This window comes from Gopherus flavomarginatus, chromosome 1, assembly GCF_025201925.1.
Source record: "Gopherus flavomarginatus isolate rGopFla2 chromosome 1, rGopFla2.mat.asm, whole genome shotgun sequence".
NCBI lineage: Eukaryota > Metazoa > Chordata > Testudines > Testudinidae > Gopherus > Gopherus flavomarginatus.
The window spans coordinates 248,731,363-248,875,541 of record NC_066617.1 but is presented as its reverse complement, the minus strand read 5'-3'; the positions used below and the strand labels follow the sequence as shown (position 1 = coordinate 248,875,541).

The 144,179-nt window shown below is 42.8% G+C and overlaps 2 protein-coding genes across 8 annotated transcripts; both read right to left on the bottom strand.

Moving 5' to 3' along the window:
- Nucleotides 1-21,319: 21,319 nt before the first annotated feature.
- On the bottom strand, nucleotides 21,320-22,825 carry LOC127039037 (uncharacterized). The gene is made up of 2 exons (XM_050932160.1): nucleotides 22,078-22,825; nucleotides 21,320-22,041 (listed from the first exon to the last, which is right to left on the bottom strand). The coding sequence occupies exons 1-2, from the start codon at nucleotides 22,486-22,488 to the stop codon at nucleotides 21,574-21,576; spliced, it is 879 nt and encodes a 292-aa protein (XP_050788117.1). The 5' UTR covers nucleotides 22,489-22,825; the 3' UTR covers nucleotides 21,320-21,573.
- A 4,744-nt stretch (nucleotides 22,826-27,569) lies between these two features.
- On the bottom strand, nucleotides 27,570-121,650 carry UBE3A (ubiquitin protein ligase E3A). 7 transcript variants are annotated; one of them, XM_050932023.1, is made up of 14 exons: nucleotides 121,304-121,648; nucleotides 92,879-92,946; nucleotides 82,864-83,010; nucleotides 82,101-82,215; nucleotides 78,322-78,366; nucleotides 63,170-63,480; nucleotides 53,858-55,113; nucleotides 42,838-42,982; nucleotides 37,119-37,324; nucleotides 34,937-35,101; nucleotides 31,724-31,879; nucleotides 31,556-31,629; nucleotides 29,568-29,711; nucleotides 27,570-29,251 (listed from the first exon to the last, which is right to left on the bottom strand). In XM_050932023.1, the coding sequence occupies exons 4-14, from the start codon at nucleotides 82,118-82,120 to the stop codon at nucleotides 29,131-29,133; spliced, it is 2,643 nt and encodes an 880-aa protein (XP_050787980.1). In that variant the 5' UTR covers nucleotides 82,121-82,215; nucleotides 82,864-83,010; nucleotides 92,879-92,946; nucleotides 121,304-121,648; the 3' UTR covers nucleotides 27,570-29,130. The 7 variants fall into 7 exon arrangements, with proteins under 7 accessions (XP_050787980.1, XP_050787998.1, XP_050788032.1 ...); XM_050932041.1 differs by having other exon boundaries at nucleotides 82,101-82,154; XM_050932075.1 differs by lacking the exon at nucleotides 29,568-29,711 and having other exon boundaries at nucleotides 121,304-121,650.
- Between the last annotated feature and the right edge of the window lie 22,529 nt (nucleotides 121,651-144,179).

Here is a 144,179-nt window from a genome sequence, read left to right as displayed (position 1 = left end):
AGGGAGTGGTGGTCATTTTTTACCATTAACAAAGAGTCACACGCTCTGTTGCTTTTATAGGCCAATCTGATTGCACACACTGGGGCTCCTTGAATCTCCCTAGTGCTAGCAGATATTTTTGTTGTTTTGTTCTATAGACGATTGCAGACAGAGCTGGTTGAATTTGATGGGTCTGCTAACCAGGTACTAGGGGTGGGGGGGGGCTTCTGATTTTTCACCAAAATCAGTAGGGTTCTGTCCCCTGATGGCTAGAACGTTTCTTGGAATATTGGAATTGATTAGGATGATGCTATATGATGGAAATATGACCATTTATAGCATTAATATTTCCACTGTTAGACAATTGTAACAAAACATGTACAAAGCATATCAGGTAAGGTGTCAATGGAAAAGTTATGAGTTGCTAAAGATGATATCCATGTATCAGCACTGTACCTGAAGTTATGAATAGTGGCTGTATATCTGTATCCCAGTGTTTCTCAAACTGGGGTTGCTGCTTGTTCAGGGAAAGCCCCTGGTGGGCCGGGCCGGTTTGTTTACCTGCTCCGTCCGCAGGTCCGGCTGATGGCAGCTCCCACTGGCCGCGGTTTGCTGCTCCAGGCCAATGGGAGCTGCTGGAAGCAGTGTGGGCCAAGAGATTTACTGGCCACCGCTTCCAGCAGCCCCCATTGGCCTGCAGCAGCGAACAACAGCCAGTGGGAGCTGCCATCGGCCGGACCTTCGGATGGGGCAGGTAAACAACCAGCCTGGCCCACCAGGGGCTTTCCCTACACAAGCAGCGATGCCAGTTTGAGCAATATTGCTGTATCCCAAATGCATTTGTTCCTGGGAGTAACATGCACCAGGTAAAATCCACATTGAATTCAGACAGCTTTGTGTTGATGACCCCCCACAAAGACAATTATCTCTCATGGTGGGCCATGGAATAAATGTCCCACCCAGCATGTCTTCCTGTGGGCACTTTAGCCTCCAAGTGGCTAGTAGCTGCTGCTGTTAGCCAGCTAGCGATGTAAGGGCATATGTCCTGCTAATATGACACACTCTTGTGACCCTGGATTCCATCTTGTGCCTGTACTTTTCCATGAATAGTGCTGGGAGTTTGTTTGGGACAGTAAAATTCCATCCACATGGAAGAGGATATAAAAGACCCTTGTATCATTTCCATGGTGCCTCTCTCCTGCTCTGATTCTCTGGACTATGGACTTAACAACTCTAAGGAGCATTCCAATCTCTGGACTGAGGACCTTCCAATCTTTTGGCAGTTCCAGAGACTTTACAAGCCAGCACACTGTAACATCACTGCTACAAAAACTTTGCAATGATTGTATGTATATGCAAAAAGAACAGGAGTACTTGTGGCACCTTAGAGACTAACATATTTATTTGAGCATAAGCTTTCCTGCGCTACAGCTCACTTCATCAGATGCTGTAGCCCACGAAAACTTATGCTCAAATACATTTGTTAGTCTCCAAGGTGCCACAAGTACTCCTGTTCTTTTTGCATGTACAAACACGGCTGCTACTCTGAAACCTGTATGTATACAGTCTATTAACCATTTTTAACTCTCTTCTTCTTTTTTCTTATAAATAAACCTTTAGCTTTAGTTACTAAAGGATTGGCAGCAGGGTGACTATGGTCTGGCTCTGTGGCTGATCTCTTGAGATCAGAAGAACCCTTTGTTTGATGACACTGGTTTTCAGTAACCACTCATCATAAAGTCTAGTGCTTGGAGTGAAATAAGGGCTGGGATGCATAAGGAGACCGCATTTTTGACTTCTTGATAACTGGTGTGGTGAGACAGAAGTTTACGTTTGTCACTGGCTTGGTATAGTCTAATGCTAGAATAACCTCCAGTCTGGGGGTGAGTCTGCCCTGTTTCTCAGCACTTTGTCTTCAATCTGGCATCCTCAGCTGTGACCCACTGAGACATGATGACAATCAGATGCAGCTTTCAAAAGTTATCACTGTTCATCCAAACAGGGAAATGTCATGAAGTTGTGTATAGAGCCTCACTTCACTTGGCCAATTAAAGTGACTAATTTATCATTAAATCCTGGGATGTTGGAAATTAAACAACAGTAACAACAATAATACTAAGCAACAAAGAGTCCTGTGACACCTTTAAGACTAATAGATGTATTGGAGCATAAGCTTTTGTGGGTAAATACCCGCTTTGTCAGACACACAATAATACTTTGTACCCGTGGGGTGAGGGGGTTCTGTTAAAAAGTACTTTACAGACATTATCTGAGCTTCATACCATTGGTCAGTAGTTAGTAACTAGAGTTCATCGTGAATTTTTTGTCGGAATGCCTTTCCAATGAAAAACACCCTTTTTGTGAACATTTTCTGTGGGACAATTTCAGTTTTGAAAAATAAAAAGGATTTTTCCATCCAGAAAAAAGCAAAGTGGCAGCTCCCCCATTACCCATCTGGAAGGCTCTTGTCACTTTCATGTTCTCCCTGCAAGGACAGCGCTCTGGGGTGTCTTACCACACAGAGAAGGGTTGAGAAGGACTAGCTATATTGGCTATGTGGGACTTTTGGGATGCAGGGGGCAGGGCAGGTACTGCCTATGCTGCAAAAAAGTGTCTAGTTAAGGGAAGACAGCATGTGCCACCACACTGAACCCTATAACACATACTAGTGAGATAACAGTTACATTACTACGAGCCACACCTTGTTTATTTCAAGGAACACACCTATGGGAAACGACTGGCTGACTCTAGGAAGTTTCACAGGCCCTTGTTTTTTCCCTGCTTTGCACTTAGTGTAGTCATTGACACTTCGACACAGTGGGTTTAAACCACTGTCAACTCTGAGGTGTAGCATGTTACATCCACTTTGCCCTGAGGCAGGGCCTCAGCAGAGCAGTGGGGCAGTGGGCGGGGTAAGTATGGTTGGTTTTGTGCAAGTAAAAAGTTGGCAACCTAAACAGAGGGCCGGCTCTGGACTGGTCTAGTTCTGTTAATGCTCCAACACACTGGGCAGGAGCAACCATGGCGCGATTGCTTTGTGCCTGATGAGCCAAAGTAATAAATTACCAAGTGCAGGACAATGGTAGTGAGCTATAAAGGGATGTGTGGGTGGCAGGGGTGGGGTGGGGAGTGTAGCTCAAAGAAGCATGGGATGGCTATGCGACACTGCATTAGTCCCAGGTTGAACTCCCTGCCCCCTTTGACAACAATCTCATGCTGTGTGATTCCTGCCCTCCCACCCCCACCCCCACCTGTCAAACACCACTGACAGCAGCACTCATCAGAACTGGTACAGACCCTGTGGGCCATTTTACCTGGTAAGGCCCTTGGTCCCAGGTTTATGCCCAGATTAGGGAGGAAACAGGTTGCTTTAAAACAGCCTTGTTCTGAAGCCCTTGTGGTGTCCGTCTGCGCTGTCACACAACTAAGCATGTCCCGCCTGCAACTAAATCATTTTGTCTCCAATGTTGTGTTACATCTTCATGCCTATGCTGCTGCTGTGTTAACGCCTCAGTTTGTTTCTACATGCCCAAGCTATTAAACTAAGTAAATACTTTTTTATTACAGAGGAGCCAGTGATGCAAGGAGTCAGAGTTCTGCTTCTACCGCAGGCATTTCCTAGCACTAGCTCTTGCTTTTAAGCCAGCCACATGAAAGACAATTGTGATTAAGCAAATAGGCCCTGGGGTGACACTGCTGTTCATCCCAAACCTTTACAGCCTTAACTCCAAACCCTCACTCTTTGTGGCTGTGCTGCATGCGCCATCCCGGGAGGCATGTGGCTATGTTTTTATGTTTCCCTCAGTAACAGCGGACAGCGCTGTGCCAGGCTCGCTTGTGAACCACGCCTCACTGAGTGCAGTGGCGTGAGCATTGTATGGCGGGGCACTGCCACTCCCCTGCCAGCTGTTGGTGCTGCTACATAGCAACAAAACATTCCATCCTTTTGGTGCTCCCCAAATCTCTTCCTGCGCTGGCCTGACGTGTCAGGAGGAAATGTTCGTTCACGTTGCTGTGTGTCGCACTGGCAGTATCACAATATCTGTCCACACCCAACTGAGCTAGAGAGACCTGAGCACACCCTAGAGGGGCTTACAACATGAATTAGGCCTAACAAGGGGGATTAACAAGAGAGTAGGAAGCCGTGTGTGGACAGATGGATGCTTATGGGTAGAGCCCTGCCCAATTCAAGTTTCATTCTGGACAATTTCACAGCTGCAGGATTTGAAACTTAGTCAATTTCAGGTATTCAGATGTTTACATCTGAAATATGTCAGTGCTGTAACCCTGAGGGTTCTGACCCAAAAGATGGTTATGGGGGGGTTGAAAAGCTGTTGTAGGGGGGTTGTGGGATTGCTGCCCTCACTTCAGCACTCTACCTCCAGCAACCGCCTGCGGGTAGGTACCCAGAAGTGGGGCTGATCTTCCCTCGAGCGTGGCCATGCAGGGGAAGAGGAGGCCCTGTCCCTTCCGAGCCCAGCCAGGGCTAACAGCTAGGAGCCCCGGCTGGGGCGCTCCCAGCAGCAGGGGCGGATATCAGACCCACTTTCACCTCTGTGAACCTCCCATACTTGCAGGAAGCGCTGGGGCTACTGCCCAGCCCTGACAATTCCTACAGCCAGGGTAAGTATCTAGAGGTGGGTCTGAGCTCCCCCCAAGAGCAATTGTTCAGGGGAAGCCCTGACCCTCCCCAGCCTGGAGGGGACTAGAAGCTGGTGCCAGGGGAATGATAGGAGCTCACAGCTGGGGAACCCCCTAACCCTGTCCCTCCCCTCCAATAGCTAGCTTTTACAGGAGCGGTCTGATTTCATGGTCCATGACACATTTTTCACCACTGGAGTCCCCGGACGATGCTCTGGAACTACTCCCCACAAAGCTGGTCAGGACTTTGGAGAGCCTCCTCTCTCTTGAAGCAGATTGTCTTAAAGGCAAGAAGTTCACATGGCTTCACCTTCCTGGGTCTCTCCTTGGAGCATTCAGCATATCCCCTCTGTGCGCGTCCCACAGCGAGTCCGCCCAGGCTGGGTCCTGGGGAAGCCAGAGGGTCCTGCACACCCACCTTGCAGTCAGATGTGACTCTTAGCCAGCCAGTAAAACAGAGGTTTATTAGATGACAGGAACACGGTCTAAAACAGAGCTTGTAGGTACAGAGAACAGGACCCCTCAGCTGAGTCCATTCTGGGGCCCAGCGAGGCAGACCACCCCATCTGCCCTCACTTCCCGTCCCTAGCCAGCTCCAAACTGCAATCCCCTCCAGCCCCATCTTTCTGGCCTTTGTCTCTTTCCCAGGCCAGGCGGTCACCAGATCTCTTTGTTCACCTTTAGCGATTCCCTTGCAGGGTGAAGGGCCCCAGCCATTTGTTGTCAGGATACAGAGTGTTGACCATTTATGCACACTGGAGACTTAAGAAATGCATAGGCGAAACATCACACCATGATTTTGGTAGGAACTTACTTATGGGATTGCTCACAAGGGCTAGGGCACACCATCACGTTGTGAAGAGGGTGAGTTTTTGTTAGTTGCCTGATATTTTTGTGTACTTGTTGCAGCAAAAGCAGGGGCGGCGCCAGGCCCCAGCACGCCAGGCACGCTGGGGGTTCTGCCTCATCCCACTGTGTTTAGGCTTAGCAGTGTTTGAGTTTGATTTTTTTTAGAATTTTGACAGATAATGCTCATTTTTATTATCAATTTCAATGTTCACCATAGTAGGTAACTGGGGTGGAGGTGAGGGGGTGTTAGACAATAGTTAATGACAGGAGACATTGAGAGTCAAAACATTTAAGCTTTATAGCAGTTAAAACACAAATTGATGACCTCACATTTATCTTTAAATCAAACTTTAATATGCCCCCAAACTGATATTTCCTAGGAAAAATCTAACCCTTCCACGTCTGACTATGTTCAGTTGAGTAATGGGACAGAAATTTGTATTTTTTTCTTGAGTGGCTCAAAATCATCCCTAATGCAACTGTTCTGGCTATGCTCTTAGTGGTTCCATCTTGGAACAGCCAAAAGGACTCTGGCCCTTTAAAGGTATCAGTGCCTGTACAACTCAGCATTCATAGAAACACTTACATACTCCTTTGGCTGCCTTTACAGTACGGCAGCTACAGAGCTACGTGCTGCAGCTATGCTGCTGTAGCGTCCTAGCTTAGATGTTTCCTACCTTGATGGAAGGGTTTTCCATTGCAGTGGGTAAACCATCTCCCCACGCAGAGGTGGTTAAGGTAACAGAAGCATTTTTCCCTCGACCTAACCACACCTACATTGGGGGTTAGGTTGGCTTAACTGTGGCGCTCAGAGAGGTGAATTTTTCATGTCCCTGAGCGCCTGAGCTAAGTGCAGGCCAGGCCTGTGAGTAATAAGAATCACTCACTAAATGGAGAACTGACTTCTTCTCCTAGCACTGCCATGGTAAGTTAAACTATAGACAGTTCAGCTAGTCCGGCCTTCTTGAGGACAGCGAGCAGTTTTAATTCATTGGGAAGAGGGAGGAATAGCTCAGTGCTTTGAGTATTAGCCTACTAAACCCAGGGTTGTGAGTTCAGCCCTTGAGGAACCATTTAAATCTGTCTAGGGATTGGTCCTGCTTTGAGCATGGGGTTGGACTAGATGACCTCCTGAGGTCCCTTCCAACCCTGATATTCTATGATTCATTGAGGTCACTCTTGCTAGCCTGTCCTGGAATATTGTGCTGCGTTGCTGGAACGGAGGGAAAAATCCCCTGGGCAGACTCCATAATTGAGGGTGCTTGTAACACTTCCCCTTCCATTCTGCTTTACACAAGCAGAACCGCGAGAGACCTAGGTAAGTAAATAAATAAAGGGAGTGGGGGATGGGAGCAGGTGTGAGCCCTAAAGGACAAGTGGGGCTAGTAACTAAAAATGGTCTGGTTTGGTTCTGTAGTTATGACTTTGCACTTGCTTCTATAGCAAATTTACTCAGTTCACAAATCCAGACATTGTAACTGCCAGTGTAGCAATCAATAATCGCAGGGCTCCTGCCTCTCCTGCAGCATGAGATGCTTTGCTCCTACCAGTAGCTCTCAGTTTTAATATTTTAACCAGCTAAAGAGACTGAAATTCCCTGAACACAGCAAGGGTGGGTTTAATAGAAGGGCTGGTCTAGTCTGATCTCCTGCATAACACAGGCCATAGACCCTCACCCAGTAATTTTTGCACCAAGCCCAGAACTTCCAACTGAATGAGAGCATTTCTTCTAGAAGACGTATGGTATTGAGTTAATGACTTGAAGAATCTTGATTTCACAATCCAAGCTTCTAATGAAAAGCGCCTGGGGAAGAAGTCAAAAGAAATGGCCATTGGCTGACTGGAGAAGGGTGAAGACACAGGCATCTGCTAAAAGGCTCCAGGCTGCAAATTGTCCAACCATGTGGGATGGCAAGTTAAAGTGGCTCAAACTGCCAAGCTTTAATGAGACAAAGGGGGTATGTAGCTGCACCCTAATGCACAGCCCTAGGCTAGTGGAAGCAATTTGTGCACAGACATTACTTTTCAGCAGCAGGACAATTGTAGAAAGCCTTGCCGATGGATACAGTGTCCAGCCACACATTCTTTTATCCTCAGGCCTAATCCCAGTTTTATGTCACAGTAGTTAGGATCATGCCAGTCAGTTCGAGCAGCTAAACTGAGTTCATACTGTAGTTTATACTGATAGTTTACTGGCTGTGGATAGGAAACTGAGTAGTGAAACAAAGCTTTTTAATGCTGGACTGCATTAATAGCTGCCACCAAGCAGGGCTCTGAGCTACTGGCAATCACCGACCTTGTTAAAGTTAATGGCTGTGCCAGCCACATAATTCTATGGCCTGTATTATATAGGTCAGGCTACAAAAGATAATCACAGTGGTTCCTTCTGGCCTTGGAATCTATAAAGCCAGTGGAAGAAGCAATTAAGCCCCTTTTAGGTAGTAGTAAATGGAAACAAGGCATTAGGCTACATGAAAAAGCCTGAGAAAAAACTCACTCAGCCAGATGCAGAGGGGTTTCCCTGGCACTGGCTGCAAACAGAGGCAATGGAATGGTTTGACAAGCATTGTGTGTGAGAGAGGCAGCAGGCCAACAGGCAATGAAAGTGCCAGTTGTGAGCATGATCCCAAAGGGAGCATCCACAGAGCTCCTTGGGGCACAGGACTGGCTGGAGAAGCAGGCTTAGAAATTGTGAGCAAGGAAACTGCTTGACACTGTTTGATTCCTACTGTATTCAAGGCAACAGGACTTTGTGTACATTCTTTGCACCAAAGAATATACTTGACGCCATCGTCAATTTCGCCTCCTAATGAAAACAACTTGGCTTGGCCTTGACTATTGGCTAACTGCTTGGGCTGAAGGGACATTTAATCAAAGGAGTGGGAGCACCGGCTTCCTTTTCAAAAGGGTTCAGGCCACATTTCCAGAGCCTGAGATTCTAGGGCTCCGCCCGCTGTCAGAAGGCTGCAATGTGGCCACTCAATTTACAAACTGCATTGTTACACCTCCAGTCAGTCCCATCACCACGCACAATCAAAAAGCCTCTTTTAGAAGCCAGGCTGAATTAGCTGCATTTAGTCTGACATTGCTCCTGCTCTTTCAACACTTTTAGCAGCTGATGCCCATCTAGCTGCACTATTGGCCAATACTTGGTCAGTAAAACAACATGCTAATACTTTAGCCCAGGAGGTCTCAAACTCAAATGACCACGAGGGCCACATGAGGACTAGTACATTGGCCTGAGGGCCACATTACTGACACCTCCCCCCCCCACCCCGCCACCCTCGGCCCAGCCCCCCACTCCACCGCTTCCATGAGGGCCCGCCCCTTCCCACCCTTTCCCTGTCCCCATTCCAACCCCTTCCCTGAAATCCACACCCCCAACTCCGCCCCCTCCCTGACCCCAGGGAGTGCAGGAGAGGTGTGGCGGGGGGGGTCAGGGCAGTGGGTCGAGGTGCTGGAGGGATGCGGTAGGGGCTCAGGGCACGGAGCTGGGGGTGGGGTGCAGGAGGAGGGAGAGGTGTGGCAGGGGGTCAGGGCAGTGGGTTGGGAATGTGTGGTGCAGAAGGGGTGTGGCAAGGGGGCCAGGGCAGTGGGTTGGAGGGGTGCGGCGGGGGGGGTCAGGTGCAGGGAGCGGTAGGCAGCTCAGGGAAGGGGGTTGGGGTGCAGGAGCGGTGCGGGATGCAGCAGGGGGCTCAGGGCAGGGGGTCAGGGTGCAGGGTACGGCAGGGGTTGGGGTTGGCCCCTGCCTGTCTGCCCTCCCCCCGCACCACTCTGGGAAATGGCTGGAACATGGGGGAGCAAGGGCACAGGGGTGTGTGTGTTGCTGTTGCTTCAGGCACCGCCCCCAGCATCTCTCATTGGCTGGGAACGGGAAGCCGCGGCCAATGGGAACTGCTGAGCGTGGTGCCTGAAGCAACATCAACACACACCCTGCACCTCTCCTCCCCCAGGTTCTGTCGGCTTCCTGGAGCGGAGCGGGGGCAGGGCAGGCAGGCAGGGAGCCTGCCCTCCCCTGCCCTGCCCCCGTGTGTCGGGCCAGAGCCGATCTAGGTGAGCGCTGGGGGAGGGCAGGGGGCCGCGAGGAGCTCATGGGCCATGTGTTTGAGACCCCTGCTTTAGCATGAGCGCTCTGTTCATGTGGCGTGTTCGGGGATGACCCTGGCTCCTGCAATTCGCCCAAGAAGGGCTTTATATAGTTTGTATAAAATGGTATGTGTCAAAATCAGCCCAGAACATAACTCTGTATTGTTTGAATAGAGCTCATATCTCAGCTTCCTCAATGCTCGTCTATTTTAATACATTATATTTAACTCATTGTATTAATAATTAGATCATCCTGCAGAGCAAAACCTCCCCCTTTCATAATTAATATTCATTGGAGTGAACAAACATTTTTCCTCTCAGCAAAGCAATCAACCCGCAGAACTAACTCTCCTGTATATTCAGTGGTTTACTTCAGCTGGCTAACAGTAAGCTACTTGGTTATTAACAGCCCCTTCAAAATGGGACGATTACTGATGAAAATGGTGTTACATGAGTTACAACAGCACTTGCTTCTTAAAGACACTGCAGGGCTGATGAATAAGGAGAGAGTGTGCTGCAAAATCATGCATTTGTTATGTGGAAACTCACAGCTAGGCTCTTAACTGTTTCAGTAGTCACTGTTTTTTAATCCAGCCTAAATTATGGTCCAAGTCTGGAAACGTGTATGCATGTGAATAATGACACAGATGAGTCAAAGACGTTAAAGCCAGAAGGGATCACCATTGTCATCTCATTAACTTCAATGGGATTCTCAGAGGTGCAAATTATTTGCAGGCTTGGGCCCTTACAAAGCAAGCTCTTACAGAGCATGGCCCATGTGGTTTGGGGGTATTTGGACAGTGTCTAGCACAATGGGGCCTCAATTACAGTTAGCATCCTTAGGCACTCCCACAAGCTAAAGAAAAGAAAAGAACCTGTAGAATAAGAACAGCCATACTGGGTAAGATGCTGCTTTTAATGACAAAGTCAAACTTTTTGTTCAAAACCTCAAAGCTCTGAGGCAGCAGCAGGGCTCTCTTTTAAAAGATTATTATTTGGAACGACTGCTGGACAAGTTAGAGAGGAAGCACTCTGCCAACCAGGGCTTACTACTGGACATGCAGCAGGAGCAGAGGAAATGGACCTTGGTAGGTGCAGAACCCAACCACCGAAGTATTACCGTCAAGAAGCTGGATAGGAATTTTATCAGAAAGGATATCCCTGCAGAACTTTTGATTCGGGAATACTACAATGAGATACTCACCAAAGAGAACCAATTTGAGAGAAACTGGCCAAACAACAATCCTTATCACATGATCGCACAGAAGTCTTTGGCTTTTGTTTCAAAAGGATCCTGTTGAGCTGGTAGGTCCAAAACATGACCTACTTTTTGGGTGGTGTATCTATTTTTAAAATTTTACGTGATTCTTCGTACATGTTCATTAAGCTTCAATACGCTTACTTTTTAAATATCAAAACTAGTAGCCCACTGACTAAAAGTAACCCTACAGTAATTAACTAGTGCTCACACCTAATTAAGGAAAGCCAAAATTTCAATTTTGAATTTTCAAATTTAATTGTAAAGTACTAAGGTTAATCAATTATTTTAGGAATTATGAAAATACCTCAGTTGTATCGCGTTAGAGCACTTCCTTTGATATATAAAAGATCTGTTCTTGATGGGAGTGTTGACATCACTGAATCAGTCAGCCTTTCCAGGAGGTCTGACTTGAGTAATGCAAAGAACTGTACCTCTCCAAGATTATAGTATGAATATCTGTGTAATAACTTCCTTTTATAGCAGTTATTTTTGTGTGTCTGTTACATTGTAATGGTATCTGGTTTGGAAACAGGAAAGGTGTAAAGGCATATGGGGAAAAATACTGCACGCAAGAAGAATGTAGCACTACTAGATTTTGACTGTAAAGAAATTTTGATTGGCACAATACAGAGGCACACAAGAGGGCTTCAGATAAAAGCATGAAAGATATATCAGACAATAGTTCTCAACCATAAGCCTTCTAAACCACAAAGAGTTCTTCATGTCTTCATTGGCTCTGCTACACTGTGCAACATTAATGAACAACTTTTCTAGAAGTATTACCGTACACAATGTGTGTCCGGTAATACTTCAATACAATTTCATTAGGCTCCATGCTCCACCCAAACCTCCCACTTTCTCCAGCCTACGACAGCTATTGTAAAAGAGGAAATCCTGCATTCTGATCCAGTATCTATGGTGATATATTGGTCCAACATTCAAAGGTGGTTCCATTTGCATTTACTAAACTGGTTCACAAAACCATCCAGGTGCTTCCTCAAATAAGGACTCCTGATCAGTTACAATGCAGCATTTTCTAATGTCATTTTATAGTTTTCCACTTTTTAAAATGTAGCAAAAATTCTTGCCTCTACCTACATGTCTGTTAGCCTGGTTTCAGAGGTGGATTAAGGTTTCGTGGGTCCCTGGGCCAGAGCAAGTGGGGGGACACCCCCATCCCTTCTGCTTGCAGGCCCACCCCCATTCTGCCCTCGCAACCAGTTTCTGCCCCCTCACTTCTCCTTTTCTGCCCCCTCACTATGGCCCCCCCAGACCAGAGAAGATTTGTGCTCTTCAACCTGCCACAGCCCCAGGGCAGTGGTAGAGAGTGAGAGCTCCCCCATCCCTGAGGCCATGGCAGAGAGCGAGACCTCCTCCAGTCCTGAGGCTGCAGCCGGGGTCTGGGTGCTGTGACTTCTCCCAGGGCTGCCCAGAGGATTCCAGGGGCCTGGGGTCTTTGGCGGCGGGGAGTCCTTCCATTCCGGGACCCGCCGCTGAAGTGCCCCGAAGGCCCGCGGTGGGGGCCTCCCGCCGCCGAATTACAGCCAAAGTGGGACCCGCCGTTGAAGTGCAGCTGGGTCTTCAGTGGTAATTCGGCGGCGGGGGGCCCCCACTGCGGGTCTTCGGGGCACTTCAGTGGCGGGTCCCGGAACGGAAGGGCACCCTGCCACTGAATTACCGCTGAAGACCCAGCTGCACTTCAGCGGCAATTCGCTGGTGGGGGGTCCTTCCACCCTGGAGCGGAAGGACCCCCCACCGGCGAAGACTGGGAGCGGAAGAAGCTCCAGGGGCCCGGGCCCCGCAAGAGTCTTCTGGGGCCCTCGGAGAGAGTGAAGTATCCCTCTCCAAGGGCCCTGAAAAACTCTCATGGGGGCCCAGGACAAATTGTCCCTCTTGACCCTCCCTCTGGGCGGCCTTGGCTTCCCCTGCCACCCTGCTGGGGAGCAGATCGGGGCACAGACTCACAATATCTGTGAAACAAAGGGAGAAAAGTTTCCAGTGGGGTGGGGGTTGGAGGCAGATCACCTGGCAGCCAATTTTGAGCAGCCAGACACCAGGTCAATTAGAAGAGCACATTGAGGGGCTCTACGTCTCCGTGAGGCTTTGAAAACTAGTTTAATCAATGATCCACAGTAATGTGACACTTATGTGTGTTGTTCCTTACCTAGCTGTCCCCTTCATTGCATGTATTCCCCTATAAACTACACCCCCACTAACCACAGTGCGCTGAACGAATAAAGAGCCTTTTCTCCTCAATCTGTTATTATTTTGCACATAAACACAGAGACAGCAAAGAAAAGTAAGATAACCTGGGGCAAAAGGGCTGGCAGGGGAGAGAGAAACAAGGACAGCTTTCTTACAATTGCATTGCAATAACAATCAAAGATGTGGGAACAGATACCTTCTGGTCCTTGTACCCTCCCTTGGAGTTGAGTGCAAGGGATACTGGACCCCGTCCCTCCCCGCGCATCCTAGGACATCTGGGAGAGGAGGATGTGGAACTTGGTGATGATGGCAGAAGGTTCAGCATAGGCTGCAGTGGGACTCTAGTGTCCAGCTGCCTTTCTTGAACCTCAACCAGATGCCTCAACATGTCTGTTGGCTCCCCCATAATCCACACCATCTTGTCCTGCATGTCATGCTCATGTTTCCTTATGCTCTCCTGTTCTTGCAGTCATTGTGCAGGCTGTCGGCCAGTGCAATCCTCCATGTGCTGAGCTCCATCCTGTCACTCTCGGCGGGTGCATTAACTCATTGAGCATGTCCTCCTGACTCTTCTTTTTCATCCTTCTAATCTGGGAAAGTCTCTGTCCTGGTGTGGAGGATGTGCCTACGGCCAAGGTTTCAGCTGCAAAGAATACAAAACAAGGGTAGCATTGACAGTGCATACATTGTTTCTGGTGCGAGGTTACTTCTTTTTATAAAAGAAACACCCCTCAATGCACTTCCCTGCAAGCCACAACATAAGCAGAAGCCCTGGCTATTGCAAGGGTTGCTTTGCTGCTCCAGCCATAGTGAGTAAAGCTATGAGGCACGGGCGAGAGGTCTTGTGCTGCAGCTTTTGTGAAGAAATGCTTGGGATCAGTGGTTGTAACTTCAGCACAGCACCCTTTCCCATAGCAACTGGGATGGTGCTTGAGGACAAATACCAGCGCTAAGCCTCGCAAACAGTTACAAAAACGGCACCAGTTTGGAGTGGAAGGGATGCAAACAGGAAGTGTTGCCCCCCTTTTTTAAATGCTGGCTGCAATACGTGGCAATCTCTTCCAACCACAACCAGGGCACGCTCAGGAAACTGTGGTTGTGTGACCCAGATTTCACCAAACAGGGCAGATTACTTGTTGAATTGTCTGCAGTTTAAGCGCTACCACTGAAAACTTCCTTCTTGTCCCCTAGGTGACCATATGTGATATCATCTCCTGAGGGTAACAGAGGTGAAAAGGGAGCAGATGCTGCAAGCGTCTGGGTACAGACCTGGTTCTTATGCTGCAATGCTGTGTGCCGCAATGATGCCAGAAGAGTTAATACTGGAGCGGCATAGGAAAGTGTCCTACCGTGGTGGATGAAATAAGGCAGCCCTTTCCAGAAACCATCTGCAAGGGATTGCAGAGTACCTAAATGAAAGCTTCCTAGTGATCGCAAGGGAAGATTCCCCGGCCACCCTCGTCACATGAACAGCCTTTTTCAGAGAGCATGCTCTGGAGTGACTGCTGCTATCTATCCCATTTTTTAAATTCAGATTCAACATTAAAAATAATAGCATGTAACCCCTGTGTGTACTCACCAGAGGTGCCTTCCCCGGCATCATGTTCCACCGACAATTGATCCTGTGAAGGGATGGGCTCTGGAGTTTAAAAAAAAAAATAAAAAATTCTTGGCTGTCAGGGAGAATGGATCCTCCACATGCCTTCCTCACATTCTCCTCCTCCTCCTCTTCCTTGTCAACAATGTCTTCCTTATTGTTGCCCCAGGTTGCTCGGGGCTCCTGGGAGGTCTCCATGGAGTGTTTTGGGGTAGTGGTGGAGTCGCCCCCTAGAATCACATGCAGTTCCTCATAAAAGCGGCAAGTCTGTGGCTCTGAACCAGAGTGACTGTTCACCTCCCTTGTCTTCTGGTATGCTTGTCAATGCTCCATTATTTTCATGCGGCATTGCTGTGTCCCTGCTGTAGCCCTTCTCCTCCATGCCCTATGCAATTTTGGCATAGATGTTAGTGTTTCTTCTGCTGGTTCTGAGCTCTGCCTGCACAGACTCTTCTCCCCACACAGCAATAAAATCCACTACCTCCTGTGTGCTCCGTGCTGGAACCTGTTTGCCACCTTGAGCATCCATTGTCAGTTGTGCTGATGAGCTCTCCATGTCGATCAAACAGGAAATGAAAATTCAAAAGTTCCTGGGGCTTTAACATGGGGGGTAGGGGCGGTGGAGGGCAGCTGTTTCTTGTGTAGCTGGCTGAAGTGCAGTGGAATTGAAAGTACTCTCCAGAGCGGTCATAGCGGAGCACTATGGGACACCTCCTGGAGGCCAATTCATTCGAATTACATAACAGTGTCTACACTATCCCCATGGTGATATTTGGATGTCAACTGAAGCACTACGCTTCTCGTGGAGGTGGAGTACAGAAGTTGACTTTACAAGCCCTTTATGGTAGCAGAAGGGACTCAATAGTGTAGCCACATACATTATTAACTCAGCCTAACATGGCATATGTCAACTTAACTTTGTACTGTAGACCAGGCCTATAACCCTTCATGTGAAATCAAAGCTACAACCAGCCAAGCAAATGTAATGAATCCCAGTTACTGTAGACCTAGAAACGACACACCTATTGGCCCTTCCATCAAGGTTCCTAACAGCCACAAATTGGTCTGTTCTCTAAAATTTAGAAACAGAGCTTTCCTCTATAATGCAGTCTCAGGAACTATAGAACTTTGCATTTATGAGATGCAAACTTGGGACAGGAGATATACTGCAATGGTGTTGTGAGCCAGAACAGGGTGCTGGAGTGGTATTTTTTAAGCAGTTCATAACATCTTTGTAGTCAAGAAGTACTTTCACTGATTGACTAGGAATCTGTTACAAAAAAATTCTCCTGTAAACTAAACATGTATACTACAGATCTGATTACATTTCTTATGACTTAGAACTCTACCCAAATGTGTGGGCCTTCGTGGTAGGCATAGCATGTAACACAGGGCTGGCTCCAGGTTTTTTGCCACTCCAAGAAAAAAAAAAAAGTCGGAATGCCGCCCCTTAAAAAGTGCCACCCCAAGCACGTTTGAAATGCTGGTGCCTAGAGTTGACCCTGATGTAACACACACAGACTTTGCACAGGAGATAAAACACAGCATAGCTCTTCAAAAGCATGAGAAATACATAGTTCTATACAAAAATAATAAACCCTATGCTCATTTCTCTGCCTCCATTTCCTCAGCACTCCAGAGTATTCCTTGGGCTACGGTCAGAGTCCTTTGGACAATCCAGAGTCCTACTCCAGTGCATGGTTTGTGTTCTGAAACATGGAGCTTTCTCTCCTCAGCTTGCCTTCTGTGACCTTGGGTATCCATCTCCTCCCAAACGTCCTATGTTCCCCATCTCCTCCTCATGTGTTTCCTTTTTACACCCCTGCTTTATCTTGTTTCTGTCTCTTTGGTAATTTTCCAGTCTTCTATCCATCACCAGCCCCCAGCAGAGGGAAAGTGAAGAGATCTGGGTTCCCTTAGGATGCAGTTACTCTTATTTTCTGCAAGTAAGACCTATTCAGGTGCTGATAGTCCTTAATCATTAGCTGTTGTCCCTGATTTAGTAACAGTGTGCTTCCAGGCTTCTAAGCCCTGGCATTGACACAGAACTAGGGGTATTCCATGACAGAGCTACTTCATAACTATCAAACAGAATTCATAAATTGCATAGACAGATCCTCCAAATCATCTCATGTGGTTCTTTAGGTAACAGCAATGCCAGTCAAATGTGTCAACTGGAAAAAAGTTGCGTTTTTAAGAGAACTTCCAAAACCTTTCAACAGCAAATGAAGTCTCCCTGGATCAGTATATCCCCCCTCTACTGGAGAAAGAGCTGGTTTGCTGCTTCCTGATCTAGGTCACTCAGGGGGCTCTGTCAAACTGATTGCCTACCTGCAGCAACATTCTTCTTCCATACTAGCTACATGGTATGTAGGAATATCTTGAGCCAGAAGTCAGCCCCCTCACCTGTAAGGCTTTCTTGCCAACAGAGGTGTGACTTGTGCCTCATTCCTTGTTAATGTAGAACATGGTGGCCTGATTCACCATGCCAATCAAGACACCCTTTTTGAGATACCTGGTCTCTAAAGGTTATTAGAACACACAGATTCATCCTTATTTGCAAAACATCTGCACAACTGCTGCTCTTGGAGAGACCACTCCCATGGAACTTTGAATCCCTGTGTGGGCTCTCCATTCAATGTTAGGTGGGTCTGTGGCCACTAGTATTTGACCAGATAGTGGTTAGACTGGAGTTTGTCCCTGGAATGTCAAGAGGACAGAGAAGTCCAGAGCTCAGTTGCTGCCCAGATACGATGTGGGAGTCTATGATGCTTGTTGCCATTGGTGCCCTGAAATCCAATGAGATTGTTTCATGTAAAGAAGGCTCACTGCTAGGCTACGAGACCCAACATTTGTAACTTAGTCCAAAATCAAAGAAGTCTGAGCTGAGTAAATCTAACAGGGTAACATTTTCAGAAGTGCCTAAGTGAACTGTAGACCAAGCCTTAGGCACTTCTGAAACTTTTAACCTATCTATATTCCAATTGTCTGCTAGGTACAAATCGGATCTCTGGGTAATTTATCATGAACCTTAGTCACTCCTATATTCCAGCTTCAACACCCCACAGCAGGGATTGATCTTTTGACACATTTCAGAATGGTGCAATCAGCCAATTTTACAAGTAGGGGAACACATGTACTGCCAGGCTGTGGGGGTAGGACACAACTACCCCTCCAGCCTTTTAATGAAAACATTTGGCACCAACGATACCCTCAAAGGTAACATATGACTGTAGTACAGCAAATTTTCCAGTATTTGGGGAGCACCCCCAGATGCATGAAGGCATCCACCTAGGGATACATATGGCCTTCCTCTTTAAAAAAAATAATAAAGCAGCATGATGACTCAGGGTGACTATCTTGAGCATTTCTTTGATAAGATATTCATTCATTTCTGGAATAAGACTTCATCTTGTCTGGTAAGACAGGCTTGATGACTTTCTGTGCCAGAAGGGAGTGAATTGCCTGCAGCATCTGTTTCCGTTACTGAGAAACGGGAGCATTTTCGTAAGTGGGGCAATCTTTTGATCTTGTACCTTTCCATCCACCTCGAAGAATAGCCAGGAGCTGTGTTTGAGGAGACCAGCTGCCAGTGCAATTTTAAAAAGGTTCTCCAGGTCTGCCTCCAGCAGGCAGAAAAGACGGTTACTCACCTTTGTAACTGTTGTTCTTCGAGATGTGTTGCTCATATCCATTCCAATTAGGTGTGCGCGCGCCACGTGCATGCTCATCGGAAGATTTTTACCCTAGCAACACTTGGTGGGTTGGCCGGGCGCGCCCTGGAGTGGCGCCGTTATGGCGCTGGATATATACCCCTGCCGACCCAACGGCCCTTCAGTTCCTTCTTGCTGGCTACTCTGACAAGAGGGGAAGGATGGCAGGTTTGGAATGGATATGAGCAACACATCTCGAAGAACAACTGTCTTTTCTTCTTCAAGTGCTTGCTCATATCGATTCCAATTAGATGATTCCCAAGCCTTATCTAGGTGGTGGGGTCGGAGCGAGATGTTGCAGAATGCAAAACTGCTGAGCCAAATGCTGCATCATCTCTGGACTGTTGAACCAATGTGTAATGTGCAGCAAAGGTGTGAATGGATGACCAGGTAGCTGCTCGACATATTTCCTGGATGGGGACATGGGCCAGGAATGCAGCAGATGAAGCTTGCGCCCGAGTAGAATGGGCGCTGAGGTGGCTAGCCGGAACATGAGCCAATTCACAGCATGTGTGGGTGCAGGATATTACTCAAGATGAAATCTGTTGAGAAGAGACCGGTAGGCCTTTCATCTGGTCTGCGACCGCTACAAAGAGCTGAGGTGACCTTCGGAAGGGTTTGGTTCTCTCAATATAAAAGGCGAGAGCCCTGCGGACATCCAGGGTGTGTAGCTGTTGTTCCCAACGCAATGGGTGCGGCTTCGGGAAGAAGACTGGGAGGAAGATGTCTTGGTTGATATGAAAGGTGGACACCATCTTAGGAAGGAAAGAGGGGTGTGGTCGCAGCTGTACCTTGTCCTTATGGAAAACCGTGTATGGGCGGTTCACTTTCAAAGCCCGAAACTCAGATACTCGTCTCACCGAAGTAATAGCGACGAGGAAGGCTGTCTTCCAGGAAAGGTACAGCAGCGAGCAGCTAGCCAGTGGTTCGAAAGGAGCTCCCATAAGCCTGGCTAGCACCAGGTTTAGATCCCAGGTAGGGGTTGGGCGTCTAACTTGAGGATACAAACGTTCCAATCCCTTGAGGAACCTTGAAACTATTGGGTGAGAGAAGATTGATCGGTTATATTCCCCCGGATGGAAGGCGGAAATGGCTGCCAGATGCATCTTTATGGAAGAGACTGCTAAGCCCTGCTCTTTTAGGGACCAAAGGTAGTTCAGGACAGTGGGAATGGACACTTTGTCTGGGGACTAAGTTACGCTGAGCGCACCAACAGGAGAAACGCTTCCACTTGGCGAGATATGTCATCCTAGTGGAAGGCTTCCTACTGCTCAAGAGCACCTGTTGGACCGAGGCAGAGCAATGCAATTCAGACTGGCTCAACCACGCAGCAACCATGCTGTGAGATGAAGGGACTGCAGGTCCGGATGGTGAAGCCTGCCAAAGTCCTGTGTTATGAGGTCTGGCCAGAGTGGCTGGGGAATCGGGTCTGCCACTGAGAGGTCAAACAATGTGGTGTACCAGTGCTGCCTCGGCCACGCTGGAGCAATCAGGATCAGGTGGGCGCTGTCCCTGCAGAGCTTGAGTAGGACTCTGTGGACGAGTGGAAACGGTGGGAAGGCATAAAGTAGGTGCCTCTTCCGTGGGATCAGGAATGCATCTGAGAGGGAGCTCGGGGAGTGTCCCTGGAAGGAGCAGAACACCTGGCATTTCCTGTTCTCTCAGGAGGCAAAGAGGTCTATGTGGGGAAAGCCCCACTGCCAGAAAACAGAATAGATGACGTCCGGCGAATCGACCACTTGTCAGACAGGAAGGATCTGCTGAGGTGATCCGCCAGGGTGTTCTGGACTCCTGGGAGAAAAGACGCTATCAATTCGAGCGAGTGGGCTATTTAAAAGTTCCAAAGGTGGACGGCTTCTTGGCAAAGGGGGGAGGAGCGTGCTCCGCCCTGCTTGTTTATGTAAAACATGGCCATTGTGTTGTCCATGAACACAGATACACAACGGCCTTGGAGATGGTCTTGAAACACCTGGCATGCTAGACGGACTGCTCTCAGCTCCCGCACATTGATGTGTAAGGCCAGTTCTTGAGGCGACCAGAAGCCTTGAGTGCGAAGTCCCCCGAGGTGGGCACCCCAACCCAGAGATGACGCGTCCGTGGTTAGGGCCATCGAGGGTTGAGGTGGGTGGAATGGCATCCCTGCACAGACTAGAGTGAGGTCTAGCCACCAGGTTAGGGAGCCCAGAACCTTCCTGGGGATAGTGAGCACCGAGTCCAGGCTGTCTCTGCATGGTTGGTATATTGAAGCAAGCCAGGTTTGGAAGGGACGGAGGCGTAGCCTGGTGTGCTTGGTCACGAAGGTGCAGGAGGCCATGTGACCTACTAGGCTGAGGCAGGTGCGCACCGACGTTGTCGGGAAGGTTTGAAGACTTCAGATTAATGAAGCCATTGTCTGAAAACGCGACTGCAGGATGAAGGCTCTGGCCAGATTGGAGTCCAGAACCGCTCCAATGAAGTCTATTCTCTGCATTGGCGTGACAGTAGACTTTTCTGTGTTGATCATGAGACCTAGGCTCCCGAAGAGGTCTCTGACGATGTGCAGGTACTGTGATACTTGCCACTGGGATGTCCCTCGAATGAGCCAATCGTCGAGATACGGGTAGACGTGTACTCGACGACGCCGGAGGGAGGCGGCGACTACAGCCATGCACTTTGTGAAGACACGCGGAGCTGCAGAAAGGCCAAACGGAAGTACAGTACACTGAAAGTGTTGGTGGTTGACCACAGAACGGAGGTACCGTCTGTGTGGTGAATAAATTGCGATGTGGAAATACCTGTCCTTCATATCGAGGGTGGCATACCAGTCTCCCAGATCTAGGGATGGGATAATGGTCCCCAGGGATACCATGCGGAACTTCAGTTTTATCATGAATTTGTTGAGTTCTCGCAGGTCTAGGATCGGTCGTAGACCTCCCTGTGCCTTGGGGATTAAGAAGTAGTGGGAATAAAACCCCTTGCCTCTCATGTCCTTTGGCACCTCCTCTATGGCTCCCATGGCTAGGAGCGACTGGACTTCTGGTAAGAGGAATTGCTTGTGAGAGGGGTCCCTGAAGAGGGACAGGTAGGGAGGGCGGGAAGGCGGGGTTGAAGCAAACTGGAGGTGGTATCCCCCTTCCACCGTGTGCAGGACCCAACGATCTGAAGTTAGCTGGGACCAGGCAGGGAGGAATCGGGAGAGGCCGTTGAAAAAGGGAGGAGAAGGATCCAGTAGGGTAACTGGTAGGCCGTCCTCGGGCATCCCATCAAAAGTTCTGCTTAGGCCCCGCTGGTGGTTTACGGGGTGCCTGATTTAGAGCTCCTTGAGGGCCAGACAGTCTCCGCTGATTCCCCCTGCCACGCCTTCTGGTAATGTCCTGACGCGGCCTAGTCTGGGCATAAGGATGGTATAGCTGGGGCCGGAAGGTCCTGCGTTGGGTCACTGGCGTATGCATACCCAGCGAATGCATAATAACGCGATTGTCCTTCAGACTTTGCAACCTGGAGTGAGTCTTGTCTGAGAAAAGGCCCTGGCCTTCAAAGGGTAAATCCTGAATAGTTTGTTGCAATTCAGGGGGAAGGCCTGATACCTGGAGCCAGGAGATATGCCTTATCGTCACTCCTGACGCCAGAGTTCTGGCTGCAGAGTCTGCTGTATCCAGAGAGGCCTGGAGGGAGGTTCTCGCTACCTTTTTACCCTCCTCAAGTAGGGCCGTGAATTCTTGATGGGACTCCTGGGGAAGAAGCTCCGTAAACTTCCCCAAGGACACCCAAGTGTTAAAGTTATACCTACTTAGGAGGGCTTGTTGGTTCGCCACCCTAAGCTGGAGGCCCCCGGCTGAGTATATTTTGCGACCTAGTAGGTTCATACGCCTAGCCTCCTTTGACTTAGGAGCCGGGGCTTGCTGGCCATGACACTCCCGTTTGTTCACCGATTGGACAACTAGAGAGCAAGGAGGTGGGTGAGTGTAGAGATATTCATACCCCTTTGAGGGGACCATATATTTTCTCTCTACTCCCCTTGCTGTAGGTGGAATTAAAGCTGGGGATTGCCAAATGGTGTCCGCATTAGCCTGTATGGTGCGGATGAATGGAAGAACGACTCTAGTAGGTGCATCAGCTGATAGGATGTCCACGACCGGGTCCTCTATTTCAGGGACCTCCTCCACCTGCAAGTTCATATTCTGAGCCACTCGCCGCAAAAGGTCCTAATGGGCCATGAGGTCAATTGGTGGAGGGCCTGAGGAGGATGTCCCTGCCACCGCCTCATCAGGCGAGGAGGAGAAGGAGAGGCCTGGGACCAAAGGGTCCTGTGGTGGCTCCTGTACTTGATGTGCGTCATCTGCATCCGGTGGAACTTTGGTGACTGCAGATGGTATTGGCGCCTCATCCATGCCTGTGTGCGTGTGGGGGGCTTACTGTCACCTCTGGTACCCGGTGTTCTGACGGGGCCAACCGTTGAGCCACTGATGGTGCACCTTGGCTTTGGTGGTATGCCCACGGTGTCCAGAAGGACCAGTAATGAGGCCCTTGCTCGTGGCTCTGTCTCTCTGAGCATGTATGACTGGGGACGTCAGAGTCATGCTCCTGATGATAGGATGCACTACCAGACTGCGATGACACTGATGTGTGTCTGGAAGGCCAAGGCGGTGCCGATAGGTCCTGGGAGGGCGCCATTGGTTCTTGACGCTCGGGCCCGGGGCGGTACTGGGGAGAGGTACCGGGAGCTATAATGGCAACGCGAGTGAGACCAGGACCTTCTACCATATCAGTGCCAGGTCGACCGAGATCTTGAGTCCCTTCATCTGGAGCGACTGCGGAATACATGGTGCCGAGATCGGTGCTGTGAGCCAGATCGATACCAGGAGTATCTGTCCGGCGAACGAGATGTCGAACGGTGCTGCGAGTGTGACCGGTACCGTGAGGGAGAGCGGTGCCGGGACTGCGAGCAGTGCCGGGAGCGGGAACGGCGCAATAGAGAGCGTCTGTGCGACTGGGATCCTGAACGACGTCTCTCTGGTGAACCAACAGAAGGAGGCCTTACCATGGCCGGCTTGCCGATGGATTGTATGACCCGCACTGGCGGTGCCAGGGGTTGAGGCCGTGTTGACTCCGTCATTGCGATGAGCTCCCTTGCCATGGAGGTCTCTGGCGTAGAAGGGAGGGCAAGCTCAACCACAGCATGAGCCCGGGAGCTGTCAGGCACCGAACTCAACAGCCTTTGTGGGATTGCAATCGACAGTGCTGAGCTTGGCGGAGTCGCAATCTGTGGTGTCACAGTTGACGGTGCCGCAGCAGATGACGGTGCCGGACGAACCGTCTTGGAAGAGCACTCCTTCCGTGGAGCTGAAGTTGAGGCACTATGTTGCTTCCCAGGTCTCGGGGACAGGGAGCGGTGCCGAGCAGATGTCGGTGCTGGTAGTCCTCCTTGGTAATGGAGCGGTTCGGTGCCGAAGGGGCGCTCCTTACAGAAAGAGTCTGTTGGGCGCTCGGTGCTGACGCTGCAGGACTAAGTGCCGACTCCATGAGCAGCTGTTTCAATCTAAAGTCTCGCTCCTTCTTCATCCTTGGTTTAAAGGACTTGCAGATGCGGCACTTATCAGCAAGGTGGGATTCCACTAGGCACTTGAGGCAGGAGTCGTGGGGATCCCCTACTGGCATCGGCTTTTGACACGCTGAGCACGGTTTGAATCCCGGTGCCTTGGGCATAGGCCCACACTGGGGTGGAGGAAAGGAGCTAATCCCCGATCCCCCCTTAAACTATATACACTAACTATAAAGACAAGAACTAATACTAACTATAACTACAAGAACTCGAACTATAGACACAGTAACAGTAAAGAACTACGAGTAGCTAGGGATGTGGAGATCAGCAAAGCAGCGCTCCACAGTTCCAACAACCGTCACAGGCGGTAAGAAGGAATTGAAGGGCCATTGGGTCAGCAGGAGTATCTATCCGGTGCCATAACTGCGCCACTCCAGGGGGCGCCCGGCCGACCCACTGAGTGTTGCTAGGGTAAAAATCTTCCGACGAGCGTGCACGTGGCGCGCGCACACCTAATTGGAATTGATATGAGCAAGCACTCGAAGAACAACACTGATAATGGCAAGCTGGCAAAGCTATGGAATCCCCAAATACTCTATATTTGCAAGTACCAAAATTAGCAGTGTCAGAGGCCTGAGTATTGAGGCACTGATAGTGAAGCCAAAGCTTTTCTTGTGTTGGAAGCGCTGACTCAGAATGTGTAAACTTGCTGCACTGATATCATAGCCCTGCTGACCTCATAGAAGACGAATGACTCAAAGTTGATACTAAGGGCTTCATAGCATCCTTGCAGAGGACTAGGAATGACTGCATGTCACTTACTATAGAGTGATATGGGGAATGGATATCATCTCTCTCCTCCTTTGTATTCACTGCTTTGAAGCAGTCAGGAAACTTCAATACAAGCTGCTTTGAGTTAGGAGTACCTCAGGGAGCTGCTAGCCCTCTTGGTGCCTGCCTTCTGTATATGTGATGAGGTAAAGGTCAGTGTGATACTGCCCCCCATATTCTTCATAGATTTTATTGTATGACAATTATTTTACGCAATATACATCATGTGAGGTATCATTGGAAAGGGTATGATTTACTGAATATGATTATCCTATTTGTATGCATGTATCATTTTTGTATCTGAAGTTGTGAATATTGATTATGTATCTGTTACAAATGTGTTTACATATGGGGAACACCCACTAGACAAAAGATTCCCAGCCAGCCATCTACACTGAGAAAGTCTCATTCAAATTAATGAACCATTAGGGAGAACAACAGCCCATAGAAGCAGTTTATTGCCTGGGGGCCTTCCTGAGGATGCTACAAACAGGCTCCACTCCTCTGCTGTAGCCAGGGACATGTGACCAGGTCACCTGGTGCTGGATTCCATCTTGGAATACCAGTGTTTTTCCATTGACTTGTGTGGGAACCAAGCTTTGAGACAAATGGTTCCTGTCATACACAAAAGCTATAAAAGGCAGGGGAATGACCTCCTCATGGTTCTTCACTGACTCCCCCACCCAAGAAGACTCCTGGAAACACCTGAGGAACAAAGATTGAAGTGTGTGTGTGTCTGTGTGTGTCCTGGATCCAGGTTAAAGGGATTTTTAGCCTGTGAATGGAACTGGTGTTTCTAAGCTGCAAGCCAGTGCAGCTTGCCCCTTAAGAGCCTACTTTATAATCATTTAGTGTGAGAATTTGCTATTCATATCCAACCTCTTTAGTATATTAAACTTAGTTTGCAAGTTTTGTTCATTTGCTAGGTAATCTGCTCTGATGTTTGCTATCCCTTATAATCACTTAAAACCAATCTTTTGTAGTTAATAACTTGTTTTTGCTTTGTTTAAACCAGTGTGTGAAAATCATAACTCATGGCAGAAAGCTGTTGTATATTTTCTCTCCACATTGAGGGAAGGGGGTGAACTTTATGAGCTTAAGCTGTGCGGCGCAAGATAGTATAAATTTTGGGTTTATATTATACCCCAGAGGCCTTTCCATCCACAGCTGAGCACAGCATCTGTATGTAACTGCAGCTGGGTGTGTCCCTACCTGTGCATGCTGGTAAAAACCCGTCACAGTTAGGGCTCTATGTTCCCAAATGTTGAGTGCCCACTTGGCAAATGTTTGAAGCACCTGAGCAACCTTCTTTCCTCTCTCAATCCCATGCCTGAAATCAATGGCCCATAGATACCTAGGCACTGAAGGAAGTGCTGGATGTTGAACCAAATAATTGATGAGCACCAAACAAGGCACTGAACCAGGATAGGTGTCTCACTGTAAGGTGTTCAAGTGCCTAGGATATTATGGTGTCAGTGTGCCAAGGACAATGGCAATGGTAGAGCTCTGTGAATCTAGTAACAACACCAAGGTGCTGGCAAAAAAAGAAGAGATTCCAAAATGCCCCCCACACCTTCACCCTGGGGGAAAAAAAAAAGAAAAAGGTGTGCGCTAAAATGCCTAGGAACAGGCATCAAAGTGCTGCACACGTGTACCCAAGTTCCCAAGCTAAATTTTGTAGGTCTTTACTGTACCAGACCAGCCTGGGAGTTAAGTAATGGTGAAGGATATTCAGTCAGTGTTCCTGAAATCCTGAATAGCTGAAGACAGAAAAGTCAGTCCTCTGAGGGAAATGCTTTCTTCTTGATAAGGTCAGTAAATGAAACTGAATGGAACATTTTAGGGAAGTATTTACAGTGGGCAGCTGCCAGTAAGGGTTCTGACTTACTACCGCTACTTCTACTCCTCAAGGGTAAAAAAGCCTTTATATCTAGAGAATTCCATCAGTGCTGTGCTAAGAGAGAAAACTCAGGCCAAATGATCCGGTATAGGTGGTATCTTTAACATGGTATCTTTAAATGAGAAGTCTAGTAATTCTATGAAGTTCATATGTATCTGGTAATGCCCCCTCAAAAGCAATTCATGCTTTTTGAAAGCTAGTACAATTATTACTTTTTCTTCTGTAGTATAAAGTTCTCATCCATTTAGAATGTAATCAATTCAGAGCAAGAACCGTGTATATTTACCTGACTGTGAAATGCCTAGCACTTTTGGAGCTATATAAATATAACCATCACCACAAATCTTACACCGAGAGAAACGGACATAAATATCATTCAGAACATTTCCTGGACAAATCACATTAAAGGGATATGATTTGAACAGCTCTAGAACAAACATGTGGTATCAAGAACTTTTCATACTCTCAAACTGCAGCAAGGCAATCATGAACAGTGTCTATGCTCACCATCTAAAGCACAGGAAGATGGCGAGGTGCCCAAATAATTCAGTAAGGCAGTGTTGTAGTGAGAGATTTGCAATAGTTGATTTTTTTTTTAAAAGCCCTGGCTTCTGCAGATGTGATTAGGTGAGAATCTCAGCTTTTATTTAAACAAAACCAGTTTCCAGCCCACATGGTGGTAGAGAAAACCTTGAAAATGTATTCTAAGTACACCCTAAAGGCTCAAAACCAGATAAAAAGAATCAATTTTTTCAAATCTCATTAAAAAAATCAATTTTTAAAGCAATCTTGATGGTTTGGGGCCTGACTCATGATTTTTGAACACTTAGGGTTGGCAACACTGCGTTATGTCATTTCTGGAGAGCTTAACGTTTGTCTCATCCTCGGCATATAATATATTTTAAAAGTTTCAAAATAAATAGTTTAATGATGCTCCATGTTAACTTATAAAAATAAGGAAATCACTGTCTTCTTTTTCACTGAACCATGGTGAAAAACGTCACTGTTTTATTCAGCATTATAGGTACATAACATTTGTCTGTTTCTATTACTAGAAAGAATTTATTAAAATAATCCTGAAAAGACATCTTTTCTCCCTCCAATGATTTCAAAACTATGCCTTTCAATGCCAATTTCACACAAATCATCAAATGGATTTGATCTGTAGGAGTCAGTTATAGCAATTGTCAAGGCACAAGCTCAGCTCTGCACATCAGCTGCTGCTTGCAGTGAAACGAGATATGCCAATTATGTCTTCTTAGTTAAAAATGCGTAATCCCTTTATTTTACATTGCAACAGGAGAAGTTAACATTACATGTACAGATTACGAAAGGTAAAGGATTTACTTCTGATATGATTTGTAGATTTAAATTCAAACCCTATTGTATATTTTATGTAGCAGACGAAAGTAACCTTAGTATTTCCTTTCTAACAGAATATTAAATAGTTGGGAATAAACAATATAAAGTAAGCCTTAAAAGTTTGTTTTACTCATTTTCAATTTCTGTCTATTGTCAGATGAAAAATATACTGTACAGTAGCCATCGCTTTTGATTATGTTGCAACACTGATCATGTGCCTTGATAAGGGAACAACAGTTCACTAAATAAGGATGATGACATAACATGTAGGGAAGACTTTGGATTGTCTATTTAAAATGTCAATGTAATAGGCAATTAATAGTAAAACTTCAAAAATTTTAAGTGCACTTCCACATGCTTTTTGTTTATAATATAGCAACTTCCTATCCTTTTTTCAAACAAACTTCACTCTCTAGTCTAAAGCTGTTTGGCTGAAAATGCACTTTCCCCAGTAAACTTTTTTTTTTTAAACAACGTAACTAAAAAGCCTACCCTTTCATAGACTAAAAAATATGTTTTGCTAATTAAAAGACAATATATTACAAGACATGTGAAGACAACACATAGTGAAATGAGTTTTAATTGTTGTGCTGTGGCTAAAGTAAAGTTCTCAAGGCTGCATTTTAACATTCCAAGTTCTCCCTTCCATCTTTATTGATTAAGATTTTGAACAGAAACTCTTTGGGGGCTAGAACAGCAGTAATTGCATCACACTGTTTTCCAAGACTTCAAGTTTCAAAAGCAAACTCTTCAAAAAAGTACAGTTCCTGATTTGATTAGATACAGGGACAAAAATATAGCACATACTTGAAGGTTACATGGTCTACAAATGATGGCAATATTTTCCTTGGGAGAGTACACTTTGTTTTCTTGTAAATACTCAAAAAGGCTCAACTTCAAGCAGTAATAAACACAAGCAAAAGTGATTTAACCCTTAAAATAAATATTCAGGAAAACCTCTCTGTACATACAAGTGAAAGAATATGTAATACTTTCACGCTAAAAGAAAAAATAAAGAATTTGTTCATATAAGCAGCTGAAATCTGCTGTTCCAGCCCAGTGTCCCCAGTAAAGAAGGGAGGCACAAACACAGGTGACTACTGTAGCTCACTATCTTATGGCCTTTTTTGGACAGGGACATCACCACCACCAATTTTAATCCCTTTTGTTATATTTATTTATTTATTACAGCATGCCAAATCCTTTGGCATATGTGATGGCCTTCAACAATCTCTCTTTAAGCTTTTCTTTGTTTGAGTATTCCGGAAGCAAAAGGACATTAAAGCATGTGTGAGATGTAGGCAATCTGAGGAGAAACAGAAAAGGAAGAATTCAGTCATCAGAATGCACAGTGCATGCACATAAGCATCATCATCTTTGAGAAACACCCTGCTATTTCATCTGCTTACATACGCAAGAACAATACTCCAGTTTTGCTTTACAATTTATACCAGTTGTTTTCATGTAACCCTGAGGTCACAGCGTTATAAAATATTATGAAAATGTTATTAAAAATCCTTAATGTTAAGGTTTGACTGTGGGTATTATCACTTTGCAGAATTCATCTTAATTTTTAGTAAGTCTAAATAAAATTTTTACCAAACAGAAGGTCAATATTTTACCTCTCTGTGTCTGGGCCATTTTTGGCTATAATCATCTTTAATTTTCCAAGCCCTCCCACAGGTGCTCTGTCCGTGCCTGTTGTAAACTGCAAAAATAGTCTTTTCTGCTCATCTGTAAATGAATGGACTATTTCCCAGAATTCCCTATTGAGGGGAAATTAAAAACAAAAAGTTGAGAAAGCAAGAGAAAAATATTGTTAAGAATATTTGAGACAAACAAGACCTCCCCCTAATTGTATGTAACTTTCCCAACTGCCAGAATTATGCAATTTGCAGCTGTTAATTGACACATTATCAAATATGGAACCATAACTGATCCTCTTAACACATCAGCATACAAACCGAGCATACAGAAGTTGAACAAAATTGCATTCAAACATCTGTTAACCACTGAAGTTTTGAAGCTACATCTGAAGTATTTCAAAATCCTTGAAGGTTAAAGTGTTAACTTTTTAAAACTGTTACAGACTACTCTAAAATTAGCAAATAATTTGCAGATGCTGTCCATTTGTTTTCTATACTGTTCGTATTTTCTATATTTTTCAATTATCCTTATTGCAATGCATTGTCTATTCTCTGATAATCTTGTTTCTCTCTTCCTCGTATTGTATTACCAAACATATCAATATTAGTTTGACTAAATAGTTCAAGTCACGTGTCAATTACCAACTGTGAGTTAAGATCAAAACGGAGGTGAAAATAAAGATCAGAAAAGGTGGCTTCTACAATATTAGAGGAATAAAAACAGTAATTCATCAAAAAAGTGTCAGCCTGATTACATGTAAAATAATCAGAGCAGGAGTTTTTGTAGCCCCTACATTTGTCTATAATCGTAACTATGGTAAATACAATATTTTGCACATCCTTATTCTTGACATATGGCATGGTTTGGAGGCCTTTTGTTTCGATAATATGTGATAATGAATGTACTCACTAATGGCCCATCAGAACAAATTATGACACTTCCACCCATCACAAAATCCTATTAGGATAATTCATCATTGAGCAAAAATCATTGCCATCTCTTATTTCATGGTCCTGAAGATCATTTGAATATATTATAGACTTATAAGAGAGACTACACACAGACTATTTCATTCAGAACTGGGAACCTCAATACAAGAATGATGTAGACAGACTGAAGAGGGATTAGAAGAGAAAGACAACCATGGCCTGGAGGAGAAGCAGCCAGCCAAAGATGACAAGAACTATACCATCTTCTCCCAGAGAAGGATAGGAAAACCCTCCATAGCATTATTCCACTTTTGACCCCACAGGAAACCTTCTGTGCAACATGGGCTTTGTGAGTGAGAAGGATGTAGTTGAGCACACATCCCCTAAGGGCAACCCCAAAGGACTCTGAACATTAATCTACCTGCTTCCCCTACTGTGTACTAAGGAACTTCTCCCTTGAAGGGTTGGGTAGTAAATTACAGGGGAACTTTATCAGCATGGCTCCTACAGATTCTCTCACACTAAGAGAAGAATTAATCGGAAATTCTGCAAGCAACAAGATGTGGAATTTCCTTTACCGTATGTGGGAGTAATCCAGGTCATTTCTTAGAGACGTATTTTACTAAACTAAGCAAGTAATAGGTAGCATAGTATAAGAAATAATCCTGCCCAGTTGGGGGTTACCTAATGAGTCCCTTCCATCTCTCAACAAGAAAGCACACAAGTAAAAAAGAGCAAGTGCAAAGTAATCATCATTTTTACCCTTCAGTTTCTTCAACAGCTTTTGATAACTTTTCATTTGTTTAAAGAGTTTATTCTATAACTGCATATTAAGCATCTTATTTGCTGACTTTATTCAAATACTCATAGTGAAATGATAGATAATGCAGTACCAATAATAAATGATGATATTTAGCTCTTGCTGGACTTCAGTTGTACTTCAAAACCACAAACCTCACAGATGCTGCCTCTTCATCAAAAATTTAGTAAAATACAGTTTTCTTGTATATCCCTTGAAAAGTTAAAGAACTTACCTAATAATAAGAGAGTCTCTGCTATAGCCACCATCATATTCTGTAGTTTCTTCTAGTGCTTGAAAGTCTAGATTCTGTAAATGTAAGACATTTTATCACCACCCATAATTGTATCTTTGGGATAAGAAAACCAGCAATTTGTTTTGTTGCACATTCCAGATTTCTTACCCTACTTCCACAAATAAGTAATTCAATTTCCTCTGGTCTAAATAAATATTTCAGTGGAGACTCATTGGTCACCATATGGAATCCTCTCCGAAAGGCTTTGAACTGCTTTTCTACTGATTTGTTGAGAATGTAGTCCGCATACAGATTGACAAATTCCTGTAAGAAAACAACCCCAAAACTTATTTAATAGTTAAAAGCCAAACCCAACCCTTCAAAAAACCAGATACACCCAAACAAGACATTTTGGTCTAAAGTTTTAATTAGGGAAAGCAAGTACCTCATGGCATTTGTCTAAATTTGCTTTCTCATAACTGGAACCAAGCCAGAGTGTACCACTGGACTTTGCCCACCTACAAACAATCACAGAATATCAGGGTTGGAAGGGACCTCAGGAGGTCATCTAGTCCAACCCACTGCTCAAAGCAGGCCAATCCTCAGACACATTTTTGCCCCAGATCCCTAAATGGCCCCCTCAAGGCTTGAACTCACAACCCTGATTTTAGCAGGCCAATGCTCAAACCACTGAGCTATCCCTCTCCCCAATTTCAGAGGCAGCTGAGCTATGACTGGACACTTCTGTCAACTTCACATGTACTGAAATTTTTAAACAGAAATTATCCACATGCACACACAAAATAGTCGGTGGATTCCTTCCAGTTGGTGGACAACTTCTTTTGAGAAACCAAGTTTATGGGCAAGGAAAAATTCTCTCTTTCTCCTACACAAACATCCACCAATCTGGAGGAATCTGGTAGGACACAGCAAGCAGTAAATAAAGTTTATGCCATCACAAACAATGGTAGGATTCAAAATCTAACACAAAAGCTTACTTCTACACAAAAGTATCAGAGAGGTAGCCGTGTTAGTCTGGATCTGTAAAAGCAGCAAAGAATCCTGTGGCACCTTATAGACTAACAGACGTTTTGGAGCATGAGCTTTTGTGGGTGAATCGACGAAGTGGGTATTCACCCATGAAAGCTCATGCTCCCAAAACGTCTGTTAGTCTATAAGGTGCCACAGGATTCTTTGCTGCTTCTACACAAAAGCTTACTTCTACATGTATCAAAATTTTGTGTAGTCTATATTTGTATTAAACCTAAGCCCATTCAGCAGCAAGTTACAACTAAAGGAGACAGTAGATGATCTTTTGGTCTGTCACATTTTCCTATAAGATTATGCTCCGATGCTGAGTCCAAAATGTGTTTGGGGAGACAGACAATGTGAAGTCTGGTATGCACATTTCAATTTACTAGTTTTATAGCCAGTTTACTCAGCAATTTGCATATACATAACAGAATCCTGAATAGATATTTAAGTTAACAGTTGCTTGTAACACTGGTCTACAATTTTTGAGAAGTCGTCTGCTTCAGAGATAAAATGTGATATTTATTATGTATTTTGATGTGCTGAATTCAAATATGACAATTAAAACAACTGATTGGCTACTGTTTCTAAGATATTTAAGTTTTTACATTTTATGTCTATGTATATTGTGTAGACAGAGTTTTAATCATAAATTGTAAGTGTAGGTCTTTTCATGTGTTTATGGTTGCTTTACATGATAATATTTCACCTGTCCTGTTTATGTAACACTTTAAAAATCATCAAAAGGGTTATATAAATAAAATGTATTATGAAACAAAAGGCAAAAAACTATGATGTACATAGTTTAGTCCTATTCAGTGCCTACTCGGCGCTTCTTGGCTTGTCTCTTGTATTCATTAAATAGAGCATCTCTTGTCACTGTCCAGCAATAGTCTGCAAGCATTGATGGGCTCCATTTTCCCTGATAGCCTGCCAGGAGATTCCACTGCTGTAGTCTGGAGCCCAACAGCTCTGCCTTACTCTTGAGTACTTCCAAATCCCTGACAAGGTCATTCAGTTCACCTTGTGTTAGGAGGTGTGGTTCAGAGGAGGAGGATGGGAGAAAATGTGGGACCTGTGACATTGATGGTTCAGGGCCAGAAGTTTCATCCTCTTTCTCGTCTGACTCAAGGGAGAATGATTCTGGTGCATCAGGAACCGGCAGTCTTTCTCCGTGGGGTACTGGGCGTATAGCTGATGGAGTGTTTGGATAATGCACAGTCCACTTTTCCTTCTTTGACACACCTTTCCCAACTGGAGGCACCATGCAGAAGTAAAAATTGCTGGTATGATCTGTTGGCTGTCTCCAAGTCATTGGCACTGCAAAAGGCATAGATTTCCTTTTCCTGTTCAACCACTGGCGAAGATTTGTTGCACAAGTGTTGCAGCATATGTGTGGGGCCCACCTCTTGTTCTGATCTCCAATTTTGCAGCCAAAAGAAAGGTGATAGGCTTTCTTAACCATAGTGATTAGACTGAGCTTTTGTGATGCAAAAGTCACTTCACCACAAACATAGCAGAAGTTATCTGCACTGTTCACACAAGTACAAGGCATCTCTGCTCACTTTGGCTAAACACAAATGTGTCCCTTTGCAAAATCAAACACTGACAAATAAGAGAGCACGACACGTATGATTTCTAGAGCTGATATAGGGCAATTTGTTCAGCAGAGTGATGTAAGCTTCGTTATGATTGCATCATCCATGACTTCTAGGAATAGTATGATGCAATTCATATAATGTATGATGCAATACCAGCTTCAGATTGCATCATTCATTGTTTTGCCTGAAAAGCAAGTACTGTCCAAACCCAGTCATAGATTTATTCATAGATCCAGTCAAAGATGTATTTTAGTAATTTCTGGTTTAAACTGAGATCCTTTCCCTTTATAATTCACTTATCCTCCGCCATTCCCAAGTCAAGGGTCGTATATACTGACCTAATAGTATATCTTGAAAACTAGAGCCAATCAACAATTTTAAGCATCATTTTTGTTCTCAGTGACCCAGAATTAGTAAAGCTGGACTACATTTATTTCAGAAGCATTTTGGCTGTAGAGTAGTGTAAACAGCAAACATTAAAAAGGAGTCAAATATTTCTGACTTGTTATACATAAACATGTATGTTACAGCAAATGTATCTTTAACTGGTGTTCTCAAAGTCATACATGCAAGAGAATTATAGAAAAGTGTTTTCTTCTGCTTCTTAACCAAATTGGACTATTAGAATTTTAAATTTAACTATTTCTTTATTGCTAGCTGAAATTAATGTTTTAGTTACATGCCTGAAATTCTGAGATACATAGTAATGACAAAGATCATTCCACCGTTAGAATGCCATGTGAATTACCTTTCTGTTTTCATTTGTAATAGGGATTTTATCTCCATTTTCCTTTAAATCATGCATCATTGGATTGCCGAAGAGATCCGTATGAGATATTTGGAAAGTTATCATCATATCATCTTCCACACTTCCCTCATACTGTAACAAGTCTCTTAAACTCTGATAAAGAACCTAATAAAATAAAAACATTTGATGATAGAGTTGTAAAATATAAGTTCCACTATATATCACCAATGTTAATCAGAGTACTGCTTTAGATACTGACTGTCCAAAAACATACTTGGATTGGTCAGCTATATCTTTTGGGTGAGGTCACAACTTTGTACCAAATCCCAATTGTTTATTATTGGGACAAAATCACCAGAAGTGCCAGGAAAATATTTGTGCACATAATGTGAAGAGGAGGAAGTTAAAGTGTCGCTAAATATTTGACCCTCACTTTGAAAAATAAGCACAAGTTAGGGTCAGTAACTGTGCAGTATAGGTGGAATTTTAAAAAATGAATGCAAGTTGTTTGACGGGGTTTAGGGAGCCCTCTGAGTCCCTGTCCTCGAGCAGTAATAAGCCCCACACTTCTGAGGAATCCCCTAGTAATACCGCCCAGAAGCAGCAGATGATGTGCAGGCAGCAGCAGATTAAGGGCTCCCACTAGGGGACAGAGGTATGAGCCGCTCAGGGACACAAACTGAAGGTCAGAGAAAGTCAGAGTGCTCTTTAATTAGAGAAAGTATAGTGAACTTTCCTCATATACTTCTTGTAAGTTTTAGCTGCAATCCTCATCCTCTCACCAGTTGTCTTCCTCCTATGCCCCACAAACACTTTCAAAAGGTACCATGTTAGTAAACACTGATTTAGGAACCACTACCTTTTAAACAAGATCTGGCTCTCCTGCCCTCTGAATTCTGGCCGTGGTACTCAACAATATCTTGTGTGGCCTGACTACTTTGAATTTTATACAGTCTTAAGACTCTCAATCAGCATTTAAATAACTTGGTCTGTTTAATGGAGTCTATGAAGGGTGATTTTAAAGTAGAGGTGGCAGAGTAAGACAACAGTGGAAGAGGAATGGAGGTAAGAGGTAAACTGAACTTTTAAATCCACTCATTCCCTTCCCACAAAAATGAGATTGGTCGCCTCACATTTTGTAGCCTCTTGACAAGTTTGAATTCACTTGTTACTAAAAATAAAACTAAACTGGGAATCTGAAACAGCTCAACTTTGTTATTACAATAAAAAATGACTTTAAAGTAGCTATTAGGTCTCAAACTACAGCTGAAAGAGTGGCCTGAGTTGGCATACTGTTGTCATGAAAAACAATTTAAACAGACCAGGGAGTCTATAAAAAATTAAGTTATTTTTTCTAATATAGTAAAATAAAAGGCATTTATAATAACGTTTATCCTATTCACTTTCTCTTTTCTTTCTTTGAACCATTTGTGATAGTGGAAGGATTTACTGCATAGCTCTTACAAATAAAAATGGAAAAAATACCCCAAATTAATTTAAATAAATCATACTAACAGCAATAAAACACACTAGGTTGCATGTTAGAAAGCTATTGGTGTTCTTTGGATGGTGGAAGGCACAGGACCAAAATACATGAGATGTGCTTTAACTGTTAACTCACACACATTTATTGTGGCTTATTGCTATTTTACAGCCATCAGCAAAAGAACCCTCCCCCTCCACTTTCTCTTTCTAGTTTTTAAGGTGAGACAATAAAAAGCATGTGAGAAAACGCATAATTGCTTCAAGAATTTGTGAATAATCTCCACCTGCCACAACTGCCTTTCACTTAATAGAGTCACTACACCATAGCACTTCCATGAGAATTTTTAAAAAGTGTTTTACTAAAGATTGGTCAATAATATTCTCATTTTACAGACTGGTTTGTTGTGGCACAGAAGGTTAAGTGACTTGCCCACATTCATGCAGTGAGGCAGAAATAGGACCTACATACTATTGCTAGCCAATGCATATTCCTCCAAATTAGATGTAGTGGTAGCATCATGTACCAGTCCACACATTTTAACAAACAAATAACCCTATAATGTTTCGACTAACCTAACAGGGCATTTCACTTTCACCTATTCTGACAGTAAGCTTGTGTTGAAATCAAATCTTAATTAAATGAACACACATTTTCCACAACCTGTAGTAATAAATTCAAGGTACACAATGAACTTACAGGGTGAGAATCTGCCAGATCACGGAAAGTTCCTTTTTTGCCCATTAGCTTCCTGTAGACAACCATGGGAAAATGCACATCCAATATACAGTTATTGTAAATAGCCAGACCCAGTACTATGCCAATCAGTGTAAACTGACCCTCAGTTTCAAAAGAGGATGGGTTAAACCAAAACAGTTTTGTAGACTCATCGTATGTGAACATACCTATAAGAAATTAATTTAAATGATTACTTTTATATTTAGAAAAACAACAAAAATGTAGAGCAAACATAAAGTTTAAAAATTCACCTTCTAAATCCATCTGTACCAGATATACATATAAAATTACATTTTAAATTTAGAATTATATACTTTACCAAAAATATTACATATTCATAGCATGAATTAATGTTTCGGGTTTTATAAATTGTGATGCTCCCGCCTATAGGAACACGTACATCAGTTATAAAGCCACACATTTATAACCAATCTCCCAAAGTTTCCCTGCAATGGGATGGCACCCACCTCTCGTGAGTGCCTCCTGGTTGAGTACGTGTGCCTGCAGACTCTCAATTTGTGCTGACCTTTGTCAGTGGTTTCTCAGGAGAGTTTTCAACAACTCAGCCCCGAAGTCAACTCTCTCACACAGTCTGTATGTCAAACAGAACAGACCTCTTCCAGGGTATACAGTCCAACAGGTGCCTATCCCAGTACCCATCTGTTGGTATCTCTGTAGTCGTCCCCAGACTTAGTCCTTAAATAATCCCAGGCCTGGTATGTGGCCATACCCCCAGGGCTTGCTCCCTGGACACACAGTCTTCCTGCAGCCCTCACTGGGCTCAGTCCTTATTCAGTCCCAGCAGCAAACCAGGAGCTCCTTCTTGCTCCTCTAGTCCCTGCCAGCAACTGATCTGTCTGTGGTCCTGCTGCTCCTTCAGTCAGCCAGCCAGGAACACAGCTGCAGGCAGCAACAAACTGACTCTCGCCCTGCAGTTCCTTTCATGTGAGTCTGCTGGGCTCTGACTGGCTGCTTCCCCACAACCACTCTAGGCTGCTTAGAGGACTTCTCTTCTGCTCCTCTCTGGCATGGGGTACGATAGGACCCTGAGGCATCCAGCAGGAGCCTCTGGGCCTAGTGGACCCCATTACATTCCCCAAATCACAACATAAGATATCACACTCAAGCAACCTCCTGCTGACAAAAGCTGTAGGCCAACAAATTCTAGCTCACTTGGGCCAACAGGGTAAGTGAATTCCAAATCTAGGGTTGAGGCCCATTCACAAAAGTTGACCTGTCTGCAGGAATTAAGGGTTATAAAAGTATTTTAGTAGATCTCAACTAGTGGAATGGTGAAGAGAGAGAAAAGCAGTTTTTAAGGGACTGTCTATATGTGGAATTACTCCAGAACTGCTATTCAGGAATAACTCCATATGTGGACTCTCCTTAATCCAAATTAACTTTCAAGAGTAGAGAGGCGAAAATCTTCAATCTAATGTATAAGTCAGTGGTCCCCAATGTGGCGCCCACCTGGGCATTTATGTGTGCCCGCCTAGTGCCCAGCAGGGGACCTGCCGGGGACAGAGAACTCAGGCTGCGGGCGCGGTGTTCTCTGTTCCCGGCAGGTGCGGGGCCTGCCTAGTTCCCAGCAGGGGAGAGAAGCTGAGGCCCCATGCCTGCCAGGGACAGAGAACTCTTGGACTGCAGGCTGCGGGCACTGGTGTTCTCGGTCTCTGGCAGGTGTGGGGCCGCAGCTTAAGCTGGAGAAAAGCCGTGGCCCCACGACTGCTGGGAACAGAGTACTCCGGCGCTGGTGTTCTTGGTCCCCAGCAGGTGCAGGGCCCACCTAAGTGCCCAGCAGAGAAGAGAATCTGGGGCTTCATGCCAGCTGGGGACAGAGTACTCCAGGGCTGTGGGCACCAGTGTTCTCTGTCCTTGCGGCTTTTCTCCGGCTTCTCTCTTGATTCATATATTACGTAATATTAATTTTTTTTTGTATTATTTAATGTACAAATACAAAATAAGCCTTGTAAAATTGTTGGCGCCTGCCACACTCTTCTGAAAACATGAACGTGCTATTTGCCACAAAAAGGTTGGGGACCACTGGTATACGTGCTGGTGATATGAATGCGATCCTTTTTGGTTGCTGTAGTTTTATTGTATGTACAACATGGAATATGACACATTAATTGAAAACATATTTCACTTAGTGGTGGGTGGGCCAGGCTGACACCTCTAAAAAAAGGGAAAGCTAGATATCTCACTGTCAGCTCTGATGCCTGCCAAAGCCAAATGCTCCCCAACAGCAGTGTGCTCTCTGCCCTTCTGACTTGGCTAGTAACGATTTAGAGATGCATTCTTCCCTCCTTGAGGTTCCTTTAGGGTTGCTGCTGGCACTGGAAGCTTGTTTTCAGGCAGTTTAGCTGCTGACCTCACCAACGCTGACTGTGTAGACAACTGCCTAACTAAATGGCAGGGACTTTTTTTTCCATTTAAGGGGTGGGGGGGAAGGGGGGGAACAATTGGATTTCAAAACAAGCTCTATTTACTTTTCAAAAGTGTGAATTTAAGGAAACAAAACATCCTTTCAGAGGAAGATTTTTAACACTCAAATATGTTTCTTAACTGAATGGGTCATAAAGGGCATGAAAAGTCCACTGAAATGTGTAAGCTAGTGAAAGACTTCCTGAAATGTTTTAATTTTAAAACTTTGTGCACAATAGGTGTAAAAAAGTGGTTACGTACCAACAGTTCAAATTGTAATTGGTATGTTGAGACATTTTAATTCCTTTACTATATTATGCACTGTAATAGTGAAACTGAAAGCACTCAAAAAACTTATATTTTCTATTTATGTTGTCTACATATTTCATTGTTCTGACCTTTGCCAATGAAAATAGACTAGACAATTTCATGTTTGTTTCTATTCAATTTCACTTTCAAGTTCTTATACTGTAGCACAATGATGCAATGATTTATTACCCAAATATTCTCCTGTTACAGCACAAATTATTTTGATTACAATTTTTGGAAGATTTTGGGAAAGTCTCTCGGGATCTTTTAAGTTTTGTATAAGCTTTTTTCTAAAAGACTAAATTTGGGGACAAACTGGACCAAAGTATCCCTTTAACATTTCTTCCTCTTCCTCATCCCTACATAACAATGTTCTTCTGTTGTACTCAATTTTAAAGGGGAATGGCCAACTTGATAAATCATACCTGTCTGAATTTTTAAAAAGTTATAATTATAAGAAACTAGAGACTTTTTTCAAGTTCATTTTATGTTTTCAGCATAGAACTGTGTATCACTGGTTTCACTGTATTCCCTATAGTCAGTTCTCTTATCTGAGGGTATGTCTACATCTACAATTTTGCAGCGCTTGTTGTTACAGCTGTATTAGTACAGCTGTATAGGGCCAGCGCTGCAGAGTGGCCACACTTACAGCAACCAGCGCTGCAAGTGGTGTTAGATGTGGCCACACTGCAGCGCTGTTGGGCGGCTTCAAGGGGGGTTCGGGGAACGCGAGAGCAAACCGGGGAAGGAGACCAGCTTCGCCGCGGTTTGCTCTCGCGTTCCCCGAACCCCCCTGCAAACCGCAGGGAAGGAGACCTGCTTGCTCGGGGGTTCGGGGAACGCGAGAGCAAACCAGGGAAGGAGACCAGCTTCGCCGCGGTTTGCTCTCGCGTTCCCCAAACCCCCCTGCAAACCGCAGGGAAGGAGACCTGCTTGCACGGGGGTTCGGGGAACGCGAGAGCAAACTGGGGAAGGAGACCTGCTTGCACGGGGGTTCGGGGAACGCGAGAGCAAACCGGGGAAGGAGACCAGCTTCGCCGCGGTTTGCTCTCGCGTTCCCCGAACCCCCCTGCAAACCGCAGGGAAGGAGACCTGCTTGCATGGGGGTTCGGGGAACGCGAGAGCAAACCGGGGAAGGAGACCTGCTTGATTACCAGAGGCTTCCTCAGGTATGCTGGGATACCTGCTTATTCCACGGAGGTCAAGAAAAGCGCTGGTAAGTGTCTACACTTGATCACCAGCGCTGGATCCTCTACACCCGAGACAAAACGGGAGTACGGTCAGCGCTGCAAACAGGGAGTTGCAGCGCTGGTGATGCCCTGCAGATGTGTACACCTCCTAAGTTGCAGCACTGTAACCCCCTCACCAGTGCTGCAACTTTGTGATGTAGACAAGCCCTGAGTGGCTCTTTCACACAGCAGTGGAAAGTGAAGGGAGAACAGGACAGAAAAAACATTTTAAAAAACCCACACACAAGGAAAATGTGATTGCTAAACCACAAAAACTGGTAGGGGAACTCAGGAATAGGTGTAATACCAGAAACGACTGCTAACTTTTGTTTGTAATTGATTTGCATTTGACAGTATATCTAAACTTTCAACCAAAATTTAAATCAGCATCACTACTTGAGAACAAAGTTAACTCTTTTTCATATTGCCATTTTTGAAAACTTGAAAAAAAACCCACCACTTTATACAGGTTTGCCTTGGACACTTAGGCCATGTCTACACTTACAGTTTTGCAGCGCTGGTAGTTACAGCTGTGTTCGTACAGCTGTGTAGGGCCAGCGCTGCAGTGTGGCCACATTTGCAGCACTTGCAGCGCTGTTGGGAGTGGTGAATTGTGGGCAGCTATCCCAGCATTCAAGTGGCTGCAACGTGCTTTTCAAAAGAGGGGGGTGGGGTGGAATGTGACAGGGAGCGTGGAGGAGACAGACAGATTGGATTTTTGGAGTTGACACTGTTCTCAGCTCCCTGCCTTGCAAGTTCTAAGGACTGGAAGATACACAGTCATTTTAAAATCTTCAATCATTTTAAAAGTTCTAACTCCCTTCCCCTACTCCTCTCTCATTCACTAAATGCAAATTATGTACTGCTAAATACCCGTCAGACCAGATAAGCAACTGCTCAACACGGACTTCCCCCTCCCACTCTGCCGTGTGAGCGCGCTGTTTCTCTCTTCAAGCAAACAGCTGTGAACATTCCAAAGTAATTCCCCTGCCTGCCTCTGCTCGCTCAGCAAACAGGAGCTGTGTTTGTTTTTTAAATAAGCAGTTTGGCTGAACTCCGAGCTTTCCCTTTCTTCCGGTTTGTTGTGGACAGGAATTCTGGGATACCTCCTTATACCCCGGAGGTCAATAAAAGCGCTGGTGGGCGTCCACACTTGCTGACCAGCGCTGGATCACCAGTGCTGGAATCGCTACACCCGAGGCTCGACCGGGTGTACAGCCAGCGCTGCAACCAGGGAGTTGCAGCGCTGGCCGTGCTTTGCAAGTGTGGCCACATCCTAAGTTGCAGCGCTGTAACCCCCTCACCAGCGCTGCAACTCTCTAGTGTAGCCATGGCCTTAGTAAGAGAGATTTTTATTTCTCAGGTTTGATTACTAGCCCTAGAAGCAAAACTTGAAGCCAAGGGGAAAGCCGAGAGAAGATTTAGATTCAAATTTTCAGAAGCGAGTAAAAATAAAAATATTGCGCTACTTGTCAGTGATCTAAATGTATAAGTGGTAACATTCACTTGTGGCAAAAAATACTGCAGTCATTCCAGTTGTCCTTGGGATGGTGGCTCTGTCAGATGCAGGATCCCAGACTGAATCAGATGCCCTTTTAGCTCAACAAAGGATACAGAGAACCCTCAGAAAAAGAGTACCTATAATTAGGAAGTAGATATGGGGAGAAACTGTGTGTACATGCACTTCATAGAGATGAGAGAGATATTAAATTGCATACCAATATCAGGGTTGAAAATTTCCTCCACAACCAGTTGAAAAAACTCTTTGGAAACACCTCCTTCATCTACCCCTTGCTCTCCTTCAAATTCCACGTATAACTGCTTCTTCAAGTCTGCAGGATTTTCCATGGCAATCATCTCTAGCTATTGGGTCAATACAAACATGTCATTAGTATACCCATTTTACTAGAAAAAATGATGCATACAGAACAAATACAAGAAAAATTGAGAAACAGAAAGGCTGGTAGATGTCACCCACAAGTGTAAATATGGGAAGGTAATGAAAATCCAGAATCTGACTAAATGCATTCTGTAAGCCATGAATTTGGGGGCAAACGGGCAGAGGTATCTAGTGAGGACTATCATATCTTATCAATAGCACAAATGCGTTAGTGCCCTGTCTTTTATTTTCAGTATTTTTATTAAAGTTTTTGAGAAAGATTAAAAGACAGTGTAAATAGAAAACAGAATAAAATACAAATAAACTACAAAATTTATCAACGGAATAACTAAAAATTGGGATTATCATTAGAGTCAACTGAATATCATTTATGTGTTTATATCATTTATGTGTTTGAATAGGAGTAACTCGTTCTTCACAATAAAAGAGTTTGGTGAAAGAATTATTTAAACAAATGTCCTTATTAACACTTTTCCCCCTTTAGATCAGTTTTCAGTTAAAGGAATCATTATATTCAATAGTCTGACATACCTATGTCTAGCTGCATGAAAACTGAAAAAAAAGAAAATAAAGGCAAAACCAGAAAGGGAAGAACTGAGAGTATCAGGCTCACCAGCTTCTCCAATCAACCTACCAGAGCACCCTTAGAAATCCCTTGGACTAATTTCTTTAACAAAACTAATGCATTGCTTTCATACATGTGTGAATTCATTAATCCTATAATTGGCTCTTTGTGAAATGTCCAGTCATTTCTACACAAGAATATTTGATAGGATGGTAAAAAGCGACAAACAGTCCTGTGGCACTTTATAGACTAACAGATGTATTGGAGCATGAGCTTTTGTGGGTGAATACCCACTTCGTCAGACACATGTAGTGGAAATTTCCAGAGGCAGGTATAAATATGCAGGCAAAAATCAGTCTGATTCTTATGTCTGTTAGTTTATAAGGTGCCACAGGACTCTCTCTTGCTTTTTACAGATCCAAACTAACATGGCTACCCCTCTGATATTTGATGGGATTGCATCACTTTTCTGTCTAATCAGGAGTACTCTTTTGGCATAAGAAAATAAACAATATTTAGTCTTCTGGATTACCTACACTGGAGTTTTTTGCAGCAGGGGATGCACACCATTATGCAGACACATGAAAGTAAGCAGTAGCTTGCTGTGGTACATCTTAGTGTACTTCCCACACCTGCATAAATCACTGTTTACACTGGGGGTTTGCATCAGTGCAACTATATTGAGTTTCTCTATGCTATTACAAAAAGCTCAGCATAGACAAGCCCTTACTTTAATTTTTCTGGTTGTATCCATTGCCATACAACAGAAATATGTATGCCAGTAATACTTGCCTATAATCCCAGATATTCCAAATTACACCATTCATTCAGTTTGCTGATCAACCACAGGAAAAAATCCTAAATTTAATTATTATTGAAATTATTTACATTGCAGTAGTGCCTAGAGGTCCTAGCCCAACTGTGCTAGCCTCCCCTCCCTGATGCCAACCACCTCGCCCCAAACATACCCAAGACCACCTTCCCAGTCCCTATAAACTTACATAAAGATGAGGGGGCAGGACTAGGTAACAGTGAGAAAATTACAAGTGTACTGTGATCACAGCTTAAGAACTGCCTGGCCATTGTCAAATGTTTTCCAGGCATCACAGAAGAGATGAATGTTACTCCTGGGGGAATTCTGCACCAAAAAATTAAAAATTCTGCCCACAATATTTTAAAATTCTGCAAATTTATTTGTGAAAACAACAATGTAATCATGTCAGTTTCAATTATTTTGGTCATTTATTTCAAAATACTTGTCAACAAGTATGTCTGTAACAATACTGACAACAAAAAAGATTCAGGAAATGTTTTTGACAAATAGATTCATTAGTAGGCATATTAATACAGAACTTTGAATAATAATTCATTTAAGCTACAATATAGAGCCGTAATCCCTGTACCCCTCAGAAGCAGTGCAAAGGCTTGGGGGAAAAGTCAGGGTTAACAGAGGAGCTGAGGGAGAGGGAAGTAATTGCTGGGAAGAAGCCTGGGTGTGAACCTTGAGGGTTGTTGTGTGTGGGTGGGAGAAGTATGGAATAGTTTTTTGGGATAGGGGAAAGGGATTGTTGGAGAGCCTCCACCATGCAGATCCCTAGCCTCTCCCATTCAGTTAGGCACCTCTGCCTCTGTCCCCATGTGTGCCTGCACCCACCTCCCGCCATCCCCATGTGTCCCTGCACCCCTACTCAGTCACCCCCTGTTCTTGGTGTCTCTGCACTCCCACTCCCATTAAGCCTCCCACCCCAGTCTGCCCCCCTCCACAAACCCTTCTGAACCCCAGTCTATGTGACCAACTCTACTCTCTGTCCATCCCCCGAGTATCCTGTGCCTCCACACCTGGCCTAATGGACAGGGCGCTGTGAGGAACGCAGCCTCTCCTCTTCCCTATCAGCTGCTGGCTACTATGGCCGCTGAGCCGGCTGCCCTCTGTTCTGGTGCCACAGCAGCCCTTGGTGGGCAAAAATCGTAACTGCAGCTCCTCTCCAACAGAATGTATTTTCTGCAGAGAAAAAAAATCTGCGGGGACATGAATTCTGCACGTGCGCAGTGGTGCAGAATTTCCCCAGGAGTACAATGTGGAGGAGCATAATGTAGTGGCTTCGAGGATTTTTATGGAGAATTCCTCTCATGCAAAAGGGGTAGCATGAAAGTATGTAGATGTTTTCTGGATAATTTGACTAAGTGGCAATGAAGGCAAGCATCATTGGTGGAGCAATGATGGGTACTGGTGGCTCCATACCATATATAAGAGGGGGGAGAGGGGAAGAGTTAAGGCATGAAGGGTCCTAAAAGTGAAGCAAAGAGGTTAATGGAACTAAAAGAGGAATGATCAAATTTTATATAAAATTTACAGGACCCCAGGGTACACATAGTTGTGGTTTAGCTGAAAAGGACTGCCCATTTGGCTTCCCATATCTTCAGTAAAAATTAATTCATATTTAGTCTCAAAGGATCGAAATATTCTTGAAAGAAATATACTATCTTTTTTAAGTACTTGTGCAGCAAAATCTCATAGAGTTATATTAGTTTTATATTGGTTCTCCCCACAACTACACTATATCTACCTGTTGTGTCTCAGTTCAAATTTAGGACTCTAAACTTTTCACAAAAGAAAATATTTTTTTTGATGTGTATAAGGGGTCCTGATCTGGGATCATATATGCTACTGCAATACATAGCAAGAATAAATATTTAAACCAAATATGAAGTGTATGCAGCAATGATTTTCATAATATTATATTAAGAACACTAGAGTCAATATCACAGATGCTATTTTGTTACTCTGAAAAGGTCATAGCTGTGTTAATGAAGGTTCTGTCACAGATCTTCACATTGGGTAGATGGGAGTTCTCTTGCCTACTCCCTTTCTGTTTACAGTTGGCTTTAGTACTACCCACCTGATCTCTTTGTTGCCCAATCCTTTTTCTCACTGACAGCTAATCATGATGTATTGTTGGCTTTGGAGTAAACTGTTGCTGGCAATAAATATTTTATTGTAAGTTTTATAAATCACAGAAGTTACGAGGAACAATGCACAGTTTCCAAATAATTTCCTTCAAAAAACACTATCTTTTCACAGGCATGGTGCTGGGATTTTCTTGTCATATTAATGGATTTTATATTACATGAGGGATTAAATCTGCTGATATGAAAGTTAAATGTTATTTCAGATTGGCCTTCTCAACACGCCTGATTTTTAAGGAGACTGCAGACTGAGGTAGTAATTAAAACTACACTGTTAGAGTGAAGTTGGCTGGATAGCAATGGATAAAGTAGATTGGAAGTCCTCAGTGAGTACGTTTACACTTCAGTGTAAGTCTGTGCTTGAGCCAAGGCTCAAGCCTAACTCCCCCTTGTGTCTATACTGCAATTGTCCAAGGTTTGGAATCAGGATCTTGCAGGGCGGGAGGGTCTGAGGTCGAGTTAAGCCAGGACGCAGGATGTGAGCTCTATTCTGTGTTCCCTGTAAGCTGTGTGCTTGGCGGCCGCACAGGAGAGATTTAAATTCTGCCCAGCTGATAGCAGAGTGTGCACAGCCAGCAGCATGTGTTTAGGTGCTCCTCCCCCCATGCTGCTTTGTCCTGAAGCTGCTCCTGGGACCCTCCTGCTGGCTGTGCAGAGCAGGAGGTGGGGGGAGAGTGCTGATGTCAGGGTGTCCCTGTCCCCCGCAGAGGATTTAGGTCATAGAATGTCAGGGTTGGAGGGGACCTCAGGAGGTCATATAGTTTAACCCTCTGCTCAAAGCAGGACCAATCCCCAGACAGATTTTTGCCCCAGACCCCTAAATGGCCAGTTCAAGGATTGAACTCACAACCCTGGGTTTAACCGGCCAATGCTCAAACCACTGAGCTATCCCTCCCACCTACGCAGAGCAGGGCAGAGGGGACAGCCTGACTCAGGAGGACTCAAAGCTGCTGCAGTCTGAATGGTGAATGGCTCTCAGCTGAGTGCCTTTCTTAAAGAGACAGTGCACTGTTTCTGAGATATCCCCAGAAGCCAGCTCACACAGTCAGTCTCTCTCTCTCTCAAACACAAACACAAACACACACAGTCTCTGTCTCTCTCTCTCTCTCTCACACACACACACACACACACACACACACACACACACACACACACAGAGTTTCTGTCACCTCCCAACACATACACTTTTACCTTGATATAACGCTGTCCTTGGGAGCCAAAAAATCTTACTGCGTTATAGGTGAAACCGCATTATATCGAACTTGCTATGATCCACCGGAATGCGCAGCCCCTCTCCCCCGAGCACTGCTTTACCGCATTATAGACGAATTTGTGTTATATCAGGCTGCGTTATCTCAAGGTAGAGGTGTACTTGTATTACTGTTGTTGTTACTAGTTGGTACTTCCTGCAATGCACATATATTCTCTGTAATTTTATTATTCCAAAATGTTATTTTAGTGTTTAGACTGATCTATGCATTTTGTAATTTTTATTTCGCTTACACTTACGTTTAATTCTTTGAGTAGTGTGTTCTAAAATCCCTAACCTGTCCTGCCTTGAGTAATTATCCCTATGGTAACTTTTAAATATTATATATTATATCTAGGTTTTTTGTTTCTACTGGTGGCGCACATACCTCAGTGCACATAAGAAAATTTATTCCATGCATGGATGGAAAAAATTAGAGGGAACATTGGCCCTATTGCTCTGCAGCATAGACACAGCCCCTCTTGACTCGGGTCCCAGGTGTTAGTTGGAAGTAGCCTACAATTCCATGTGACAACTTCCTTAGTCCTCTCTATCCCAATAATATGTAATGCACTCTCCTGAAAATGGAAGTCACCCCTACATTGTGAACAGCAGCAGCTCAGGTCAGCATTAACTCATTCTTTTCAGATCAATGATCTGCAAGCACACTGTCACTGACTCCTAGGTTTGCAACGCAGAGAGAACCAATCAAGCCTTTTACAAATCGAGCTGCTTTCTGGTAACATGAAGGGCAGGCAGTACAGTTTTCCACAATGCCCCATGGTCCTAGGACTAGAGCAGCCACATTTTGGTGAGGAAGGGGATAGGGCTAGGAACTCTGGGATATGGTTACTTTGACTCAGGCCTGTGCACTGCAGGTTCGAGCACATTTTAGAAAAGCCTTAACAGAGTTAAAATATAATGGAGATGCTTAAGACCAGGGTTCCCTAACATGGGCCAGAGAACTTGAGTCCCAGAAACCCTGGGCTTACATTGCAGTTTAGACATATCCAGTGAAGGTCCATGAGGAGGTCAGCTGTAGAAGTGCCAAAAAAGGTGGGCTCATCTGAGTCACTGACCTGATTCCACGATATGCTCTAGGTTAGAGCAAGGTTAGGTTGAGTTAGGTTTAGGCAAGGTTCCTGGGGCATCTCAATTCAAGTCTGCAGGGTTATTTGCTTCTAGGGTCAATCTTGTCCCTCAGACAACTGCTGTTTAGCAGGAAAAACAGCTCTTAGTAGAAAGCATGGATAACAGACCACGGCAGTCACTAACAGCAGTCAGTGAACTATATCTAAACTGCAATGGAGGCAAAGGAAAAACTATTTGACATGCAATAGCAAAAGAACATTTTGTGCTCTCAGACGCACAATTTATACGCTAGTCCTGTATTTTTTATAACATAGAAATTATTCAAACCCTTAATTTTGGAAACAGAAAATTCAGTATGTTTACAATTAGTTTTATTTTAATAACTATAACTTAGATTTTTTTAAAAATCAAAATGGTTTGTCAGAAGAAAATTCAGAATCTTGGAACAGAATATCAATATTCTCTGCCTAATGATTGTGGGAACACATCAGGCATAAGGAGGAAGTTGCACAATCACAGTAGGTCTAGAGAGTTTGAAGGAAAAGTAGAATCAGAGTCTGGTGGCATAGGTATTCTTAAGTATTACTTGCACTCCAAAAATGACCGTGTCACTGCATACTTTCATAGTTATCCCTTAATGACTCCAGACAAATTTGCTCTATTTACAAATAAGGACAGTTTTCTTAATGGCCAGTCCTCCAAATTTAGCCTGGAATTAGTCAAGCTGAGTTCTTTCTTGGTGTGGGACCATCAGCAATAAAGATTCTGCAAGTGGAACTTAATTCCATTCAAGGAGTATAAACTGGAGAGAAATTAAGGTTGCTCATTCATAGCTGTAATGACTCTGAGGCGGTTCATTCTAATCCAACAGATGAAAAAAGTGGAAGAGCTTCTCTACAGGTATAAGGAAGTAGACTGAGCAAAGAGATGGAAACTTAATAAAATTTTGTATAAAAGGTATGTCTAATCAACAACAATCACTACCACCTTTCCATCCTTCCACGAAGAAGCAAATTAAAGCAGCTATCTAGGAAGTATTTCAACTAATAGTTTAATATATTAAAATACAATAGTGGGTCGGAAAAGTTTTATTTTTACACTACTTGACAGTACTCAAGTAGTGTGATCATGGAGTGGCTAGCAGTCTGTTTTTTCAAATGTGTAACAAAGTTATTTATGCTACTTATTAATAAATGATGCAGGAGATTTTTTCAGGTAACTAATTCTATGTACTTAAGCGGACATACCCCTCCTAACTCAATTTTAATCTAATCAATAAAACCACAGGCAATACATTTGAAGATGATTACTGCATGTCTCAACTGATGTTATGAGGCACCTGGTTGATGGAACTAATTATTCAAATGCAGTTATTTCATATAAGTGAATCATCATATGGAACTGAATTAATAAAGAAGAAATTAGCTAAACCTGTATATTTATTGACTGTTGAGTATGTAATGACTTACTGTTGCTCAGACACTTAGTGTTCATAGCAATAAGTTTCATAATATGCAAAAATTCCAAGATAAATTAACATGAAAGTTGCAAATTTGAATGTATAAAAGTCAAAGTATTAAAAACATTCTTACAGCAGCATTAATTCACCCATGAACTAAACACTATATATAAAGTATTTAACAAATTAACTATTAATCTAGTCAGATCTGAAAATTTTCGTTTGAAAATCGGGGAAGCAATCCTACATAAGAACGGCCGTACTGGGTCAGACCAAAGGTCCATCTAGCCCAGTATCTGTCTACCGACAGTGGCCAATGCTAGGTGGCCCAGATGGAGTGAACCTAACAGGCAATGATCAAGTGATCACTCTGCTGCCATCCATCTCCATCCTCTGACAAAACAGAGGCTAGGAACACCATTCCTTACCCATCCTGGCTAACAGCCATTTATGGACTTAACCATCATGAATTTATCCAGTTCTCTTTTAAACGCTGTTATAAGCCTAGCCTTCACAACCTCCTCAGGCAAGGAGTTCCACAAGTTGACTGTGCACTGTGTGAAGAAGAACTTCTTTTTATTTGTTTTAAACAATATCCATTTACTAATACTTTCAATCACACTCAAGCTTGTATGTGCCTAAGTCACTTTTGAAAATGGGGCTCAGAAGCCTACATCATTCAAGTGCTTTTAAAATTTCACCCCTAGTCTTACATTACAAATTTCCCTGATCATTATGGAAGTTAAGGATATTAAACTACAAATTGTTTTGAATACCAGTGAGGACAGAGAAATAAGAAGGGTCCTATAAATATCTGCATACAGACTGGAACACTTAATACTTGGTTGGCATTCATGCAATTGCTTTTTGTCAAAAGGCCTCAAAATGCTTTACAATGAGGTAGCTAAGCATATTATAGAACCCAGGTGACCCAAATCCCAGTTTTCCCCTCTAATTACTAGATAACACAGTTTTCCTGGTCCAGGGTTTTTATGTTGTTATGGACCAAGGTAGAAACCTTGGACCAGGAAAGCAGTGTTATCTAGTATTTAGAGGAAAAAACTGGGATTTGGTGCCATTCATATTTCAAACTGTAATGTATCAGGAGATAAGTGTTGTAACTAGTTTCCCTGACTTTGCTGTTATATAAGAGCCAGGCCAAGGTGTTACATTTTGTATCCTTGCACAGTATTCCTTAGGTCTAATGGATATCTTCATGTACACACCAGCCTACATGGGATCCCTTACTGTATCTGTTGGGGAGGGCACCCCACAGTTCCCTTGCCTGACAAATCTGAACCTTCACTTCCCTAATGGTAGAAAAGGTCTTTATTTCCAGAAAAGGCCAGCAGCTCTTGTCCCAACTAACTCACACCACAATTCAATTCCGCTGGTCTTAACTGAGATCAGGTTTATTAGAAAGCAATCAAAACTGAGCCAGTTGAAAATGCACATGTTCTTCAGATTAACATTGGTAGGCAGGGAAATCAGTTCTTTTGTTCTTGTCAAAAGATTTTAATTTCCTTCCACAATAAGCAATCTCCTTCTAAGTCTTGGTCTACACTACCAATGTATGTTAGTACAACTACATTGCTCAGTGCTGTGATTTATTCACACTGCTGAGTGACAGTTATACCAACCCAATCACCAGTTATGTTAACAGGAGAACTTTTCCCGAGGACATAGCTACTGCCTCTCAGGGAAGTGGAGTACCTTCACCAATGGGCTCTCCCTTCAGCATAGGCAATATCTTCACTACCTTCACCGGTGTAACAGTGCCGCTGCTGCGCTGTAAGTGTAGATAAGCCTTGAGTGCTTTTTCACATATTTGCATATTTTATTCCTCCCCAATCAGCCCTCCCTGCATGAATTCACAACGTTTAATATTCCTTTGAAACTGGCTGTTACCTAGTTTTAGCCCATTCTCTCAGAGTATTATAATCAGAAAAAGTGTACTTTGCTTCCTGCTGTCCCCTAGAATTTAAGCATCTAGAAGCCACCTGGAGTTTAGGCAATAACCCATTAGGTTAAACATAACACCATACATTTGGTTATAGCTATAAACCAGACAAGCAGTGAAATCACTAAGCACATTCTTACTCAAATGATAAAATATTGGTACATGGAGTAAAGTTAAGCTTCACAACAACCTGGCTGTTTCTCAGGTGCAGAATGTCTCAGATGAGTTCAAAGGGAAAAAAAGCCATTTTCCCTCCACAAGTTCCGTGCTAGTACTTGAAGCAGGACTCTTTTCAGTTTGGTCATATTTATCACCACCCAAGAAGCAGCCACGCTGTTTGAAAGTTAAAATGTACTCACAACATTGAACTGGAAGCTTACTTGGGGGCTCTCAATTCTGTTTCTTCAGTAACAGTATAAACTAAATAAATTTAGTATCACCAATGTAGTTTATTAGTAACAGAAATTACAGGTAAACAGTAGCTGAGCACACAGAAAGACTTGGAAGGGGAGAAGTGGTCTGAGACAAGCGAACCTTAAAAAAAGGTCACAACTGTGTTAATGAAGGTTCTGTCACAGATCTTCACCTTGGGTAGATAGGAGTCCTCCTGCCTACTCCCTTTCTGTTTACAGTTGGCTTTAGTACTACCCACCTCATCTCTTTGTTGCCCAGTCCTAAAAAGTTAAGTTGTTATATTCATACGAGAAAATATGCTTATAACTTCTCTCCATTATATGTTATTTATTTACTATATACTATTTTTCATAGTGAATGACTTGCATAACCCACTAATTCCTTTGTGCTCAAAAGCGGTTCTAGCAATTTTTGCTTTTACACTGAGTTTTAATTTAAGAAGCCATATCCCTAGAGTAATAAGGCTTGTCAGAGTACATATTAGCAGGTTATTGGTGCAGTTTTCAGATGCTCGAAGCCACCCTTCCTTCTGCCCTACAAGCTGTGGTTTACTAATATACTTAGATGAAGCCACAGGAATATTTTAAAATGTAAGTTTTGCTCATTGTGTGTGCATTCAAAAAAAATTTTTTTTTTAAAAATAGAAGGAGAAACTTCTCTCTTTTGTGGAACTCAATGTAATGGCTTTTGTTCAAACTCCCTCCTGAAAAATAAAATTCACCTTTTGACTAAGGTCAAGTATAGAACATTTCAGCCCCAAAGGATAATTTAAAGAAAGTTTGTTCAAGGGAAAATAAGGAGCTTCAATAGACATGAAAGGAGTTGGCATGCCAATGTCCAGTAGCAAGGGCTGCACTCAATACCGCATACCACACTACTAATGGACAAGATGTTTATCAATTTAGGTTCAAAGTCTGCAAACATCAGAGGGGTTATGCTTACTATCCAAAGTAGTCTCATGATGCTGTACCATCAATAGCGTGTGCAGGATAGGACCTTAAGTTTGTATGATGCATTTCACCTTGAAGAAACCTAATAACTAATAAGTACATTTTCGCTTTTGAGGTAGTGAAGGGTTCTAGCTACTATTACAGTATAGCATGTTTAAGTTTTACACTGTTGCATGACTTACCCTGACAAGTGCATCATCTATGATGTGATCACGTCTCACTTTGAGTCGCAAATATGGGTTCAACTGCTGTCCTTGAACTAAACTGTACAGCACAGTTATGCGTCGTTCACTGTACATGCGGATTCTATTGTCATAATACAATCCCAGGTTCTTGGTAACAGCATTCAATATAAAGGGACACGTCATAAAAGAGAATTTGTTTTCTGTTTCTACTTTGAAGAAAGTGTAGTCTTTGTCCATTTCTAGAACATCATTCAGTGGTTCATTAATAAATTCTTCAAAAGGGATAAGTGGTTTTCGGCAATCTATAGTTTTTACACCAAGCTCAGTTTCCAGTGGGTCCACTCGAGGCCCTTTCTTATTTCTTCTTTCCTCACCCAGAAGCTCTTGAAGAGTTAATTCACTGGATTCTGGGAGGGGCTCTTCATCTTCTTCTTCATTGTGGTCTGTATCCACATCCCCTCCGACTACATTTGCATAGTAAACCATTTTCAAGCACTTTGAAGCAGCAACAATGGCATCATCATCATTCACTAGATTGCGACTGTTGAATTCATTGCTTATGACTTTGTAGGTGATAAGCTGTTGAAATGTTTCCATCATTCTCCGAATCTGCTCTGCACTGTACTTAGACCACAATCTGACTAGTTTTGCTTGAGCTGCAAGGGGTAGCTTGCTCATTGCTTTGCAAAACAATGGCAGTGCCATTTCCAGATATTCAGGGCTATGAAGATTACCATTCTCCATAACAATTACAAACAAATTCAGATAGTTAGGATCCCGAGAGTACACATTATGGTAAGTCAAGTCACATTCTACATTAGGTGACAAGTATACAAGTGCATTTAAAAAGGCAGTTTCTATTTTTTCATTAGAAAGTAATCTACTGTAGACCCGTCTGACTGCTTCAATATCTACAGATACTTCATCGGGGCCTAATTTTTGTAGGTTGTTATCTCCTTGTGTGTTGTCACCTACTCTTGATGAAGATGATGATGCTGCTCCGGAATCTTCCTCCATCGCAGCAGCTGAACAGGCAGCTTTTTCTTTTTCATCTTCATCCTTATCTTCATCCTTTCCTTGAAGAGACTTCAGCTCTTCCTTGGTATGCTGCTTGGCTTTTCTGAAACTTTGTACCAATGCCTCAGCACTAGAAAACACTCTCCCAATGACTCGAATTAGAGGAGAATAGTCCTCTTTCTCTCTACACAGTTCAAGAATTTCATCTACCTTCTCTTCTGTTAGGTAAGTCACATCTATAAAGTTAAAAAAGAGACCACACTTGAAATTTACTTGATACAGTAAATACATTCACTTTTTTATCAAGTTGCAATGATATACACAATTTTTTACCATTATCGCCTCACATTTAATACCTCCTACCATGACATTGTTGAATGAGTTTAAGACAAATTTACTTCGTAATTTCATTAACATGGAGAAACAAACTCATCTATTTACAGCATACACTGTACTTGAATGTTTTATTCCTTACTTCTACGAAGCTCTGTGACCTAGGAGTCAATTGCAATAATGAGATAGCTTTGCAACAGAATTGCAGGAAAAACGAAATACATTTGGTAATATATAATGGTATTATATCCTGGAAACAAAGTCAGTAAAATGTTTAAATGTGTAAAACTTTAAAAACCTTAAAGCATGAAGACCAACCCATCAACGTACTTGGTAAAACCGTCTCCATTTGATGTTACAGGACAGGATACCATTGTTTTTAATTCATTTTTTCACAGTCCTTAAAAATCTGTTGATCAAATGCCCATTAAAGTAACTAAGCTGAAAATTACTAAAAGTATGGTCACTGCTCAGTACCAACTATTTATTATAAGGTACCATAAGAAATGTTAACTTTTTAAAAAATAGATTCTTCACAAGAGAGCTAGACAGTTGTTTATTTTGTGATACAGTAAATGAAGGATAATATAGTCATTTATAGTAGTAATTTCTGCAACAGTTTAAAAACATCTCATGAATATGAAACATCTGAAAAGCATTCAGAAAAATATATAATCAATATCAATCTCAGAATTCATGCTGCAGTGTATCTGACATACACAATGGGTTTTGAATCAAAGGGGTTCTTCTGTATGTGCTGGGCCACTTTATTAGTTAAACAAACTAACAGATATTCTTAAAGTTGCCTACTAATGTTAATTTAAGTCTATACAAGTTGATTTTTAAAAAGGTAGTTTCAGTGGGTGCCAAACTGTCATTCTCATAGATATGAAAAAAATCTTATTTTGGTGAACCATTTATTTAAGATTTATCCTTTTTCCTCTTTACTGTTGCTGCTTTTTTCCCCACTCCTTCAGAAGCCTTTCTGAGGCCCTGATCTTGCAAACAGTTAAGTTGTTTGTAAGTTACTTATAAATTACTTTACCTATACCAATCTCATTGATTTCAGTGAAATTACCTATAACTACGCACATAAGTTACTACCATGCCTAAATGTTTATAGGATCGGAACCTAAAAAGGTTAATAGATCCAAAAGTTAGAAGGGACCATCGTGATCATCTTGTCTGACCTCTGGTATAACAAAGGCCAGAAAACTTCCCCGAAATAATTACTTTTGAATTAGAACATCTCTTTTTAAAAAACACACCCAATCTTGATTTAAAACTGCTGGTGGTGGAGAATCCATCACAACCCCTGGTAAACGGTTCCAATGGTTAAAAATTTACACTTAATTTCCAGTCTGAATTTACCTAGCTTCAATTTTTAGCCATTGAATATTGTTATACCCTTGTCTGCCAGACTAAAGAGCCAAATATTTATTCCCTATGTAGGTACTTATAGACTATAATTAAGTTGCTCCTTAACCTTTTCGTTGTTAAAATAAACAGATTGAGCTCCTTGAATCAATCACTATAAGGCACGTTTTCCAAACCTTTAATAATCTTCATGGCTCTTTTCTGAACAGTCTCCAATTTATCAACATCATCCTTGAATTGTGGATGCCTGAACTGGACACAGTATTCTGGCAGCAGTTGCACCAGTGCCAAATATAGCAGTAACAGAATCTCTCCACTCCTTCTCAAGATTCTTGTTTACACAGCCGACGACTGAATTAGCCCTTTTGGCCGCAGTGTTGTACTGGGAATTCATGTTCAACTGATTAGCCGCCATGACCCCTAAGTCTTTTTCAGAATTACTGCTTCCCAGGACGGAGTGCCCCTTTTTGTAATTATAACCTACATTTAACAGTATTAAGACACACATTATTTGCTTATGCTCAGCTTACCAAATGACCCAGATCGCAGTGTATCAGTGACCTGTCCTCTTCATTATTCCACTACCTCAATATTAAGTCACCTGCAAGCTTTATCAATGATGATTTTATGGTCTCTTCCAGATCACTGATAGAAAGTTAAATAGCATAGGGCAAAGAATGAAGCCCTGTGGGATCCTACTAGAAACCCATCTGCTTGATGATGATTCCCCGTTTACAATTACATTTTGAGAACATCCTATCACTTTACAAGTTTTTAATCCATTTAATGTGTGACGTTAGTTTTATATTGTTCTGTTTTTTTAAATCAAAATATTGTGTGCTACCAAGTCAAATATTTTACAGTAATCTAAGTATATTACAGCAACACCATTATCTTTATCAATAAAACTTGTAATCTCATCAAAAAGATACACCAAGCTAGTTTTACAAGATCTATTTTCCATAAACCCATGTTGATTGGCATCAATTACATTATCCTTCTTTAGTTCTTTATTAATCGAGTCCTGTATCTGCCACTCCATTATCTTGCCTAGCATAAATGTCAGCGTGACAGGCCTATCATTACCAGGGTCATCCTCTTTACCCTATTAAAATATTGGCACATTAGCTTTGATCCAGTTTTCTGGAACTTCCCCAGGGTTCCCAGATGTAGTGAAAAATCAACATTAGCAGTTCAGCAAGGCCCTCAGCCAGCTCTTTTAAAACTCTTGGGTGCACGTTATCCAGATCCACTGATTTAAAAATGTCTAACTTTAGTAGCTACTGTTTAACATCTGTGATATTATGCCCCATATTCTTCATAGAAATACTGTTATGATATGAATATGGCATAACTAAGATGTTTTATGCAAAATGGGTCATGTGAGGTATCACTGGAAAGGTGATGATTTACTGAATGTGATTATCCAATTTGTATGCATGTATCATTTCTGTATCTGAAGTTAGAAATATTGAATATGCAATAATTACAACCATGTGTATACTTGGGGAATGCCCACCAGAAAGTATGCAATCAGCCTGGATAGGCCATTAGGAAGGACAATAGGACTTTGAAGGTACTAATCTCCCACCTTCCTGAGAAGTTTCCTGGGATGCTGCTTTGACACTGCAGGGTCGTGTGATCATGTCACTTGGTACAGGTTACCATCTTGAAATGCTGGTACTTTTCCAAAGGAAGGGGGTTGGAACCAAACTAGGAAACAAAGCATTCCTGCCACATGCAAATCCTATTTAAGGCTGGAGAGCGAGTTACTCTTGGCTCTTCTCCACTGTCTCCCTGCCCAAGAAGGAAGACTGCTAAGAACACTTGAGGAAAAAAAGGAACTAAGCTGGGGGAGGTAGGGATTAAGCCCAGGTGAGACAGACCAGATCAGCAGTTTGAGCATTGGCCTACTAAACCCAAGGCTGTGAGTTCAATCCTTGAGGGGGTCATCTAGGGCAAAAATCTGTCTGGGGACTGGTCCTGCTTTTAGCAGGGGAGTGGACTAGATGACCTCCTGAGGTCCCTTCCAATCCTGATATTCTATGATCAGAGAAAGAAAAATGGAAAATTAAATTTCTGAGGAATATGTTGCAGATTTAATAAAACTGGCAAAATATAAGGATTACAGAAGTGTGGCTGTGCAGAAAACCTAAACTTTAATTTCTCTAATAATCCGTGGAAGTTCATATAGGAACTATGTTCCTGAAAATAGAGGAAGGACTCTGATCTTTAACTTCTTGTCCATGTGGAAAAAAGCAGACTCCACTCATTTGCATAAAAATGTTATTGCTAAAATACAAAGCTGTAGTACTGAATATACTTGTAGTTAATGGAATTACTTTCTAGTACACTTTAGGTTTGTTGCAGCATACATCTAGAAATCAAATTGTGATATAAAAAGAAAGTGATAGTCAACTCTCTCAAACATTTTCGGTTCTATGCCACACGATAAGTCTCAAACTATGTTTATGAAGTACTAAATTCACTGGCTTTGGACTACAGAGGTTATTAGCTGTACTGTATAACAAATTGATCATTTTATGATAGTGATTATTGTTGAAATATACTGCAATTCAAATCTCATCCACTTCCAACAAGAATATATGTACAATATTCTTTTATGTTAACATCCGAAAAACATAAAACATATCTAATGCATGTTTCTGACCAAACAGCTTGCATTCCAGGCATTTAACACAAGTTTTATAGCTTCACACCTTATAAGCACAGTCCAAATGATCTGTTTATATATGGATAACATTACCAGTGACATAACTAGCACCATACCAGGCCAGTCCAACATCTTGTCTCTAATAGTTATCAGCACCAGATGCAAGAATTCCCATAGTGAACAATTACAGAATAAAATGACCATAGGAAAGTATGTCTAGCACTTCCTATCAGTTACTGCTAGACATATGAGGTTATATATGCCTTCTAATTTTTTTCACTTTCACCTTCTCTCATGCAATTATGCATGATTCACATTACCCATACAAAAAGATGACGCTTTTTAAAAAAAAGTATTAATCGCTTGGTCTCGATGTTTCATAGCAATGAGTTCCATTTGTGTGTCATGCACAGTATTTCCTTCTATCATTCAGTGTTTGCGCCTTTCAATTTCATTGAATGTTCTTGTGTTACGAAAAGGGTAAATAAGATCCCCAGATCCATCACTTTTGCACCATTTGTTATTTTGTCTCTATCATGTCCCCTCTTAGGAGTTTCCCTAAACAAAACAATCTTTTCAATCTCTTTATACGGAAGCTTTTTCAGGCCTCTATTTGTCACTCATCTCTGGACATCTAATTCGGCCATTTTTAAATTTTTTTTTTTTTTGAGAGTGATCAAAACTGAATACAGCATTCCAGATAAGAGTGTGCCTCTGATTTATATTGTGACATTATATTGTTTTCAGAAATATTTTCTAGCGCATACTTTATACATCTTCACGTTTGCTTTTTTGAGTGTCATTAAACATTGCATAGAGATTTGCACTGAGCTCTTGACCCCCCATCTAGATATTTTTCCTGCATGGTCACACTTTTTAGGACTCAGCAATATGAGTAGTTCAAGTTATTTCTACCAAAGTACATTACTTTGCATTTTCAACAGTCACTTATTTGCTACTATTTACCCATTTATCTAGTCTTGTTACATCTTTCTGATTTGTCTCATTTATCTTCCACAATTGTGAGTCATCTCCTAATTTTGTCACCTCATTATTCATCCTGTTTTCCAGACCTTGAAGGTATACATATTAAAGAACAACAGAACATGGAACTTTGGGATATCTCACTGCCAATCTTTTGCCTTGTTAAAAACTGACCATTTGTTTCTACGCTGTCATCTGCGCTAGATGTTCTGTACTGTCCATGAGCAGAAACAGCATGGTGCTATGGCCATGGTCAGCAGCAGCAGCATAAAGCACCCCACAGAGAATTTTCAGCAATGAGTTAGCAGAAGCTCTAGCAGTAGTTGCCACAACTACTCCCCTGGCTGCTCTTGGAGCACTGCTAACTCCTTGGAGGGTTGCTCCTTTCTCCTGGGCTGACTGAAGAGACAGAGGCTGATGTGACTCCCTTCCTGAAGTGATCTGACCAAAAAGAAATGGTCTGTCTCCTTAACAGCAAATGAAACAAAGGTCCCCTACTTTCTTCTATGAATTGGGGCTGCAGCTTTCTGAGACTGCCCTGAGTTAGGGAAAAGCTCACTGTTGGGTTTAGGGTCAGTAGCACAGACGGCTAAGGCAAACCCATATGTTGTTTAACAATGGATTTGGTGGGCTTTGTTTGGGGAAGCTGTTGAGCTTTTCAATTTAGTAGCTTCAAAACTGCCATTCAGAATCAAATGTAATAGCAGGCTGCTTACCCTTTTCCTTGGCACTCTAAAATTTGATTGCTGTTTCCCCAGCAACTGCAGCTGCAGAAGGACCACAGCAGTAATTCAGGATTTCAAATTACTCAGAAGGAAATTTTGGTTCCAAAGCTAGTTGGGAGCCTCAAACAGACTTCAGAAGATTTTTCCTCTAGGCACTAATGCTCTGCAGAGGATGGTCAGTCTGTCCAAGCAGCTATGGAGACAGGTCAATACTGGCAGGTTCTGCAGTGGCTGGGGCCTAGCCTGAAGCAGCGACTCACAGGATTGGTCTGCCTCCAGAGTTCCAAGGAAACCACTGTCTAGAATCTATGCACATAGCTGTGAAGAAGTAGAGAAACTAAAAACACCCTGCTAAATATAGAAAGATTAAAGATGTAGATTAGATAGAATTCCCTCACCATAAAAATGCAGAACACGACACTTGCAACAATTACTCTGTCTCGATGTTGGTTCCCTTTCCCCACCCTGTAAGAAATTAGGGGCCAGATCCATCTCTCACTATGTTTTGTATACAGTGCCTAACACAAATGGTCCCCAATCCTGACGGGGGCCTCTAGGTGTTGTTTTAATATTACAAACAAACAGGATGGCACACTACAGGTGCAATACATCCCTTTATCCTTTGCTAAAAAGGTTATACCTTCCTTTTAGTTAATTGTTAGTGAATCTCAACTTGCATGTCTGCACAACCTGTTGCAACAGTACCTTAGTAATACTAATTTTGGAAATGTAATAGGTAGCTCCACAGTTAAAGGCTTTGGGTTTTTCAGTGAATGTGGGATTTCAGTCTTTGCTAGGGATGAAAGTAAAGTATTGGTCATAGCCAAAGTCACACAAGTCTGTCAGAGTACAGATGTAATTTTCTGGAAAGGCAGAAGTAAATAGGTTCAACCGTTTTAGTGTTCAAAACACACTTATGGGACAGTTATGGGATGCTGTATTTTTTTCAGATCTCTAACTTACAAATGAATTTGTCTTAGCATATGTTTTAGCTTTTATAGATGTAGGTCTAAACAAGATCTTTCCATAGACAGGTATTTTTTCCGTTAACAACCAAGGCATTAATAATATACTTCCTTAGTTGTTTTTTTTCTTTTCTTTTTCTTTATGACATTAAGTCAGCAAATTTCTGTGTTTACTGTAGCAATCTTATCTGTAAGTTAATGATTTGCGCGTGTGGAATATCAACAGGCTCAGCAAAAAAGCCACAGTGTAAGAACTGGCTGGTTTACTGGAGTTTGGCCATAAATCCTCCTCATCCTAGTACCAAAGGAAGGTGCAATTCAAACCCAGACTCTAGAATCGACTCTATTTTGACCGGCTCTGCCTCACCCAAGCTTGAAAACCATGAAACCTAGCTGGCCCTTTTGCTGTTCCTTTCCTCCTTTACCTGTCTGTTCCCAAACACAATTCAGAGGCCAAAAATGAAAAGTGCAATCTTGAGAATCTATTCAACTGAGGAGTCATGCGACTGAGCAGTAAACTGGCAGTACTGAAGCATCTGTTACATTAGCACATGACAACACTAACTTTTGAAATTTTAAGAAAAAACAAAAAATGTTTCCATAATAACCCAACCCACCCATATATTTTAGCAGTGATGTGATGAATATCCAGTTTGAAATCAATTCTGGACATGAATCCTGCCCTTTTGTAGTATTTGTAAAAATCTTATTCTAAAATGCAGCCCAAATACCGAATACTTAAACAGTTATGTAGCAACAGTCATGGCCTGGCTTCCTTCCCCTCCACACCAAACCTGCAGCTCTCTTCCACTGAGAGCCTTAGGTTCCCTTTCCAGCATTTTATCCACAGTGCTTGAATTCAATGCCTTCTCCTTCCATATATAACCCCATCTTTTTCTCCAGAAATCTCCATCCAATTTCCCGCAATATCTAGCCTACTCCAGTACAGTTCTCTTTCCCTTCCTCCATACAGGCTACCAGTATCCAATGTTACAGTAGTGGTTATGAATATCCACCTACTTGCTATCCAACAATTCTGAACATCCTAATAATCAAATCACTAGTTTTTATTGCAGTATCTGCTTCCAATCTAGAATCCTGTATAACTGTTCACAGATGATACCTACAGTTGTAATTTTAGATTTATATACTGGACATGAGAAAGAAATCTACAAGCTTCCAACGCCACCATTTTTAGGGATTTTTATTTTATAAAGATTCTATAATGCCTTACCTTTAAAGTCATCTCTCGGGCCTTGCATTTCCTTCTTGTTCATTTTTCTGTCAGTACAGGAGTTGTTATGGGCACCTTTGGAATTGTTTTCTAGGTAAGCTGAGCTCGTTCCTTTCTTGGAGGGATGAGGATCACAGAGTTTTGCATTAATCTTATAAAGCTCGAGGGCCTTAATGGCTGCTGCATTGTTATCCATACGGTGAAAAGTTGGACAGGAAGCACAAAATTCATTCGTGCAGGCTTCATTTCCACAGCCCTCAGTTAACTGGTGGTAGTAGCGTTCTATTAGATGTTTTGCAGCTGCTCGCTTCCTGTACCAAACATTCAAACAGTAAGCATAAGGATTAGTATGGCTTTCACATACAAAGGTTATTCAAATTATCATCAAAGCAGAGATTAGTCAGACACTGAAATAAAACACTTCTGAATCAAAGGACATGCATTAGGAGATTTTGAAAATGCAGGATTCTTATTTTGACAAAAGAAAGTATATTTAATGCACAATTTAGTTGCAGGTCATATGTAAATTGAAAGAAAAGCAGATTTTTACCATGTTTCTCCAGCACTAAAAGTTCTCAGTTCTACATTCAAATGTAATACTTAAGTTTGCTATGAAAATTCTGCTGGGGGAAACTAACTCACTCAGTTAAAACTGAGGTATAAATTAACTGAAGCTAAGTATCTCGATATTCCAAATTTAAAATTAGTCTTCTGTCATGTTACAGGCAACATTTCACTTGGTTGGCTGATCAACACCTTGCATAAGCACTTTCATGACACTGTCACACAATCTGAAAGTCTTGTAAGTTTATGTTTTCTTTTATAAAAATGCTAGAGTGACATTAAGTCTGTCCAAGCTGAAAAGCACCCTTTGATTAATTTAGGACCCGATCTTGTTAGGTGCTGAGCACCTTCTACTCCCATTGAAACCAGCGAGATATAGATCCTTTAAAAATTACATTTCCAGTTTTACAGCATTCCAGGAGCAAAAACGGAATTCTGTCCTATGTTTATTTAATTAATACTCAGGGCAATTACACTGCTGAGAATAAAATAAAAGTGGATCTGAAGCCTAAAAAACTATTTCCCCTGGCTCAAATAAGGCATTTGAACCCCTGACTATCCTTTCAACAGATCTTCCCTTCTCTTTTTTTTTCTGATTATATTTGGTGGTGCAGTACTTTCTAAAATAGATACTAACCCAGTGACATGTACTGTTTCAAAGATACAGCTGCCTCCTTCCCCCTGCTTTCTTTTTGAAGTGACAAGCTGCAAAGAGGAAACTCATCTGAGCCTAGCACTGTCAGTAACAAAAATCTTGTAACTGGGCAATGAATGATACAGATACATCTAGATACAAAGATGACAGTGGAAATATGTTGTCACCAGCACTGGCTCTGTGCCCAGAACAGCTGTAGAACCTCACTGCTCTACACTGAACTAAAATCTTGAGTATCTGCTTCCATGGCGTGTCTGCATTTCATCAAAGAGTGAATGAGCAAGGTTCTATTTTATATTTTACCATTTAATTCTACTTATGCCTTCAAATAGTTCTGTAAGGCATTATAATCCTTTCCTAGAGTTTTACACTTGTCTAACAACAAGATTTAAATAAAACATTATCCATGTGAAAATGAAAAACTATATTTAGATACGTGTTACAAACTATAAATATTTACTCTATCTATCAAATCCCGAGATCAGAATTCTGTCTCCCCATGTAATAGCTGATGACAAATACTTAAAACTGAATAAGGAACATTTTATTGCAAATTTTTAGATGTTTTCTTCAACTTTTGTAGAGAAAACATAATACTGAACTCAGGGCTTAACAAGCACTGTACAAGTTAAAGATGACTGACTTTTCAAATATTTAATTTTATAGCACAAGTGTATTCACAATTTGTCACCTTGATTTTCTGAAAGCCCAATTTGAGCCCAGAACCAAGAGAATATACAAGACATCCCAGATACATCACACAGAGCCTAAATGAGCAAGTAAAAAGAGAGATGTGCCAGCAAAATAAAGTCAACTATTGCAGATAGATAAGCCAGAAGCAGATTAGAAATGTTTAACTACCAGTCCAAAAAAAACAAACAACAAAAAAACCCCAACATAGGAAAACCTACCACTGATTTGTTTAATGTTTTTTCCACGTTGTATCCATTCACATTACAAAATTAAAGCAACTTTTTACAGCCACCCTGCCCCACTTTTGCAGACCTTAAATATAAAACTGTAAAAACGGGCCCACAATTTAGATACATTTATTTGGGAGACCTTAATGTCAGAAGTAGGGGATTTTGATGTTTGGAAGTGGATAGATACACTATAAGAAACAAAGATCAGTTCTAATTTCATGTACATGTGGTTCTTTTAAAACCAAACATTAAAGCTGTTTTTAGCTTACTAAGGAAAGTGCAGGCCTTGCCTTGATAACTCATTTGTTTGCTTCTCTTGCAGTTACTATAATGCATTACTTTTACCACTTCCCATCATGGAACACGTACCCAAATGAAGTCCAAACCACTACTTCTTTCATATCTCATACCCCTCTTTAAGACTATTTTTCCATGATACATACAAGATAATTTTTTTACATAAAACCGTGATGGTCCAACAATAGCCACATAATATTATTGCTGTAACATTTGGCCTTCCTTAAACCATTCCCTGCAATGTTATGCTCACTTATTTAATCATGTCTAAATTTAGACTGCAAGATCTCTGGCGTAACCTTTGTTTTTTATAAAGTGCCCAGTATTTCTTTGGGTGTTATACACACCAGTATAAATCCTCCTTATTCTGAGAATTTAGATCCAGCCTATTTAGACTAAAGTGTAGGTTAGCATCTTATATATTTAAATGTAGAGGAAAGGATCAATTAAGAACATAAGAATGGCCTACTGGGTCACAACAATGGTCCCCGTAGCCCAGTATCTTGTCTTCCGACAATGGCCAATGTTAAATGCTTCAGAGGGAACGAACAAAACAGGGCAATTATTAGGCACTGGTCCGGTCAGATCCATGCACAACATCTCACTTTGGGAGGAAATGCTGTGCTTAGAAGCAGTCTGCATTGGGAATCTGCTCTTATGCCTGTGAGAGTAGTTTTTTTTACTTTCCTGTTGGGACTTGTCCTTTTTCTTTGGTACCAATGGATCCAGGACATGGGACATGTTCACAGGGATGCTCACTGCTGGAGACGGACGCTGTATAGTGGTTCTGGTCTCATGGCTTCCTCCATCAAGTACTTATGGAGGCAAAGCTCTCAAGTGTCTTTGGTTTGGGGTGAGAAGAACCTGCAGATGGAGCAGTGAGCCGTGATATGTGCCTTCTCAAGGCAGTGACGGCATCTCTGGTGCTCATCGCTCAGAGAGTGAGCAAGGGCAGGAGAAAATTTTTAAATCCTGGAATCCAGAGCATAGTCCTCATGGGTGGGGATGTTCCCCGAAGAGAACCACAACTTACTTATTATCTATCTCTAAAATAACAAAATACAACTATCTAAAATTATGTACACTGAACAAGGAGTGGTCATTCTCAGAGCAAAACTAAGAGCATGAAGGAATAGGGGTTCCAACTCAGCGGTAAGAGGTAACTGGAGTGGTGTTGATCTGCACTACCTATTATACCCTTGGCTAGGAGCAGGAAGGAACACACCACGCACATGCAGGTCAATGGACACTACTACGATGTGTGGAATACCTCTAGGACCATCACTCAAAGTATACACAGGGTTTTAGTCTTAAATACTTGCATATCTCACAGAGTTATTGAAAGTATAATGACAAAATCTGATAACGATGGAGGGGCAATATAAATACCTATCTGGAGATAGATCAGCAATGAAATTATTAATGTTGACACTAGGGACTGATCTACACTATTTTTGTACCAATTTAAACATACTCCTATTTTTCTATTTCTATTTTAACTATTTTTCTGTATCTAAACCCATATAGTTAAAATTGTGCAAAAAAAGTGTGTGGAAGTGACAAACTAAAAACGGAAAAAGACTCTTATTCCAGAATGTGTATCCACACAAGGAATTATACCAGTCCAACTAGAGTGGTATAAGAACGCCAGTAAATTTCCACACATAGACAAGCCCTAAGTCAAGCAGGACAGTAGAAATCCTATGTAGACTCTGCTCAGTTTAAAAGTGTTATATACTAATATCTACATCTGTACACTGTTTGAATGACACAGAATATTTCATAGCATAGTACTCCTGGCACGTCTAGTTTCTTCCAGAAATGTGTATGTGTAAATTTCTCCAAAATCAGAGTCATAATTTTGCTTTTAGATATTACAAAGAAATATCTGAAATCTTGGTTTTTATTTTAAATAAGTTTTAACTTACACTGACTGTTTTTGTAGAATAATGGAGAATGCTTACAGACATCCCTTTATAAATATGCCATAATTCAATTACAAATAACCACCAGTTCAGAGGTGTTTCAATTTTTATTAGGCATTAGCCTCACAAATTTGTCTGTCTGTCTGTTCAGTAGTATAATTTGGGTTCCAAGATCATAGCATATAGCATGTCCAAGGCTCATATGCAAATTGTGGAATAGATTATGGGGGATTATTTGTTTTATTGAACAATTCAAGAACAGTTTCTTCATAATAAAAAGAGAGAGTATATACTTTAAATACATAATAGCACATGAATCTGCATTTTTCAAATAACTCAACACTTGCACAGAAATGGTGAATAACTAAACATGTAAGAGCAACACATACATAACTAGGCAACCAAGCAAATGAGAGCTACATAAACATTTTACCAGCTTTAGAAGAAATTTAAAACCACATCTCTGTCTACTGCTTTATTTTGAATAAGGAATTCACAAGTAAAATTCCAAAGTTGTGTTATCTGGTGTTAGGCTAGGTTATTAACTTGTGCAAAAAACCCAACCTTTAAGTGTTCAAATTACATAACACATTTTTGAAAGAAGAATAAAAGATTTTGTAGTAATTTAGCATAACAACAGTACAGAGTATGGTGGGTATTTAAAAAAAAAGGATTACACATTATGTGCATGCTAACTTTTATACTTTTCTGCACAGAGCAGCATCACTATTTAATGCCTTTAGAAAAACATATACATTAATGTTCACTGAAGTTTACAATCTCCTATACTAATTAATTCAGTAGGAATTCAAGTACCAAGGTAGCATTATCATTATCTAATTCCTTTCTTTAACAAGCACAATGAAAAAAAATCTGCATTAGATTATCCCCAACAAGTGAATGATGTCAACAGGCATCACGTGGAAATTATGGAAGTAAAAGGAAAACAGTGCCCATTTTCTATATAAAAAATGGAAGAAAAATCATTTAAAATGTTGATGTTTTAATTCATGAATTACTGTTTCATTTATTTTTTATATAATAAAGGGCAAATAGGAGATCTTCTAAGACAAAACTTTAAATCACTGATACAGCTGCAGTATTTTTATAATGTACTTCTGGAAACAACTGTAGCTGAAACGAACAACTAGCAGCTAACAGTGAAATGTATGTGGAATTTTGGAGGCAGGCATTTAGGGGGATTTTTGTCCTCTTTTTCCCTCCCTAGAAGGAGGGACTACAAAGTTAAGACAATGATGACTGCTGAGGCAACATACTAGAAGTGTCCCAAGGAGGAGAGGAGACAAAGAAGATGGTCAGATGTGGCAGCTGTGGTATGTACATCTGATGGAAGCTACTTAAGCATAAACTGTTACCTGATAGAGCCTTCATGGCAGAAAAGATTCAAGGACTGGAGATGATGACAGAATTCAGATGGGGAGCTGATAATTTAATCTAAAAAGAGGAGGTGGCACAAACAACTAAATATTTGTTCATCAGGTGTCCACAAAAGGATCTGGAGGGCAGACTACCAGAGAAGGAGGGTGATCAATGGAAGAATGTGACCATGAAGACAAGGAAAAGACCAGCTAGTGGAGGTGAAAGAGAGTTGAAGGAGGAGAAGAAACAGGCAGATGGGATGTCGAGGAAGAAAAGAAGGGCAGCCAGTCCTTGCAGAAGAGAGAATGGAGATAGCCAAGGACTGGAGCCCAAGGAAAAATGAAGATGATGTACAGAGGACTGCAGAAGAATGTGAGATTCATACCAACATCAGGAAGAGACATGTCTATGTGACCAGGGACTCCATACTAAGAAGAACTGACAGTCCTGTCACTCGACCTAATAGAGACAGAAGAGTTCATTATCTATCAGGAACAAGGATACAAGATGTGGACGTGAAGCTCAAAAGGATCCTGATGAGAGTGGGGGGAAAAAAATCCACTGACTGCGCTGCACGTTAGGATGAATGACCTTGCTTGATTCCCAATGGACTAGATCAAGGATAATTACAGTAGGGTTGGAAAGATGCTTAAAGACGTGGAAGCTCAAATGATCTTCAATCCCTACAGAAGGAGGGTGAAGATGTGGCAAAATAATGAAGATGAATAGATGGCTCAAGTACTGGTGCTCTGAGGAAGATTTTGGGATGATCGACCATGGGAAAGCGTTCACAGAAAGAAGACTCTTCTCAGCTGATGGACTCCATTTGATTACCTGGGATACTAGCCTTCTGGAATCAAGACTGGAATGATTATTACTTTTTATTGATACTTTAAGAGATTACAAAATCAAAATAGGCTTCAAACTGCTGAAAGGTCTGTTTAATTATTTAAAAAACATTTCAAGCATTTCCTCTCTGTTTTCTTCCTCCTCACCCTCTTCAGTTAGTAAAATCTTCAGGAATGAGCACAAGACAGATAACTGGGAATGTTCTGAGCTCTAATCCTGACTCTGCCACTAGCTGTGTGGCCTAGATCAAGTCACCATCAACTTTGTCTCCATATGAAAAAGGGGGTAATATTTGCCTATTAACGTCATGGGTTTGTGAGGATTAGTTAGTCTGTATATTGTTTATGGTTTTATAAATATATAAAATATTAAGTATTATATCTTCTCTATCCCTCACCCTCCATGATTTTTTAAAAAGTCTTGTCTCCAGTGTAAATGTAGAAACATTTTTCATGTGGTGTTTCAAAACTGAATTGGGCTGATGGTGGTCAGAATTCTCCCAAAGCAAACAAATAATATAGACAATTACAGAAAAATCATTCTTATATTTGTTATTTTCTAAAAATTTCTATCCTACTGAATTATGTCCAGGTCAGCTTACAGCAGCACTAAGCCATGTGGGAAACTGCACAGATGTTGCGTGCCTCCAAAACACCTATACGTGCTCTTTTTGAACGCCTCAGCCAACTGCCTAAATTGCCCCTTATGTCCTTGTGACAAAGTGGGATATGTTTGTATCAAATTATAGACTCTATTTTGTATTATGCATTGAACTTGTATTCTACACTTGCCCAAGGCAAGCCTACTGAATTCCATTCCAGACAGCAGCCCTGCCCAGGAGATGTTTGCACCACCTCATTGAAGGACTATCACCGAAAAGTCATCAAGCTACTGGATTTGATGGTCTCTAAGCTGCTGGCCAACTCCCAAGAAACAGCAGCAGCGAGTCTTGTGGCACCTTATAGACTAACAGACATTTTGGAGCATGAGCTTTCGTGGGTGAATGAATATCCACTTCGTCGGATGCATGTCCCATGGAACAGTGTTTTTTTTATGGAGGTGGCCCACAGGGGATGCATATACAATTGAGGCAGGGGGCTGGACAATTCCACATGGCAAGAACACAGGCTATTTAAGGCCAGGGGTGGGAGGGAGCAACCATAGCCATCTGTAAGAACTTGCTGAAGAGAGGGTATCATAAACAGATAAGTAAGAGTTAACAGAACAGAAGTACTTCATATCTCTTTTGCCTGGAAAGGGTTAACAAGATCAGTGAGGCTGGCTGTCACCTGACCAGAGAACCAATCAGGGGACAGGATACTTTTAAATCTTGAGTGAGGGAAGTTTTTGAGTGTGCTGTTAGTGTCTGGTTGTTGTTCTCTCTGGGTTCAGAGAGTGACCAGACGTGCAACCAGGTTTCTCTCCAATCTCCCTGATACAGGTTCTTATAGATTCAAAATAGTAAGTACTAGGTGATAAGGCTAGTTAGGCTTATGTTTGTTTTCTTTATTTGCAAATGTGTATTTGGCTGGAAGGAGTTCAAATGTGTATTTTGCTGAAAGGATTTAATTTGTACTTATATACTTAGGCTGGGAGGGTATTCCCAGTGTCTATAGCTGAAAAACCCTGTAACATAATCCATTTTAAATTTACAAAGATAATTTTTACTGTTTGTTTTTTCTTTCTTTAATTAAAAGCTTTTCTTGTTTAAGAACCTGATTTTTTTTTTAATTTTGGTGAGACCCCAGGGGACTGGGTCTGGATCCACCAGGGAATTGGTGGAAAGAAAGGAGGGAAGGGGGAGAGAAAGGTTAATTTCTCTCTGTGTTAGGATTACTTTCTCTCTCAGGGAAAGTCTGGGTGGGGGAGAGAGAAGGAAGGGGGAAGGTGAATTTTCCTCTCTGTTTTAAGATTCAAGGAGTTTGAATCACAGTGATCTTCCGGGGTAACCCAGGGAGGGGAAGTCTGGGAGAGGCAACAGTGAGGGAAAGGGTTTACTTTCCTTGTGTTAAGATCCAGAGGGACTGGGTCTTAGGGGTCCCCGGGCAAGGTTTTGGGGGGACCAGAGCGTACCAGGCATTGGAATTCGTGGTTGGTGGCAGCGCTACAAGTACTAAGCTGGTAATTGAGCTTAGAGAAATTCAAGCTGGTACCCCATCTTTTGGACGTTAAGGTTCGGAGTGGGGAATTATACCATGACAGAGGGCAAGAGGGACTTTGTTCAGCCTGAACAGTGACCAACCTCTGACTCACAAAAGGGAAAGCTCAGACATGGGGAGGGTGTGCCTTGGTACTTTTTGTTGTCTTCAGAAATCTGTAACTTTAATACTTTTAAGAGTAGAATTTCTGTGCTAAAGAAATACTTTTGCTAAGCCTAAGTTCTTTGCTTTCCTACTATATTGTCCCATAGGGGTTAGTTGAAGTAGAAGCCCAGTTGTCCACATCCTAGGTAGAGCTTTGGGAAAGTGTATGTAAGCAACTGGGTGCTAGGGAGATATACAGCACTGGTTTCAAGGTCTGGGGAGTCTGCACAGAAGAGTCTCACACGCCAATGAAGGACTCTGACAAGAGGTCTCCAAGTATGTTTGTCAGATCCAGAGCTAAACAGTTACTAGACCAGGGGTTGGCAAACATTCAGAAGTGCTGTGCCGAGTCTTCATTTATTCACTCAAATTTAAGGTTTCGCGTGCCAGTAATACATTTTAATGTTTTTAGAAGGTCTCTTTCTATAAGTCTATATTATATAACTAAACTATTGTATGTAAAGTAAACAAGGTTTTCAAAACGTTTAAGAAGCGTCATTTAAAATTAAATTAAAGTCCTGATCTTACGCCGCCAGCCAGCTCAGCTCGCTGCCAGCCTGGGGTTTTGTTCACCTAGGCCAGCAGCAGGCTGAGCACAGCCTGCGGCCGGGACCCCAGACCTGGGTTAGGGAGGTTCAGGGGTCAGGGCAGAGGGCTGTGGGACCGGGTTCAGGGCAGAAGGCTGGAGGCGGGGTTCAGGGATGAGGGCAGAGGGCTGGGGTATAAGGCAGAAGGGTGGGGGTGTGTGGGGGTGCAAGGCAGAGGGCTGGATATGTGGGGGTGCAGGGCAGAAGGCTGGGTATGTGGTGGGGGTTCAGGGCAGAGGGATGGGGCTGTGGGGATGCAGGGCAGAGGGATGGGGCTGTAGGGATGCAGGGCAGAAGGCTGTGTGTGTTGGGGTGAGGGGAGTTCAGGGCAGAGGGCTGGGGGGGTTGGGGGCTGCAGGGCAGAAATCTGAGTGTGTGTGGGGCGTCAGGGCAGAGGGCTGGGGTGCTCGGCTCATGAGGGTGCTCCCAGCCCCCTGCCCTGAGCGGCTCATGGCAGGGGGCTGGAAGGGATATGCCCTGTTCCACCCTCTTCCCCAAGGCTCCGTCCCTACCTCTCTCTGCCTCCTCTACAGAGCTGCCTGCATGCTGCCGCTCTTCCGCTCTCCCCCTCGCTAGGGCCATCAGTTGATTGGCGCAGGGAAAGAGAGGGGGCGGGGCAGGAAAGCACCATGCTGGGGGAAGAAGCGGGGGAGGGGGAAGCTTGGCTGCCGCAGAACCAAGCTTCTGCCTCCTGCTCCCGCAGCGGAGAGCGGTGGGGCTGAGGGCCAGGACTGCGGCAGGCGGCTGTGTGCCGTGTTTGGCACGCATGCCGCAGGTTGCCGACCCCTGTACTAGACTCTGCCAAGACCCAGGTGATGCAAGATGCATGTGGGACATAGCAGTTAGGTACATTTGCAACAGACTGGTGTCCATACAGAGAGGATACTGGGCCAAGTTTTAATAGTCCTAAAGTCAGATCTTTTTAAAAGCGGGAAGCAGAAACTCCCAAATAAAAAAACAACTAAAAAAACCACACAAAGAAAGACTGTCCTATAATAAATTACATAACCTTCCTGAGTGTATATGGAGCAGGATTGGCGAGAGGTAAACTAATGATATATTTTAAATTTGCTTTATATTCATGTGCGTATTTCATGCAATGTGCTAGGTATATTCATATTTATTTTTGTACATCTGTATTTTAAAAAAAAGTTTTCCACTGTAAATTTATTCTTGCAACTTCATGGCAAGATGTTAAATTATGCAATAAATTTTCAAAGAACAAGAACTGCAAATAAGTAATTTGCTTTCTCCAAAAGATGCTCATCCCACTGAACTCCCACTCTTGGAAACCCAAAGGCTCAAGGATTGTCTCCAAACTACACCAAGGACTAATTTGGAAGCATGAAAACAAACTGTTTTAAAATAGGGAACTAATGTGCTTCCAACAATGAAAAATTGAGGATTAAATGCCAGAGACAGTCCCAGAATGAGAGTAAAGAGCTATTTCCAAACAAATAATACCTACTGGAGGGAGTGGGGAGCAGAGTTTAAGAACCTTAAATGGGGAACAGGCTCTGTAACATAGATAATCCAGTAATGGATTCCTACTCAGATGACAACTTTGGGTAACAATGCTTCATAAAGGTGGCGGCTTTCCAAGTAACCTGTGCAGCAACACATTTTAGGCTGGCAGCTGAAGCAGCTCAGTCCTGAAGAGAGAGTCTTGACGCGACCTTCAAGCTTCTCTGGCTGTGGCAATGAGAATACCAGGCACTTAGTGGAGAATTACTGAAGTTGCTACCAGATATCAAGAGCTGTGATGGCTCTGAATTGGAAAGATGAATTGTGCTTTCCTGATGAACAGAGCATGACATTTCAAAGAAATCAGTCGCTTCCCCAATGCACTGATTTCCTTTGAATGCATGTGTTGCCTGGGTGCTGTGTGGAATTTCTAGTACAGACTGATGACTGTGAAAAATAGGATTGTGCAAGACTCTGATGTGGAAGTATTACTGTAGATATAGCCTCTCTTTAGACCTGCAAGAAAGGAACTGATGCCAATGAAGAGTCTTTGCATTAAATTTGGGTGTTTGATTCAGAGGCCATGGCCAGAGTGTTGAGCTATGTGTTGGATTTACTTGGATTTTTGGAAGAGACCGGGATGGCTACTGGCCACTCTCAGGATTGAAGGCACAGGGTGACATCTGAAAGCAGATGATATGATGTAAGACCACACAATCCTTGACCAGATAAGTAACAGTCATGCCTCTCTGCAAGGGGCAAACGTTTGGGCATATTTTTGGAAGCTGCTGGAGTCTTCCTTCTTCCATTCTTTCAAAAGTGATAATACAACAGAAATGAAGCATCAAAGAGACAACTATGCACTAAGCACAACCACAAGAAAAGCTGTAGTGATGGAAACAGGAGGGCTCAAAATCCCTAGCGTTTCAAAGTCATGACACCGGAAAGAATAAGGAGAGAGACGAGGGGCCACAGAAATGAAATGTCTTGTCAACACCTGCCTTGAAAGGTTGGAAGAGGCATCAGTGGAGATCCGATGTAGTGCGAGAATCAGGGGAATAACCTGGATGTACTGAAGAGGGAGGCAATTAGATCTTGCCACCCTAAATTAAGCTGGAACAGGCTTTGAAAGTAAGACTAATCAAAGGCGGAAATTAGAAAGGGATATTGTGTGAACTTAGTAAGTGGGCAGGAAGGATGAGAACTCAGCTAACATCTGGGACAAACCAGGCACTTTCTGTGAAAAGAAGAGTTATGACAAAAACTTGACAAGTATGAGTCAATTAAGTTGTACTGTGGAAGTATGGAACAAGAAGTGGGAATCCAATGAAACCAAAATATTTGGAGAAATGAAAGTTATTATGGGGACAAGAGCCCTGCTGCACTGGAGAGAGGGGAGGAGGAAATCCAAGAAAAGAGACTCAATTTTTTTTTTAATATCAATTCTTGCTGTTTGGCAATCACATGAAGAGGGGAAAATATCAAACAAATAAAATGTAAGTTTTCCTTGTTTAATTGAAGTCAATTACAAGCATTTGGCCATCTGTGATGCTGACACACAGCTTTAACAGAGTCTAGGATCCGAGTAGAGAAATTATAGTAAACTAAAGTAAATCAACCTGCATATTCACAGTGCAATTAGAAAACTGAAAAGTGATTATGAAAATCCCTGCATTCTAACTGGCTGACAGACTTTACTAGCTGGAGTACATGGACTGAATACTGTAGTTATTTTTCTACCTGTACAATGATTACACAGATCAGATATCCAGAATCAGAGTGCCAGGAACTGAATAACTAAAACAAAATGTACCATTTTGTGTATTAAGAGCAACTGTGTCTAGCAGACTGCAGAAATGCTGCAGTTGGTGATGCATAACCATATGGTTTCTTAGTTATGTAGTTCCAGGTTCTTCATTTCTGCAAGTGTAATATCTATAATCATTGTATAGTTATTGCTCAAAAATATGCAAATCCTCATAATCTGACTGGCTAACAATCAATTTTAGCCCAAGTGCAGGGATCTGAATAATCAGAGTGATTCCAATCACTGTCTCATTAGCTCACGTAACAAAATTTTTTAGTCTGTGTGTAAAACAAACATGGCAGCCTCAGATTCTCATTCCTTTCACTCCAAGTTCGACAAGGAAAAAATCTCAGAAAAACACAAAAATGGGGCTGCCAAACTGTTGAAAGGAAAACAGTTTTGATTCATTTCTCTTTCTATGCACGATAGTTATTTAAAAGCAGCAGACCATCTTGCAGTCTTTAATGCATTTATCCTGACAATACAAAGCAGAGAGACTGTCTAATGTGACAGGAAGTCTGTGGCAGAGAAAGAATTGAATTTAAACCTAACTCCTAGACTATTGCCCTAACCACTGAGTCATCCTTCCTCTATTAAATTCTTTTGGACCATCTCTCTTCATATGTCAGCTAGGCTCTTATATCTATAATGTGTGTGTGTTTCTTTTTGTATTCTGGAGTTTTTCTTCCCAACTGTAGGAGAATTTAAAAAAAAGTCCTGCTGAGAAGTGCCTTGCTGACCTGTAGAAAAGGAAGGTCCAAAAGAATTTATTTACTTTTCAATAGTTTTATAGCCTTTTTTAAAATTTCTTTTTCGTTTTGAAGTATGAACAAGCATTTCTGCATAACTAGCCCATGCCTCCAGTTAACCTGAAAATAATCACACCCTGGGCCAATGAAATCAGCAACCCTGGATTCTACTCAGCTCTTACAAACAGGAACACATCTAATTATTACTATCATGCTGCTTTGGAAATTAGCTAACTTGCAAGCTGCAATAATCAATATGGAAAACAAGCACAAACTAGATAGATGATACAAGTTTCCATACCAGGCCAAGGATTGTTCTCTCTAGTTCTGCAGCCCATTTCCCACAATATGCAAAACTTGATGTTTTCTATTTTGCTAAGTATTTGACTAATCAACTTGTTTTCAAATGTGTGCAATGAAATGTTAAAACTCTAGGAGTATAATTAGGGCCTTACCAAATTCACAGTCCATTATGGACACAGGATTTTATATGTCATAAATTTCATGATTTCAGCTATTTAAATCTGAAATGTCATGGTGTTGTAATTGTAGGGGTCCTGACCCCAAAAAGGAGTTGTGTGTGTGGGGGGGGGGGAAAGCAAGGTTATTATTGGCGTGGGGGGTTGTGGTACTGGTACTGTTACTTCTGCACTGTTGCTGGTGGCAGCGCTGCCTTCAGAGCTGGGTGGCTGGTGAGCGGCAGCTGCAGCACAGAAGGAAGGATGGCATGGTATGGTATGGTATTGCAACCCGTACTTCTGTGCTTTTGCTGGTGGGGCACTACCTTCAGAGCTGGGTCCCCGGCCAACAGTCGCTGCTCTTCGGCTGCCAAACTCTGAAGGCAGCGCAGAAATAAGGGTAGCAATATTGCGATCCCCTCTAAAATAACCTTGTGACCCCCATGCAACTCCCTTTTGGGTCAGGTCCTCCAATTCGAGGAACACTGGTCTCTCACGGTGAAATCTATAGAATATAGGGTGAAAGCACCCAATACATCAGATTTCACAGTCCGTGACGTGTTTTTCATGGCTGTAAATTTGGTAGGGCCATAAGTATAATTTAGGGAGATAAGGTGGGTGAGACCACCTTTTATGGGACCACCTTCCGTTGGGTGAAGGAGAAACTTTTGAACTCAATAGAGCTCTTCTTCAGGTGTATAATTTGACATGCTATTAGGTCGAAGTGCAGGGTTGTAAATTTCAGATACTGTATTATGCTACCATCTGCTGGTGGTACTAAATTGAACTTCTAAAAAACGTTATTAGTGAGAATTATATTTCTACACTGAAAACCAAATACTACTCTTTCAGAGAAAAATACTAATTAGATATAGGTCTTGCAGAGACAAAGTGGGTCAGGTATTATCTTTTATTGGACCAACTTCTATTGGAGAGAGAGAGAAAGACAAGCTTCTGAGCTACACAGAGGTAAAGATATTACCTCACTCATCTTGTCTCTCTAATATCCTGGGACCAACTCACCTACAACAGTGCATAGGTCTTGCAAGGAGACAGCCAAAGGATTTTCTTGCTTGTTTTTAAATGTACACTTAAAGGTTTATTTTTGCAAAAAGCTTCTGTTGCATTTAGCTCAGAGGAGCTTTAAACATAATACACAAAACCCATCTAATTACTGCTTAATGTACTTACATTCGGCTAGTTTCAATGTTTTCAGAGTGAGGTTCTCCTGGTGATCTGCAAGATGCAGAAAAGAAATGTCAAGCATCACTCTTTATTCTAAGAGATTAAAACATGCTGGATAGGAAAATCAGAAAAGGAAATGTTATCTATATTGCTAGGTCTATAATGTTTATATTACTGTTAAAAACTATAAACAAGCAACTGAAATATGACTTGCTTATTCATTTTTATTAGTTTAGTTAAACTCTGGGGGAAAACATGGTTTATGTAAATAGGTAATGACAAAGGTTGAGAATAAGATTAAGGCAGGAATGATTCTCTAGTGAGAAAGGCAATGTTTTCAAGGCTCATATGACAGGTAAGTATAATAGATTTTTGCTGGTCATTTTCCCCTTCTAGGTTTCACAGTCAACTACGGGCCAAATCATCACAGCAAATTCTATAGTAGTAAGGTGCACTTAAGTTCCTTTATCACCACAAAAACAGCTCTGTACCAAATGGACTGATCTTGCATATGGTTGAACCTTGTGTGGCGAGAGAGACAGAAAAGTTCAACAGAAGCGAAGTGTGAAGCACCCAACACCTGCAGTAGCTGAACAGATTCTAGTCACCTCTCCCTCACAATGCTGTGTCTGTGAACTGCAGCCCTATGCTTGCTGTAATCCCACAGAGCTGTTGGTGGTGAGAGAGACTGGGGGAAGGTGCGGGGGTTACATGTATTTTTCTGCTCTTCCTTCCCAGCTTAAATAGATTGATGTTTTAGAAGATGAACACCTCCAGCACCCTTTTCTTAATTACAGTTAAGCCAGCCCAGCCCATTCAGGTCACTTCCACTCTAGTGGGGGTAAGGGAGAAACACTGCCTCAGCTAAAATCATTCTCCAGTACCAAAATCATTGTGTCAGCTATGAGAATTATCAACTCTCACAGCTGCTCCTGAGAGCGTAGGAATCAGCCTTTCCCAGATGAGAAGACGACTCTGCGATTACATTATATAGCCTAGCAGACACAGGATTTAGTTCTAAATGCTTAGCTAGTTACCATTATAGACAATGTTCCTGAGTAATTGAGTTTTTTTTTTCCTGGAGAAAAGTTTTAACATGAAACACACACGTGAATTTTTAGTTACAAAAAGTTTGTATTTGAATAGTGTGCAAGACTCACCTAAAACTATAAAAAACAATAAAGCAAATGAAATATAATAAATATGTACTGCCAAATCACTCTACTGCAAATACAAATATCAGCCCTTATGTACTACAGTGATCTGCCACATTACAGAAAACTCAAGCAGAAAAACTGTCAGCCCATCCAGTTGCTTTAATTTTTTTTTGTATTTACAACTGTTTTTAATAATTTTATAACACTGTTTTGTATAGCTTTAATTCTGCATTTAATTACTTACATTGTACACATATAACTAAAGATAAACCAAATATTTCCATACTGATTTTTATTCTGTAAGGAACTTTTGATACTATTAACTATGTTTTAATGTCTCCTCTGGGGGATAAAGGTTGCTCTTCCACTCCTAAATTTTCTTACAGAGAACATAGGGATCATTCTCATTACTCCTCATATTAAATATGAAGGGAAAGCCAGTGGAGATGATTATAAAGGGATAGCTCAGTGGTTTGAGCATTGGCCTGCTAAACCCAGGGTTGTGAGCTCAGTCCCTGAGGGGGCCACTTAGGGATCTGGGGCAAAATCAGTACTTGGTCATGCTAGTGAAGGCAGGGGGCTGGACTCGATGACCTTTCTGGGTCCCTTCCAGTTCTATGAGATAGATAAGTATATCTGACTGAAATCAGAACCTGCAGGAAAGTCACTGACTAAAACTCAGTCCGAACAAGACACAAGTGAACTTGACTGGGAGAACTGTAGCATCTAGAGGAATGGGCAGGGATTGTTTGATCTTTTCCAATAGGGTTTAGTCAGATGTTTTATATTAATCCATTCCTGCTCTTGAATTTTCAAGCAACAGCTGTCTGTAGCTTAATCACTCTCCACTATCTCATTTACAGAATGACTAAAGGTATAGCTACACTGCAATGACAAATACAACTTCCTAATCTTCTACTCCCAACAAGCATGTTGCCTTTGTAACACTGAACCTCCAGCAGCTTTCTAGAAAAAAGCCTCAATATCTTTTCTGAATGTCACCTTAAAAGATGCAATGTTGTCAATATCCATGTGCTAGCAGAATTCAACTGAAATTACACACATACACACTATAGTGAGCCAGTTCCATTCACCCCTATAAACTGATGGGCAGACAAAAAATAGTTGCTGGTATTAAGGGAATTGAAGAATATCAGCAGTTTTCAATACAACATAATGCAGCAACACATTCAAAATGAGAAAGGAAACAGAAGAAAGCAGACACCAGGCAAACAACAACAACAAAAAATAAAACAAAAGGATGTAGGTACCAGTCTGGCACCAATTTGTTGTAGAGTATCTCTCTATAATCTATATTCATCCCATCTGGTCTTCCAGAGAGGTGACATCACTAGAGAGTAGGCACCCAACTCCAAGCTGTCCTACAGGCTGACCAGTTTGTTTATTTTTAAACTAATAGAGACCTTTAGGTTTATGAAAAAAATCAAGCAACTTCAGAACAAGTACAGGATCTCTCAAAACTGTTTCCGTAGATACAAAGTGCAAAATCCCTATAAGTATTTTTTCCTAGGTTTCCAGTGGTCCTGTTTATAATATGATTTAGTGAATTATTAATTTTCTCATTAAACATCACAGATTAAAAAGGACAGGACATATTTTTAAAAAATAAAGGATGTAAGAATAATATCAAGTTTAAAAAAATTCAAGCTAAGCTTATAACACTCATTAAAACAGTGTGGGAAATCAATTTTATTACAGAACTGGAAGTTCACTAGTTTGCTGAGCAGCTATTTATTAATATCAAATAGAATTAACAAAATATAGTACTACTTTTCTAAATATGTAATATACTGAAGACACAATTACATTATACTTAAACTGCTAAGAATACATTAAATAATATGCTGAAATGTTCTCTTTCAACACCATTTTTTAAAAAATTGGAACAGAAGAGTTTTAAGTTACTTTACAATAACAATTTTAACAAGACCCCAGAGCAAATGCTCTTACAACTTTCAACCTTGAATTAGATTGCAGAAACTGTGATCACAAGACACCAACTAATCTGAATACTGCAGCATGAGCTAGCAAATTCAAATGATGGCTCACTTCCAACAACACTGGGAGCAACTTCTCCATTCTGCAAGCCACTCCTTTTACCTCCACTGTAACTCCCTAGGAGAGAAAAGTAAAGGTATGCAAGTCTACTGAATTTCAGTATCATCAAGTTTCCTGGACTAATGTTTTTAGCAAATACTAATTAAATGCATATTTTAATAAGATGCTGGCAAGATATTTTTCATCATGAAATTTTATACTGTTATAACAGTAGTTGGAGGCTTGAAATTGTGATCTGCTTCTTACCAATGCTTTTCTTAGATCTTTGGCATACAGTGGTTTCCTGTTGAGGGATGGACATGAGTCCTAGGATGCTGACATTTAAGGCAGCATAGGGGAGAATTACATGGACTTTCACATCAACACAAGAAAAGTGTAGGTCAAAGGTTAGGTCTTGACTAACTGTCACACTGTCCTTTCAAAAGCTACTTGTATTACATTTATACAATTACCTTCAAAGTCATATGAATCAACTATTCTTTAAATTATTATACTAATAATAATATTTAGTTCATTCACAAAAATACCATTAAATCTTTTCATGTTTACCTTTTACAAGTTGTGGCCATTCGGTGACATCGGGGTGATCACAGTTTTGAGTCACTGATTAAAAACAGGTTGTCACACCAGACGTTAAGTTGGACTATACCTAGGCTTAACAATGCTAAATAAATTAAAAAACAGTTAAAAGTCCTTAAAAGTTAAAATTTCCAGCCAGTACACTGAATAGACAAGACAAAGAGGTAAAATAATTACAGATGCTAAAAAATAGTTTTAACTGATAAACTTAAGACTATGCTGCTTAAGAGAATTATAGGGCCATTCAACACCAGCTATGATTTCTACTTTAATTCACTATAACAGATGGAACTGGTCCATATAAGTGAACTTTAATACTAACCCTGAAGTTTGTTAACTCAGTAAAAACAAACACACAAATCTCACTGATCAATGGAAGAGACTTCATTTCAATATAATGAACACTCAAAGATTTGGAAACATTACATAAACATGAATTACAGTTCAGTTCCCAGTATACTACTATATTTGATAATATGTTTCCTTAATATAACTCAATTTTAATTTGTTTCTAGAAAGATTGCTGGGTTTCAAGGAACTTCCGTATAGCTTATTTTTTGCTATGTTTTTCATCTAAAAATAAGCAGAATGATCAAAGTCCATGCATGAAACCGGTCTGATATTTTACAGGAGCAATAAACTTTACAGTGTTTGCACACCTCATTACAGTGTTAGCCCCATTTATATTACAGATTTTTTAGTCTTCTTCCATTTAAAAAAACAATTATTTTACCTGTCAATTGTTTCCTGTGATCTGTCTCCACTGGCATAAATTGTAGGGCTGGTCCTCTACTCTGTCAGGCAGGTGGCAGCCAATGATAACTCAGCAATGCTCGTGCCCAAAGCGCCCTGGGACCACCCCAGCTGATTACTTCCATGTCTGAAAAGGAACCAGTTAGTCTCTTACCTATTTCTATTATCTGTCCTAAACTAAAATTCCTGGATAAAAAACAATCCTCCACACTTAAAATCACCCCATTCTCTCCTCCTCCATCCCATTCCCACACTCCTAGCAGGACTGGATAAAGGAGTACAGAATACAAAAAAAGTGGATCCTATATCCTGTGATGGAGTCAGCTCACAAAAAGCAATAAAAAAAAAAAAAATTTACCTACCGTATATACTTGTTCATAAGTTGAATTTTTTTTTTAGTAAAAAAGGGAAGCACCAGAGAAGGGGGTTGGCTTATGAATGGGTATAGCGAGGGAGAGGTGGGACACAACGCCTCCCCCCCAACAGAGGGAGCAAGGAGAGGCAGCAGAGCCAGCAGAGCCAGAAGGGAAGAGGCAGGGTCAGAGTGTCTCTGCTTCTGTCCACGCTGCTCTCCTCCCAGCCTCCGAAGCAGCTGCAGCTCTGGGGCTGGCAGGCTGCAGCCATGCCGCTTGGCCCGGCCCCCCAGAGCAGGCTTTGGCTGTGCCGCCGGCCCACTGGAACATGCTGCTGCTGCACCGCCTGGTCTGGCTCACTGGAGCAGGCTGTGGCTGCGCTGCCCAGCCTGTCGGAGCAGCTCCAGCCAGGCCAGAGACATCCTCCGCTGGCCCTCCCCAGATAAGGTGGGAAGAGATGGGATGGAGAGAGTGTAGGGGTCCAGGCTAGGGATGGGGTCATGTGGAGGATGGTCACAAGGGTTACACTCCCCTGACACCCAGCTTCTCCCCCCATAAAAGTTTCACCGCTAGTTGCTATCCCGGTAAGCTGCTGAGGCGCTGGGACACTTGGTTTACTCAGGTTTACCTCCATGGCTGCTGACGCTCAAAGTAAACAAACCATCTCGGCCCATCAGCAGCTTATCCTGATGGCCTGGGAGCCAAAGTTTGCCGACCCCTGAATTATAGGGTGGGCTTATGAACGGGTCATAAAAATTTTCCATTTTTACTTATCCATCTTATGGGAGTTGGCTTATAAAACGAACCAGGTTATGATCAAGTATATATGGTAAGTTGATCTCCTAATGCAGAAGGATTCATTCAAGACAAGCACTCCCTTTTGTTTAAACACACGTAATGTTACTACTGCATTTAGTGAGTGAAAAAATAAATAAATTTGATTTTAGTTTTTTCTAAAAATGGTTATCAGTTAACAACCAGTGGCCACACAAGTCCAGCACTGTGCAATAGCTGGGAAGTTTCCTTCAGTGAGCTCTCACTCTGACCTGTAGACTGTAGGGATCTAACTAGCACTATCTTCGCACACAAATGAACAAAGGTAAATGGCCTGTTGAGCTTAAAAAAAGGCTTCAGCATTCTGTAGCAGACTACCACACCTGCTAATGACGAAAACACACACTTATTTGGTGAGTAATCAGGGAGTGCATGTGAAGGCTTGATACATGTCACAAAGCAAAACCCCTCCTTTTCAGCCGAACAGGTCACAAGGACCCTTGCAGAAGGGAGCGAATGTTGACAAGCATTAGCAACAGCCACCAACTCTCTTCACTGAAGTATACCACAGCTCATTATGATCCTTAAAGGCTTCAAACTTTTTGAAGTTTCCCAGCTCTACCGCTGACTCACAAGGACAACTCATTTCACTATTGGGCTTCAAATTCTCCATCTGTAAATGCAGTAATGATACTTACTACCTTTGTAATGCAGTTTGAGATCAATAGGTGAGAAGGGCAAAGTGAAAATATTACTAATACCAATATCAAAATAGTGACATGATATTTCCTTCCCACATCTAGGGCTGAATGAAAGGGAACTAGGAAAGGTGAGCGGAAAGTTGGGGGGGGAAAAAAATCTATTCTGGAACTGCAGAAAGGGTTATTATCCCTGTTCTTCTGGCAAACCTAATGGCCACAAAGAGGAGAAATCTAAACCAATCTAGATTAACAGCTGCAAAACCTCTCAAGGCGTCTGAGTGAGGAAGGAATGATAAAAAAAATAACCTTTTCAAAATCAAATTAAGGCTCAAAATAGCTGGGGACCTAATGGTAAAAAAGAGTGGGATCTAAATGCAAATCACCATTTCCAGGAAGTTGGCACAAGGTTTAAAAGCCCATAGAATAGACTGCCACATTTCCCTAAGACTATCAATGGCAGAGATAGGAATCCTTAAGGTAGTGGTTCTAAAACTAATGTCCATGGATCAATTAGTGGTCCACAGAATGAAATATCTATGATCCAAGCAAGAGGTGGTGATGCAAAACAGGATGAAAAAGTTTACAGTATTCCTTTGAAAATGGCACAAGACTCATCTAAAGGTTGTCATGCCCTATCTTCTTAATCTGCTTTAGAGAAGGAAAAAAGCCCTAATCGGAAGCAATGTAATTTCCTTTTTGCTTCTCAGGAAAGCTGCCTGAATTGTGTATTTTTATTCAATTTTGCATGGTTGCAGTGAAGCAGGTTTGTAAAGATGAATTTAGAAATGAAAAATAAATTCATTAATAACTGAATTCTAGCCCCTTTTCTTAAGCTTAATTGGCATGCCTCTAGATAAAGAAGAATGCAATCTAATTTGGCTATATCCAGTACCTTTATTTTAGATAACAAGCTGTGTGCCATGAGCCATGCTACAAATCTGAGGGATCTTGAACAGGAATAGAGTACTGACTTTATCGACAAAGCTCTCTCTTTGGGGTCAAAGAACAGTAAAGGTTCTTTCACTGCAATATTCAGGTGGTCTAACACCACTAACCATCTTCACAATAATTGGGCTTTTTTCCTTCCTTTTAAAGGGCTGATATGGACAGGATGTCAAAAAACATTCTTGGGGATGATGAATGCACACTGTGAGCTCCTCTCCTCAGTTACCCTGATGCAGATTTATGGATTTAGATGCCCTTCCCCTCAACTATTTTGGCGCCTAGCAGATGGAAATGTGTGTTACACAGTCGATTTCACTCTGCTCATCTGAAGAGAACAGATTCCTGAAAAGACTATAGCTTCTCCTTACTACATACAGGTCCCCACTGGCATGGGTTCCATTCTGAATGGTATGTGTTCACAGGGACATACTTGAGTTACTCAACATAGGCTGGCTGAACAGCTATGAGCCCTAATACTTTTCTCTGTAGACTCTTCACCTTCTATAGTTAAAGAGTTTATTCTGAGAGGGTCCCTATATGTGCCCTGAGGATTCTGTCAGGCTCATGTTTGCAGCTTATTAGTGTCTAGCTCCTGGAGAATGGTGCTTGCTTTTGTGCATTGCTTGTTCAGCCACCAAGGCTTTCCCCAGAAAAGGGGCTGAGTTTTGCTTCCAGATTCTCCATACAGCGACACCTACTAGAAGATGATCTGAAGTGGTCTCAGTCAGTACAAGGCCTAAGGAATAAGGGCTGACAAACTACAGGTTGTGAGACTTTCTTGTTGGTGAAATTTGCTTCTTTAAAACCCTAATTAGAAATGACAATTTGACCATTCTGTCTGTTAGAAAAACTTTCCTTTCTGGAGTATTTTTACTATTGCCTCCAAACATGGCAGAGGCCCATTGAGGAAGAAATTATGTATGTTTGCTGCCAGGATCAAAATATGGACAAGATAAACCAATTGCCTAAACAGAGATCTTCTGGAGAGCAGTGAAGACAGCCACCTGATTTTTGTAAAGCTGCTTGGAATAGTGTCTGGCCCAAGTGGGAAGGAAATTAATTAGATAAACTGTAGCATAATTGGTCTTAAAAGTAACCTGTGAGTAAACTTTTAATTCACAACAAAAGACACAAAAACTGCTCTTCAATTTTTTTTTGGCTTGCCTAATTATACTTTTACACTTGGCCTGTCAGAGTTTACGCTCTATTCTATTTTCCTCACTAGGATTTGACTTCCAGTTTTTAAAGGATGCCTTTTTGACCGTAACTGCCTCTTTTACTCTGCTGTTTAGCCATGATAGCATTTTTGGGTCCTCTTACTCTTTTTTGGGGTGATGGGGGGAGGAGGAGATCCATTTAGTTTGAGCCTCTATTACGATGTTTTTAAATAGTTTTCAAGCAGCTTGTAGGCATGGCACTAGTGACTATTCCTTTGAATTTCCATTTAACTAGCTTCCTCATTTTTGTGAGATACCCCTTTTGAAAGTTAACTACTACTGTTGTGGGTTTCTTTAGTATTTTTTTTCCCCTACAAGGTTAAGTTAAATTACATTATAGTTGCTATTACTGAGCGATTCAGCTATACCCACCTTATGGACCAGATCCTGAGTCCCATTTAGGACTCAGAAATTGCCTCTACCCTTGTGGGTTCCAGGGACTAGCTGCTCCAAGAATCAGTCATTAACAGAGGCTAAAAATTTTCTCTCTGCAACCCATCCTGAGGTGACATGTACCCAGTCAACATGGAAATAGTTAAAACTCCCCACTACTATTTTTCTGCGGATTTTCTGTTTTTGTAGCTTCTTTAATCTCCCTGAGTAATTCACAATCAAAACCATCCTGGTCAGGTGATCAGTAGTATAGTCCTATTGGTATATGTCTATTATTCAAGCATGGAATTTCTATTCATAGAGATTCTGCGGTACAGTTTGATTTATTTAAGATTTTTTTTACTATATTTGACTATTCTCTTTTTCACATATTGTTCCACTCTCCCTCCAGTGTGACCTACTCTCATTCCTGTGTGTTTTGTACTCTGGTATTACTGTGTCCCATTGGTTATCATTGTTCCATCAAGTTTCTGTGATGTCAGTTATTTCAATATCCTCATTTAATAGCAGGTGCTCAAGTTCACCCATCTTAGTATTTAGACTTCTTGCATTTGTATACAAGAACTTATAAAATTTGTCAGTATTTAGTTGTCTGCCTTCATGTGATGTGATTAAATGGGACTCGTTTGACCATTTCTCTTCAGTTCCTACCTGTCCTTTGTCAATTTCTATCCTCTCCTCTTTATTAGGATATAAAGTATCCCCTTTAATAAATCCTCTCCTAAGGGATGTCTCTATCCGAACCGTGTGTCCCTCCGTATCTGTCTGCTTTCCCCCTGCCCATAGTTTAAAAATACCTTTTTTAATGTTACATGCTAGCAGTCTGGTTCTGTTTTGGTGTAAGTGCAGCCCATCCTTCCTGTATAGGCTCTTCCTCCGCTCAAAATGTTCCCAATAAACCTAAGTCCCTCCTCTAAACACCATCATCTCATCCATGCATTGAGACCCTGCTGTTCTGCCTGTCTAACTGGCCTTGCACATGGAATTGGAAGCATTTCAGAAAATGCTACCAAGGAGGTCTTGGACTTTAATCTTTTACCTAGCAGCCTAAATTTGGCCTCAAGGACCTACCTTTCCTTATGCCACTGGTACCTATGTTTACCACGACCACTGGCTCTCCCCCAGCATTGCATGTAAGTCTAGCTACAGGTTTTGAGAGATCTGCAACCTTTGCACCCGGCAGGGAATTCACTATGTGGTTCTCCCTGTCATCACAAACCTAACTATCTATATTTCAAATGATCAAATCCCTCGATACTATTACCTGGCTTTTCCTAGTGACTGTGGTTCCCTTCCTAAGGATGGTCTCGTCAGTGAGAGAGGATACCATGACATCACCTGGAAAGAGGGTCCCAACTATGGGATTGTTTTTGTCCCCTCCAGCTTGATGTTCTCCTTTGAGTCTTTCATTCTCCTCAACAGCAGATGCTGATGGACTGGGGGTAGCACCACACTACTATGTTCCTGAAAGTTTTGTCTGTGTATCTCTGTCTTCCTTCGCTCCTCCAGTTCAGCCTTTCCAGTCTCAAGAGCCCATATTCGTCTCTGAGGGCCACGAGCTGCTTGCAACAACTGCACATGTATGCCATCTGCCTACACAGGAGCTAATCATATGTCGTACATTCAATGCAAGAAACTTGATAGCCCTGCTCTGCCACTGGATTTCAGCATGCATTATTTTTACTCTTGTAGAGGTTGTTTGTTCTTTTTTTGAGGAGAGGAGAGGTGTTATTTGCTGAAGTTTAAAGTATGTCTTTTAGGTGTATCTGGCTCTCACATACCACTACAAAACTCTTGTTTGCTTCTCCCGCTTGGTAGCTCCCTCTGGATGCTCATGAGTGGGCTTTTAAATCCATTTTCCATGAGTTAGCCATGCTCCTGTGTTAAGGGATCCTAAAAAAGCAAAAGGTATAGTGCAGAGGAACAAAAAAGGGGCAATCATAGAGCCTTGTGAATGGGTGCCAACAAAGAGGAGTGGGGAGAAAGAGAAACCTCCAAATGAAGAGTACAGCTAGAGAGATGGCACTTCTACAAAATCCAAGGATGGACAGGATGAGGTCAATATAGTTGAACTGCTCAGTAACAGTGACCATAATGTAATTAAATTTAACATCCTTATAGGAGGGAAAATACTAACTTCAGAAAGCGGAACTACACAAAAATGAGGAAGCTAGTTAAATGAAAATTAAAGGTTTCAGTTGTAAGAGTGACATGCCTCCAAACTGCATGGAAACGATTTAAAAACACCATATGAGAGGCTCAAACTAAATGTATATCCAAAATTAAAAACAAATAAAAACAAAAAAAAAACAGTAAGAGGATCAACACAGTGCCACTATGGCAAATAACAATGATAAAGTAAAAAGCTGTAAGAGGTAAAAAGGCATCCTTAAAAATTGGAAGTCAAATGCGAGGGAGGAGAATAGAAAGGAGCACAAAATCTAGCAAGTCAAATTAAAAAATATGATTAGGCAGGCCAAAAAAGAATTTGAAGAGCAACTAGCAAAAGACTCAAAAACGAACAGCAATAAATAAGTCAATAAATAATAATAATAAAAAATTAAGTACATTAGAAGCTGGAAACCTGCTAAACAATTAGTGGGGACACTGGACCATCGAAGTGCTAAAGGAGCATTCAAAGAAGACAAGGCCATTTCAGATAAGCTACATAAATTCTTTGTATCAGTTTTCATGCCACTGGACATGAGGATGATTCCCACACCTGAGCTACCATTTTTAGGTAACAAATCTGATGAACTGTCCCAGATTTAGGTGTCAACAGAGGTGGTTTTATAAACTTATAAACTTTATAACTTACAAATTCTTTAAATGGATTTAAAAGCCTTAATAAGTCACCAGGACCAGATGCTTTCAACCAAGAGCTCTGCAAGAACTTAAATATGAAACTGCAGAACTATTAACTATGGCATGTTTCTTATTGCTTAAATCAGCCTCTATACCAGATGATTGGAGGGTAGCTAATATACAGTCCACCTATGGAACTCATTGTCCGGAGATGTTGTGAAGGCCAAAATTATAACTGGGTTCAAAAAAGAATTAGATGAGTCAATGTAGGATGGGTCCATCGGTGGCTATCAGCCAAGATGACCAGGGATGCAACCCTGATTTATTTCTCTACATGAGGTATGTCCAGCCTCGCATTTCAGACTCTCTCCTAGGTTTCCTTTTGGATAGGTTGCTTTTACTTTAGGTTCAGCATGAACAAAAGCCATTTATTTTTCCTCCTATACCCTGTCCACTACCTCTGTTCATTACTGACAACAAGAGTATCCATCATAAACTGATAAAATCTGTGGGTCATTTTAACTCCATCTCTCACCTGCTCCATCTTTTTCATCATAAAAAAGAATCCGTTCCTTCTTGTCTTTTGCAACAGCAAAATAACTTGTCTACATCTTAATCATCTCCATCACTATACATTTCTTCCAGTCTTTGATACCCACAGCTGCTGTTGAAATTACTGTGCATATCAGCTATTAGACCATATCACCCCCTTTTAAAATCTTCCAATGGCTCCCTCTGGGCCTGTGTATCAAATTCCAAGTTCCTGTCCTTGCAATGAAGACAGTATACAGTTCCACTTCAGCCTTCACGTTTGATCTTTTGTTCCATCAAGCCTCTTCTCCACCTGTGATCCCCTCATTAGTTTCCTTGTCACATTCCTATCTTCTTCCCGGTTGCTTCTTATGCAGACTACCTTCCCAGTGTCTATTCACAAATCCTCACCATCCCCTGACCGCTCCTAAAAAACAAACTTCCTCCATGTTACCTACAGGATGAGATTGTGCTCTCTCACCCTCCTTCCCCCCCCATCTCCTCTATTACTGGAACTACTAAAATGTGAAGATACTAGAACGGAATAACCATTTGATTATGTTCCTGTAATCACCATCCTTGGTGTTCTCCACATCTAAAATTAGATTGCAAGTTCTAAAATGGGGTAAGGAACATGCCCTTATTTTATAAAGTGCCTAAATTGTTTAGTACAGATTCAGGGACTATGTTAAAAAAACCCAACCATGACAAATAGTTATATCATTCAGAGCAGAGTGGCCAGCAGGAGAAAAGTCAGCATAAAAGTAGTGGCCTGGATTTCAACAGGAGCGGTCACCATCCACAAAACTTTTTGCAACTGAAGAGCAATTTTCTGGAGAACAAGACGTAGGTGGGTGGTCTCAAAGGCGCCGTGGGTACAAAAATGACTGAGCAGTCGCTAGCTGCTACCTGCTTGACAGAGCAGAGGACCAATTTCTAAAGTCTCCCAAAAACAACTGTATTATGGAAAGGAAACATCACAGCTCTTGCAAAGAGTTACAGCCTTCACAAAAGCAAAATCTATAGTTAAGGTTGTAACTCATCTTTCATTATAAAACTCACCCCCCTCTACAGTTTTACAAAGTTTGTAAAGAGTTACGAACACTTTCCTTCTGGGTCAGTCCTTCCAATACTTTAGAACAGAAACTTTTTTTGGAGGGGGGAAGGGGTTGGCATTTAAAAAACAAAACAAAACAAAAAATCCACCCATCTCCCCCCAGATGCATTCAGCAGTTCTTTAATTAGGAAAACCACCTCTTCTGACATTTAATTTGTTTCAAAAAAACATTCTGTACACTATTCAAAAAAGTGGCTGAAATTTAAAACTTCCGCATTCCCATTCCATAATGTTAGTCTTTATTAATAGACAGTCACTCAGTAAACTAGAAAAAAAATGTAACAATGATTAAAAAATCATTTTGGGCATGTGCAGTTCAAAAATATTTTCAGCCAATTACTGGTTACTGCACTTGGAAATTTTAGAATTCTACAACTACATTTTTTTGTATCTATGTAGAAGTGCAATTGAAAACCTAGATAGTTATGAAACTGTTTTGAACACTGTTTTTTCTTCTCTTGTTCATATTTTTTCCCCATTAAGTTTAAAGGTTGCATGATATTTTAAAATTAAAAGTTTAAAAATTAAAACTATTTTGCTACACTGCACATATGTAATATTTTCAGTTCTAGGTTACACTGTTAAAAGTATGAACAAAATGGACACCGTACGCAATATAACCACATTAATATTACTATTAGAACCTTAATTTCCGCATTTTCTGATGTTTCAATTTGTAATCTTAATACTATGTTAATATCGTTTTTTGCACGGAATGCTGTTGTACATCTTATTTAGTACTTTTAAATTAGCAACTAGAAATTTTGCAAATGTGTTCAGCAGTTAGATAAAAATTAAAAAAGTTGTCTCAATTCTGATTCAATCCACATAAGTACAGATATATAGTAACAGCAATATGTTAGGTTTGTTAAACAACTTAAAAGGGGGTTCATAAAGGCTACATCATTCTGTGCTTCATTTACTGAATCCCTGAATGTCAAGTGACTGCCAACTGTCAGAACTGTGTATCATAAGGGAAGAGATATTACAACTTAAATGTTTGAAAATAAAAGAATATGTCTCAGTACTTCCCTTAAATGGAGTTTTTGTTACAACTTCCTCATTTTTATAGACAAGTTTTGTTAAGGTAACAACTACAACTCAAGAGACAGTTGGCAACAAGTTGCACATACAACACATGAAAATACAGCAGACATACCATATTTTTCCACAGCTTCAGAAGTTTGTTCTTGCAAATTATAAAATGGATTTCCACCGGTTTTGGACCTATAATACAAAACATCACATTTCAGTTTTTGCACTGCTGAACAATTTCAATACCAACTTGGAACAAAACAAAGCAGCCTTGAAAAACTAGTGTCATTTACTGGATGAACATCCTCAAACACAAAACATGTTATGTGCACAAAAACAAATACAGTATAATTCACAAATAGATACAATATTTACAAACACATATGCAGTGTTAAGGGAAACCGTGAAAAATCAAAACAAAAAATTCCTTTTTCTACTCTCTTTGAGGATGTAAAAAGACTTTCCCAAGAGACCCACCTAATTTAATATAAATATCCATTTCCTTCTCTTTGATGCAGGATCTTGGAAAAGCCTTTGGAGAGAATGAGATGTATAACTGCAAAAAAAGTTTAAGGCTGCTGCTGCTTTGATGTGTAACGGCAAAGAAGAAAAATCACATTTTTTGTATTTTTGCTGAACATGTAATCTTTCAGGTTTGAAGGCACTGCTATAATGAACCCCTTTTTATGGAGTTGTAACTAACAATGGAATCAAGCATAAAACTGACAACAAAATCTGCCTTAGCACACAACCTTATTTTATTCTATTTTACTTTTCTGGCAATTTTATTACTAATTTTGAAATTTACTTTTGGGGGATTGGTGACAAAAATGTACTCAGAGTTAATGCTGAGTCTTTTAAAGCTGTGTTACTGTGGTTCAATAGATAAAAATGGTAAGATTGTTAATTTAGTACAAAATACCATCTTTGGGTACTTCGAAAATGAAATAATATTTTTTTTCCATAGAGTTTAAGGCTAAAAGGAACCATTACGAATGTCTAGTCCAACCTTCAACACAGGGCATAGAATGTCACTATGCAATTCCTGCCTCAAGTCCATAACTTCAGGTTGAGCTAGAGCACATCATTTAGAAAAACATCCAGTCTTGATTTAAAGATGTCAAGGGATGGAAAATCCATCACATTTCTAAGTAAATTGTCACTAATTACCCTCACTAAGTAGATTGTGTTTATTTAGGCTATGTCTACACAAGCGAGCTTACAGTGGCACTCATGTTAAACCACTCTACCCAGACGGGAGACCTCTCCTAGAAACATAATAAAACCACGTTCAAGAAGTGGTGGTAGCTATGCTGGCAGGAGAGCGTCTCCTGCTGACATAGCGTTGTCCACATCAGCGCTTCTCTCAGTACAACTTATGCTGCTCAGAGGGGTGTTTTTTCATACCCCTGAGCAACATAAATTATACTGTCAAAAGTACTAGTGTAGACAATATCCTTAGTCTCACACTGCATGGCAAATTTTTCAAGACCAGACTTTCTTCCATACAAGCAACAATGAGTATCTGCAATTATTTCATAGTTCTTAATATTGTTAGCACACAGATTCACTTAATAAAGATGATTTCTCTCTGGTAATTTTATATATCTATGTCTATATATAGATATAGATAGATACACACACACACACACACAATTCTTTAGTGCCATCACACCTATTCCAGTAAAAGATTAGGTACTCACAAGTGGAACTTTGACCTCTTTAAGCTATGCAAACTACATGAAAATTTGTCTTAAAACTTTATTCAACCATGTAGCCCAGGGGTCGGCAACCTCTGGCACACGGCTCGCCAGGATAAGCACCCTGACAGGCAGGGCCAGTTTGTTTACCTGCCGTGTCTGCAGGTTCGGCCGATCGCAGCTCCCACCGGCCACAGTTCGCCCTCCCAGGCCAATGGAGGTGACGGGAAGCCACGACCAGCACATCCCTCGGCCTGAACTGCTTCCCGCAGCCTCCATTGGCCTGGGACGGTGAACCGTGGCCAGTGGGAGCCGCAGTCGGCCGAACCTGCAGACGCAGCAGGTAAACAAACTGGCCTGGTCCGCCAGGATGCTTACCCTGGCGGGCCGCGGGCCAGAGGTTGCCAACTCCTGATGCAGCCTGTGTGGCACATGAAACAAAGCTACTACTTTACTGAACACTCTTGATGACTATTCTGACATCCATGACATGTGACTGGGATTAGGAAATTAAGATTAGTCTCTTACAAGCAACAGTGTGCCCACATTATTATTTCATGTCAGAATATAAATTTTAAAAATGGATCATATGAAAGCACATGAATCCCTCAACCTGGAAAGGAATAAACGGAGGTGACTGTAATGTTTACAATTTTCCTGGAAGCAGGGGATAGTGCAAAGAATCTGAAACAAGCAAAGTTCTCCACACACTAAAACTGGCAGGTCCAGAGACATTGAAGAACGACAGTATATTTCAGCAGTAGCATGAAGAGGATTACAAGCTACTAAGTCAGTCATTGAAGAATTTCAAGAATACTGTGACCAGCACAGGAATATCAGGTATCAAACAAAGTGGCTGGCAACCTGAAAAGATAAACAGCAATCTGCAAAGCCATACCATGCATATCAAGTTAATACACATGACGAAACTAAAGAAGACAATATCTCTCTGTCTGAGGACATCCAGAATGCTGTGAACAAGGTAGCATGTGCTAAGAGAAGTACCATAAATTCACTCAGTCACTGAACATTTATGATCATAATTAGAAGAGGGCAACTCCTGGAAAGCACAATTATGACTGAGACCCCACCATGGTAGGCACTGTACAAAACAGACAGCTCCTGCCCCTCAGAATTTACAGTCTAAAAAGAAAAGACAAAGCAGGAGAAGTGGAGACACAGACAATTTGCCTAAGGTCACACAGACAGATAGTGGCAGAGCCTGGAACAGAACTCAGGTGTCCTGATGCACAGTATACCCCACGGTTTTTCAACATCCACCGCCACATCCAACAGCAGGTGGAATTTGTCTCAGCAGCTGAACTGGCCACTGTAGAAGATCTTTGAGAAGTAGCTATATGATCAGGAAACAACTGAGCTTCAGAGTTCATACTTGTTCAATAAGAAGCAGAATAATCCTGTCAAAGTAGTTCATGACATTCACATGACCGCCACCTTAAGATACTCTATCTGCATTTTATTAACTGGTAATGTTAGGTTTGGTTACGTTCCATTCTATTTTTAAAATATCCAAGTACGAGGAGAAAGGGGGAGGGGTGGTGGTGAGGTAAACTAAGCCCTGGATTCAGTAGACACAAACCTCTTGCAAGTGACAGTGGTCTAAGACTTATGTAACCTTGACCCATGTCATATGACTGGAATCAAAAATCAAAAGATTAGTCTTACCAGCACTCCTGTGGCACATATCTTCACTATAATAAGAAACAAAATGACTTTGTACAGGATATCATAATGGACACTGCAAAAAAAACTGCTGATTGGAACTGGTCCAAATCATTGAGAAGAAAACAGTTGTATTGCATGAAATACCAATGAAGAATTTTAAAAAACGAAACTGATGCCCAAGCATCAAATCACATCACTTCATTCTGACTGGCACATTCCTGCTTGACCAACAGAGGACATTCACTCACCCACCAGCCTATATTCCCTGCCTAATGCATTAGCGTCACCATCAAGTGCAACTGCAACCAGCACCAAGCGGTTAAACAAAAAACTTCCAGTTACTTTAGAGGAAACTATAGACATATTGCTCAGTATTATGGATGTTCACATAAGAGTTGTGCATAAAAAACACTATACAGTTTAAAATACAAACATTAAAACAACATCCTAGTGGTCAACTTCCAAAGAGATATCTGGAACAAGCAGCCCTGTAGTCCAACAATGGCAAATCATGTAAATCCTTTCCTAACGAAAGGATAAGGACATCAGAACTATACAAGTGGAATATTTCATGTTTACAATCTTACATTGGGCTCTACTTCCCAACATAACAAACGTAGTAGCTTTTTGGTAAAATGATACCTGATTGCAATAGACTAACAAATGTTCAGTTATAAACTTCAGTTTAAAATAACCTATGGCATTTACAGGCATTTCTAACCCTTTCCTTTAGCACTAAGACTTTGGACACTGGAACTGCTATGAAATAATCATAGAGACAAGGTGGGTGAAGTAATATATTTTATTGGAGCAACTTTTGTTGGAGAGAGACAAGCCTTTGAGCTTACACAGAGCTCTTCTTCAGGCCTGGGAAGTGTACTCAGGCCTAGTCTACACTACAAAGTTAGGATGATGCAAGGCAGCTTACGTTGACCTAGTTGTGCACATGTCTACACTGATTGCCTGGCATAGTGAGCACACATAGTAGCTGTACATAGTTCAGTGCAATTGACCAGTTTTGATCATGCTGGCTACATGCTCCACATGCACTCCTGCCTGGAGTATACAGAAGATATTGGATCTTCTGGGCCTGTGGGGAGAAGAGGCTGTGTGGGCACAACTCTGGACCAGCCACATAAATGTCAACATCTATGAGCAGATTGCACAGGGGATACAGTAGAAGGGATGCAACAGGTGCCAGCAGCAGTGCTGCAGGAAAGTCAAGGAGCTGTGGCAGACATACCAGAAGGCCGGGGAAGCCAACAATACATCTGGTGCCAAGCCTCAGACATGCCGCTTTTACAAAGAGCTGCATGCCATACTCTGCTGATGCGCCCCGTCTCAAGCACTGTGAAAAGTGAGGAGAAAGAGTATGGGGGACAGGCAACTAGGGGATCCAGCTGGGCAGTGAGTCAGGATCTATTTTTGACTGCACTGCAGTCCAGCCAGTTGAGCATAGGCGAGCCCAATGCAGGGGAAGGAACCTTGGGTAAATATGTAATAGAAAATTTATCTACAGGGATGCCTCCCTCCCCCCAAAGTAGCAAGACACATCTTTTGACTTTTCATTAATTTACTCACTAGAAGAGGTAGTGGCACAACCAAGAGAAGTAGAGTTGTATCTGCTTTTCATTCCCCTCTAGAGTTAGGTAGGGGCGCCATGTAGAGCCGTTTGTTTATGTACACAAGGATGTCCCTGGAATCCTCCTGAAAGATCTCAATGAAAATTTCCTCGAGATCCTCTGAAATCCTCTGCCAAAGGTTTCTAGGGAGGGCTGCCTTATTTCTTCCTCCATATTAGGACACTTTCTCACACCACTCAGCGATAACTTCAGCAGGCACCATTTACGTACCCAGGCTAGCAGCACACAGGCTCAGGTGGCTTCGGGATGCTAGCAGCAGCTGTGTTTTCTCTGTCTTTGCGACACTGAGAAATATCAGCTAGAACAACCACTGCCTACAGAAAACAATACCAGTATTCAATGCCACTGACCTACACTACTAGAATCATGCAACCAAGCAATTCCCTCCTCAATTCCCCAACCCCGGGCAGGCCATACTCACCATGGCTGGTGCTGTGCATAAACATTCCCAAACAGAAGTGAGAATGTAGTGCTTAAAACTTTAGGGAGCAAGAGGAGTGAGTTCAGCATCTTAAGTTTCACTTTCTGTAGTGAATGCGCTGACAATGGTACTTCCGAGTGTTTTATCTTCAGCTGCTACCATTGCACCCTTCAGGATCTCCCCCTCCACACCCGCAGAATGCCTAAGCCAGATAAGGAGGAGAAAAAAGGACTCAAGATGACGTGTTCCATGCAATCCTGCAAGCCAATGTTGCACTGGACCCTGAGCACAAGGCCTAGGGGATAAATACTGTGGACAACTTGGAGAAGGAAACAGTGGAGAGGAGAAACATCCAGGAGTCCAAGCAGGAGAAGGAAAGGGAGATACGCCAGGACATAATGGAGCTTCTTAGGCAGCAAACTGATGCTGCAGACTGGTCGATCTGCAGGTTCAACAACCCCTGGCTCGCCCCCCTCTGCAGCCCATTGAGAACTCAATACGGGGAAGTTCCTACACCATGCACCCCCCTCAACATTCCACATGGTATCAGGGTTGCTGCACTACCGCTAACACTCTACCCTGTGGGACATGAAAGACAATCACCACTTCACATGAACTGACCTGCGAAAGCCACAGTTGGTGTATGTGTAGCTGGAATGGACATGAACATTCTTTCCCCTTCATAAGTTCTGTTCTCTTAATTTATTAAGTTTGATTAAGATTTTAATGCGTTTGGTTGCTTTCAGAACTGCTGCGCATTTGGTTGCATACATTGTGAAATAATAAAGATGAATTATGTTCCAAATAGTAGAATTTTATCCTGTAACAAAATCAGTGCAAAAAACCCCAACCTGTGTAATTTAAAAACAATTACACTTCTACCTCGATATAGCGCGGTCCTCGGGAGCCAAAAAATCTTACTGTGTTATAGGTGAAACTGCGTTATAACGGGGTAACAGCGGCAGGGATCCAACAGTGATTTAAAGGGCCCGGGGATCCCACAGCGGCAAGAGTCCCGGGCCTGTTAAATCACCCCACTGCCAAGATCCGGGGTAGCAGCAGCAGGGCTCTGACGGTGATTTAAAGAGCCCAGGGCTCCGGCTGCTGCAGGGAGCCCTGCTGTCGGATATAGCACAGTAAAGCAGCCCCGCCCCCCAGAGCGCTGCTTTACCGCATTATATCCAAATTCGTGTTATACTGGGTTGCGTTATATCGGGGTAGAGGTGTTGCTGTAACTGCCTAATGTTAGGGGACTGGAGAGCTCCCATACAGGCTGCACCCTTAAACTAGAGCCCTGCAGCAGGATAGGGATCCTGCAGGTCCCACTGCCATAATAGCAGGAGCAGGTAAAACAGTCTTTGTTATAGGCAGAACTGGGCTGCCAAAACTAAAACAAAACATACAGTGGTAATTTGCAGGAAAACAGTAAATCGTTCATCAGTCTGTCATAAACAGAATGTCAGTAAAATAAACCAAGTTTTTCTTAATAAAGGTTTTAATACTTAAATCTAAGTGAGGGATATGATAGACATAAAATCTTCCTAACAGGAGCTAAAGTATTTTTTACATGGTTTAAGCAGTATTTGTTTTTATTCTTTTAGTGGTAAAATTGTGTCTGAATTCAGTTTATAGACATAAACTGATTTTTTTAATAGCATGCGGAGATCTGTCTCCTGAGGGATTTGTGGTATCTAAGGTTTTTGTGGGTGAGAGCAAGATAAAAATGCAAGAAACAATGCGAGAGCAGGTGGGAGTGCAAATTGCAGAGCAGGGCGAGACTAAAAAAAATAGTCCCAGGCAAGGCTCTACCTTAGACGCTCCAGAATCTCTGGAGCACTGGTTCCCAAACTGGGGTTCGCAAAATGTTACAGGAGGTTCTCAGGAAAAATTCCCTAATTGCGGACAGAACTGTCCCTAGGGACTCAAGACAGCATGGGGCTCCTGGACTTCCAAGAGCTAAGGAGATCAAACCAAGCATATCTATCACACTGAGGAGATTTAACCTTCAAGACTCCTTATAAGAAATGGAAAGGGAGGTGGATATTTTTTGCTGTTTTTTAAATTAAATAGGCAGCTAGTATTGTTTTTAAAATTATTATGAAGAACAAGTTTAAGCTTTCTTGTAACGTCCGTTGTTCGCGTGGACTGCTCGAGACCTGAATGCTTGTGTAGGAGGAACTCTGAGTTGGCTTCTTAAATACCTTTATGCTGTTTCACATCTCATACTCCCAGATGAAACATAGGAGCTCTGTGTTATAACAGGCTTATTCAAAGAGATTCAGGCTTCAAAAGTGAGATCTTGGAAGAGTTTTACCGTTTTCATAATGTAATAAAAATACTGTAATGATAATTAATAATAAATAGTGTGTAATAAGCATGTAATAAAAACAAATTTTATGCTTCCAAGATCACTGCTTTTATAATTTATGCTCAGGTAAAGGAGAAAATCCCTGGAAATATTCATTTTTAGGAGAGGGCTCACGTGACTTGACATTTTAGGGAAAGGGGTTCACAGGCTGTTAAAGTTTGGGAACTACTGCTCTGGAGTGATGCATCTTTACCCTTTTTGTTTTAATGTTTATCTTTTAGCGTGTGTTTCACATTTTCTGGCAGCAGGAGGAGCCACGGTTGGACATGTCTGGACATGCGGTGTATGCATGGGGGGAGGGGGGGAATAGCTCAGTGGTTTGAGCATTGGCCTGCTAAACCCAAGGTTGAGATTTCAATCCTTGAGGGGGCCACTTAGGGATCTGGGGCAAAAACTGGTCCTGCTAGCGAAGGCAGGGGGCTGGACTCAATGACCTTTCAAGGTCCCTTCCAATTCTAGGAGACAGGTATATCTCCAATTATTATTATTATTAGGCACATAATCACAAGGCACATGCATAACTTAGCATATATGTTTAGAGCTTCTCTTTGTGGCATGTGGTGGAGGAGTGATAAATGCTGAACAGAGAGCAAGATTCATCCGCTCAAACTGGTACTCCTCACTGGACCACTCAGCAAGGAGCGAGATTGTTTACTTACTTGCTGTATTATAGCCTAGGATCACATATTTAGAGTCTACTGTAGTTGTCAATAAATGGTTAAAATCCACTTGATCTCTCTCAATTACTCTGGGGTCGGGGATGAAAGGAAGGGCAGTTCGTAATAACTGATGTCCCGTGTAATGACCAGTGGATCTTGTCAGATTTCAAAATTACAGTACTTGGGGTCAGGGACTGCAACCTTGCAATCCAGGCGGGGGAAGATATCGTAGTCTCTCGAAGACAGATTGTAGTGGTCTGAAAAGTCTCTACAGAAGAGAGGATGGGGGAGGTAGAGGTATTCAGTTATATCTCCTCCAACAGGGGGCCTTACTGGTCCCAGGATGCCTTCATGGCAGACTCTCAGTGATCCTCTTTGGGATTTGCTCCAAGAGCAAGGAGAAAGTTGATGGCAACTAAGCCTAAAAGAGTCATTAGGAAAAACACCCTCATTCAAGGATGCTGGAAGGCGAGCACTGAATCCCATGAAAGACTGAGTCAGATCCAGAAAGCCTTGAAAGATTTAAAAGTCCAATTGGTGGGACACTACCATGCCCATCAGCATTAGAGCAATCTGCAGGCTGCTCAAGCCTCCATTTTGAGCTCCTCAGTGACAATGGGAACAGTAACTAATGAAAATGTGACACTGTCCAAGAAATGCCAACAACTTGGGAAAAAAGTAGGGGAATTAGAGAAAGAATTGAACACATGTGATCTGTCCTTTGAGCTTTAATGCAGGAGAACCAGGGATGGAAATGGGCAGCCTTCCATGGTCACTGCAATCAAACCATTGCTAAATTACAAATCCAGTTGCAAGTGAGACGGGTAGGATGGCTTCCATTATAGATTCCAATGCAACAGAGTTCACACTGTCTTCCTCACAGGAATGACAATGAGGAAGATTAATATCCCTCATATTATGAGTGTGGTTTATGGCTTGATGATCCAGATCAGAGAGACTGTCAGCCTAATCCAGTGGTTCTCAACCTAGCCAATCAGCACACAGCTGTGGGCCATGTAACATCCTTGGGGCCATACAGGTAGCATTGGATGTGGCCCACAATGGTAAATAGTTTGAGAACCATTGCCCTAATCCAATTGTCCCTGTCACTAGATGTCATCATGTCAGGTGGAGACCCACCAAGGGGGGCAATCAAAATGGTGACTGCAAAGAAGTAGTAAATGAGACTACTTCACTTTTTCCTGAACAATTCAAGCCATTGTTCAGTCCATGGGACCTTTAACAAGAGCTGGCTTCTAAACTGGAAAAGAGAAACTCAAGTAAATGAATGGACAAATCAAGATTTTTGTTTAGTGGTTGCAGTTTCACTTACACCCAAACTCAAATTAGCTATTTCCACTGAGATTATAGGGAAGTGTCTAGATTAGAAACCACAATTCAGAGAAGCTAAAAATAATCTAGTGGCACACTCTTAGGGGAAAATAATTTGTAGAATAGAAAACAAAGGGAGTATGAGACCACTCAGCCTTTTGAAGCTCACTTTTGGAGAGGCTATGATTTAATCTTCCCAGATGCCAACTGTGATAATCTGGTCTACAAACATTAATAGTAGGATTCCATCCTGGTTTTAGGAATACAATTACCTTGTTGGTCAATGCAAACAATACCCATGGCAAAATCTTCATTGCATATGGAGCATGGCAGGATAGCTCCGCTAGGCAGGATTTAGAGATAAAAGGAAAAATAAGATCTGTTGTGACCATTCAAGGGAGAAAGGAAGGAGAGGAGAAGGGCTTCAGAGATAAAAAGGGATAAAGGAAAAGATAAAAAGAGGCCTTCTTATTCTGATTTAAGGGACCATTTAAAAAACAAAATGAAGATGTCAAGTAAAGAATTCCATGCTGGAAGTTAATCATGACACTTTCTAAACATGAGTTCATAGTACCCGGAAAGACTTTTTCTAAATCTGTACCTGCAAACACAGTTAGAACCTTGGGTGGTGACCCAGGATTGGAGCCTAATGCTCCCTGTCCACAATAGGACAGCATTCCCCACCAACCCATGGAGGTTCTCTTATCCTGAGATTCCTGTGGGTGCCCCAATGTTAAAATCATGATAGGCAATACAAAATGTTCGTGGATACCAAGGCGACAAACAGTATCTTACGTGTAGAACCAAGTGCCCGGGGGTCCTTAAAATCCAGGAAACGTGAACTGGATAGATACACTGGTCAATCCCCTTTATACCTTTTAAAAGGTAAAATTCCAATAATATCATCTGGGGAGCAGACCGACACAAAATTTGACAAACAAAATTTGGAAGATAATATAGGGATTCTTGGGAGTGACATTCTCCAGACATCCATGCTATCACTGATTATAAGAAACAAATTTCGTGTATTAGAAAAGGGAATAGAAACTAATCCTGATCCAAGGGAAGGAATGGAAGGTACTTACTACATGAGAGCCATCAATGAATCTATCCCAGTGCCTCAAGCAGAATCCTCCATGGGACCAATTAACAAGCCAATTCCCTAAATTGTGGGCTACCCATAAACAAGACTGTGGAAAGCTCAGTGGAGAAGTGCTAATTGTGGGAAGTGATCCTCCACCGAAAAAGCAGTATAAATAACCTCAGGAGGCAGAAGAGGCAGGTACTCAAATTATTAAGTCCTTAGTGGACCAAAGGATACTAGTTCTCACAACAAAAACAAACAATTCTCCTCTTTGGCCAGTCCATAAACAGGACGGCTCCTGGAGACTAACCACCGATTATTGAGCATTGAATTAGCGTACTCCTGCAGTTGCCTCAGTGGTGGCATCCTAATAGAACGAGTAACTGATGGAAGGCAGCAATTTTCTGTTTTTGATTTAACTAATAGCTTCTAGTCTGTTCTTGTGGCCCCAGAAAGCCCAGAAATAGACGTTTGCTTTCATGCACAAAGGTCAGCAATTTACCCCAGGGGTTGGCAAACTTTCAAAAGTGGTGTGCCGAGTCTTCATTTATTCACTCTAATTTAAGGTTTCGCGTGCCAGTAATACATTTTAACATTTTTAGAAGTCTCTTTCTATAAGTCTATAATATATAACTAAACTATTATTGTATGTAAAGTAAATAAGATTTTTTAAATGTTTAAGAAGCTTCATTTAAAATTAAATTAAAATGCAGAGCCCCCCAGACAGGTGGCCAGGACCCAAGCAGTGTGAGTGTCACTGAAAATCAGCTTGCGTGCCGCCTTTGGCACACGTGCCATAGGTTGTCTAACCCTGGTTTATAGGGACCCTACTTCCTCAGGGATTTATCAACTCTCTCACATTATTTCATGCAGACATAACCAAGTTTCTGGCTCCTCTTCTAGAAACTGATAGGGTATTGGTACATGACGATGATATATTAGTTGCCTCAGAAACTGAGGAAGCACACAGAGAAGAAGTCCTAATTTGGTTGTTTAAACTTCTGAGTGAGACAGGGTTAAAACTGAATGGGAAGAAGGTTCAGATAGCCAGGAATAAAGTATGCTTCCTGGGAACTGAAATTGGCCCTGAAAGCAGATAGCCCCTTCAGGAGTAAGTCCAAGTACTCAGAACATGAGTTGAGATCCTTCCTGAGATTAGCAGGATTCAATAGGGAATTTATTCCAGCATTTGCTGAAATTGCTAAACTGCTGTATAGACTTTTGAAGAAGGGAGATATTTGGGAATGGAAGTCTGAACACAATCAAGAGTCCAGGGCTTAAAATCAAATATTGCCCAGATAGCTGCACGAGCATATCCTAACCTACAAAAAGTGACAGAGTCCTGTGGCACCTTATAGAATAACAGACATATTGGAGCATAAGCTTTCATGGGTGAATACCCACTTCGTCGGATGCATTCACCCACGAAAGCTCATGCTCCAATACATCTGTTAGTATATAAGGTACCAGAGGACTCTGCCGCTTTTTACAGATCCAAACTAACACGGCTACCCCTCAGATACTAACCTACAAGAACCTTTTATTTTAGAAGTAGGAGCTTCAACTACAGCTCTTTCTGCTGTGTTAATGCAGACTCAGTTAGGCAAGGATAAACCTACCACCTATGTTTCCCTGCTTCCTAGCTGAGTGGAGGAAAAATTTTCTGCAAGACAAAACAAAACCAAACAAGTTCTAGCAGCGTATTGGGCCATTCAGAATCTATTACAGGGTTAAACACATAGTCCTTAGTACTCTTCACATCCTTCTAAAATATCTTCTCCGGACAAATTAAAGATGGGCAGGTATCAAATTCTCAGCTGGCTCGCTGGACTTTAGCTTTAATGGACTGAGATTTGCAGGTAAAGACCCTGTTTGGATCATCTAAAACTGCTTTAGGATTATTGGTAGGTGGGAAGCCCCAGGAGTGCCTATTTCTTCAACTAAGCACTCGAAAGAAATCTCTTTCTGGGGCTCCGAATGGGATGTGAAACCTTTTCCTGAACAAAAATCTATTCAGGTGTGGTTTATAGACGGTTCATTATACCACACTGATGGAAAAGCCTACACTGGCTTTACACTTTACAGATCCTGGCAATTAGACAGTGATTGCAAGCAAATGTAATATACATTTGGCTCAGTAAGCTGAATTGGCTGCAGTGAACTTTGGAAAATGTTTCCTAAGAAAAAAAGATCTGTACTTGTGTTCTGATTCTCAATGGGTGTGCATGGCTCTAGTTGACTGGCTTTCAGAATGGGAGAAAAATGCTATATATAGTTCAGATGGTAAACCTGTACCACTCACTGATTTATAGCTGTATATAGTTACCCTTTTAAAAAGGAGAAGAAATAAAACTTTAATTGGCAAAGTTAAAGCACATCAAAAGAAAGGACCCAAAGCAGAATGAAACGATCAGGCTGATTTTGAAGCTAAACAGGCAGCATTAAATATAACCTGCTGGCAAGCTCCACAACAAAATGCTGTAGCAAGAACTCAAACATCAGAGTCAAAAAAATACAGTCTTGCTGAAATGCAGAACAAACAATCTCTCTACGAAATTTCTTTAAAAAAGATAACGAGGGAGGAGTTCCTCTTCAAATACTGCCTGAAGAGAACGGTCTACTCATAGCAAAGCCACAAAGCCAGCAGATGTGAGTAGTGCCTAAACACAAAATGACATCATGTATCTTGCACATGATCAAGGGGGGCACCAGGGCATTGCTCATTCAACTGAATGTCTATTGCAAACAGCTTGGTGGCCCTTGGTACAATCTGATATTGTCAGAAATTGCCATGTGCTGCTGTCAACGCAGATCAGGGAAGAAGCAAGATTCCCTTAACAAACCCAGAGGATATATGGTCCATGGATTAAGGTGCAAGTCGATTATACCTACCACACGTAGAGGAAATAAATAACTCTTGATAAGTGGATACTTTTACAAAATAGATTGACGCTTTCCCTGTAAAAACTAACACTGCTTTAAATGCAGCTAGGTGTCTCACTGAACATGTAATGCCTACGTGGGGAATTTCTATTATTCTTTGGATTTGTCCAGGGATCCCATTTCAAGGGAGATCTAACCCAATTAATATACAAGCTACATGGAATCTAGCAGAGAGTCCACATCCCTTCCCATACTCAGGCTAGTGGAAACATGGAGCAGTCAAACTGCACAACTAAATAGACACTTAGCAAAATTGTCACTGAAAGTGGAAAGGACTGGGAAATTCTGATGGCTCCTTGAGCAGCTACTAATTAATGTCTGTACTGGATATAGCCCATTTGAATTAGTAACAGGTAGACAAAAGCAGGTGCCAGAGCTCTGGTATGCTCCTGTTCTAGAAGAATGAGAAGCATTAGTATCTGCTGATAGATTTCTGGACCAACTGAAAACTAGACTTGCTAAAGCGAGCAATGGAGCAGCTCAGCAGTTAGGAGAAAGAAGGCAGAAACTACAGAGGATTTCTCTTTAAGAAAGGACTAGAACTTGAAGTAGGGAGTCAAATGAAGGTAAAACATCTAAGGAAAGGGAACCTGCCTTCTCTCCTGCTGGGTGAGACCCTATGTCATTATTGATATGCTAATTTCCTCTATCAAGTATATTTACCTCAAAAAGGAAGACTGTTAAAGTGTTACCACGGGATAAAATGCTTTGAGGAAAAAAATCTAAAGATAACTTTGAGCCACAATGTATCTCATCATGGAATAGGAATTATAAAGTCTAATTCTATAATATGAGACAATATATTCATGTAATGTTTAAGAAAAGTTTTGTAAACCAGTTCCAAGAGTTCATGGATTACGGACCCAATCTTATGGAGTTTTAGGGGCTTCTGTATGAATTTTGGTTAATCTTTCTATCTACCCAATGGGACTCAGTGCTCAGTCTAGAAGATACCATTAGAGATGCTTAGTTTTGCAGTTCTCAAACCGTGGATTTGTTGTCTACAGAGATAACATACTTGTTAACAGCAAAAATGTTTGTTTATTAATAGACAGGGGTGAGAAATAACAGACCACAATTCTATTGTCCCTCTGCAAATTTGTGTACGCAGAGTCAATCCCTTACCTCTCTCTAAAAGTGCAAAGTTTCAAAAAGTTCAATGAACAGAAGATTGTTGAGGGCAGAATAAATCTGGACAAGTAGAAGTCTGGAGATAAATGTGAGAAGGGAGGGACAGGCAGAAGAAACAAAAGTTAAACTGTTTAAGAGCATATTCCGGAAGTCTTGAGGTCTTTCTGAGAGTAGCCTCCACCCATTTGAGATCAACCATACCATTCTCTCACTAGAAGGGAAAACCTACAATGGCAGCAGACCATAAAAGAGACCTAGTTTGGGAATATTTTCATTTAGTTCCTCTACCTGTGAGTAAGACAGGCATGTGTGCAAAATGCAAATAGTGCAACAAAGAAATGCAAGGCCTGGTTGCCCAAATGACACAACATCATGAGATGTGTTCCTTCTCAGGAGGAAGCTGCATTGAAGAAGATGAAAGGAATATGTCGGAACACGCAGGATCTTCAGGTGGCTAAACTTTTTTATTTCATACTTCTTTCTTAAGGACTGCCTGTCTTCCTTCTGGACTATTCTTGAATTCTCATGTGTGAGCAAAAAATATAGTAGTTACTCTATGGTACTATCATTTTAGATGCAGTTGTGATAAAAAAAAATAGTCAAAACAGGCAAATCTTTTTTCTACAATTTCACCTTTAAAGTAGTACTGAGTGCCAGTGAATGCAATGAGTGATACTAAATGATCAGTATGGAAATAATTAAATAACTGCATTGACTTAGTTTGTTTAGGAGAATCCATCCTCAACATACAAAATTCTGAAGACTATCCACCTTCAAGATCACCATCATTTTCTATTGTTTCAGAGTTATCTACCAATGACAGTGTTTCAGTCACATCATGTATGTCACATAGCCACAATATATCACCTGTAGCAAAAACTCTCCATCATCCAGAAATAACCCTAGATAATTTTGTGATAAGAACCAGCAGATTACAAAAAGAGATAATTGATGAAAAAATTGCCTGGTTTGTTTATGCAACAAACTCTCCATTCTGTATGATTGAGACTTCATTAACACGGTTCAGTCATTAAGACCAGGATACAGTCTACCAAACAGAGCAGCTGTTGCAGGCAAATTGCTGGATAAAGTGTCTGAAAGAGAAATTGAGCAGTGTGCAGAAGGCCTAGAGCAGCGGTTCTCAAAGCCAGTCCATCGTTTGTTCCAGGAAAGCCCCTGGCGGGCCGGGCCAGTTTGTTTACCTGCCATGTCTGTAGGTTCGCCCAATCGCAGCTCCCACTGGCTGCGCTTCAATGCTCCAAGCCAACAGGGGCTGCGGGAAACGGCAGCCAGCATATCCCTCAGCCCGCACTGCTTCCTGCAGCTCCCATTGGCCTCGAGCAGTGAACCGCAGCCAGTGGGAGCCGCAATCAGCCGAATCTGCAGACACAGCAGGTAAACAAACCGGCCCAGGCTGCCAGGGACTTTCCCTGAACAAGTGGCAGACCAGCTTTGAGAACTACTGGTCATGAGGGTAAAATTGCTCTACCTATCAAGACTCAGGTTAACGATGTCCACAATGATCCTGTTGTATATGCCTGTGAGACAACAGAAGAAGGGAATGTCTTCCGTACAGAAACAACTGATACATCAGGAAATGCACACACAGCAGAATACTTACAAAAAGTAGCAGTAAAAGCTATAACATACTGAAAAAAAAAAATCAAATGTCTAGTATGCAGCTTGGTCATAGACAATGCTGCAAATGTAGCCAAGATGAGAAGAAATTATTTAGAAGAGTCCCAAGCTAATAACGGTTGCAGTGCTCATTTGATACACCTCCTAGCCAAAGACTTCAGTGTTCCAGAAACAAAGGCTAATGTTGTTGAAATTGCAAAATACTTTCACAACCACTTTGCAGCAGCTTCTCTGAAAAAAGCTGGAGGAACCAAGCTAACTCTCCCACAAAACGTGAGATGGAACTCAGTAGTGGACTGTTTTGAGCACTATATCAAGAATTGGCCTAATCTGATGACAGTTGTGAACAAAACTGTGAAAAAAAGAGATGGCACTGTCACAGCTAAAGTTCTCAACATTGGACTCACAAGAAATATTGAACACACACTGAGTGCCCTGAAGCCTATTTCTGTAGCCTTGAACAAAATGCAGGGAAAAAGCTGTTTTATTGCTGATATTTGGAAGGAACGGAGTGAGATCTTAAAAAGAGAAATATTCAATGATAGAGTTTAATTAAAATTTAATTTAAGCATTGAAAAAATGAATGGGACAAGAACTACCTCCATCTCATTTTCTTGCAGATATTCTCAATACTCAGTACTAGGGTCAAACTGCTGAAGAAAAGGAGATGGCTATGACAAGGACATGGACATCCAGCAATCATCCTTCCATAATGCTAACCATAATAAACTTCAGAGCTAAGGGTGAACCATTCAAGAAATATACGTTTGCCGATGACGTTTTAAAGAAAGTCACACCAGTGAACTGGAGGAAGTCACTTAAGCACTTGGATTCAGAGACTGCTGAAGTGATAATCTCACTTAAGAGCAGTAGCTTCTTCTGCTGGTGTAGAAAGAATATATTTTTCCTGGAACCTGAAAAAACAAGAAATCTTGTTTTTCTTTTCCAGATTATGAAAAAACAGGAAAATTAAGGTGAAGATGACTGAGTTAGCTGCAGAAGCCAATATTTTAAGTTTCTCATGTTGACCTGGCTGACAGTTGATTTAATTTGTGTTTGTTTTTTTTAAATTCATTTAACTATTTTCGTTGAACAATTTTAACAAACAAATCTGAATTAAAAAAACTTGAATGTTTAACTAAATTTAAAAATTCATGTTTGCTTTGTTAAAACATTATTAGTTTGCTGTTGAAGGAAAAAAATCCAGAATATGTAACGTTGTTGTTTTAGTTAAATAAAACAATTTAAATGTCTGTCTGGTGATGTTCTCCTAATACAGCATGGCAAGAAAATCCTCCAAATATTAACGATTAACCTGTTAAATTGGAGATAGTTCACCTCCAAATGACTTCATAAGTATCTGCTTCAATTACTTTTGGTAAATGAAATAACCAATCATTCATTTTCTGATATAGTTGTAAAACTAATCTGAAAAGTTTTCAAAATAAATCACTTTACTAATGTATAGTGTGTACCTTCTAAAAATGAAACCTACATCTATCTCTGAGTGGTGAAGAATATGTATTAAGGTTATAACAATCAACAAGAATGCACTTTTATGTACAAATCCATGATTAAATAGAGTCTTCCTGACCAGTGGTTTAAATCATGATTTAAATCAAATTGATTTAAATCAAATCCACCCTGCATGTAACCATTACAAGGCACCTGTGTAACTTAGGATATATAGGAGGGTGTTAAGAGCTTCTCTGTGTGGTGGAGTAGTGACAGACTCTAAACAAAATTAAAAAAAAGGTTAATTTGCCTGCAGTCGGTATGCCTTGCTGAACCACCCAGCAGGGAGTAAGATTGTTTACTTATTTCTATTGTAGTTTTCAAGAAATGGTTAAAATCCACCTGGCCTCTCTTGAATTGACTGAACTGCTCTGACAGAAAGGCAGTTCGTAATAATGGTGACACACAACTCATAGGAACACGCAAAGCAAAATAGGTGCACTGAATATTATATTTCTACATGTACAGTAACCACACGATCCTTACCAGGCCACAAAAAGAGCAGGGCCAGGTCGAGCACACACTACTCTTGCTTACTAAATTTCAACGCCTCCCTGAGCTACATAGCAGCATGTTGAGCTCTTCTAGTAGCCCTTGTACTTGAGTTAAAATTCAGCAGACAGCCACTCCACCTCTACATATATTGTGCAGGACACAGAAGGCAGCTCTAATCATTGGGATATTTTTTTCACTGGAGGTCCAATCTTGTGAATAAACAATGTCAGTGACCCTTCAGATGACCAAATGCACATTCAAATCTGTTGAGATAGTAGCTGAATGGTTCGTTGGTGCTGTCGAGGTGGCAGGTGTTTGACTTCATGATGCAGGGGAAGGCTGGGTCCCCCAGGATCCAGCAGCTCCCACTGGCCTGGAGCAGTGATCCATGGCCAGTGGGAGCCCCGATTGGCAGGACCTGCGGACGGGGCAGGTAAATACACCAGCCCGGCCCGCCAGGGGCTTTCCCTACACAAGCGGCAACCCCTGTTTGAGAAACCCTGGTGTAGATGCAGCCTTTCACAATGGTTCCATTATGATAGGATCACCATCTCCTTGAGTGACAGTAGCTAAGCTTTCAGAGTAGCAGCCGTGTTAGTCTGTAATCCACAAAAAGAACAGAAGTACTTGTGGCACCTTAGAGACTAAAAAATTTATTTCAGCATGAGCTTTCGTGAGCTACAGTTCACTTCTTCGGATGCAATTCTTCAGAAGAAGCTGACAGAAGCTATCAACCTAGCTGCATCTACACTGGGGGTTAGGTTGGCACACATCAAGACTATAAAGCGTCTTTCAACCATCAAGGAAAATCCAGGTTTTCTGTTCAGATGAGTATCAGAAGTCTCTCTTAAAACACATTCCCTGCCCCTCCCCCCTCCAAGTAAAAAAAGAGCAGGATGCTTCAAAGAAGTGGTTGGCTCACTCCTCTTGCCTCAGCCACTGAAGTGAGAATTCAGAGACCTCACCAATTAGTTCCACACAGCTGAGCATTTGCAGCTCTTCCTCTGAATTCTCCACTATTCTGCAAAACAGGTGGGAAAGGTGGAAGGAGGTAGTAGAAAAAACTGAAGCAGGTGACACCATCCCTACTTCCCTCCAACCAGGGGATTTGTAAAACTGATAAGGGAAAGCAGGCTCAACTTATTAAAAAAAAGTTGATGGTTACAAAGAATATATTTATATTGAATCAACTGGCCCTTTCCTCTAGTTGATATGAAATGCTTTTTATAGATAGTTTGGGAGAAAGTCTTAGGGGAGATTCAAAGAGAAGCAGATCGCTACTTCCTTTAAGTCTATCCCTGGAAATTTTTTTATTCATTCTAATGAATCTATTGTCTTATTCTACTATTTCATTTATATTATGGTTTAATCAATAAGTCTTTTTATCCTTTATTCCCTGCTTCACAATCCATCTGCCACATAGTTCTTCCTCCTCTTCACGTGAAAGTCTCCCTGCCCCACCCACCAATATGAGTTAACACACTCACATCTACAGATTAATTCACACAGGCAGGGCCCTACCAAATTCACAACCATGAAAAACATGTCACGGACCATGAAATCTGGTCTCCTCTGTGAAATCTGTTTTTTTGTGTGCTTTTACCCTATACTATACCGATTTCACGGAGGAGGCCAGCGTTTCTCAAACTGGGGGTCCTGACCTGAAAGGGTATTGCATGGGGGTCTCAAGGTTATTTTAAGGGAGTCACAGTATTGCCACCCTGCTGTTGGATGGATGCCCGCTCAGAAGACAGTGCCTGACCAGCAGCATCACAGAAGTAAGGGTGGCAATATTACACCATGCCACCCTTACTTCTGCGCTGCTACCTTCAGAGCTAAGTGACTGGAGAGTGGCGGCTGCTGGCCAATGGCCCAGCTCTGCAGGCAGCAGGGCAGAAGTCAGGGTGGCCTTGTACACTATTGACATCCTTACTTCTGTGCTGCAGCTGCCTTCAAAACTGGGCTCCCAGACAGCAGTCACCACTCTCCAGCTATCCTGCTCTGAAAGCGGCACCATTACCAGCAGCACCACAGAAGTAAGGGTAGCAGTACCACAACCCCACCTACAATAACCTTGTGTGTACCCCTCTCTCCCACCTCCTCCTTCTGTCAGGACTCTACAATTACAACACTTTGAAATTTCAGATTTAAAAATAGCTGAAATCATGAAATTTACAATTTTTAAAATCCTGTGACCATGAAATTGACCAAAAAGGATCGTAAATTTCCTAAGGCCCCACACATGAGCATGTGTAAGTACTGCTCTCTCCCTGACCTCTCAATGACCAAGTTCTTTCTATCTTGATCACTATTTAAAGATAGGAAACAAAGGGTAGGAATTAGTGGTCAGTTTTCAGAATGAGGAGAGGTAAATAGTGGTGTCCCCCAGAAGTCTGTACTGGGCCCAGTCCTATTCAACATATTCATAAATGATCTGGAAAAAGGAGTAAACAGTGAGGTGGCAAAATTTGAAGATGATCCAAAACTACTCAAGACAGTTAAGTCCCAGGCAGACTGCGAAGAGCTACAAAAGGCTCTCAAAACTGGGTGACTGGGCAACAAAATGGCAGAAGAAATTCAATATTGATAAATGCAAAGTAATGCATATGGAAAACATAATTCCAACTATACATATAAAAGAATGGGGTCTAAATTAGCTATTACCACTCAAGAAAGAGATTTTGCAGTCATTGTAGATAGTTCTCTGAAAACATCCACTCAATGTGCAGAGGCAGTCAAAAAAGCGAATAGAATATTGGAAATCATTAAGAAAGGGATAGATAAGAAGACAGAAAATATCACATTGCCTCTATATAAATCCATGGTACGCCCACAATTTGAATATAGCGTGCATATGTGGCCATCTCATCTCAAAAAAAATAGATTGGAATTGGAAAAAGTACAGAAAAGGGCAACCAAAATGATTGGGGTATGGAACGACTGCCATATGACGAGAGATTAATAAGACTGGGACTTTTCAGCTTGGAAAAGAGACAACAAAGGGGGGATATAGAGGTCTATAAAATCATGACTGGTGTAGAGAAAGTATATAAGGAAGTGCCATTTACTCCATCTCCTAACACAAGAACTAGGAGTCACCAAATGAAATGAACATGCAGCAGGTTTAAAGACAAACAAAAGGAAGTACTTCTTCACACAATGCACAGTCAACCCGTGGAACTCTTTGCTAGAAGATGTTGTGAAGGTCAAGACTATAATTCAAAAAAGAACTAGATAAATTCATGGAGGATAGGTCCATCAATGGCTATCAGCCATGATGGAAAGGGATGGTGTCCCTAGCCTCTTTGCCAGAAGCTGGGAGTAGGTGACAGGGGATGGATCACTTGATGATCACCTGTTCTGTTCATTCTCTTTGGGGCACCTGGCATTGGCCACTGTTGGAAGACAGAATACTGGACTAGATAGACCTTTGGTCTGACCAAGTATGGCCATTCTTATGGTCTTGTGTACTAATTCTCAACCTGGGTTTATTTCTCACATTTGCTTCCTTCAATCCTGCTTCCATGCCACTGAGTGTCTCAGGAATCTGAAAGCTTCCTCTATTTCAAATCTAGCCTTCCCATGTTCAGTACTGTCATCTTCCAAAAAAGTGAAGTTTTTTCTACTTCATTTAGTCCCTTACCTTCATAACACCAGACACCTGTTTACTACCTTTGACTTCCTTCTCAAACTTTTGTGAATGCAAAATTCCTGTTTCTCCAGGATTTCATTGATTTATTTCTTTTCTTTTAAGAGAATTCCTGTTAAGGTTAGAGTGAATGGCCCTTGTTCAATGCTTCCCTCTCCTTTCTTGTTGCTGAGTCAGGAGGTAGATCTGGTAAACATCTCATCCATGACAGCACAAGGAGATAACCCTTGCTGCACAAGAAGAGGCATAAAACATTAAGGGTATTTCTACGCTACAATGAACCACCCACAGATGGCTCATGGCAGCTGCTGGGGCTTGCAGAGCTCAGACTTCGGGGCTATTTAACTGCACTGTAAACATTCAGGATTGGGCTGGAATCTCAGCATCTAGCTTCCAGCCCAATCTTGAATGGCAATTTCATAGCCTTGCAATCTGAGACCTGCGAGTGCGGATTAGCTAACAGAGGCCAGTCATGGGTGTTTTACTGCAGTGTAGACATACAGTAAAGCATTGGTAGTTCTCTCCAAACTCACTTTAGGAGATTTAGCTACTACATGCATAAGCATTCCTGGAGAGAAGTGTGGGCCAGTTTCATAGCTATGAGAAAAATCAAACACCTAAACTTTCCCATACTCAGCCCCCTACAGAAATGTTTCACTGCCTCCTTTGTTATAAAGAATCCATTCACATGAAAGTAACCAGTTTGAATATCATCCTATTTTCTCCTTTGCTCTCCTGTTACAAGTATGTGTGTGGAAGATTCCAAATCCCTGCTCCATGAAAGGCTGGGAGAGAAAAAGAGGATCAATGGAACCCCTTTCCATTCATCTTTCAGCACAGAGGGCCTGCAGGGAGGTGGTGGAAAGGAAATCAAGAGATTCAGGATGAGACTTTCAGAATTGTTGAGCATCAACAAGTCCAATTAATATCAATGGGAAATGAAGGTGCCCAGCATCTCTGAAAATCAAGCCCTTAGTGCATAGGCAGTCAGTTTCATTACATGCAGGCCAAAAGCAGAAAGCACGGCCCAAGGACTACCACAAACCAAAGAAGCAAAAGTACTGCATATATTCTTTCATAAGCTGAATATTTTTGGTAAAAAAGCAATGTGTCAAAGAGCAGGGGTCGGCTTATAAATGGATCTACACCAAAATTTGATGATTTTAAACTCTACGAAATCATTGAATTGAATATTTAATACACTGTCATTCTGTTTACCTGCAGAGTCTGCAGGCATGGAGCCGCTCGGTGGCCACGGTTCACCGTTCCCAGCCACTGGGAGTTGCAGGAAGCTGAGAGGCTCCGTGTCTGTGATGCTCAAGGTAAACAAAACGTCCAGGCCTGCTAGCGGCTTACCCTAACAGGCCAGGAGCCAAAGTTTGCCAAGCCCTGAAATATAGGGTCAGCTTATGAAAGGGTCATACACAGTTTTTGCTATTTTTACCTATCCATCTTGGGGGGATAGGCTTATAAACGAATGGGCTAATGAACGAGTACATGTGATATGGGTTCTATGCAGAAATATGTTGCCTGTCTACTTACATGAATATCTACTAGGAGGGAACTACAAATGGATCTACTCCTATCACCACCAGTTGGTAGGAAAGACTTACTCCATCGTGAGAATTTACATGTTAACTTATTATGAGCCTCATTTATACAGACCCAATCCCATGAGTACTGAGTGTCCTCAGTTTTCACTGATAATGTTTTTGAGGGATGGAAGGGAGAGAAGAAAAGTGCAGCCATTATTTGTGTATGCTTTTACATAAATAGTTTACATTTATATACTTTACACTGTCTTTAATAGCAGAATGTCAAAATAATGTACATAAATAAATCATATCTCAGAATACTCTAGTAAATTAAATATTACACCTATTTTACAAATAGGTAAACGGAGGAGAAAATATATTTGCAACGCAGAAGAGATGCAGTTCTCAGCAACTAGACTTCTTGATTTTTATGCATTCAAAACATCACATTTCAACAGCGTAGAAGTTTAATACAGAACTGAGGTTGATAAAAAAGCATTGAAGGGGTCACGTCCAAGGATTATTTAAGCTACTAAACAAGCACACAGGATTAAAATATCCCACCTACAGTGTCATGATGCATTGTACATCAACACTTATATTGTTAAAATAAAAGCAATGACATTAAACTGTATAGAACTGCATATCAAGTGTCTCAACTATCCAGAATATTGGACAAATTGGGGATTCAAGTCTAAATTAAGCTATTAAATTCTGTACACATCCCACAAAGCCTGCTATGATACATCATGAAACGTATCACTGTGGGACAGAATAGGTAAGAAAACTTTGATGCAGAGAAGTGATCAATATCTCTGCTTTATTGTAACAAAAAATGAAGCTGGAAAAATTGAGCCATATGCAAGATGCACAGCTTTTCTCGGCTCTATGAACTGAAAATGCAACCGGGGTGTATTGGTTTAGTTGACATAGTGGTTAAAACTCGAACAGCTTGTCTATGCTAGTATCACTACCAGGGAGTAGTTATAGTGGGGAAATTGAGAAGATAACCTAGTGTAGATAAATCTATTAATGTCTTGCAATAGCGTTATGATCATGCTTTCTAACTTTTTAAAAGTGAGCACTGTTGGGTTTTTTTAAGTAAGGGTTCTACTGAATAGCTTCTGAAATCAACCAAAATGCTACTACTACTATATTTTTTTTAAACTTTGCATGTTAAAAGTGTAGTTTTAATTAACTTAAGAAATATCTATCTTGGCCAACGAGTTCTGTAATAAGTTTCAGCCCAACGTAAAATAAAACAGACAGCTCCTAAGTCTTCTGAAAATAGACATCATAATGGGACAAGTTAGGTAATGTGACAATGTGTGTCAATTTGTATTTGACAAACCTTAAATAGTATTATTTTTAAAAGGCCAATTTAATACTACTTACCGATTCTCTTCTTTCATTAGTTAACTAATGAAAGAAATCCACAAAATCCACAAAAATTGCCAATCACAAGGAATATCATTGACATTTGCCTCTTAGCAACTGCAGCAATAAGCAGAATGAGTTCTAAACAAACTTGTGTGAATTTTTAAAGGGAAGAGTGGTACAGTACGAAGCTGGAATTTCCACAGGACTGGGTTTATCCTATGGAACTCACTTCCACAAAAGGTAATAATGACTATGAACTTACCAGTTTCAGAGCTAAATATAAAACTAATGTCTTCAACCTAAATTCCTTCTATAACTATTTTTCTCAAACACAGAGGCGCACACCCCCACTCACATTCAAATCAAAACACAAAATAAATTACAAACAAATCAAACTATTTCTCTTAAAACCTAGGAATGAAGATTCATGCTTTTACTTAAATATTAGTAAAAGTCAAAAAAGCAAACAATGTTGGGAATTATTGGGAAAGGGATAGATAAGACAGAAAATATCATATTGCCTCTATATATATTCATGAAATGCCCACAGCTTGAATAGTGCATGCAGATCTGGTCACCCCATGTCAGAAAAGATATATTGGAATTGGAAAAGGTACAGAAAAGAGCAACAAAAATTACTAGGAATATGGAACAGCTTCCATATGAGGAGAGATTAATAAGACTGGGACTTTTCAGCTCAGAAAAGAGATGACTAAGGAGGGATATGACAGAGGTCTATAAAAACATGACTGGTTTGGAGAAAGTAAATAAGGAAGCGTTATTTACTCCTCATAACATAAGAACTAGAGGTCACCAAATGAAATTAATAAGACAGGTTTAAAAACAAACAAAAGGAACTATTTCTTCACACAACACACAGTCAACCTGTGGAACTCTTTGCCAGAGGATGTTGTGAACGCTAAGACTAAAACTTGGGACACTGCTTGTGTAGAGAAAGCCCCTGGCAGGCCAGGCTGGTGTGTTTACCTGCCCCGTCCGCAGGTCCGGCCAATTGCAGCTCCCACTGGCTGCGGGTTGCTGCTCTGGGCCAATGGGGGCTGCTGAAAGTGGTGGTCAGTAAGTCCCTTGGCCGGACCTGCCGATGGGGCAGGTAAACACACTGGCCCAGCCCACACAGGGGCTTTCCCTACACAAGCGGCGACCCCCGTTTGAGAAACCCTGCTCTGAAGTGTCCACAGCCTCTGTTTTCCAGAAGCTGGGAACAGGCGACACAGAATGGACCACTTGATTATCTATTCTGTTCATTCCCTCTGAAGCACCTGGTATTGACCACTGACAGAAGACAGGCTACTGAGCTAGATGAACCATTGGTGTGACCCAGTATGGCTATTCTTATTTATTTTTAAACTCTTGGGAGGTACTCATATTGTAATGATGGAAAACACCGGAGTAGACAGAACAAGTATCTTCTTTTAAATTCCAGTGTTATAAATAATGCCATATATTACCTAATACTGTGATAACCAGTTTTTCTAAGACTGGTTTATGTTGTAACAGTTGACACAAAATTACAGTTGTTCTGATGGAGATGTGCAGCTAAAAGTGACCAGAATAATCAAAATCTGAATAGGTATATAAGTCAGTATGATGGATGTTATGCGAGAAAGTTATTCAAATTTTATAATACACATTTTAGAGGTTTAATTTACAAGATGAATATGGTTACAGTTCACATGCACTAACAAACACTAACGTCCATAGTATTACGAAGTGATAGAATCTGTATCTTTAAATCTGTTTCCCAGCTTTTTTGCTTTTGGAATGCACATGATGTATTAAATTATTTGTTTTGGTAGCACACAAAATGTGCTAGCCACTTCTCATTAAATTAAAATAAAAACCCAAGGTCTCTGCCCTAAAACTGAGTTTTTGCCATAGATACAGTAGGTTTGATGTCCTGCACCAAATAAGACTCAGATCCAGCAAACTGATCCTTGAAGGCCCTTGCATCTGTAAAGAATCCAATTGAAGACCATACACACCAGGCCTTCTTGCAAGCAACAGATCACAAGAATGGTGCCTAGTACACATTTCCAGCCCAAAGATGCTTAGAACCCAGGGGCAGTGTGGGTATTACACAGAAAGTGAAGAAAAGCTTTCCTTGACTGTAACAACCCTAATAAGATTGCATATATACACTATAAACACTTACAAACCTTACAACTAATCAATTTAATAAAAACATTTCCACAGCTCCATTCATTTATCTCAGTCACTGGTACAACTTCAGAACATTTCACCTCAGTTATAACTTATAGTTAACTAAGTTATGTTATAACTTGAAAAGCGATCAGAAAGAGTCCAAGGAGCAGAATCCAACCAATCTATTTGTTTTGGTTTTTTATGCTAAATACTGGCACAAAAAGCAAAAAAAAATCCTGAAATCAACATTAACTAAATAAAGTGAACTGAAGAGCGGCTTGTTTACAGCTCAGGAAGTCCAACTCTTCAACCAGAATGACATATTACACAAGCAAATCAGCTTACCCCCTTGAATAGTCAACCACATTTATATGGCCCCCATCACAGTAGCATGTGAGCACCTCTTAATCTTTAATATTTGTAACTCATAACATTGTGTGAGATAAGGAAGTACTATTATCCACACTTTAAAGAATGGAGGCACAGTCTATACAGTGTTTTGGAACCCAGGGGAGCAAACTTTCCCGCCTGGGCACAGACTCAGGTTAGCACGGCTCCTGCTAGTGCTCTGAAAGTAACTGTGCAGACAGTCCTTTGAAGTTGTGGCTGAGGGTAGAGGCCAGAGTTTCAGAACCCCAGCTCCGGCCCACCCCACAACTTCAAAGCGCTGTCTACACAACAATTTGTAAAGCACCAGAGTCACCCTGCTAGCCCAAGTCCATTGCCCTGGGCCCAGAACCTTGCTCCCGGGGGTTCCAAAATGCCGTGTAGACCTACCTAGAGAAGCTAAGTGACGTGTCCAAGGTCACACAGGAAGTTGGTGACAGAGCAGAGACTTGATGTCTCCCCAGCTAATGCCCAAAGCACTGGTCATGCTTCCTCTCCACCCCCTGCTCTCAAAGCGGTAGCCCCATGTTAAGGGGACCTCCTACCCCGTGTGCCCCAGAGTACCCACGTACCCTGCCCCGTGGGCACCTCCCCCCAAAGAACAGAGGCCCCACCAGCACCTACTCCCTGTCTCGGGGGTCACCACTGACCCCCATCTCCTGGCACCCGGGCAGCCGCCCCGCGCTCCATCCCCGCAAACCCCAGCGGCGAAACCGAAACCGTCCCAGCAGGGACACGCGGGCGGGTCGCGCCTGGGCCCGGTGGCGCCTGTCTCCGGGCCAGGCCGGGCCGAGCCTCCCCGCAACCCCCGTGGACGGACCTGTGCGCTGCGGCCTGCTCCCCGGCGCGGCCCTGACGCGATCGCTGCCGCTGCCGCCCGGGCTCATGCGGGGCCCGCGCTGCTCTCGGGGCGGGGGAGGCGGCGCCGCTGCCTGTGCCGAGCCGGTCTGCTGCGGGGCAGCGGCCTCGGCGGGGTCCGGAGGGCGGCGGGTGAGGGCGAGGCCGTGGGTCCGGTCCGGGCTGGGGGCGCTCGGTCGGGGAGGTGGGCAGGGCCCGCGTTGCGCCTCTCTCACCCCGAACCCAGCGCCACCATCTTGGGAGAAACACGAATATCGCCGCGGCGCAGCCTCGGAGGACTCGCGGGCATAGCAGGGTATCCCGGCATGCACCGCGCTCCAGAGCAGGGCGCGCTACTTTCCGCCCCGAACCATAGAGTTCCCACCTTTCGCATTGGGCGGGGCGCGGAGGCGGCCGAGGGTCTCGCGGCGGACGCTGTCGCACGCAGCGGTTAGGCGGCAGTGCGCGCTGGCGGCCATGTTGGGGTCGGACAGTTCCCTACCGGCCCGTGGAGCCACACACGCCCCTTCGGGGCAGGAGGGGCGTTGGGCAGCAGAGGAAGGGGAAAGAGAGACCGGGGGCTGCCAAGCCCAAGGTTCAGCCTGGGGCCATTTTACACCCTCCCCCCCAGTGGAGGGGCTTGTGGCAGCACTTGCGGGGTGTTACGCGCGCTGCATGAAGGCGCAGTAACAGGGTTGCAAGGTCGAGCCCTCCAAAGTGAGGAAAGGTCCAGGATTAAGGTTGCCCAACCATGAGCCTTAATTACCTGCCCCGCAGTGCAGCTGCCTTAGGATTCAGCCTTCAACTGGGTGATCAGAAGCTATTTCCACCCGACCTCCTGCCTCAGTTAGTGCTCGGGGAGGGAGTGATTTAACGATGAGTCCTGGAGTGAAGGAGACTTGTCTGCAGGAGCCTGGCCTGCTTTGTGAAGTCAAATCCTGCTGCCCTCCCACCCCAAGTGGAAAACTATAAGGGACCAACTGCAGCAGAAATGCCACATAGTGTCTAGGGTGACCAGATATCAAGTGTGAAAAATCAGGACTGGGTGGGGGGTAATAGGCGCCCATATTTAAAAAAGCCCCAAATATCGGGAGTATCCCTATACAATTGGGACATCTGGTCATCCTAGTAGTGTCTGCAGCTGTGGAAAATGAGTGGGAAAAGCTCATGCAAAAAGATATATTGGAAATGGAAAAAGTACAAAAAAAGGGCAACAAAAATGATTAGGGGTATGGAACAGCTTCCACATAATAGATTAAAAAGACTGGGACCATTCAATTTAGAAAACATGACTAAGGTGGATATGATAGAGGTCTATAAAATCACAAATAGTGTGGAGAAAGTGGATAGGGAAGTGTGATTTACCCCTTGATATGACACAAGAACCAAAGGTCATCCAATGAAGTTAAGGCAGCAAGTTTAAAATAAACATAAGGTACTTCACACAAAGTACAGTCAACCTGTTGGAACTCATTGCCAGCGGATGTTAAGGCCAAAAGTATAACTGGGTTAAAAAAAAGAATTAGATATGTTCATGGAGTATAGGTCCATAAATGATTATTAACCAAGATGGTCTGGATGTCCCTCATGGTATGTCAACACAGCAAAGAAAAACCCACAGCAGTCCTACATTGCTCTGTAAACTTCCAGGCTCGCACTGGAGCTTGGGCTCTAGGACCCTGAGGGGGTCCAGCCAAACCCAAGTTTTTCTTTGCTGTGTAGACATAACCTAAGCCTCTGACTGCCAGAAGCTGGGACTGGACAACAGGAAATGGATGCAGTTCCCAACTTTCATGCAGCAAATAAGCACCCTGACTTACACAGTAAGCCAAAAATCAAGCTAATCCCATTTCAAAACAAGGCCAAAACAAGCCAATCCCTAAAATACCTCAACACTCTATGTGACTAGATCCCCCGGCATGCAGTCTGGGACTGGGGTGGGCCCCCTGTACACCCCTGAATCTCTCCCCAACTTGCCCCTGCTTGCCCCTTGCCCCACTTGCCCCCTGCTTACCTGGAGCCCATCAAAAAAATGAAGCAACAAGTTACAAGCCAAACAAGCAACAAGCTAAAAACTAGCCAACATGCAACTCATAAGACAATTAAGCCAAAAACAAGTCTAATTTCTGTGTTTTTTCCCACAGGTTTGGCATGTTTGGAGATGGATCATTTGATAATTACCCTGTTCTGTTCCTTCCTCTGAAGCTTCTGCCACTGGCCACTGTGGGAAGACAGGGTACTGGGCTAAGATGGACCATTAGTCTGAGCCAGTATGACCATTCTTATGTATTAAAACTTATAAGTATCATTTTAAACATTAAATTGAAGCTTCTGATAATTGCATTGCATACTTGAGGGCAGTAGAAATGTGTACTTGAGAGAAAAATACATGGTATGCTACGGGGAATGCTGTTTCCCTAAAATGTCCCTTAAAGTAAAGCACTGTCTCTTATTTTGTGTGTGTTTTCCCCTTATTTCCATCTAACTATGGTGACCACCTTATACCAGACATAATCTGAATGTATTAAGTTTAGGGATGAGGATTCCATTCTTTGGCTCCTTGCCATTTGAATGTATTTGTTCATAGCTATAGAGCTATAAGTTTTATCATGGACTTTAGTGAAAGCATACCTGGGTCTTAGGCCCAGAAAGGGACTTAGGCATTGCAGTGCTGAGTGTCACAACTCCTAACTTTTAGGCACTCAAAAAATCATTGGGGACAACGCTGCATTCCACAAAACCTAGTACCTAGGCTTTTATACAATGCATGTGGAGCCAGATGCCTAAGAATGTGATCTCCAAAAGCCAACACACTAGGCATGGACCCACCTAAACAAGCCAGTGGGAGATGTTGACAAAAGGAGTGTGTTCTAGGCCTGCCTCTCATGGAATCAGGTGCCTAAATCCAGGCACCTAACTCTGCTAGTGATCTATAGCCAGGAAACTCTCTCCTGGAGTGAGGTACTTTAGACACCTAAAACATTTCTTGTGAGGAGTTAGGTGCCTTTTTCATTCCACACAAATCAGCTGGAGGAAGTGTAGTGCCCATTTTATAATGTTTAGCTCACTGATTAGCACAGTTATGTGGAAGCTCCAGGTTCAATTCCCCCCTCTGCTTGATGGATAGAAAGGATTTGAACAGGGGTCTCCCACCTCTCACAAGCATGCGCTAACCCCTATGTTACAGGATATTCTGTTGTGGGGCTTTCTCAAAGTCTTCTGCTGAAGCTGCTCCACTTCGGGTATATCAGGGGTCGGCAACCTCTGGCACACAGCTCGCCAGGGTAAGCACCCTGGCGGGCCGGGCCGATTTGTTTACCTGCCACGTCGGCAGGTTAGGCTGATTGCAGCTCCCACTGGCCGTGGTTCGCTGTCCCAGGCCAATGGTGGTGGTGGGAAGCCGTGGCCAGCACATCCCTCGCCTGCACCGCTTCCTGCTACCCCCATTGGCCTGGGACGGCAAACCGCAGCCAGTGGGACCGCAGTCCGCCAAACTTGCTGATGCGGTAGGTAAACAAACTGGCCTGGCCTGCCAGGGTGCCTACCCTGGCGAGCCGCATGCCAGAGGTTGCCGACCCCTGGGGTATATGATAAAATAGTCTTTAGAGTAGGAGGACTGGAACCTTGGTCTTCCATCTCAGAAGGAGCAAGTTTGGGACAAGCACGAAGCCATAACGTAAGGAAATGTGCAGCTAACTTTTCAAAGCTGGTCAGAGTCTGAGATGAAGCCCATGTTCTCATTGTTTGCAGAAGGTCCATATATGATTTCACATGCAATGAAGCATTCATATTTTGCCACAAGGTTCAGATTTTTCCAATAGCAGGCTAATGCCACTTGAAACAGTTAACGTCCTATCAATTTTCTGCTGTAATTAATTTTGTTTTTCCATTGTAGCTTCTGTAGCTTTGCTCTGACTCCCACATTTAGATCAGACACCCTTTTGATTGTGCGGCTCATAAGAAGCTCTTATATGGGGAACCAATACCTTTAAGATGGTATGGTAGTATACCATAATAGAAAATACTAAATAGAAAGATTAAGCTCCATCAACTTGCAACAGTTTTTGTTGTACAAACCATAGGAATATATAGTCTAGGAACACACAAGGCAGAAACGTGCATCCACTAGAAAATGTACTGACTCTATGACTGGGCTGCATGTTTGCTTCCATCACATAAGCCTCCAATTAGCCTAACTTCTTGCTGCAAAGGGGAAACTTATGAAACAGCAGCAGTGATGTTAGGAGAAAGTGTTACAACCCTTACTCTAGTAGCTGAATTAATTGTGTTTTTGTTCCATCTTGAAGAATTGAAGTCTCATTGAAGGGAATGTATCCTGTATGTATTTCTTGCAGGTATCTCGACTCTAAGAAACAATTATTCCCCTACTCCAAGGTTTCTCAAACAGGGGTCGCCGCTTGTGTAGGGAAAGCCCCTGGAAAGCCAGGCTGGTGTGTTTACCTGCCCCGTCTGCAGGTCTAGCCGATCGTGGCTCCCACTGGCCGTGGATCGCTGTTCTGGGCCAATGGGAGCTGCTGGAAGCGGCTTGGGCCGAGGGACGTACTGGCTGCCGCTTCCAGCAGCTCCCATTGGCCTGGAGCAGCGATCCATGGCCAGTGGGAACCGCGATCGGCTGGACCTGTGGACGCGGCAGGTAAACAAACTGGCCTGGCCCGCCAGGGGCTTTCCCTACACAAGCAGCGACCCCTGAGAAACCCTGCCCTACCCTCCACCCCCACCCAAGGGACACAAGGGGTCTTTTGATAAGGCACTGCATTGGAATTCAGGAGATTTGGGTTCAATTCGCAAGTTTACTGCCGACTTTGTTTGATCCTGGGTAGGTCGCTTCACCTCTCAGTGCTTCAGTTTTTCATTTGTAAAATGGAGACAGTATTTCCTTTGTCTGTCTTGTTGAAGTGAGTTCTTGAGAAGAGACTATTCCTCACTATGCTTCTGTACAGTGCCAGCACACCGGGGCCCTGATCTTGCTTATGGGTTTACTGTAATACAAATAATACCACCACATTTGGGAGGTAGGGCAGAGAAAGTAGCTCACACCCTGCTCTCTCTGGCAGCAGACCTGACATGTGAAGAGTAACCTCATCTCAGCGATACTGCTTGAGAGAGCAGAGCACAAATTTTCCTATACTTCTCCTTTAGTGATGGCATCTTCAAAATCCTTCCCCTATAGACAAGGTTTAAGTCTCATGGCTGACTACCCAGAAATTTTTCTTTGGACATCTTTGCAGATGAATTGTAAATGCTTCACTATTTTTCAGCCTCCTCTCTCACACAGTGTGCAGTGAGGATATGTGTTAGCATAGAATGCCAGTGCTGCAGACACTTCCAACCCCTGTTTTCACTGTCTTTCCATTGCCTAGTGTGTTACGGCACACATTTTCCTAAAGTTAGGAAATGTACCTCGGTTCAGCTTGGTGTCCAGTTCTGAAATGAATTCATGCGCAGTTACTGTATTTAAAAAAGATGCATAGAATCAATCTCTGTTTCCTCAGAGATCCCAAGCTTTCTTGCCTGCTTTTATCAATCAATATGAAATCTATACTGATTTAGCTTTGTTTATATATTGTTGGTAGCTAAAGACCAGAGTACCAGTAAACCTACAAGCAGCAAAGAGTCCTGTGGCACCTTATAGTCTAACAGACATATTGGAGCATGAGCTTTCATGGGTGATGCATCCAATGAAGTGGGTATTCACCCACGAAAGCTCATGCTCCAATATGCCTGTTAGTCTATAAGGTGCCACAGGACTCACTGTTGCTTTTACAGATCCAGGCTAACTTCTTTACTAACCTACATTGCAGTACTTAGAAATAAATGGGACTGAAACTCATTAACACTCTAGAAGTGTAAAGGGGCCTTTAAGTAGATGTAAAACGAGCATTGTAAAGTGGTCTTAGTGTAAATAAAAATCAGGCCCAAATAAATATGGTAAAACTTAATTGTGACTTATAGTCAATTTTGACCAGTAAAGGTTCAGTCCCCCTACAGCTTAGCAATTACAGACAGAAACATGAAGCACTTTGTTGCCATGTTTGCACTGATATGACTCAGACCAGAAGTGATTCTGTGCCTTTGGGATTATATCATAACCCTGAAAGGTTAAGTTGACCTTCTGTTAAGAGAGGCAGCAGGTAATAGACTAGTGCTTCTGCACAAGTGGCCAGGGATTTAACAAGCACCTCATTTGGAAGCTTCACTAATTTAAAACAGATGTTGAAAATCAATGTATACATTACCAGCATTGGAAGAACATCTTACTGAGCTATATTATATTGCCAGAGATCAGCCATTTACTTTCAGTTTTTGTATGGAAGTTTAGTTGCGGATTTAATTTTTAGTTAGCATTTTTGTTTTTTGCATGAGGACAATTAAATGCTTGCAAAAATGAAAAAGGTCAGCCAAAGCACTGGTAAATCTACATTTGAATGATTCTGAACCCAAAAGCTGATGCTTGTAATGACAAGAAGGGAGGTGAAAAGTAAACATTGATTGACCTTCTTGTTGGGGTCAAAGTCTAGAAAAATGTATTTCATGAATCAATCCATTTGACAGCATGCAGATCTATTTTACACTGATATTTTCTACTCCACAGTGTAAACTACCTTGTCTCACTGGAAATTAAAAACAAAACAAGTGGATGATGCTAAAGATTTTCTTTTGTCATAGGTAGGAGGAGGTTTGAGCATTGGCCTGCTAAATCCAGGGTTGTGAATTCAATCCTTGAGGGGGCCATCTGGGGATTGGTCCTACTTTAAGCAGGGGGTTGGACTAGATGATCTCTTGAGGTCCCTTCCAACCCTAATAATCTATGATAGCTGAGGAATAAAACAATACATTGCTTCAGGTCAATATTTACTTTTGTACAGTTCATTCATTAACAAAAATATCTAAATTAGTGTTTCTATATTCAATGTTATTATTTTGCTAAATGAAATGTTCCCTGATTCTCAATTATTATTCTGATTAATTCAGTTTACACTGATAGTTATATGCTTCAACATGAAATTGGAAAAAACAACTCCCCCAAAATAAAAAAAGTTAGCTTTTTCCTTATTGGACCCAAAGGAGATGTACACACAAACAAATCTTTACCAAGGAATTAAAATGCTTTGGTTTGATTTCTTTGCCAAGGCTCCCATTTCCCAAAACCATAATTACAATTAAATAGGACTTCTCAGTTAAAATTTGCTTGACATAACAAGTGCTTGTAATCACTTGTGAAAACTGGAATCAAGGGGTGCTAGGGTAATATGTAATACTATTTACTTTTTAATGTTGGCAACAATACTTTTATAGATACAGTATTTATAAGTGAGCCATATGGGTTACTTACTTACTAGATAGGAAATATTTATCCAGAATACTGTATCTACCATGTCTAAATTATTCTTCAGAAAGAACATTCATTGGTAGAATTTATGGTCAATTTGTGAAATCGTGAACTGAATGTCTCAGTGCAATGAAGGTCATTTTAAACTAATTTTAATATTGTTTTTAAACACTCAGGGCCATATCTGTGGTATGCTGATTTACCCCAGTTGCTGAGCTGACCTCAGTCCCACTTTGGCAATAGTCATGTTTATGTGGATAGGAAGGGATAATGGAACAATTCTTCATCTAGAATTTTCATAAAAGAAACAAAAGATTATTAACATTAGTCATTTTTAAAAAAACCCACAGGGCAAACAACCTTTGTTTGCTTTTCACAGATGACATGCGTTATTTATACCAAGGGAAAAGCAGACAGACCATCTCAGTAAGTGATGCCCAGTGACAATTCATGTATGTTCTACATTATCATTATTGTGCTGTTCAATGAAAAGATGTACTTACCATGACAAGTGCTATATAACATGCCAATTTAATTATAGACTATTTATGTAGATCAGGGGTCAGCAACCTTTCAGCAGCGGTGTGCCAAGTCTTCATGTATACACTCTAATTTAAGGCTTCACGTGCCTGTAATACATTTTAACATTTTTGAGAAGGTCTCTCTATAAGTCTATAATATATAACCAAACTACTGTTATATGTAAAGTAAACAAAGTTTTCAAAATGTTTCAGAAGCTTTATTTAAAAATTAAATTAAAATGCAGATCTTATCAGTTTAGTGTGATCCTTGCCCTTGCTTTTCCTTGCTGAGTTTTCCAATGTCTGGCACGTATTTCGATATTTTAAGCTGTACACAGGCTTCTGAGTGATCACTTGTTAACCGGCTGGAACCCCAGATCAGCAGCTGAGGTGAGTGGAGCTGGCGGCTGGTAGGGCTGAGCAGGGCCAGAAGCCTCGACCCTATCTGGCAGAGGGCCTGTGCTAGAACTCCAGCCGGAAGCAAAGTGAGTGGGGCTGCGGCAGGGGACCCCGGCTGGCAAGGGGCCAGCAGCCAGAGCCCTGGAGCAGTGACTGAGCGGCTCAGCCCACCGCCATCACTCTGGGGTTTCAGCTGCTGGCTCCTGCTAGCCAGGGTCTCAGCCTGCTGCCATCCTGGGGTTCCTTGACCCAGGCCAGCAACAGGTCCCAAGTGGCATTTTGGAGTGGGAGACGCTGGCTGGCAAGGGGCCAGCAGTGGGAACCCCAGAGCGGTGGTAGGCTGAGCAGCTCAGCCCACGTAGCCGCCCAGCCCACCCCAGCTCTGGGAGTTTCAGCCGCTGGCTCCTGCCAGCTGGGGTCTCAGCCCGCTGCCAGCCTGGGGTTCCTTCACCCAGGCTGGCAGCAGGCTCTGAGTGGGACTGGTAGTGGGACCCTGGCTGGCAAAGGGCCAGCAGCGGGAATCCCATTGCTCTGGGGTTTTGGCTGCTATTTCATTGCTGTCTCCAGCAGCTCTGCTTCTTGCACAGTTTTACGTAAAAATGTCTGGTCTCCAGAAGTGATTGGATGAGTTGCACTAGATGGTAGTGATGCATTACATCATAGCCTTTGCCAAACAAGTTTTGATGGCTGACTGTATCGTATGGTGCTGTTATCCTCTGACCCTACACCCTGTATTCTTCATAGAGATATGCTTATGATATGAATATGGCATAACTAAGATATGTATTATGCAAGATGGATCATGCCAGGTATCACTGGAAAGGTTATGATTTACTGAATGTGATTATCCAATTTGTATACATGTGTCATTTCTGTATCTGAAGTAAGAAATATTGACTATATAATAATTACAACTGTGTTTTCAGCTAGGGAATGCCCACCAGATAGTATGCAAACAGCCTGGATGGGCCATTAGGAAGGACAATAGGACTTTGAAGATGCTAATTTCCCACCTTCCTGAGAAGTTTCCTGGGATGTTGCTTTAACACTGCAGGGTCAGGTGATCATGTCACCTGGTACTGGACATCATTTTGGACTTCTGGTATTTTTCCACTGGAGAGGGGTGGTGGGTCAAACTAGAAAACAAAGGATTCCCACCATATGTAAATCCTATTTAAGTCTGGGGAGTGAGTTAATCTTGGCCCTTCCCCACTGCCTCCTTACCCAAGAAAGAAGACTGCTGAAAACACTCCAAGAAACAAAGGAACTAAGGCCTGGTCTACACTGTGGGGGGTGATGGGGGACGGCGGGGAAATCGATCTAAGATACGCAACTTCAGCTATGAGAATAGGGTAGCTGAAGTCAACGTATCTTAGATCAAATTAAAATTAGTTACTTCGCATCCTCACAGCACTGGATCGATGGCCGCGGTTCCCCCGTCGACTTTGCTTCTGCCTCTCACACTGCTGGAGTTCAGCAGTCAACAGGAGTGTGATCGGGGATTGATTTATCGTGTCTACACTACATGCAATAAACCAATCCCCAATACAACGATCAATACCCGCCAATCTGGTGGGTAGTGTAGACGTACCCTAAGATAAGGGAGAGGGAGGCAGGGGCTGAGCCCAAGTGAGAAAGGTCAGCCTGTGAAGGGTTTACCTGTAGATTTAAGCTGCAAGTTTACCTTAAAGAAACTCTGCAACCTGCACAGAACAACATTTAGGGTGAAAAATTACTATTTGTAGACAATTTCTTTAATGTAATAAGCTTAGTTTATATGTTTTATTTGCTCAGTGATCTGTATTCTGTTTGCTATCCCTTATAATCACTTAAAATCTACCTTTTGTAGTCAATAAACTCATTTTTGTTTATTCTATAACCAGTTTGTGCAATTCCTAATGGGGAGGGAGGGGCAAAAGCTGTGCATATCTTCTTCCACATTGAGGGAAGGAGCAAATTTCATGAAGTTATGCTGTGTAGATCTCTATACAGTATAAAACAATATAAAATTTTGGGTTTACACTCCAGAGGGTGTATGCACCAGAGTGCTGGGAAATTCCCTGAGCTGAGTCTTTCCACATAGAGCTGATTGAAAGAGAGAGAGAGAGAGGAGTGAGTGAGTGAGTGTGTGTGTGAGAGAGAGAAAGGCCAGGCTGGTGGAATGAGCAGGCTCACTAGGACCACAATACAGCAGGTGGCACCCTAGAATGGGGATCCAACCCATCATATATCCCTCTCTTGAATCCGTCTTCCATATGCTGGTTGATATTTACTATTTGGCCACTTTCCTGGTCTAAATCTGGCTCATTCTGGTACTCGTTCTATTTGATATGAGGTGAGAGGCGATTGAGGATAAGACATTCATAAAGTTTATAAAGATGGCATAGGAGTGATATTGACCTGAAGTTCTTTGGGTCAGAGGCATCCTTCCCTGCCTTCAATAGCTTCAGCAACTACTTGGTGAAGGAATCCATCAGCTATCGCAACTAGGAAAATCTGAGCCCTATTATTATTACTAGCGCTTATCCTCCAGTCTATATCTGAGAAGTTAGAGTCTCCCATGACCACACAATTCCCATTAGTATTTACTTCATTAAAAAGGTCTCTATTCATATCCAAGTCAGATCCTGGTGGTCTATAGCACACCCCAAGCACCATCTCAGGGGAGGCTCTAGTAGCTTTCTTCCCCAATGTGATTTTTGCCCAGACAGACTCTGTCTTATCCATTCCATCACTTCTTATTTCTTTACAGTCTACCTCATCACTGATATACAATGCTATTCCACACCTTTGCCTTTATTTCTGTCTTTCCTAAACACAGCCTTCAATAGCACATAGCCTTCAATCCCTGTACTCCAGTCATGACTACTATTCCACCATGTTTCTGTTATCCCTATAATATCCAGTTTCACTTCCTGCACCAGTAACTCTAGTTCCTCCACTTTGTTACTTAGGCTCCTCGCATTGGTGTACAAATATCTTAATTCTTGCTGTTTGGCTTCACTCACATTCTTTACCCGATTAGGCCCAGATATTCTACTGACAGTATCACCTATTAGACTGGTATCTACACTACCCTTCCTCCTTATGTCCATTCTCCTTCCCACGGCTGCATACTGTCTTACTTCATTTCCTTCCCTCAGTGTTAAAATCTGGCATGGAGATTACCTGGACATCTCCCAACCATCTCCCCCCAATTCCTAGTTTAAAGCTCTAAATCAGTAGTGCCAGCCTCCATCCTAGAAGTCTATTTCCTTTCCCTACTCAGGTGAAGTCCATCCCAAGAGATCAGTCCTCTGTCCATGAATGCCTCCCAGTGGCCATATATCCCAAAGACCTTCTTATAGCACTACTGCCTGAGCCATCTGTGGATCATCATAATCTTGTCACACCTTTGTTGCCCTTCTCTAGGAACAGGCAGAATCCCACTGAAGATCACTTGAGCCTCGATTTCCTTAAGCATCTTCTCCAGCCTGGCACAGTCTTCCTTGATACTAGGGGTGAAAGTAACTCACAGGACTTACCGGTATGGCCGAAGTCCTGGGGGATGTGGCCTAAACTGGAAGAGGCGTGGCCTCAAGATTTAAAGGCCCTGGGGCACCAGCTGTGGCTGGGAGTCCCAGGGCCTTTAAATCACCCAGGGGGCTCCCAGCTGCAGAGGTGGCTCGTAGCCCCTGGGGCGAACTAAAGGGCCTGAGGCTCCAGTCGCCATGGAGCTCCGGGCCCTTTAAATGCCAGCCCCAGCCTGGCTGCAGCCAGGATTTAAAGGGCTCCTCCAGGCTCCCTGCTGCTCGGCCCGGTGGCCGGGCTGGGGCCAGGATTTAAAGGGCTCCTCCAAGCTCCCCGCCACGGCGGGAAGCCCGGTGGAGCCCTTTAAATCTTGGCCTGCTGCGGCAGCCAGGCCGGGCGGCAGGGAACTCGGAGGAGCCCTTTAAATCCCAGCCCCGGCCGGCAACTCCTGCTGCCAAAGCTGCAGCTGGGATTTAAAGGGCTGCTCCAGGTTCCCCGCTTCTGCGGGAAGACCGGTGGAGCCCTTTAAATCCTGGACTGGCGGCAGGGAACTCTGAGGAGCCCTTTAAATTCTGGCCCTGGCCCTGGCCGGCAGCTCCAGTTGCCAAAGCTGCAGGCGGGATTTAAAGGGCTCCTCCAGGCTCCCCCCCATGGCAGGGAGCCCGGAGGAGCCCTTTAAATCCTGGCCCCAGCCCAGCCGCTGGAGCTGTGGCCTAGGATTTAAAGGGCTCACGAGCCCCAAGCCCTTTAAATCCCCACTGCAGAAGCCGATGCAGTCCAGCACGACGTACTGGCTCTTGCCAGTACACCGTACCGGACCGGACCGGCTTACTTTCATCTCTGCTTAATACGTTCCAGCGAGAATCTAGCCGCATCATTCATTCCCCCATGAAAGACAATCAGTCCTTTTCCGCTCCCGTTAGGATCCTCTTCAGCCTCAGGTCCACATCCTGTATCTTAGCACCCAGCAGACAACACATCCTTCTGTTCTCTGGATCAACTCTGGTTACAGGCCTGTCTATTGTTCTCAGTAAGGAGTCTCCAATCACGTAGACCTGCCTTTTCCTGGTGACAGTGCAATTCTCTGGGCTATCCCCTGTTCCCTCTGGCTGCAAGTCCTCTCAATTCCTATTCACCCTTGCAATCCTCCGCAACCCATCCTGTATCCTCTTGGGGCTTATGTTTGGTGTTGTCTCCATTGACTTTTCTCGTCTTCTTATAGAACTAGCTGTTCTTCTCTTCTTCTTTGCCCTCTCACCTTCAGTGACCTTCTGCTGTGCCCCTTCTTCATTTTCCAACTCTGCAAACCTGTTCCTGAGCTCTATTTCTCCTTCACTATCCGGTCTTTTCCTATGCCTGGTTTGCTTAGTCATGTGCTTCCACTGTCCACTTTCCTCACCCAGCAGTCTCCCCTCAGAGTTCTTTGGTCCTGCTTCCATCTGCAAGTCTGAGTTTTTCCATTTGGACTCCTCAGGTTTTTGCTCCATCATCCGCTCAAACCCCCTTCTAAACTCAACCAGCATTTCCACATGCATCTCCAATCCTAGGCTCTTTTCTTCCCTGTTTACAACTCTGTTTGCTGGCTCCTGTGGTGCTGCAGCTGTCTATGCCTCTGCCTGACTGGCTGGCTACCTTTTATAGGACTCCTAGTCAGAGAAGCCCTGCCCCCTACTCAAGGCTCAGCTTCTCTCCCAGCACACTGCCCCTACCAGCCTCTATGACACGCCACTTGATTTTTCCCATTTGTCAAGCAGAGGCTCTTGTTCCTTTGAGAAACTTTGATTGCTCCTTTTGTGACACGTCATAGTGGTTGATTGTTCTATACTTACTCAAATGCGATAGAAATGACCAAAGAAGGGTATTATTCAGATTCTCAGAGTAATGGAGTAGATATAATAGTATGAAGTTAAAGAAGGATAATTTAGTTGAAGAATTAGGAAAAGGTTTTTACATAATTAGAGCAATTGGGCCGTGGAACAGACCACTAAGAGCAATGGCTGAGTTGGGAGCACTGCAGATAGTCAAAAAGAGATTGGGATGCAGGGCTGCCCAGAGCGGGGGCAAGTGGCGCAATTTGCCCCAGGTCCCGTAGGGGCCCCTAAGAGAGTTTTTCAGGGCCCCTGGAATGGGGTCCTTCACTCGCTCCAGGGGCCCTGGAAAACTCTCGCAGGGCCCGGGCCCCTGGAGCTTCTTTTGCTCTGGGTCTTCGGTGGTATTTCAGCGGTGGGAGTCTCTCACTGCCGAAGACCCCAGGCCGCCTGAATCCTCTGGGTGACCCTATTGGGGTGGGATTTCCAAAGCTGTTGGTCTAACAAAACTCCCATTTGGTGTCAGTGGGAAAATAATTTGGGCAATACTGAGCATTTCTGAAAACATGATCTTAGATCAATTATTCCTGGCAATGATATAGCTTGTATGTAAAATTTCAAAATTTGTCCTGAGAGCATCAGTGGAGAAGTCTAAGCTGGCAATGATTATGTAAGAGAAGTATTTCCTTCACATCTTTCTAACATACATTTTCCTGGACTTTAAAGGGATTCAGACAGGACGACCCAAGTGGCTTTTTTCCAGCCTTATAATTATAGTTTAAGGTTCTATGATGTCTGTGCAGAATGCCCTTAACATTAAATCTTTTAATGAAGCAGGGAAGCTTGCCTGGGTATGTTATTAGACACAGGGCACAAAGTCAAGTACTAGTAAGCACCCAAACACACTGCTTTTTCAAAATATAACAACCCCTGTTGTCATTAGAAAGTGGTTTAGTATTTTGATTATGGATAAAATAGACCAAAAGGCTTGAAAAGGAGAAGTCTTTGAAAAAGCAGATTCTGACAGAAGGAGGGAACAGAGATTTCAGAGGAGATAGTGTTCTCTAGTGTGCACAAACTTCCCTTCTCATTCCTTGCAATTGGTGATCCCTTCTGCCTTATTTTCCCCACTCCCTGTCAGACTTTTTCCTTTCCCAACCATTCCAGTTCTTTCCACCCCCAGCTTTGTCCCCACTCTTCTTGCCCAGCAAATCCTAATTTCAGCTCCTGCTCCTCATTTGATCTGTCTCTTCCCCTCCCCACATCCTTCCCCCCATCTCATTGGTTCCAGTCCCTTGTCTCCCCCTTCCACCCAACTCCCATTTATCTTTTTACCCTCCAGCTTCCAGTCCCAGTCACATGTCCCCCACATCCCCTCCCAGGATCCTTGTCCCAATCTAGTCAACCCCCCCACCTTGTGTCCTTCCACCAAGTCTTGCTCTTTTCCCCTCTGCATTTGAATCAGGCATATTCCTCCCTCACGTTGCCTGGGGCCCATAGGGGGGTAATTGAAAACAAAGGAAAGAGAAGCTCCTTCCTTTTATGTCTGGCGCCCATCCCCAGCAACCCAGAGTTGCAATTGCTCTACACTATTTTAAAGAGTATTACTTTGGAAAGCACTCACTCACACCAGGAGGTCCACTGAAGTCAGTGGAGCTACTCCCATGAATAAGGTTTGCACCATTAGGCCCCTCAGATTAGATTTACTAGCATGTTATGCAGGGTATAAAAATATCTAGTTAACTAATATCTTCTGTGGCATAAGAAATGGTTCCTAGGTATATGGCTCAAGGCCAAAAGCACATTCAATACATTGCAAGAGTAGGTCAACTGAGGTGACTAGAATTCTCAGGAAGAGAATTAGCAAACATTTGTAAGAGTACCAAAGGCCTTGTTTTCACATTAGGTCCCAGTTCATGCAGCTTAGTTGCCTGTAATTCAGTCATGAACAATATGATTAAATTGTCCCTTTCTATGGGAAATCTTGCAGTGGGGGCGGGTGGGGGGGATGAAGGAGTGGGAGAAGTTACTTGAGAACTCTATGCACTTCACCCCCCCAGAGTTTCTCAAGACATCATCCCCACAGGGGAAATGGGTTTACAGGTCTACATAAATATGCATTTGTCTCAGGTTTTGTGGGAAAAATCCCAAGGATCTTAGGACATCTATGCAGAAAAAGGATAAGTCCCTGTCAACTGCTGTCTAGGGCACCTTCTCATGTGATAGCCAGTTTTTTAAACAACCGTACTATCACTGGCTTCCAGCCTGTATTTACCCCTTTCCTCCAAAAGAGGAGGACATAATAGAATAAAAGTCAGTATTAAGTTCCAGCTGGAATTTCCAATTTAAATTCTTTGAAATGTCTGAGGGAATGATGTTGCATAGTGCTCTTACAATTGACTTAATCAGCCTCCCATCCGGCCACTCCCCCTCATCCCAAAGCCACAACTCCAACCCGGTGGTGTGTGCACGGAGAGTCACGTACTGATTTGGTGGAAGGAGAGTGGGGAATGGATGACATTTCAACACTACTGCCTTCCTTCCATGTGAACCAGCCTGATTCTGCTTTCACTTCTGTAGATGGGAAGGAGGAGGATATGGCCTGCAGTTGTGTTAATTGATTTTTAAGAAGTATTTTAGGATGCAGCTGGATGAAAGTCATCGTGTGAGTATAAGAGCAATATATCAGAGGACAGCACTGATGTACTGCCTTGTGACAAAGTTCCTCCTCTACCTTGGTGGGTCCTGCACTTATTGGTAGATTTTCTCACCTCAGTGATCTTCCCCACATTCTGGATCAACTCCTCCTGTGTCTGATCAGGAGTTGGGAGATTTGGCTGGGGGGTGGGGGGAAACCCGGGCCCGCCTTCTACTCTCGGTTCCAGCCCAGGGCCCTGTGGATTGCAGCTGTCTATAGTGCCTCTTGTAACAGCTGCATGACAGCTACAACTCCCTGGGCTACTTCCCCATGGCCTCCTCCAAACACCTTCTTTATCCTCATCACAGGACCTTCCTCCTGGTGTCTGATAGTGCTTGTACTACTTAGTCGTCCAGCAGCACAGCCTCTCACTCTCAGCTCCTTGTGCCTCTTGCTCCAAGCTCCTCACATACACTTCCTCTCCTCTGGCTGCCCCCTCCCTGACTGGAGTGAGCTCCCTTTTAAACCCAGGTGCCCTGATTAGCCTGCCTTGATTGGCTGCAGGTGATCTAATCAGCCTGTCTGTCTTAAGTGGTTCTAGCAGGTTCCTGATTACTCTAGTGCAGCCCTTGCTCTGGTCACTCAGGGAACAGAAAACTACTCATCCAGTGACCAGCATATTTGCCCTCTACCAGACTCCTGTACCTCACTGGCCTGGGTCTGTCACATATCCCTCCCCCCTGCTCAACATCAAGGGATTGGGCAGCTTGGGAAGCCAGACAGTGCACACGTGACAAGCCATCAGCATTGCCGTGACGGCTCCCTGCTCTGTGTTGCACACTGAACTGGAAAGGTTGGAGGGATAAGAACCACCTGGTCACCTTTGTGTTCTTCTCCTTGTTCCGCTGCATCCATTGAAGAGGGTCAAGGTCAGTCACAAGGACTGCACCCGAGCAAGTAGTAGCGCAGTGCTTCCATGGCCCGTTTTACAGCGAGGCACTCTCTCTCCACCACTGCATATTTTTGTTCCTTTGGAAGGAGTTTCCTACTGAGGTAGAGAATTGGATGTTCCTCCTCCCCGATCGTCTGTGATAGAACGGCCCCCAAGCCTATTTCTGATGCATCTGTTTGCAGGATAAATTCCTTGGTGAAATCAGGGGCTACCAGTACGGGGTTACTGCAGAGGGCAGTCCGTAGGTCCATGAATGCTTCCTCTGCTGCATCAGACCATCTCACCAGATCAGGTCCACGGGCTTTCACTAGGTCTGTCAGGGGGCTTGCCCTTGTGGCAAAGTGGGGGATAAATCGTCGGTAATACCCCACTACACCTAGGAATGCCCGGACTTGTTTCTTGCGATGTGGTCAGGGCCAATTTTGGATGGCCTCCAACTTGTTCCCTTGGGGTTTTATCAGACCTTTTCCCACAATGTAGCCAAGATATTTGGCCTCTGTAAACCCTACAGCGCACTTGGCAGGGTTTGCTGTAAGGCCAGCTCGCCTGAAGGTATCAAGGACTGCCTCCACCTTCTCTAGGTGGGTTTCCCAGTCTGGGGTATGAATGACCACATTGTCCAAGTAGGCAGCAGCATAACTGTTATGTTGGTGTAATAGCTTGTCCATAAGGCTCTGGAAAGTAGCTGGGGCCCCATGTAGTCCAAAAAGGTGGACAGTATATTAAAAAGACCTCTGGTGTAGAGAACACAGTCTTTTCCTTTGCGTCTTCTGCAAGAGGAATCTGCCAGTACCCCTTTGTCAAGTCTAGAGTAGTCAAGTACCGGGCATTACCCAGACGGTCCACTAGCTCATCTATGCAAGGTATGGGGTATGCGTCAAACTGGGATACTTCGTTTAGTCACCGGAAGTCGTTGCAAAACCTCGTGGTGCCATCAGGTTTGGGCACCAGCACAACTGGGCTGGACCACTGACTGTGGGATTCTTCGATGATCCCCAGCTCCAGCATTTTTTTTTACTTCTGCTTTTATTTCCTTCATTTTGGCCGCTGGTACCCGATAGGGCCTCACTGTTATTCTGGCCCCAAGGTTCATGACGATATGGTGATATGTCTCGGTTGTTCGACCCGGTTTTGTCGAGAACACATCTTGGTTCCGGAAGATCATCTCAGACACCTCATTCTTCTGGTCTGGTGTTAAATCAAGAGACTCTCACCTGTTTGGAAGGCTTGTTTTCCTGGGTTAGGGCTTTTTGGACAGTTATGCACGCCTCTTGTGCATGCCAGGGTTTCAGAAGGTTGATGTGATATGTGTTCTTGTTTTCGGCATCCTGGCTGCCGCACCTTGTAGGTTACTTACCCCATGGGTTCAACCACCTCATAGGGTCCCTGCCATTGGGCCAGAAGCTTGCTTTCTGCCATGGGTATCAACACCATTACCCGATCCCCTGGTTGGAACTTTTGGACTTTTGCCTGGCGATTGTAATGGGTTCTCTGGGCTCCTGTGCCTTTTCCAAATGTTCCCGTACAATAGGGGTGATCGGGCTATCCGGTCTCGTATCTGTATTACATGTTCTATTATATTTCTCCCCTCATTGGGTTTCTTTTCCCAGATCTCTTCAGCGATATTGAGTATGCCACGGGGGTGACGCCTGTATAACTCCTCGAAGGGGGAAAACCCAGTTGAGGCCTGAGGTGCCTCCCAGATAGCGAACATAAGATAGAGTAGTAGGGTGTCACAATCCTTCCTGTCCCGACTTACCACCTTCCGTATCATAGCCTTGAGGATTCGGTTAAACCTTTCTACCAACCCATCAGTCTGAGGATGGTAGACTGAAGTTCTCGGGGTATGTATATGGAGCAGCGTACAGAGGTCCTTCATTAGCTTTGACATAAATGGGATTCCTTGGTCTCTTAATATCTCCTTTGGTAGCCCCACTCGGGCAAAGATCCCCACCAGCTCTTTGGCTATCGTTTTAGAGGCTGTGTTTCGCAGGATGACAGCTTCTGGGTAGCGAGTAGCATAGTCCAAAACAAGAAGTATATATTGGTGGCCCCGAGCCGTCTTCTCCAGGGGTCCCACTAGGTCCATGGCTATTCGCTCAAAGGGGACCTCTATGATGGGAAGGGGTACTAAAGGTGCCCTCAGGTGGGGACGGGGACTGTGCAGCTGACACTCTGGGCAGGACGCACAGTATCTCCGCACTTCTTCATGTACTCCGGGCCAGAAGAACCACCATAGGACTCGTGCCATAGGTCTTCTTTACGCCCAAATACCTCCCAAAAAGATGACTATGAGCAAGACTTAATACAGCGTTCTGGTGTTTTTGAGGTACTAGGATCTGCTGTACCTTCTGCCCCTGTACTGGTGCAACCCGGTATAAGAGATTCTTCTTCATTATGAAATAGGGTCCTGGTCCCTGGGTTTTCCCTTCCACGGGGACCCCATCTATTTCAGTCACCTCCTTCCTAATGTTGTCGTACCTTGGGTCTTCAGCCTGATCCTGTCCAAAATTTCCTCTCCTGGGGCTAATCTGCCCAACATCTAGGGGCCCAGTCTCTGTTGCCTCTACTGGTTTAGAAGCGTTAGGGTAGGGGTCAGACTCAGGTGCTTCTCCCTCCTGGGTGGCCTCCTTTTCAGCTGCTTGGGTTCGCCTACCGACGAGAGTGACCCTCTGGCTATGAGTCAGTATTCGGGTTCCCAAGGCCTTAGCTGCCCTCCTTTCCCTTCTTGACTTTCTACTTTGTCTGGGAATGGAAAATAAATCTGGGGATATTTCAGAGAAGACTGGGGGTTGACAGTCTACTGTGGATGCCTCACTAACTTCAGGATTCCCCTTTTCCTCCAATCCTCCTACTGGGAGTAAGTTTCCAAACCCTGGGAAGTCCCTCCCTATGAGCCCCGGGTATGGGAGTTTAGGGACTACACCTGCTGCTATCTCAGTAGTGTTCCCCTGAATCTCGAGTTTTACTGGGATGGTGGGGTAATAACCAACTGTCCCATGAACGCATGTTATCCCTGTATGCTTAGCCCGCAGCAGCTGATTACACTTGACGAGCTTCCCCGAGACAAGTGTGATAGCACTCCCTGAATCAACCAGTGCCATGGTCTCTACCCCATTTAGTTTCACTGGTCTGGTGTACATATGTGGGGTTAGTGAGACCCCCACAAGGTGGATTAGGGAGCATGCGTCTGCCCAGTTCCCCAGGTTACACTGCATAGGCTCCTCAGCATTGGGACACTGTGCAGCTATATGTCCCCTGTGACGATGCGGTTCTGGCGGGACCCAACTGAGCGTGCCAATTCAGGACCAATTGCTCAAACAGGGCAGTCACAGCCCAAGGCTGGGGTTTTTCCACCTCTAAGGCAAACCAAACCAGCCAGACAAAAATGACTTCGGTTTTACCCCACTGGCTGACCACAAGTCACACAAGCACTTTCCTTAGACACTCCAGTTTCCCAGTATCACCACCAGTGCCACCCGTCCTGGGGATGAATGGTTATGAAAACCAACACCTCAGTAAAAGAAAAAGGTTCTCTCGATCCCAAAGGACCAAGCCCCAGACCCAGGTCAATATACACATCAGATCTTACCCACAAATAACGCTGTTGCCAATCCTTTAGAATCTAAAGGTTTATTCGTAAAGGGAAAAAGGTAGAAATGAGAGCTAGAATTGGTTAAATGGAATCAATTACATACAGTAATGGCAAAGTTCTTAGTTCAGGCTTGTAGCAGTGATGGAGTAAACTGCAGGTTCAAATCAAGTCTCTGGAGAACATCCCCCGCTGGGATGGGTCATCAGTCCCTTGTGTAGAGCTTCAGTTTGTAGCAAAGTCTCTCCAGAGGTAAGAAGCAGGATTGAAGACAAGATGGAGATGAGGCATTAGCCTTATATAGGCACTTCCAGGTGTAAGAACACTTCTTTGTTCTTACTGTGGAAAATTATAGCAAAATGGAGTTTGGAGTCACATGGGCAAGTCCCTGCATACTTTGGGGCGTATCTGCCTCCTCTCAGTGGGTCAATTGTGTAGCTGATGGTCCTTAATGGGCCATCAAGCAGGCTAAGCAGAGCTAACACCAACTTGTCTGGGGTGTTTTCCAGAACTGCAGCACCAATTTGAAATACAGACAGTATGCAGCCAATACTTATAACTTCAACTACATAATGATACAGACATACAGACAGCATAATCATAACCAGTAACCCATAACTTGGTCTTAGACACCTTATATGACCCCCTTTACATAGGATTTGGTGCCACTACAGGACCTTTGTTGCAAACCATGTTCTATATGGTCCCAGTTTATATCAACAACGTCACATCCCCACTCCCCGCAGGCATAACATCTGTATGGAGTCCTAGGCATTCCCCGGTCTCTTGGTTTGGGCAAACTAACATCATTATTCTCTTCTCCCTCCATGCTCCGACTCTTTGTGGCCTCTGGTGGGCCTTCAGCCCCTCTCTTTTTCCACCTGGGCCCTCCTGGTGGCCCAGTCACTCAAGCTCTAGGGCTTGGTGCTGCTAGTTTAACCTGGGGTGCCTCTTCCTTAACTGGTCAGGTCAGCTCCCTCACTGTCCTTCACTTCTCTACCAGTGCAGCAACCTCATCATAGGTGGAGGGTTTGTTCTGGCTTACCCAGGCACGAAGTTCTGGCGGTAGTCCCCTCATGTATCGGTCAATGACCAGAACCTCTAGTATCTCTTCTGGACTCTGGGACTCCGTTCGCAACCACTTTTGTGAGAGATGGATGAGGTCATACAATTGGGACCGCGGGGTTTTGTTTTCCTGGTACCTCCACTCATGATACCGTTGGGCCCAGACTGTGGTCGTTACCCCAGATATGGCCAGGATCTCTGCTTTCAGCTGGGGGTAGTCTGCTGCAGCCTCTTCAGGCAGATCATAGTAAGCCTTCTGAGCCTCCCCACACAGGAATGGGGCAAGGATGCCAGACCACTGATCTCAAGGCCAGGCCTTCTGTAGAGCTGTCCTCTCAAAGGCCAGAAAGTATGCCTCTACATCATCCCCCCACGTCATTTTCTGAGGCCAAGGCTGGGCTGTATGATCTGCGTCCCATCATTGCCGCAGTTCAGCTCTGTAAGGGTCTTTACCTGGTTTACCAGTTCCTGCAACATAGCCCGGTCTTGAAAAGTATGGTCCATCACCAGGCGATTAGCTTGTTGCTGCAGCCGCACTGCCTCTTATTGGGCAGCTGCATGGACATGGGTAGCCTCTTGCTGGGCCGCTGTAGCTCGTATCAATGCTCATACTAAATCATCCATTGTGGTGAAAAAAAAATAAACCCTCACTTTTTTTTTTTTTAAATCACCCTCCTTCTTCTGCCGCGCTGTGCACACCAAATCCCACTCCAGACACCAGTTGTGACAAAGTTCCTCCTCTACCTTGGTGGGTCTGGCACTTATTGGCAGATTTTCTCACCTCAGTGATCTTCCCCACAGTCTGGATCAACTCCGCCTGTGTCTGATCAGGAGCTGCGAGGTTTAGGGGGGGGAACCCGGGCCCGCCCTCTACTCCCGGTTCCAGCCCAGGGCCCTGTGGATTGCAGCTGTCTATATTACCTCTTGTAACAGCTGCATGACAGCTACAACTCCCTGGGCTACTTCCCCATGGCCTCCTCCAAACACCTTCTTTATCCTCAAGAGGCATAAGGAGCTGAGAGT

What these genes read in the sequence shown, in the direction of transcription:
- UBE3A (XM_050932023.1), bottom strand. Translation starts at nt 82,120, where the DNA reads ATGGCCACAACTTGTAAAAG. An exon ending in AACATTGAAACTAGCCGAAT is followed by an intron (nt 63,481 to 78,321) that starts GTAAGTACATTA and finishes TGTTTGGTACAG; the next exon opens with GAAGCGAGCAGCTGCAAAAC. An exon ending in AATGGCCCAGACACAGAGAG is followed by an intron (nt 29,252 to 29,567) that starts GTAAAATATTGA and finishes GTTTCTCCTCAG; the next exon opens with ATTGCCTACATCTCACACAT.
- LOC127039037 (XM_050932160.1), bottom strand. Translation starts at nt 22,488, where the DNA reads ATGAACTTGCAGGTGGAGGAGGTCCCTGAAATAGAGGACCCGGTCGTG. An exon ending in GGTATAACTTTAACACTTGG is followed by an intron (nt 22,042 to 22,077) that starts GTGTCCTTGGGG and finishes CTTCTTCCCCAG; the next exon opens with GAGTCCCATCAAGAATTCAC.